A 121,886-nucleotide genomic window follows, 5' to 3' on the forward strand; every position below is an offset into this window, starting at 1 on the left:
GTAATGTGGTACTCTTGATGTATCCTGAGCGATGATAGAGGATACAATGCAGCCGGCGCTTGGTTCAGTCGAGCTGATCCCGTTGCGCACTTGGCTGTTGGGAAGGAAAATGGCGGGAGTCACAGGCGAATGCAATCGGACCGCCTGAAGAATAACATTTCGTGAGAGCCGATACATGGCGATTCAATAAGGTTGAAAAGGAACTAACATAAAGAATAGCTAGATCTTTGTTTAATCTTTTCAATGTGATAAGAAATGTAGCTAACTGTTATTTGAATTGGTTGTATGGCCTTTTAAGCAGCGCTCAAATAATTATTATGCAGGCCTATGTCTTTTTTACTCCATGTATATGTTCTAACTTGATGTTATTGTTGTGGTTTATGTGTTTGCTGAGTACTGAGGCCTATTTCATTTCGTTGATGTTTTGAGCATTCCTTTATCTTATCCTAACAATTTTTCAGTTGGAATATTGTGAAGGATACATTGAAAAAGTATTTACATTACGCGTCGTTGTAATTCAAGATGGATTGCTTGAAATTACGTTTGTGCCTAAGGTCTTGATCACACCGACAGTGTCGGTACGCAAAATAGTACGCAGCATAATATAGATATGTGTGCAACAAAAGTTCAACATTCACCTTCTGCTACCATTTCTGTCAAGCCGCCTACGCATACAGTTTGACGCATACGTTCGATAAATCCAACCTATGCACCACACTGAACGCACTGCAACTGCCTCTGCAACGCAATTCTGCAAGGCAAACACAGCGTTCCATTTGGTGTACCAAAATTCAATGACACTGTCAGTGTGATCGAGGCGTAAGACATTTTCTCCACCTTTTAGTCAGCTTGTATGTCAGGTCTATTGTGTGAGTGTATCAGATTCAAGGGGCAGATTCAAATGTCTGCCATGGGCCTACATCTACATTACGCAGGAGCCTCGTCTTGATGGTTACATAATGTATGATGCTATTGTTTTCCACAGTAGATTATTATATAAAAGTGTGTACCAGTGTCTCCCAAATGAGGTCGTGGTTGATAATAGGAGCAGTGTTTTGAAAGCTCAAGCCCGCGCTATCTAGTTCCTTATGAATGGGGCTCGTTATTGAGAATAATTCTGCAATGAGTTCTTAAGTGAAGGGAGTTAACGAACACTTATCCTCTGGCATAAACAAATGAAATGATGCTTGCAACCAGAAACAGATCACATCAAAAATGAAATAAGGCCAGCACCAATTTGGATAGAAATGGCAATTTAAGCTTTGTTTTGCAATGAGTTCTTGCCATAATGATTTTCAATGTACGCTAGATGTGATGAAAGCTGAAAGCTGTAGATTTACAGTGCATTCGGAAAGTATTCAGACCCCTTCACTTTTTCCACATTTTGTTACGTTACAGCCTTATTTTAAAATGGATTCAAATCATGTTTTTCCTCATCAATCTACACACAATACCCCGTAATGACAAAGCGAAAATTGGTTTTGAGTCATTTTTGCAATTGTATAAATAAAAAACAAAACAGAAATACCTTATTTACATAAGTATTCAGACCCTTTGTTATGAGACTCGAAATTGAGCTCAGGTGCATCCTGTTTCCATTGATCATCATTGAGATGTTCTACAACTTGATTGGAGTCGACCTATGATAAATTCAATTGATTGGACATGATTTGGAAAGGCACACCACTGTCCATATAAGGACCCACAGTTGACAGTGCATGTCCGAGCAAAAAAACAAGCCATGAGGTCGAAGGAATTGCCTGTAGAGCTCCGAGACAGGATTGTGTCGAGGCACGGATCTGGGGAAGGCTACCAAAAAATGTCTGCCGCATTGAAGGTCCCAAAGAAAACAGTGGCCTCCATCATTCTGAAATGGAAGAAGTTTGGAACCACCAAGACTCTTCCTAAAGCTGGCCGCCCGGCCAAACTGAGGAATCAGCAGAGAAGGGCCTTGGTCAGGGAGGTGACCAAGAACCCGATAGTCGCTCTGACAGAGCTCCAGAGTTCCTCTGAAGAGATGGGAGAACCTTCCAGAAGGACAACCATCTCCTCAGCACTCCACCAATCAGGCCTAAATGGTAGAGTGGCCAGACGGAAGCCACTCCTCAGTAAAAGGCGCATGAAAGCCCACTTGGAGTTTGCCAAAAGGCACCTAAAGGACTCTCAGACCATGAGAAACAAGATTCTTTAGTCTGATGAAACCAAGAGTGAACTCTTTGGCCTGAATGCCAAGCATCACGTCAGGAGGAAACCATCACTTGGCGAATACCATCCCTACGGTGAAGCATGGTGGTGGCAGCATCATGCTGTGGGGATGTTTTACAGCGGCAGGGACTGGGAGACCAGTCAGGATCGAGGGAAAGATGAACGGAGCAAAGTACAGAGAGATCCTTAATGAAAACCAGCTCCAGAGCGCTCAGGACCTCAGACTGGGGCGAAGGTTCACCTTCCAACAGGACAATGACCCTAAGCACACAGCCAAGACAAAGCAAGAGTGGCTTTGGGATCAGTCTCTGAATGTCCTTGAGTGGCTCAGCCAGAGCCCGGACTTGAACCCGATCGAACATCTCTGGAGAGACCTGAAAATAGCTGTGCAGTGATGCTCCCCATCCAACCTGACATATCTTGAGATGATCTGCAGAGAAGAATGGGAGAAACTCCCCAAATACAGATGTGCCAAGCTTGTAGCGTCATACCCATGAAGACTCAAGGCTGTAATCGCTGCCAAAGGGGTTTCAACAAAGTACTGAGTAAAGGGTCTGAATACTTATGTAAATGTGATAAGGCTGTAACGTAACAAAATGTGGAAAAGTCAAGGGGTCTGAATACTTTCCGAATGAACTGTAAGTTGAAGAAACTAACCTGCGGTCCTTTGTGTGGTCGTCACCAATGTAATACCTATGTGTGCTTTCCGATTACCACTTCTCTGATTTATAATTGTCTTTAAGACGCTACATGCCTCAGCCATAAATTCCCACTTGCACAGGGGGTGGACATCTGCTTGCAAGGAGCTCAACCTCGTTACATGAAATTGGAAAGATATTTCATGGTGGCCTGCAATAGACAAACTAGTTTAGGCTTCCCTCCGTCGCCTAAGCGCAACATGGGGATGGGCGGCATATGCGTAATTCTGAACATGTGTAGCTTGTCTATGTTTTCGCTACTCCGCATGATGGTAAATATATTCGATTTGAAGCAAAAACTGTATAGTAGACTGAATAAAGTTTAAAGACGTAAAGCATAAATGTGTCTGTGCTTATTTTACACTAAACACAAATCAACAGCTATTTAGGCAATCAAACGAATGGAAAGGACATGATGGAGGAATATTTTATTTTACCCATGAGCAAATAAAACCTTTCCTATGCGCGAGCGGGGAAGTAGGCATGTGACGTGCATAGAACATCCTTATGTGCACAAAATAACATTCAAAATAACAAAATACACAAAATAAAATTCACACCTAGGCATTAATCGTTGTTGAACAAATATTTCAGTTTATTTCACTGACAAATACACATAATAGGCACACCAATCGACACAGCTCAACCTTCCAAACACACATAGCCCTCCCATTAAAAACAAGAGCAAATACACTGGTATAGTGATTTACATGTAGTAAACAATATTTGGATCATGATAATTATTCTGATCATGTGTTATTATTGGGTTTATATCCTTTTAAATGGAGGTAAACTGAACAAAAATAGCAAAGAGCAATTTCTCAAGATGAATTTTGCTACAACTGTCTGGGAGTGGTATGAGTTGGGAGGGGGAAACTGAAAACTAGCTATTGGCATGATGTCACCAGGCATGCCAAAACTCCATCCCACCAAAACAGGCAGAGATTTCAAGCGGTATTTTCAAACAGCTCTTACACTTAAAGGGCATTATCACACTCTAAAAATGCTGAGTTGTTTGGATGACCCATTTGCTGGGTTGAAGGCATTTGGCCACTTAGTTGAGTTGTTTTCTTTAATAAGAGCAACGTTGGGTTGTTGATGCTGTGTTATTGAGGTTGGGTTATTGAGATATGACCCAGTGAGCCAAATCCACTGAGTGGAATTACTTTTCTATGGACAAATGGGCAAGCCGTTGTGGCTGACCGTAAAAAGTAAAAAGCTAATGTAAGTAATTATCCATTCAGGATAAATAGACCTAGCTATCATAATTACATTCTGTATTATCTCAGTCATTGACAATTTTAGAACATTTTAGCTAGCAAGCTAACTAGCTATCAAACAACCCCATGCATGCTAGCCCAAGCTTAAGCTAGCTAGCTACTTAGCTAATGTTTGCTAACTTAGCTGGCTAGCTAGCTAGCTAACAAGCTATTTTCCTGTGTTCTGTGTGGTACCAAATGTAAGGTTTTTGTTTAAGTTTAGCTAGCTATGTCAGTGCCTGTAGAACGCGTGTCTTCTATAGGCCTACTGTGTGGCGCATTGTTCCACGTCAGGTAGCTAGTTAGCTTAAACTAGGTTGCTCACTCTGTTTGGCTAGCTAGACCAGCTAGCTATATATTTTACATAGCTAGGCCTATTCCCTGTCGCTGAGTTAATTTAACATGGTTGGTAGCTAGTTAGCAAGCTTATAACTCATGCTTTTATGGTGGTTCAATTAGGCTACTGTATGGCTTTTAGCCTAATTCTTTCTATGAGTTAGCTTGCTGGTCTCAGTCTGGATGCACACAGTTACTTTAGGTAGCTATAGCTAGCTAGCTACATATTGAAATAAAAATGTCTCAATTGTTCATCCAAGTTTAGTCTATCCATTTTGACTCTCCACTTAAACCTTGGTATGTCTTTGTCCAACAGATAGGCTACTAAAGGCCCTGAGAGTGTTTTCCCCACCATCAGTGTACCTGGTGCAGGTAGCTAGCTACATATTTAAATTAAAGTAGTCTCAAATGTTCATCCACGTTTAACCATTTTGACTGTCCCCTAAAACCTTGTTATGTCTTTGTTCCCCAGATACTAAAGAAGACATGGTCCTAAAAGTGTTTCTCCCAACACCAGTGTAAAAAATTGGAAAGAAGACACACAATGTTTCTGGACTCAACTCAATGCAGATGAACCTCTTGCACACAGCAATATACTGTATGTGAGTATAGCATGTTCTGAACAATAAGAAAGGCCACAATTTGTGTGTGTTTGTGTGTGTGTGTGCACGCGTTGGCTTGTGCAAAGTGTCATGTGTGTCTTATTGTTCAACCTTTTATAATCATATTCTCTAATCCCCAGGTTGAAACCAATATGGCAGAATATCTCTGCCAGGCGACCAAAAGAACAAGAACAAGAGACCTGAACCCTTCGTTCTGACTCTCGGGGGACAATCGCCTCTACTCCCTGGCATTCACCATCATGAATGGGCAGGCTCTGGATCAGAAGACATTATGTTTTGTTGTTGTTGTTTTACATAAATTCATGTTGATAATGTATAATGTATATCTGGTAGGGGTTGGGGTAGTAGAGGGTAAAGTTGTTACTTTTCTTCAGCCCCATTCCTCAGCTTTAATTGGTAGGGCTGCTGTGATTTTCAAATGATGCATTGTGCTTCTAAAATGTTTGTTTATTTGTGTGTTCCTTATTTGTTGTTTATCTTTTGCATGACTTCATTTGGTAGCTGAAATTAATAGCTGAAAATAAACATTTTGTATTTTATCTACAAATTGTCATGATTGGCCATTTGTCATTTAAATATTTATTGTTAGAAGTATTCTTACTTATAAAAAAGTAGCTGATTCTGTAATAGAGAGAAGGTAGAAAATAACCTAGCAACAAAGTAAGAAATAAACCACTGCTTGGTAAAAAATACATGAATAACAATAACCCAGCAAAAGAGTAAAAAGCAAAATAACAACATTTTGGGGTAAATCAAGTAACCCCAACGTATTGGGTCATTCACATAACCCAACGGTGCTTGGTCAAAATAACCCAGTGCTGGGTATGTACTATAGTGACCCAGCGCTGGGTTACACATTTTTTAGAGTGCATAATTTTCACAACTTCACAGTATTATTTGAACCTCATAGTGTGAAAATATATATAAAACACAGAATCACGTTCATGGAAATGTGTCCTTCTCTGTCCAAATTCAAGTGCTTTAGCAACCACTCGTATATTTTTGCATCAGTTTGAAATAAACCTACAAGACGTGCAAGTCTGAGAATAATTAATTATCATGTCTCGTGGTGAAATTATATAAATAAAGAGGTTGGATTTTCCCTTTCATTATGTAGCGTCATAGCCAACACACAGCAATAACAACACGCGCCCACTGCTTTGTTTTAGCAGTAGGCCCTAGTTGCTAAACCTGGTAGACTACTTTTGTAGATGTCCTTGTATTACCTTAGTAATTGTAATATCAAACGTATTGAGCACGTACATATTCGAGTAGAAAAATACTACACATACGCCTTATGGATAGGCGTTTTCATAGGACTTCTGGCAGGAAAAACTATGCGCATCTTTTTTATATTGTTGTGTTGACTCAAAATATGGAAACACAATAATGTAGCAACATGTTAAACCGTCCTGCATCCATACCTTTCTTTGACTCGTGGCTCATACATTTTAACCTCAAAACAAAATGGGAATAGGCATAGGCTACAAAAAAGAATAATTGAAAAATGTAATGTTCTTTTTGTTTTGGATTATCAATCTCAGAAAATGTGAACTGCTGTCCTTGCTGGAAAACAAGATTATCATTATGCAACGATTTACATGCTAGAACGTTATTGTCATGGGGAAACAAAGTATATTTTTGCAATGGATTTTAAAATGTCTTAGTCAAAGCTTCAGTTAGTAAGACGTGTAAAAACGCACACAGAAATGTCTGCTTAATTTGATTTGTTAATGACATGGAATTGTCTACATGGAATTACACTCAATATTTGTCAGAGAAATTGGGAATAATTGTATCTTCAAAAATCAAATTACACGTGGCGTACACCCGTGTATATTTTTCTCACTCAAATTGAAGTCACGCCTGCATGATATGAATTAAATATCCTATTACGCACGAGTTGGAGTTGGAAAGAAAGGACCATAACTATAATAGCTTAATCCTTCTTATAATTCTGAACGTAAAGAGAAAGGCAGGTTTTCCAAACAACCATTCTGTATAGGCCCATGATAAATTCTAGATGCATCATAGAAACCATATTCAATTTAATCTTCTAACTTTTGGTGATTATTTTTTGTAACTAGGTCTAATATACATATTTGCTGAAACGATCTGCGCACATCAACACTGGTGGAGCTTTAAAAAAAACACCGAGTAGCCTATAGGCCTTTATACAGTAAAAAATATAAAATAAACTATATACTGTGTTACTAGACTATACATAGTCAAAAATATACTCTGGCATACTCAAATTGGTTAACCTTTTAAATAGATTTTAATAAAACAAATGTTCTTATGCAACTGCTGGTGCCACAACGACTAGCTACAGTGATTTGATTGAGGCCTGTACGTTAGTCTAAGGCAAACAGTCTAAAGTTATTTCTACCTCTTATGAAAATCAGTTTGCAAAATAAACGTAGGCCTACCCGAGAGTGGTGCTGGTATATTCTATGCGTCCATTGGTTTATTTCTGAATCTATTGACGAATACCTAGAAAAACGAAATGGCTTTCCTCGTGGCATCGAACAAGCTCCAATAAATAATCATATTTATCGAACTATTTGCTCTGTCTTGTTTTTATGTTATCTTGTCTTAACAATTACTTTTTGAACTAGATTTCATTTCGGCTATACCCAAGTAACTGATAGTAAAATATTTTGTCTACCCCTTTGTTCCGTCCTTCTGTGGCTGTCTTTACCCAAAGCTCTCCGCTAGATGGCGCCCTTGCACCGTGCAAAAGCCCCTTTGCGCTCCAATTTGACCGCGCTGACGTCACCCCAGTCTTGCGCTTCAAGGCCTCTTCCACGCCGCTATTGGTCTGAAAATCACATGACATGGAGCTCCAAGAATCCATAATTATGTTGCTGATATTTTTGGCCCCCAAAATATGTCAGCCTCCTACTGTCCTTATTCTTCTCCAGAAAACCTTTACTACAGGAACACAAACGAACAAAACCAACAATACAAATAATGTCATGCCAGGATAACATGGCTGCCGGTCATTTCCTTATGGATTCTTTGATGGGAGGATCATCTTCCTATAGAGGCGAAGGCTACTCCAGCAGCAACCCTGGAATGTACATCCCCTCGGCTGCATCTGAGTATGAATGCTCAATGATGAGACATTTTGGAGTAGTTGGATCGTCCATCTCCAAAAAAGACGAGGTTCCTGTGAGTAGCCACCCTCTCGGCTCCTACCAAGAAGCGCCTTACCTGTCATCCCAACTGGGCACATGGACCTGGACTTCCAAAACTAACAGGGATGAGCAACCTGTTGCCCAGTCCAGTTTACAACCGTGTTCGTTGCCAACCGATAACGTCAAAGAGGAGGCGTTCTGTTGTCTGTATCAGGGTGACAGTAGCAGCAGGACTAATAAGGACACTACAGAATCGGCTACTTACATCCGGCTTGGGAACAATAGTAGCAGCCAGACCGGCCAAACCGCTGTCTCGGCGGCGTCCGAATGTTATGGAGGAGAGAGACAGGTATACCCCGGAGGGATCAGGGGACAGCGGGAAAAGCAGGTCGGGACAGGCTTTGCTTCTTTAGACCAGGTGACGAGATCTGTAGAATCACCCAGAGAATCAACGGTTAAAATGAGCAAATCTACCCAGGAGACAGTCAGCGAGGAAATGGGCATCGAAGAGGCAGAACAGCGAATGAGCAAGAAAGAGGAAAGTGCAAAGACTGACAGTTGTTCTGATATCTCCGACAGCGAATTGAAAGGTAACCCAAAAAGCAACCCCCCTCCATCTTCCCTCCTCGCTCTTTCTCTCTCTCTCTCTCTCTCTCTCTCTCTCTCTCTCTCTCTCTCTCTCTCTCTCTCTCTCTCTCTCTCTCTCTCTCTCTCTCACACACACACACACACACACACATAGTGCAGTGTACTTAAAATCGTACCATAAAACCTTTGTGAGATACAATGTGGCAATACAAAAAAAAATATTATAAAAATGGTCTCATCTGCATGCATGAACTAAGCGTCAGTGGGCGTTTTGATATTCTGGAATTGTGTATGCTATATCTACTGTACACTCTTAGAAAAAAATGTATGTTTAAAAAAGGTTCTATGCTTGTTTCATATATGGCACCCCTTAAGGTTCTATATAGAACCGAAATTGGTTCTATATAGAATCCTATATCGAACCCAAGGGTTCTATATGGAACCAATTTTGGTTCAGTGAAGAAGAAGCCCTGGGGTTCTGTTCAAAGCACCCTACAAAAGGGTTCTATATAGAACCTTTAGGGGTGCCATATATGAAGCAAGCAATAGAATCCTTTTTGGTTCTATCCAGAACCTTTTGGAGACATTATGAACAGGCATTTAACGGTCTAGCCTCGCAGGGGTTACTGTGGCGACGGCATTTCTCACCTTTCTATTAATGTGAGAATGTGAAATGGGCCGTTATCATTGAAATAAACACGCTCACACACTCATAACGCATAACGCGCGTGCACAGTCAAACAGTTTGAGCAGACAAACACACACACACACACACATACACACACACACACGCGCTACATGGGCCATTTAAAATGTATAAAGAAGGCCTAACCATTTGTAACAACATCATTTTACGCACCATAATGGTGTAATTACATACGTTAGGCTATATCCTACGTTTTATAAAGCAGAATACAGCTTAGACTATACACAACGTCTCAATTTCGATAATGACTGTTTGGTAAAACAGCCTACGATATACGTAGTCTGAAATAGCATCCACGAAATGGTCTTTACTTGAAAATTAAACTATTAAATCTAATTTTATTTACATGAAAATCATCTTGCATATAAAATACATTTTCTTATAATAACAATGGGGTTTAGCTAGCTTAAACGTCATGCTAGTTATTATATTCCCTTTTTATTTTTCTAATAATAGAGGATAACGGGTGGATAACCCACAGTTTTCCACACGCACAATGTTGTGTGTATATCCAAAAGGGTGAATACATATATTATTAACGAATTATCAATGTGATATTGTTATAATATTATTATTGTTATTATTATTAATAATACAAATAGTATATTGCTTGGTTACATTGTGTATTTGTATTAGCTAACACCATGGAATTCAGTTGAGTAGAGTTCAAGTTTGCCAAAAACGAATTTCTATTTGCTGCTGCATAATGTTAAACTCTCCCTCGTTTGTCTTATAAAACCGTTAGTCAGTCCAGTCTCGGCTACATATTTTGGGGTAGAGCTATATTTGTATGCACCACACAAAATGCTACTTTCAACGGCCACAATGTAGCCGCCTACCATTTAGTATTTGGCCAGGCTTTGGAAAGGAAATAAAAACCACTGATGATCCAGAGATGACATTCTCATATTCTGCTCAATGTTAAATTCATCAATCGTTTCAAAATGTTGGAAATATCTAGGCCTAAGAAATTCGAAGCTGGGAACTAACCATGCATGTTATCCGTGTACCCTGTAATATACGTAACCAAGTACGGGCTATGCAGCAATTTCCAATCTATCTCCAGTTTCCGTGTAGGGTAGCCTCAAACCACAATAAGGCTATAATGGCTGTGTTTATTGCTATAGACCAGTAACAAAAGTGGGTCGGATGTAGAATTGCTGCACAACGAATAGGCCTATACATTATGTTTCATCATTCATCAAGTCTTTTTTTGAATTTTGCATTTTCATTCAAAGCGTTCGAAGAATGTCGACAAAAATAGATTATTGAATGTGCATTCGAAATAAAGATTGTCAAGGACAGTCCAGACATTGCGGTGCGGCATTGCAGACCTGACGCAGACCAATTGGAATGCAATAGGCCTAATATAGACTGTCTTGAACATGGAAGTAGTCCTTCAGTATGCTCACCTTTTCCATGTTTTATGTCTACAGATGATTTTACATTGGAAAATGCTCCAGGAAACTGGTTAAAAGCCAAAAGTGGACGGAAGAAGAGATGCCCATACACAAAGCATCAGACGCTCGAGCTGGAAAAGGAATTCTTGTATAACATGTACCTGTCTCGCGAGCGCCGCCTGGAGATCAGTAAGAGTATCGATCTGACCGATAGACAGGTCAAGATCTGGTTCCAGAACCGAAGGATGAAGCTCAAGAAACTCAATAGGGAATGTCGTGGTCGGGATCATACGGCAGTCCACAACTTCACCTGAAATTATATTATATATAAAACCATTCCATATACACCCAAACACACACACACACATACACACACACACACACACACACACACACACACGCACACACACACACACACACACAAAGTGTGCCTTCATACAAGAGCAATATTTCAGCGATGCCCAAGAGTACTTTATGAAGGAGGGACTTGATTTTTCGGTCAGCACTTGAGTTTGACTTTCAACACATGAACATTCAATAGAGGTGCCGTTGCCCTGCCATATAAAGCAACATAGAACTGCTGTAATGAAAACAGACTTTGTTTGTTTTGGAATGTTCCCTCATTCCTTTGATTCATCTTGTTGTCTTTAGTTTAGTTGCTTTTGCTATGTAGGCTATGATAGGCTATTCGCACTGTTTGCATGCACATTGTTGCTTGCGTCATATTAGACCAGTTGACGATTCCTAAAGGAAAACTGGTCCAATAGAATAAAGGAGGGGATTTGAAAAGAAAGATATAACATATAGTTTGTCCTACCCGTTATTATTATTTTAGCACTCTGAGAAAGAAAAAGACCGAGGGAAGGAGAGAGAGGCTGCAGATGAGAGTGGGAAGATCACGGTGGTTTAATAGAAGAGATTGGTTTAAATACTATCCAGGTGACCACAGTAAGTCAAGGTCATAAAATTATTATGTCAGGTTCGTCTCGTGGTAGAAGCACGAGCTCGGGGTGGATTTTATGATCTGCAAATATAATGTGCTAGCTGGCTGCTGCAGTAAAGATGCATCGTTTAAACGTGTGTGGAGGAGAAGGCTAGGCTAGTCTACACAGTGGAGAGTGTCTGCTAAGTACTGGATTCACCAACGCGGTCGAAGGGCTCCCACTGCTATGTAGCCTGCCGCATTCTTATTTGAGGATACTGGACCGTTGTCTCGTCAGGAAACGAAAGGGATGGATGACAATAACAATAACAACAACATCAAGGACAGCATGAATAAATAAGGACCACCACGACAGAGTGTCTGCGCGGAAATTCAAGGTAGGACACAAATAGGTATGTATTATTAACTTGGCTGTGATTTTGAGATGTCACGCCTGTCTGCCGGTTGGTCTGCCAATGGAGCTTGTTTGACAGCGCTCTCGAGCATGCGAGATGGGATGGGTTGTCTGATCAATGCGATTGATTTGACGTTCTTCTTTTGGTAACATTTTGAGCATTTTGAACCAGACATTGGTCTTGTTATTGCTGCTACTGGTGTTGATATCGATTATGTAAACTATGTCTAAAGAGCTTTCCCATTATTAGTTGAGCATTTTCAGACACCATTTGTTATTATTTTGCGGTATAACAGTAAGCTATTTCAAAGTCCTAATTTGCTGGTGATGCTCAATATTGTACACGATTAGCCTATTTAGGATGACAGTGACAGTAATATAATACATTCGGAAGAACGATTCCTATTTGTTTCATTATGCTGGTAATGGTTGACAGACAATAAAATCCTTACTTGGCTTTGAGTGTTTTGCTGTTTGTTTGTCTCCCTTCCTGATGGAACACCCCGTCTCGCGCAGCTGAAGCGTGGTTTAGGTAGTTTCATGTTGTTGGGATTCGCTTCCTGGCTCGGCAACAAGAAACTGCCTTGATTACGTCAGTTCGTCTTCATCAAGGGCGACACTTTCCGTTAAATTACACCCTAGGCTCTGACTGAAGTCCTCGCAAATGGCATTGTAAATGAACTGGAGCTGTAATAGCCGGGATACTTTTTCTCCCCGGCTCTCATGTTTGTGACGGGCTGTAAAACGTACTTTAGCTTCTCATAGAGAGAATGGGTTGTAAACAACATGGGGTAGACGTTAGACCGCTTTTGTTGCCTTTTCATTTTGTTACTGGTTTTTTCTTAGATATCCCTGATTATGGTTTTGTTTGGGTTTAATTTCTTCCATCATAATATGATTCGCATATCCTTTACATATGAAGAGTGCATTGAGCTATAGGCCCGTTAGCAACATTGCCAAATATTAACTGAATGTATTTTAATTTTCCCTCAAATGTGTACAATGTTATTGGCCTTATATTTGACATAAATAATGTATGTTGTCGTCATGTAGGATATTCAATCCTCTTCTGTATAGAAGTTGTACATATACCAGTATTTCTCTGATTGTGGTACGTGTGTGATTGCGCTAACTGAATGGACCTTTGAATATCCCTCTAATTTTGCTGACCTATAATGCATTTGCAACCTCTTCGAATCAAGGGGAAATGACTCCATCGTCAAATTATATTTCAGATGACACATTTGATTGTTTCCGTTTCCTCAACTTTCTCAAATGACAAAACGTAGGCTATCCATCGTATCTGAAAACGAGGTTAATCTAGGTCCACATGACTGACCCAAATGACAAGACGTGGCCGAGGAAAAGCAACAGTTTGTTGTATTTATAATACACAACACAATTCTTTCACGTTTAGTCAACAACGTTTTTTCATATGGCACAGTCAAAGTCCCCTCTCTTCCATTGAAGAGCATGTGTTTATATCTGTTCGCCATTTTGCCTTGTTATATCAACCCCCCTTCTCACAGCAGTAAGTGCATCTAACAGAGACAGTCTGGAATCCAAAGTCATTTTCATTCAGTTCAGTGAATAGATGTCTCGCTCTGGACTGCACCACTGACAAATAATTTCCAGCACTCGAATTGACACACAGACTGTGCGAACTCGTACTAGTGCACTTTTACGCACTGCAATTACGCACGAAAATGTAACCAGGTATTTTTAATAAAGGTTCACATTACATGGACAATGACGTTGCCTCTTTTGTAGACAGGTTATACGGCATTTGAACAACGCATTTGACCATCTTAAAACAGGTGGGGCGCGGAAGGAGAAAATACGGGAATGGCTAGGCTATTGGATGAATCTGTCAATATAACGCAAGGCTTTACAGTCCAGTATCTGTGTGTCTGCAGTGTAACTGAGCGGCTTTATTATCTTCATAAAGGCTAACTCATTGTCACCACCATCCGCGTGTTTGAGTATATGTATAATGCAGGCTAATATAAATAAGGCTGGTTCATCATGAAACTGTGTCGTGAGAGCGCGCATAGACTACACCCATGTTCCATCCCTGGCTATCACTGACAGTTGTGTCATGGTGAAACAAAATGTGTGCATGATTACTGCTATATGTAAATAGGCCTACCCGGAGGTATCCGATACCAGATTAGAGCATTTTCAGAGGGCCTATATTATGACACTAAAATAAAATAAAATGTTATTGGTCAGTACACATATTTTGCAGATATTATCACAGGTGCAGCAAATGATTGTTTCTAGCTCCAACAGTGCAGTAATACCTAACGATAGAAAACAATAAACACAAATCACCCAAAAATGTAAAGAAAGAAATGAAGAAATATCAGAACGAGCAATGTCAGAGTCCGGAATATTATATATATATATATATATATATATATATGAATAGAAAAGGTGTGTACAGCAGTAGTTATATAGGATGAGCCTGACTAGAATACAGGATATACATATGAAGTGGGTAAAAAAGTATGTAAACATAAATGGTTTAGCACAGTGGCAAGTATACTAGTCTAGCCTTTGCGTTTGTGTGTGTCCGTGCGTAACCTAGAAGTTGTACCATTGGCAGTTGTTCATTTTCTATATTGTCGTATAGCATCAGAGTTATGAGGAGTTAATACACTATACAGTCACTCTAGATCTTACATTAGGCCTACACTGTAATGGAAAACTGTCATTTGTATTATCAACAGTAAAAAAAAAACTCAAAGATTTTACTGCAGCATACTCTAAATGATGGTACATTGTGGGAAAATTGCTGTATTTTGAATGGTACTGTAATTCCACACCACAAAATACAGGACCATACCATATCTTTGCAGCGCAAAACACTTTTTGACCACTAGTGGGTGCATAGTATTGTTGTTTCTGGATCATTAACATATTTTGAGGCGTGCCTTGTAAAAGGCTATATTTGTTGCACCCCTGAGTGAGAATGCACTACCAATTTAACTCCTATGTGGTTATAGTGCCCCATCATTTTAAATGTATAGGGGACATATTGGAGAGGCAGTTAGTCTTAAACCTTAAATGGTTGAGCATTTTGCCATGTCTTTTTGGTCTGTTTTTCCCTGTAGTCACTGCCAGTTTGTTAAGGCCTCTAGAAGTGAAAATGTTATAAAACACCAAATATTAATTAATATACTGTACTGTGTAAACATTTACCTAGCAGCCAACCAGCTTGCACCAATCCCTTTTAATTACTGTAAAATACTGTGAATTACAATTAATTTCATCCATTCATTCATTCTTTCCGATTATGGTAGCAATTACTTTTTTTTACAGTATAATACAGTACATTTTAGGGTATTGTACTGTATGTCATTACACAGTTCTTGCTTTGAAACCGTATTTATATTACAATAGGTGTACTGTAATATTAAATATATCATTTTACTTGCCACCTAGCTACCTGTTAAATTCATGGTAACCCCTCTACAGTGTATGCCGGTGTCAAAAGAGGTGTTTCATTTGAATATGCATGAATCGAAACCCCTTCCATAAACTACAAGCAGGCACATTTGATTACTTCAGAAAAAAACAAATATTTATAATATTATGTTATAAAATATATTGAACATCACAAAAATCTATAATAATTAACTCCACAATGTTTGTCTTTAAAATGCATTTAAAATGAAGCTATCTAGACCCATAAGCAACTAGTAGCCTAGACATACCTCTCTTCAGAATGGATTCGTTTGTTATGCTAGTGCTTAAAGGCCCTTAAACTTGCATTCTGTCTGTTTTATGTGATCTGACACAGAGAGCGAAATTTGCCTAACGAAGCATTTGGCAATTCTACAAGTGGTCTGGGTTTCTCGTTAAGTAATGAGTGAAATTAAGTGCTGCGTTGTATCGCTTTATAAACCTTTAGCAATATAAACGGTTTCAGTAAAAGCTCAATCAAACGACGGATCATATGATGCACTTAACAATTATAGTGCTACAAATACTTTAGGGAACTACTAGCGAATCTTTTTTGGAAGTTATTACGTTTCTGTTATTTAGCAGAATAACAATATATTGTTCCCTGAATAGTTTCCAAATTGGAAGTTCCTTAATGTAGGAGTGCACGAAAATACACTGATAACTAGTTTGTAATGCAATATTTCCATAATTCGTTCGGGAATAATGTGAATTTTCAGATAAAACGTCCATCTATCTAGAATTGACACATTGAATGGAAAGATGATGATTTAACAGTCAAATTCTAGCTTGCAAGTTTATTTCCCTTAGTATTTATTTGAAACTGTATCATGAATTGACGATCTTTATGATATAGTATAGCTAGTATGTTTTGGGCATACTAGCCTATGTTTTGGACATACATGCTAAACATTTCCTTCGGACAAGATATTGATTGGCTGAAACATGCAGGTGCAAAAATATGCATGTCTAATACCCAGCTGTTGTAGCCTTTCTGAATAAAGAATTGAATCTGACTGCTAACAATATATTGCAGTCTGACCCCTCCACTGAGAGGAGAGCATATTTGGACGCCATTGTTGTCTACAGTGACAGTCTGCACCCTTTCATCTCCAGCAGTCCTCTCCCTATAGCCATGTTTGGTCAATTAATCCCAATGCCATTGCTCTAGACAAATATCAAACCACCAGTTGACGGTCAGTGTGTAAATGCACCATTTTGGAACATTTCCTTATATTGCATCCCAATACTGACAGACCTTATAAAAATGACTGGAATTTGATAGAATAACGTTGTTAGAGACACGCATAACCTCACCCTAAAGTAGGACAGGCATAACATGTTCATAAAATCAGTTAGACTCTCTTAAGATTGTCATGCATACACAGGTTGAATGAAACGATTTGCCAATCCTAAGAACCAGATCAAATGATAATCAAATGAATGACTGACAATGATCAAGGTTCATGGTGAAGTGCGAACGAGCGCATTTGGGTTACACAACATACGCACAATAAAAGCATTGTGGTAAGATACACAATATATAAATAATAACTTGAATGAATCAAAAGTATAGGCTCTTCAATCAGGAGTTAGGTTAGGCTATATCATGGCGTATTCTATCAGTAGGCCTACCTGACACATAGGCTACACTGGCATCATAACAATAGCTTTCGTGATATGGCTACCAAGCCAATATACTACTGACATGTTCAGAAGTTTGGAATCACGGTCAGGCGAAGAAACGTAAATAACCAACCATAACGTAATATGAAAAACCAGGATACATAAATGTGATATTTTCTTTTTTATTATCAATAATCAACAGCACAATAAATACATCCAAATAATACAGCAGAATAATAACAAAATAGGAGTTTAAACATGCACACGTTAGTCAACAATGACATAATAATAATAATAATAATAATAATAATAATAATAATAATAATATTTGTCCCCTGATGTAATCATATTTGTTGTTAAATAATGCATTTCCATTCAATCAGCAATGCCAATACTAATATTTGTAGATTAATTTCATATCTGTGGGGCAAACAATACTAAACAAGACTCAAGCTGCTCTGTCTTAGGCATAAGTGCATATATGAAATACATTCATGTAATTTCTACCAATAAAATTGTGAATGACTAAACAACAGCCTATACCAACAGCCTATACCTTTTCCTATATTTGGACAATAATAAAGCTTGTGCATGAAGACGTTTGGTCAAAACGCGTTTCAGTGTGCGGACCGGCTGTAATATAACATGCTGATCCTACCTGTGTATATTTTTGTTAATATAATGAATAGTTTACTATAGTTTCTCTGCATCCAGCTGGCCGCCTCTTTGTCTTTTCTGGTCCCTTATAAAGTCGCCATATGGCCGCATGGGTAAAGTTATAAAGCGTGTATTATGCTTTGGTTTGAAATACAGTATTACGGATAGATATATGTATGTCTGACTTTTAATGACAGATCACGTAGTCTATAATATTTATATTTAGGATTTAATGGGTTTGATATCAAGGGAAACCCCTAGGGGTAAAATAGGCTGGTGCCCTCATTGGGTCTGAATGGTAACTGCGTATCTATGGGAAAATAGACATCGTTAGTGAGCACAAGGTTTATGGTATTTTATTTGAGCAAAATACTTTCTATTTGACTGTCTTGATATTCAGTTGCATCGTATTGATAAGAATATATGGATAACAGTTTTGATTAATCTTAACTATATTTTAAACATAAGTTATAACACAACCTTAAAATGCTTTTGCCTAACTTTGCAAGTCAAACAACGCCCTTCGTCACCACCATCCATAGTTATCTTTAACTACACAATCACTATAATTTTAACCTGGTGTTTAAATTTCATGGTTCAAAAGCTAAGGATGCTATACAGGCTGCCATATAAAGCTACGTTGTCATTGCAGGAAGTTCAAGTTATGCAATGAAATGAGATAATGAAATGAAATAAATAATCACATTTTTATGTCTAAGTTTGCACACCTTGATTCAGTTTAACGCAAAAACGAATGACCTCCCTTGCTATTTTAGGTCACCAAAGCAATGACTTCGAGACTTCACACTAGCAGTTGTTAAATAAAAAAATAAGACACAGCCGAAGATGCCATCTTGACGAATCTAATAAAAATCAACTATTCAATAATAAGATTTGAGATAATAGGCTATGTCTATTTATTTATTTTTTGACAGCAACATTGTGGATTAGTGGTCTGTCTTATATTCGTGTGGACAATAAAAACTCAAATTGAATAGCATGCATTCGACGAACTGCAAAATGTATCACCAATGTCAACCCTTACCCTCTCTACCCACTATCTTCGTTAAATGTGCTTGTGGAGTCAATTATTGCAGCAAATCTGAATCAGCCTTATATAGATAGCCTTATATAGATAGGCCTGGCTGAGATGAGAAGGACACCTTTTGAAATGCACATTTTGTAGGATATTGTTAGCCGTAGAATATCCACATACTTCTTCTCTGTTGGCATAAATTACAACAAAAAGGCTTATTCTGGGATCAGAGATTAGCTAATACCATATTAGTTTTACAAAACGAGAAAGTTTATTCATCTTTCTGCAAGCCTTCATCTCTAGCCTGATTATTCCTTGAACCAATACCTCCTCTCCACTGCACCGTATAGTCCCTCAGTCCCTGTCGTTGCTGTCCGTCCTCAGCGTTCCAGTTTGATGGGACTTGTCTCACATGGACAGTGTTGCTTTTATGTTAAGATAGGAACTCGACTGCAGTTTTATTAACGACACGTTCATGAACAATCAAATGGTCCTCATAAAAATTTATTGAAGGACATAAAAACATGCACGGCCGGCCACTTGCCGAATATAACAAGCATCATAGTAGGTATTTCTCCTCTTTATATCTAAAGCATACAAACCCAATTTGGGGGAAAAATATCCAAATTATCCCAATTTGTAGTGCGTGCAAACTTTTTCTTGATCATATATTACATAGCCTATATTACAATATTGTAGACTATCCAATATTATCCAGGCGGCTCATTGTAAAATAAAAAAGTAAAGTAACAATCTTTTCCCGATAAAAAATGGAATACCGTTATACAATGAAAAACGTAAAATAGTAAAACGCCTTATGTGTTAGAGAGTGAGTTTAATGAACTATTTTACTGCTGAACTGTGTCTATACGCGCATAAAACTGGACTACATAGATTACGCACACTAGACAGAGATTGATTACATCAACAAATAGTGCCTGCGATGTCAAACCTAGCCAACCCCAGCCTGTTTTACGACATATTCTACTATTTTTTCTGATATTTTATCAACGTCAGAATAGAATACTGTTGAATTTACCTATAATGCATCCAGGGAAAAACATCTGAATATGATTCTATAATACATTTATTGTGTAACGCTATGATAACTCGCGCATTGATCCACTGTGCAATTTTTGTGGGGGTAAATATAATCACGTGTTGCTAAGGCAGCCAATAGCAGCTGGGGAAGCTTTGAGAAATAATTACCTGCGTTGATTGTTCTATGGGTAGATTAAAAAAAAAAAAGTACACACACTCCTTATAATAATCGGATGCATGTAAAAGAGAACGGAACCATCGACATGTCGACCACGAGTCCCATATGTAATTATTATGTGGATTCATTGATACACCATGAAAGCGAGGATGTTCTTGCGGCTCGATTCTCGGCTCCTGGTTCGCACCCCACCGGCCCTCGTCCGACGTCCCTTGTACCGGAGTGTGGTGACTATCCCTCCTGCAGCTTTTCCCCGAAACCACCCGTGTTTACTACCTCTTGGGCCCCTGTTCACTCCCAGTCCTCAGTGGTTTACCACCCATACAGCCACCAACCTCATTTAGGAACGGACTCAAGGTATGTGCGGTCATGGCTAGAGCCGATCTCGGGGGCCATGTCCTTCCCTGGCTACCCAGCCAACGGCAGACACTATGGGCTGAAGCCCGACGCCTTCCAGGAGCATCGAGCCGGTGACTGCCTCTCCTCCAACGGACGCACCTACACGGATTATCTCTACTGCACCTCCGCTGACATTCGAGAAAAGAACCAAACGAACATCCCTTCTCCCGAGACCGAGCTTTTGGCTTCCGGAAAGCATAAAGACGAGAAGCCAGAAATAGATCCGAGTAAGTTCAAGCCCCTTGTTTTACAACCGGGAATGGGGGGTTGTTTGGATGAGATTCTGTCTGTGTTAATTGCGTTTGATTTAAAGCTGGGCTATAGTGTCTCTTTCCCATAATATGCTCTTTCATCCCTCTTTTCTTTCCTCGACTGAATCTTCTCTGCTAGGGGGCTACCTTGTGGAACTATAAAGAGACAAACGGTAGTAGGATTGGGCTATAAAACGACGAGCGGGTTATAAAATGGGACTCGAAAAACAAGTCTAATACTATGGACGTTGTGAATTTAGAGGGACACTGAATGCAACATGCTCGCCTCTCAAGCAAATATGTAGCCTATTTTATGTGCTAAATACTTTTTACGCATGAATTGGGACTCCCTGCCAACATTTATCATCATTTTAATCTATTTTGGTGGTCACCATGGTTTATGCTACTATTTTATGTTATGCTAGTATGCCACTATCCCCATACATGAAAAACACTACTTTTAATGAACTTTTAAAGATAATCTCAATGGGATATTATGTTGCTATATCAAGTATCAAGTATATCCAGTAAAAGTGGATAAACACCAAATAGAAAACATGATAAAGAACTATCATGGCAACACACGGTGTAGCCTATGTGTAGGCTATATGTTGTCTGTTGCCATAGGCTCAATGTTTTCCATTTCAAGACAAATTCAGATATAACGCCAAACAACTTGAGGAATGTTAGCAACATATTCGAGGGACTTTCACTACCGACTTGTACATGCTTGAATCACAGGCCGTTTTATGGGCCTATAAAGTGAATAAGCCCATTGAGTATTTTACGACGGCATTGCTCAGAAGTCCAAGAAAGGGAAAAGCTGGAAGAGCATCACTAAATGTTGTAAAGTTAACAGATAGGCCTACATTTGACGTTTGATTCCTACAGCATTAAATTTGCTGATACATTCGAGGGATTATTCAACCACTTTATCTGAAGACACACTAGTTTTGTACTGGAGACCCACAGGACAAGGCTATAGACTAGGGCCATTGTATTATTGTTGTTTCATTTGTCATTGCTTCAAGTTTATTGCTGACTGATAATGTGTTATCTGTTTTTATGTGTTGATTTGCAGATAACCCAGTGGCAAATTGGATTCACGCGCGTTCTACAAGGAAGAAGCGGTGCCCTTATTCAAAATACCAGACTCTCGAACTCGAAAAGGAGTTTTTGTTCAATATGTACCTAACCAGAGACCGTCGATACGAGGTGGCAAGAGTCCTCAACCTCACTGAGAGGCAGGTCAAAATATGGTTCCAGAACCGGCGGATGAAGATGAAGAAAATGAACAAGGAAAAAACCGACGCAAACAAAGAACAATAATAAAGGAATGGTTACAAAAACGGCAATGGACAAAAACAAAAATCAGACAACAGTAAAATAACCACTATTGCCTTGGACAACAACAAAGATAAACCAAAATACATTATGCTCCCTTCTTAATGTTGGATTTTGGGTTGGATTTAGTTTTTGTATTAACCCCACCTTCCATGTTTGATGCTGAATATTTGTTTGTTTCCTACGGGCACTTTTCTTTGTCCAGGTTTAAAATAACCCCATTCTAAGAAAATAAAACATTCTGCACTTACTTTGAAGATACGTGTATGAGTTTCTTTGCATAAGGGACATTTTAATTAATTATATTTTGGACAAATTAAAAATGTAGGCCCCGAAGTAGGCCTATAAGAAAGAGAATACTTGAATTATTTTAACTTCTTCACTCCATAATTTATGATGTCCATGTGAATGTTTCTTCCGTGTTTGTTTATTTTCTGTGTTGTGGGTGTAGTAGCATATTTTGTACAGAAAGAGAACATCTGCCGTCTTAACAAAATGTCTGTCTTGTGTCTATGTGGTAACGTAACCGTTTGATGTACCTATTTGTGCATTTCATATTCAGTTGATTGTATAGGCACGTTTCATTCATTATAGAAGTGTAGATATAGGCCTACTCAAATATAAACATTATCACGAGGCTCTTGTGTTTTCTCTATTTATTTTAAGCCATGTCTCCAAACAAAACAAACTTAAATATGCATGCAATCTTACTACCAATTTAGATCCATATGTAGTACAGCATATTGCAACGTAAAGCACACATTTGTGGCGCGTCAAATAGCCAATGAATCGACAATGATGTCAACACAAAGGCACACAATCCGGATTTGTGTTAATCAGGAGATAAATACCTGTATGAAATTCAATAGGCCAATTTCCCTGCACGTTGTGTGGAATATTGGAAGCAGATGGAACGTTTCCTAATCCTCGTTCTAGTATTTGCAGGCTAATCAGAATATTTAGACTATCACTCTTTAGACTACCAAGTGCGCCCATAAGAGGGTTATTTTTTCTCTCTCGAATAGGCCTATCTATATAAGTACGCCAACACCTCAATGCTGTTACTATGATTTAACAAAACTTTTGTTTTATATGGTGTTGTTTTGATACATATTATATTTTAATGCGTCAATTTAAGGTTACCACAGGCCACCACATCTATTCACAAATCTACCACAACTAGTTTGCATTGCACTGCGTAAACATCCAAGACAGCCTATATATCAAAATGTAGTAGTAAAATGTGTTATAGAACAAATAGGAAACAGTCATTACTCATATTTTGGAAAATAAATATAAATGTATTTCGTGATAAAAACCGCAGCGACAACTTCATATCAAAATATGGCCAATAAGCCTGTGTCATCACAGGTCTAGCCATATGTGTCACATGTAATAATTTATTTTCCTAAGCAAAAATACTAGCAGCTGCGTATGAAGATATTATTGTCTTTAACCTTTAACCATGTTTGAGGCACCTTTGCGTGTGCATGAAGCTAAGGAAGAAGTAGTTAGGCTAGCAGGAATTCTGAACAAATCTTGTAACAAGCGCTATAGGCATAGTTTAAACCAACTTCCTCATAAGCGAAAATAGATCATTAAAGAGAGAGTAATTACATTTACATTTTTTACATTTAGCAGACGCTTTTATCCAGAGCGACTTACAGTTAGTGAGTGCATACATTTTTTTTTTCATACATAATTACAATTAATAAATTATAAGAAACGTATTTCGATCCATTCGTCTTATTTGAAAGGTACCGAAATTAAAGTTTTCTAATGTGAAAATAAATTCACATGTCTGGCATTTGTTGCCTGGGTTCTTGGCCTAAATTGCCTTTTTGTGGTGTTGAACAATATGGACAGGATGTAATATCAAAGCCCAATCCAGTGTATTTCCGCACAGGACAGAAACGCTGCTTTTACAGCCCTGTTGGAGCTCGGTTGTTTGTCTCAAATACAGACGAACAAAGCAAACCCGACTAACTGGCTAGACGTCTGGGCTAAATTACTTTATGGTTTTAATGGTGGGACGGTGGGACGGTGGTTGATGGTGGACTCGTTCAAAGGGGACTTACTACAGCTAGTTTGTCTGTTGGGCCCACCGCAAACAAGCCTGCTGCCTTCCCCCTGGGCAGGTCTCTCTGAGCACGGGAGAGTGGGCTATTAGACCGCAAGAAGAGAGGAAAGCCAAAAGCAGTATAAATGCATGGGACTATATAGTCTATTCGTTATCTTAAGACAATCTATATGGAGAGCATGTCAAAAACTATTCTGAGTGGGTCTACTGAAATAGAAGCAGATACAAAATGTTGGAGGCCCTATAAGGAAATTGTTTATTTGACAGATCGTAAAATACATTTTCAACACAAATTTGTGGTCGTATATTGATTATGTCTACTACTGCATTTATTTTTTCCCTCATGTAAACACGTCGATTTGATGATAGCATGCATGGTGCAGATGAATGTTGGTGATCGAACTCAACACTAGATGACACTGTTGACCGACTGTATTGCTGTGTGCTGCTGTTGCCTTGCATGGTGCAAAAATGGGGAGTGGGCTAGACCTATGCCTATAGGTCTACTGATGAAATAAATGCAGCTTTCGTATACGTATAAGCCTAGTATTTGTAGTTAACTAAAGCTGGTTTGTATACATGTTAATCAAATAGGCTTCACTGTTAGCACTGGGGCGGCAGGTAGCTTAGTGGGTAAGAGCGTTGTGCCAGTAACCGAAAGGTCGCTGGTTCTAATCCCCGAGCCGACTAGGTGAAAAATATGTCGATGTGCCCTTAAGCAAGGCACTTAACCCTAATTGCTCCTGTATGTCGCTCTGGATAAGAGCTTCATGAATAGGAGCTAACATTAGCCTAATCGATTAGGTTGGTTCTGCATATTTGCACCAACATTGATTGGCCAATTAAAATTTGAAAACAACACATTTTTCACGTTAAGCGCAATTGAAATCACTTCTTTGCCACGGTTTTTACGGCAGTGGTGTGGTCTAGCTTTTCTCTGGAGAGGCGTGGACCTTGCACCATAAACCTTGTATCAGCCACCATATACTTAAGAGAATACCAGACATTTCCGTATAAAAACAATGTAGATCCTAATAATAACTAATGATAATAATAATAATATACTAATAGTTATTGTAATAATACTGTTATTATTAGCATTTATAGGCCTTCATCAGAAGCATAGTATTATAGCCTAATAGTAGCCTATCAAAGTAATGTTTTTGAGTCCTTTTCAGTGCTTTTGTTGTTGAAATAGCAATCAGCATATTTATAGACTGTGACAAGTCTGTAAATGTTCTCTGTGTGCCTTTCATATGTTACGATGATGTGTAAAAATCGTCAGTAACACCACAAAACCAACATGAGCGCATTCAGGGAGAGGCCATGCTACAACTAAGTTATACACAACTGAAATAAACATTGAGCTATTGATATCTCCGCTGAAATAATGAGACATCTAATGTAGTCTAATGTAACAATTTATTAACTGCACGTGGCAGATTTACTACTTTTGCTCATAGGTTTAACAGGGTCAGTAGAGTGAGTCGGGTATACAGGCCTTGTTTATATTTGCTCATGCCTGGGTTTCATGGCCTTCTATAGTTAAGTGCGCAAGGGACTGGCAAATCGCTTATAGTTAGTAGGCCTATAGCTCAAGTATGAAAACTAAGGGCTAATGTTGAGCGAGAAAGGTTAGACATTTAAATATTTTTGTGATTTTGTTAAAGATGCCAATATCATTATTCTATTCCATTATCACATTTGTAGTTATATGTGCTAGGCCTGGCCTACTCGCTAAAGTTATATAGGCCTTTATGTTTTGTTACCCTGTCATAAATAGCAGGCAGTATAGTGAGCCCTCAAGCAGTGCTATTGTGTATTTATGGTAGGCTGAGCTAACAGCTAACAGCATCCCTTTTAGACCATTATTTGATATAAGGAATGGCTCTCAAACTATATAATATACATGAGGTTACATATGAGGACTTTAAGAACAAAGCCTTTTTTAATGTATTTGTTATATGTATGTAGCTTTACATGGGTGAACTGGACCAAAAACCGTCCCTGGCATTTCTAACAAACCGGCCCATTCTTTTCCCTTGAGCCCCACACACGTCCCATTCTTTTCTTCCAGGCCCCCACACCGGCCCATTATTTTCCTTGAGGCCCCCATTATTAGCCAGATAATAATAATTTTGCGCAAAAAACCCAAGTTATACAGGCCCACTGGGCTAAAAACGGACCAGCACGCTCCAGTAGCGCTATGTATCATAGTAATTTGGCCACAAAGATAATTTGAGAGTTGATCATTTTCACATGGGGGGGGTTGTTGAGAGGGAGGATTATGGTGGGGGGTGGTTGGGTGGGAAGCTAAAAAAAAAGAGGAAGAAAAAAAAAGAGAGAAGCGCTTGTGACTGTGTCGGCGGAGCAAGCCAGCTATAACCTTAACACATTTCCAAAGCACACGCCATGAGCCGGATTTGAGGCTGAAAAAAGGAAAACTACTGGAGATAGTGAGAAAGACTCGATGAGAAGAGTGTTGGAGCGCGAGAGAGCTGCCTGAGACTGTCTGTCCAAACGGGCAGCGTTTCTTCATCTAGTTCCGGTTTGTCTGTCTGCTCTGTGTGCGACTGGGAACCTAAACAAAAGGCTGCCACAATCCAAAACGGGGATATTCTACAACTAAGAAACCTTGTCTTGTTTAATGCAAACTAAACAATGAGCTCATATTTTGTTAACCCTCTTTTCTCCAAATTCAAAGGCGGCGAATCACTGGAGCCAACTTACTACGACTGCAGATTCCCACAAAGCGTTGCCCGTAGCCACACGCTGGTCTACGGACCCGGGGCAGCTGCATCGGGATTTCAGCACCCTTCCCATCATGTCCAGGACTTTTTTCACCATGGGACCACGGGGATCTCCAATCCTGGATACCAACAGAACCCCTGCGCGCTGGCTTGCAATGGAGACGCAACGAAATTTTATGGCTATGAAGCTCTTCCGAGGCAACCGCTTTATGGTACCCAGCAAGAGGCAAGCCTCGCGCAATACCCAGACTCTAAATCCTCTAATGGCTCTAACCCCGGAGAAGGACAAGGCCACTTAAATCAGAACTCGTCTCCCAGTATTATGTTTCCTTGGATGAGACCCCACGGTTAGAATTATTTTGTGTACTTTCTTTCCCATATGTGCGAGTAACTATGTGTGTTTGTGCTCTGTGTGTGTTTGTGTGTGTGCTTGTGCGTGTGCCTGCGTGTGTAAAACCAAAATAAATAATAAGGAATTGAGAATGTAGCCCTTTATTTATTGCGTTTTAGTGCAGCAGAACATACAGGTCTATTGATTACATAGCTCTCGCGAGTATACACTATAAACATTAGTTATGTAATCTCATATCTTATATAAGGTAGTCTATAATATTAACAATAATAACCTTCTAACAAACAAATTAGGTAATAATAATGTAATAATAACCACACAAAAAAACATGTTGGCTAACTTGACAGAGGTATTGGTGATAAAGATAGTGTTTTGCTGGAGAATATCTGTAATGACAAAAAAGACAGAAATCCAGTTTAAAAAACGGTTATTTGAAGAACCTGAAGTACGACTTGTCCACATCCCCTGCTGTCCTAAATGAAATAGAAACCTACTAAATGAAGTGCCCAAATTGTTACAGTAACAATAAACGATTTGTAATGCAAATATCCTACTTTGCTTCTATAACGTCACTATTCTACATGCTATTCATCCCTTCACATGTCCTTGCCATAAAGCAAGCTAATAAGATGATGTAGGGTGTGATAGAATTGATAATTAAACACAACATGGACTATCGTTTCAAATGTTTTTAGTGTTATCTTAGAAAAATGTTTTAGGCCTAAAGATACTTCCTCCACAATCTGCAGAAGAATGTGTATCTATTGTGTGTGTGTGTGTGTGTGTGTGAGTGTGTGTGTGTTTGTGTGTGTAAGAGAGAGAGTGTGTGTGGTTGTGAGTGTGTGTGTGTGTGTGTGTGTGTGTGTGTGTGTGTGTGTGTGTGTGTGTGTGTAGTGCAGTTACCAGTTACATAATTGAAAAAGTAAATGTTAGGTTGTACTTTCAATGGAACATAGCTCAAAGCTAGACGGACTCCAAAGACAAATCATCATATTGTTTCATGGCCCCTTTTTCCTACTAAAGAAATCATATTTAATTTATACGACAAAAGAGTAGGCATATGGGAATGTATTAGATTTAGATTAAAATATTAATGCCACCATCAAATTAACTCAGGAAAGTCCAGTATGTGCCTTTCATTATGATGATCAAATTACTATAGTCCTAGTAATAATATGTTAAAGACAATATCTAAGACATATAAGCTAACCTTATTTACTATTTCATTTAAGCACCAGGGAGGCGGAATGGAAGGCAAACCTACAGTCGTTACCAAACACTTGAACTGGAGAAGGAGTTTCTCTTCAACCCTTACCTTACACGCAAGCGGCGGATCGAGGTGTCCCATGCCCTGAGTCTCACGGAGAGGCAGGTCAAGATATGGTTTCAAAATCGGCGAATGAAGTGGAAAAAAGAAAACAACAAAGACAAGTTTCCCGGTCAAAGAGGAGAGGCGGATGCCGAGGCTGAGGCTGAGGCTGAGGCCGAGGAGGAGGGCAACGAGGACGGTGAAGGGGAAGAGGGGGAAGAGAAAGAAGCGGAAGAGGGGGAAGAGAAAGAGGAGACCAAGGAGTGATTTTATGGTATTTTTATGGTTATATGGCAGAAAAATAGAAAAAAGAGGAACCATATAAACGATGAATGGAGAGAAGGAGGCAGAGAGCGACAACTTCATGGACACTGTTTTATTAGTCAACAAGGGGAAGGGAAAAAAGATCCCACAGATATTGCTGGCATAATTATGTATGTATTTCTCCCTCTTCACGATGCGCTATATGGATACAAATGAGTTCTTTGTAGTTTTTTACTTTTCCTTACAACATTTACATTCGGCAATATTACATTTAGGAAAGGTAACTTATAAGTGATCTCTGTACGGGTTAACTTTAAACGCATGTTTAATGGAGTAGGTTATAGGCTACTTTTAGATAATTTAATTTATAACAAATCTGATTTGATGTAATCTCCTTACAAAAGCATTGTCAAACAAATACACATAGGCAGACAAGGCAAGGTCCAACACAACTTAACCAATGCCAACTAATCCTGTAAATACAATCTAAATTCACAATGGACATCTTTGCGAAATAGCTGCGATTTAAAATCGTAAGGAAAATCTAACTAAACAATATGTTTAATGTTCAATGTCATGATAGCAGTGTGACTTCCGAAGAAATAATATTCACTAGGAGGCCCATATGTAAAACACGTTATTGTTATTTTCAGTTTTTTTTTTTGTATTATACTTCATTGTCATTTGTGGTGAATGGCCAAGACAAGGATATTTAGTTCTTACTTCAGATATTATTTTGGTAGGATTACCAGGGACATGAGATCGTTTTAAATCCTTAATTAAGATGCTACCTAAACCTGGGGAAATTGCAATAGAGATTTCTAAATAGAGATTTCATATGATATTTGTTTTATAGTGTTATGTTAACGTTATATGATTAAGTTATGTATTATTTACCCAATATATACCTATGCTTGTTTAAGACAATTTGTGAGTCTTAGGAAGACAAAGTTAGCTCAAAGCCAAGTAGCCCATTTGGCAAGATTGTACCAGAGCACTACCTACTAAAACAGAGCTTTGCCTTTTACAGAATATGTATTCCATAATAATGGCACTGCTATGTTTAGATTAAAACCTATATTTCCCCCAACAACTAAAACTGCCTATAGAAAACGGACATGACTGTGTATGATAATAATACCTGCTACAATTAGCCTACAAGGATTTGGAGTGTTATTTTAATGTACTGGTGATAATAGCGTAGTTTTTATGCATTGACTATAATCTTAATGTACGTGTTGTTATATTATTGATGTGAACAGTATGCTCGTTTGCTGATGTTTCTCATGTGAAAGACCGAATTGTGTATCCCCGCCATTGTTGTTGACGTAAAAATACGAATAAACAAGATGGCTCACAATCCTTCCTCTTCTTTTATTTTTACGTCATTTAGCAGACGCTCTTATCCAGAGTGCATACACTTTCATAGTGGCCCCCCGTGGGAAACAACCCACAACCCTGGCGTTGCAAGCGCCATGCTCTACCAACTGAGCTACAGGGGACTTACGGCTGTAAGAACTTGTTGACTGAATGACTGAATGACTGAGCATGCCTAGGCGACTGTTTATATACTGTCTGTCTACACTACAGCGAGCAGCCCACCATGTACATACTATATCTATACCCTCAACAGCATTTTAGATAAATGACATATGATCGATTGTTAGTGTGCCAATAGCCAATAGCCAATAGCCATTAGACATTAGATCTGATGCAACTATTGACACTCATGGTAACATTTGACTTGAAGTTCCACTTGCAGCCTAGCATATTACTCCATAGTATGCTACTTTGATTACCAGAAGCTTCTCAGTGTCACAGGGCGACTGCAGAAGTTAGGCTACATGGAATGCAATAGGATCCCACACCTGTCTTGTTCCACAGTGTAATGGAGGAAACAGACAAGTCTGCACCACATTAGTCACTGGTATAATTACAAAGTTGTTACATATAGTTACAATGTTATCACCACAGCAATTGAAATGACCAGTTACTATGCAGTTTGTGGCTACTAAATGTGACCCACGTAATACAATGATTTGATAGATTCGCAAAATGATTTAGAAATACATCACTCATATTACAAATTGTTTTGAGAGCTAGTTTTCCAGTGCCATGTACAATCAGATTTGTTGTTTTACAGGTCTGTTGGAGACAGTCAACAATCTCAAAACAATTGACCTAATGCTATTGATATCAGTTGAAGCTATATCAATGAGTAACTATGTCCTGTTCAAAAGCAATCACACTATTTAATGACAAGTTGACATTTAATCTTTGGTGTGACCTTATATAAAGTACATCCCTGAAATTAATTATGAGGCACAATACTAGCTTTTTAAGGATAAGGAGCGCCTCTTGTATCATTCATATTAATTCTGGTAATGAGTAAATGGTAAAGTTGGCTTCAGGGGGGATTACAATGGACAAAGGCATGGGCCTGTTTCCCTGCACCCCCCCTCTTCCCAGCCATGTTGCAGCTGCAGCAGAACATGTCATATAGTGGATGACCATTAGGCGGTGCAAGCCAGTGGTTTGGCCAATGATGCCTATCTGTACACATTCATACATCACTTAAAAGAAAAGAAGAACACTTATGCACACTGCACTAGACAGTATCCTTTATTTATTGAGGTTAAATATCGTCCACGGCCTCAAAGCCTTCGTCAGAGCATTCATATAGATAAACATTACGTACATGTATACATACCTACACACACTATGTATACAAAACTATGTGGACACCCCTTCAAATTAGTGGATTCGGCTATTTCGGCCACACACGTTGCTGACAGGTGTTTAAAGTCGAGCGAATAGCCATGCAATCTCCATAGACAAACATTGGCAGTTGAATGGACTTACTGAAGAGCTCAGTGACTTTCAACGTGGCACCGTCATAGGATGCCACCTTTCCAACAAGTCAGTTTGTAAAATTTCTGCCCTGCTATAGCTGTCTGGGTCAACTGTACAGTAAGTGCTGTTATTGTGAAGTGGAAACGTCTAGCAGCAACAACGGCTCCGCCGTGAAGTGGTAGGCCACACAAGCTCACAGAACGGGACCACCAAGTGCTGAAACGCATAGCGCATAAAAATCGTCTGTCCTTGGTTGCAACACTCACTACCGAGTTCTAAACTGCCTCTGGAAGCAACGTCAGCACAATAACTGTTCGTCGGGAGCTTCATGAAATGGGTTTCCATGGCCGAGCAGCCGCACACAAGCCGAAGATCACCATGTGCGATGCCAAGCGTAGGCAGCAGTGGTGTAAAGCTCGCCACCATTGGACTCTGGAGCAGTGGAAATGTGTTCTCTGGAGTGATGAATCCAGTGGCGGTCGGTTTCCTATTATAGCATATTGGATGACTGTCATTCATATTCCATTCATCCAGTTCAATGTAACATCGATAGGTTTAGGCTACTACATGATACTTTAATTTTCCCACAACGGCAGCCAATTGTTGCTTGGTTTCAAGTTGCAAGTTCAGCTCTCCTATTGCCAGGCCCGGGATTCAAACCTTTGGGCTACCATCATTGTGTATGCATGGGGTGAATGGGTCATATAAAACTGCAGTGTTGGAGATAACAACAACAACAGGAGAAGTCTGTTTCTTCTTGAGAGATTAGAGCTCCCATATCTTGAAGAGAGATTTCTTTAAGATGATTTTTGTTTACTATGAGTAAATCTGGTAATGTGTCTAATATCTTTGCTGTCGTACACGGTTGTTCACCTGCCCTGCTCAAATTTTCTAAAAGAAAGATGAAAGCACTTTCGCAGAGCTAGGTTTTCAATTTTCTTAGCAATGTCCCAAGGCAAACTATCGTAGGGCGGTGTGACTAGAACACACACATACACACACACATACACACACACACACAGACACATACATACACCAGTGGAGGCTCCTCAGAGGAGGAAGGGGAGGACCTTTTTAGTGACATGTGAAACATAAAAAAAGTTATCCTTTATAGATAAAACTACATTAAATATATTCACATGTCACCAAATAACTGATTAAAACACACTGTTTTGCAATGAAGGTCTACAGTAACCTCAACAGCACAATGGTGTAGCCAGAAGACAGCTATATTCCTTCTTCCTCTGGGTACATTGACTTCAATACAAACCTAGCAGGCTTGTGGTTCTCACCCCCTTCCATAGACTTATACAGTAATTATGACAACTTCTGGAGGACATGCTCCAACCTATCAGAGCTCTTGCAGTATGAACTGACATCTTGTCCATCTAGTACTGAAAGCATAAGCTACAGCTAACTAGCACTGCAGTGCATAAAGCAGTGTTTCCCAAACTCTGTCCGGGGGACCCCAAGTTTTGGTTTTTGCCCTAGCACTACACTGCTGATTCAAATAATCAACGCTTAATGTTGAGTTGATTATTTGAGTCAGCTGAGTAGTGCTAGGGCATAAATCAAACCGAGTTTGGGAAACACTGGCATAAAATGAGAGAGAATGATAATGGTTGAACAGATTTGAACAAAATAATGTATTCCAAAATTAAGGAGAAGCAGCAAAGAGAGAGAGAGAAAGAGCTAGCTATATTTTGTTGTGTTTTTATCTTTCTTAGTTTACCGTTCACTTACTTAGCTAATGTTAGCTAGCTGTCTAACCAACACTGCAACTCTTCCAAGTCAAGGTAAGCGTTCGGTTTTATTAATGTATTGCCATCAGGGCCCGCCGGTGTAACTGCTAAACTGTTTGCTGTACACTGTACTGCGTGATTGTACACATGGATTGATTTGTGGGTTTACTAACGCCAGAGATGGGCAGTATTCCTGTTACATGTATATAAAATATTTATTTTAATTACTTCTGAGTATTTTGTATGTTGTATTACACTGGGCTAAACTACACTCTTATGTATTTTGTAACAAGATACTTTCGAAAGCTGTAATTTGTATTTTCAAAATACAAATTCTTTATAGCAGTTCACAGTTTTGTGGCCCCCTTTCACCCTACATTGGTCTCAAAAGTCGGATGGCACTATGGTGTGATAAGAGCTTCTACTAAATGAACTAAATGCAAATGTAAGTATATGTAAAAATGTACAGTTGCAAAGAGTATTACTCTAATGAACTCCGCCCCGAAACAAGGGCAACGACAATACCCAGTGTGCTTTGCAGTTGTTCATTTTCACGTACATTTACATTTTGGCAATTTAGCAGACGCTAAGGTAGATAAACAACAACATATCACAGTCATAGCAAGTAAGACGTTTCTGTAACCATTACTGAGAATGTTGTTGCTGTTCGCAGGCTATTTGCAAATGTATTTTTGTATTTTAAATACAATACATTGCAAAAGCATTTTATATTTTATTTTGATACTCTTTAGGGTATTTTGTAGTTCTATTTTGTAATTGTAATTTATGCCCATCCCTGACTAAAGCGTTAGTTCTAGTTTGTTGACTATAAAGTGAATATGGTATCAACGATGTAGGCTGTGTAGTGGTTAACGGTTATGGTATGAAGGTTTATGCGCCTGGTCACAGACAGCTAGTTTGTTGTGCACTGAAGTTCACAAGCGAAGGGAAAAGGTGAGAGGAGGAGAGCATACAACGAGCAAAGTGATGATGCTGTTGTGGCTGCTATGAAAGTGAACTGTGTGTGCAGGTGAACGGGATGTATTCATTCCGCCAATTCTGTTGCAAAACATTTTTTAAACAAAATCACATGGAACTAACCAGGGTGGGACCTACCTGAGTTTGTCCAATAGAAACTGTTGTTTAATGATTACACTCCAGATTAGCTAGATGCAGGCAAGAGTATGCAAGGCAGTATTGAATGTGTCACTGTCTGTCACCTTGATTACTCAAATTTGTCTCTCGACCTGTGCACCTACGTTATAAACTTTCATTTATAGGCTAGGTTGCAGCAACCTCATGACAAATGTGAGTATCATGTAGTAGCCTAAACCTATCGATGTTACATTGAGCTGGGTGAATGGAATAGGAATGACAGTCATCCAATATGCTTTAATAGAAATAAGGTTTGTAAAAAGAATCGTCCTCCCTAACCTTTAACGGCACGAACCGCCACTGACACACACACATGCACACACACACACAGGGGTTAGTTTGGAGCCTGGGGTTGTGGCCCCTTGCTATTGTCACTTCCGTATTCCCTATTCTGCACATCCTATTGGCACACAGCTCTGTCTATGACTATTTCACCGCAGCCTTGGTACTGTCTGGAGAGGTATAGGAACCCCCCTCTCACCACAATGTGTTTAAGGCTTACTTTTCATAACATAAGTACTGTTATACGAGGTATTTGGGCATCTCCTGTGAACGAGCAACCTGGCTTTCTTGAACTATATGTTACATGTGGTATTTAGTTAGTCACTGTGAAGTCATAGCAGCTTTATATTGTGACTGGAACGCTTGGTATTGGAGCAGAATACAGACCTTGAAATATGCCTTTCACATTGATGTAAACAAACCACTTACACACTACACAACAGTAAATATGCAATGTGAGTCATTGGTTCTATAAAATGATACAAGTCATGACTTGTTTGACATGGTTTGGAAACAATGAATTGCTCATTCCCATGAGCCATACATTCTAGATATTCGGCTCAGGTTTTTCGTTAGGGGTCAGAAACAGGCCAGATTACTCAAATTCTATGACAGCATTTTCCTGATTTTAACTGTGGAAGTCAACCACAACCTCGATGATGACTATTGAATCACAAAAGATTACATTTTGTTTACCTTAATTAATCGCAAGTATATGCATCAGCTCAATAAATATTAGGTCTGAAACAGACAAGAAACAGCAGTCCAAAACACAAATAATGTTCTAAAAGTTATTCAGTCATTCAAAATGCATTTTAAACATTCTAAACCGATACTTTACGATTTCTTCGCTGTGTTGATATGTTTCTGTAAATCGAAATCAAGACTACTCTTTTTAAAGAAGATGTTTACAAAGGTGTTGCATTATTTTCTCAGATCGAATAACATTGTCGAATGAAACAGCTATTGAATAAACTTACATAAATGTGAATTTTGAATCTATTCTCTAAAATCAGTGTCAAATCTTCTGGATTGTCCATTCCAAAAGTAGCACAAAACTATAGGCCTATTGGTGTCTGAATTTGTCGTATCCTACTACCTAAATGGCTAGGCCTTAAGTGAAGTTATTTTAAAACTGTTCTTGCCTGCTTGTAGCCTATTGAAAATTCAAAAAGTTTCCGTGCAATTAACAACTATCCGAAAGCGTTGCCTGAACGTAAGGCTTTTGTGTATACTTTTAACAGAGGGTTGACATTCCCGTTTAGGTTTAGTGTACCTGTCAACTTTATTGGTGGTATAAACGGAGCTAGCCGTATCCGGAAACACGGTGTTTCTCTTTTTATAGTGTGCAATGTCGACTCATCCTGCTACAGGGTACACCCAGCCCAAACTGTTACACCCAGTCTGCATGGACAAGATGCAACTTGCCTCGTTGTATGTATATAATTTATTTATATCTTAATCATAGCTGTGGATTCAAAATATGATCTATCGTTATCATATCTCATAGAGAGACTAAATGATTGCCTACTTTATCTACGCTCGAAGACAGGATTAGATATATTTGGAATGACAAGAAGAGGACTATACGTTTGGGCATGAACTAGGCTATTATAACAGAAACATGGAACATTTTGTAGGGCTAAAACATTGAATCAAACATTTTTCGTTTTCAAAATGAATAGGCGTAGTAGACCTACAAAACAACATGTTTCTCTCCGATATCAAGGCGTATTCTTTTGAATTGCCCGAGGAATTTAATTTAAATGTCACGATGTCTAGGCTAGATATTCCCTCATCGCTCATCTTTATTCTGAACTTTTTAAAATGACAGTATCCTAAGAAGAGAGGTTTGGCGACACTTATTTTGCTGAAATATATATAGCTCCGTCTGATTTGCAGTTGTGCAATTTACTGCAACGTTCTGTGTAACTTTTTCAGCGAAATGGCCAAAATGTTTAAATTCATCTTTAAAGCTTTACCAATCATATATTATGTATGTTGGTGGATGAAAAGGTTAAATAAAACTATTCGTGAGGGAAATCTCTAACATTTACCCTACATTAAGTATTCCTGAGAATATTAAAAACGATAGGCTATTGTTTTTTTACACTATAGCCTATAGGTCGTTGTCAAATAGCATGGTTTCTTTCGATGTATAAGGACTATCGTTTCTCAACATTGCTGACAATAACTGAACATTAACTGTATCTATAACACCACATGTTTTCTATACGTTTTTTTTCAACCAAATTCTAATAGAAACGTCTGCATGAAATGTATGCTTCTGGAAGTCTGCATGGGGATATCCCGAGGGCGTTATAGTGTCGTCACAGTGTCGTTTCTCTAAATTAGGAGTCTTGTAGGCCTGCTCATATCTTTGAAAACATAGAGGAATCGAATTAATTTAACCTGAGCATACACCTTAATTCTAGTAGACGATATATTCTTATTATATTGAAGGTGATGATGATTGAGGGGCAAATGGACTCAAATGATCTCTACTCATCTAATGGGATGTGTGTGTGTGTATGTGTTATTAATTACCAACAGTCATATTGGTGGATCAATTGAGATATTGATAGATAAAGTAACATATTGGGGAATACTGTCATATCATTGCTTTAGTTTTGCGCTTTATAAAACTACAAATATTAAGACAATATTTAGGCCTAGAAAATTGTAGAGGAGAAGGAGAGAGAGACATACTAGGGTGTGCAACACATTCCTAGTTGTTTAGGGGAGAAATTTACAGCTCAGTAATAAAAGTTTACGACTCCATCCATTCTGTGATTGGTTGCAGCGAGCCACGTGGCACACCCGCTCCGTGAACATGAACTTTATGCCTTTGTCTATTCCTCGGACCTCAGGTTATATCAGCAGCTCTCTCAGCATTGGCATAGAAATTATATCGCCAATAGTGTATTTTCCTTCAGTATAGATTATACAATAGTTTATCTTTTTGATATGGAACGCGTTTCGTCTAGGCTACATCCCCTTCCCGATGTGCTCCTGCATGCCTCGCGGTCAGAAATGGCTTCACGACAGTCACCGCCTCTACCAGCCCCTGTCTACAGTATCCCCCAGAGGAAAAATAACCCAACGGTTGCAGAAAGAGAGATAGAGAAAGCAGCGGACAGTAAATGACGCTGTCTTAACAAATTGCTAAATTCCGCTTTTTGCTTTTCCATCCATTGGCAGATTTGGGGATGTTTGCTACGCCCGGTGTAGCGGTGTAGAGGTCTATTCGTCTGCATCACCCCCTTACCTTTCGGATGGGCCCGCGAGCTTGCGTCACCGTCACTACAGACAACCGGGAGAACACAGACAACCGGGAGAACGCAGACGCGGGTAAGAAAGCCATTCCTTCCGTGATCCTTCCTCAATGGCTTGACTGTTTATGAACTGAACCGTATCTGTGAGAAGTGGGATTTGAGACGTTATGCCATACAGGTTATATGGTATCATATATCCTAAGTGAGGACAAAGAAATTGAATATGAACGCTATTGATTTTGTATAGTTTGGGTATTCGTGACCTGACCTGTAGGCTACTGTAACCTCCGTGATTTCTATAGGCCTATAGTAGGCTACCTCCAAACTTGAGATTGAATCATAAGTTATTATAGGGTGTGGTTTGTTTATCGAAGGTAGGTTGTCTTTAGTGGCTTAATAGTGTGAGATTATCCACTGGGGGACCGTGTTGGTTTGTGGTAAACACCTTTCATCTTTATTTTCCATTCTTCCATCTTATTTAGAGATTACATTGAACTGTGTTTTTGGCCCTCCCCATTAGTCTAAGTGACCTTTCGTCTATTAACTACTCTAATTGCTGACTGGATATGTAATTAGCTATAGACAACATTGGTTGCAAAGAAAGATGGGTGAGAGTATATGTATTTAAAAATCAATGTTAGATCTTGTAGTATTATACTATGTTACACGCACACACGCGCACGCGCACACGCGCGCACACAGACACACAAACAAACACACTACCGTTGTTCACTACTACTAACAGTGCCCCCTTGTGCCCACCTCTTCCACGGCGGAGGTGAGAGGTTGTGTGTGGGGAGTGGTGGGGTTGGTAACCGTTGGTCGGTGGTTGGTAGTTATGCAGGCTATATACCACATTAGTGCGGATACAGTTTAATACATAGACGACATATGCGGATAGCAAAATGTCTGAACATGCCGCAGGCACGAAGCTTGGAACATCTTCTGAAATATTTCAACCTTCACGTGGGAACCATTTTGAATTGATATCTGTATTGATGTCTGTATTGTGAGATGACCTAAACCTGTTATTTTCTCATACAATAATGAAAACAGCTGTACACAACAAATATTAAACATTGAATTATTTATTGAAGGAACACCAGCAACAGCAAACATGCTCAAAATCATAATACTAATATAACAACAAATCATAATCCCAATAATCATCATGATCATATTCCACAACAACAATAATTTGCACACATAGGGCAGAATCCTTACTTCAGAAATCCATGCCTAACCAGCCTAGAAATCGTATTGCTAAAGTTTACTCACGAGCTTTGTTACGCTTTATACACGAGCTTTAACGCATGAACATCATCATTATTGGATTCGCCAATGGTGTATACTGTGGTCAATTGGACGTAGGCCTTTTCCTGTGCATATTTTGTTAAATAAGGGAAACACTTGTACATTACTGGGCAAAAAGGCATATTAGATTTTTCCAAATCACTTCAGACATTGTATGAGGCTAATTGAAATGGGACAATGTCAATAGGCCTGTCGCAGGTGCGTTTGAGTCGTACTAGCACCTCTATGTGATTTTGCTGCAGGTCATTGTGCGGGAACCTTTTTGCCAATCGTTTCTTTTTGCACTTTGTCGTGTGGGCTACACCTTTTGCAGCTCGTCAGGCTATCCGAGAGAGAGAGAGAGAGAGAGAGAGAGAGAGAGAGAGAGAGAGAGAGAGAGAGAGAGAGAGAGAGAGAGAGAGAGAGAGAGGGAGAGGGAGAGGGAGAGGGAGAGGGAGAGAGGATTTACGGTGTGTGTGTTTTTTTGTCACCTTAAACAGCGTCGTCTCTTTTTAGCGTAGTGTATAACAGGCATGAAGCATAGCACCAAGACCTAATTTGTATAGTGGCCGGAATAGGTGAACGTCATCTTATAAAAATGTGTTCAGAGCCAGCATTGAGTATTAATTCCTCATGGTCAAGTAAGAGAAAGCTGATATGAAAGCATTGCTTCCGACCCACATGATCAACACATGTTCATCTCTGCTTCAAATTGTTAAACGTGGCAAACTGAACACTGTAGGCTAATGTAGCCTAGATTATTATGTGTTAGCCTATGTTCTTACAGCTTCAGATCTAAACAAATGATAATTCAACCCAGTGCAGTGAGAGGTTAGGCTACCATTATTAGGCCTAATTGGATTGCTCTGGAATTGCTACAACTGCTGATAATAATAATAATAATATAGTATTTGGTCAAAAATATTATTATTGTTAGTAGTAGCAGTAGTAGTAGGCCTAGTTGTAGTAGTAGTAGTAGTAGTAGTAGTAGTAGTGGTAGTAGTAGTAGTAGTAGTATTCTAGTAAACTACACGCATAGGGGTAGTCATAAAGTGCAACAGTGCAGATGTTCGTCTTCAAAGAAATCAAAGAAATACGGGCTAAAGGGGCTCTTTCCTCTCTGCTTCAAAAGCTGAGATGAGCCACGTAATTTGTCTCGAGGGCTGCCAAAACACTTACGCCTATAGCTCTTTCTCCCGGCTCACATCACTATACCGCATACCAACAGCTCTTGTGAATTATGCAATGGAACTACCACAAACTCCATGATAACAAAAATCATCATAGTGGCTTTATAAACAACCATGACAAGGACGTCGAATAAGGGATAAAACTAAGATGGTGTAGCCTACAGAGGGGTATAAAACGTGAAATACCAAAGAGAGCAGTGCATTGCACAGTCCTATAGTCACTTTGGTTCACTCTCAGTCATCTCATCCGTCACAGTTGACAACACGTTGAAGTACGTGATGGTGATACGTTATGAATATTGCTGATTTCGGAAGCGCGCTCGGCTATATGGTTCTCATCAAGTGCTAGAAACCCAGACTTATTTTGGCTTAGTTGAGTGTCGGATGATAATCGTAATTCTAATTCTATTCGCAGAATGGGGATACAATTTATGTAGGCTAGTGAAATTCAATGTTGTGAGCATAAGGAAAGAAACTTCAATACATAGAACATTTCAAGCGAAGAATATATGCATGGGCCTTTAGACCTAATTTCTGAGAGTTATGTAATAATGTTTACAATTAAGCCTACAGGTTTTTAAGAAATATTCCTTCTTGGTTTTCCTATTTGTGTCATATTTATCAGTCTGCGGATGTCACATATGGACGCTAATCCAGTTGGAAACATTTATTGCACCACAGACTTCCTCGTCGTTCGTTCTTCCGTCCTAGCTTTTATTGCCTGTTTAGGAACCAAAACAGAAGCCCAGCAAAATATACTTTTTATGTGCAAGTTAAAGATTCGTTTTGTTGTAGTCTGTATAGGCCTATGCGTAGATATCCCCTTGTCAAATACATTTGTATAGCCTACATTTGTGGTTTCAATATGTTGAATTATAGAATTTTTTTCAATGCTATACGTTATTACTATAGATTATTGAGAGAAAAATTAAGATGTATCGGCAATCTTTTGCTAATATCGTTCTCTAAACTACGTGTTTTTATCGAATAGCTTGAAGGTTGTTTGAACAATCAAATTAATCAATCTGAATTGATTACATGCAGGTGTGTGCTGAAGCTGAAGATGGTGGAAAAAGGTTTGCAGTAGGCTATTGTTGACTGAGTTTTGCCACACATGGAGAACAAAAAGATTCAAAGTGGAATATTCCTTTTTGCAATAACAGTTTTGTCGAGTTTGTACCTCATATCGAGTAGCCTACCTTATAGAAAGACCAATTTTTTCCAGGTTGCCATTCAATGATAAATGACTCTTGTCAATATTTTAGACAATTGGATATCTACCATTTCCAAAGCGGCCTCACGCACGAGCCCATGTCATAGGCCTACATACAACACAATTAGAGGTCTATAGCTAAAGCACTAGGCTATTTCAAAATATCAACCTCTATGTATGATGTACATCATGCCGTCGATACTAAAATCCCATAATTACCGTTCATCGATGTAATAATTTTGTGAAGCCAACGCACATAACTGATATATTACACAATTTGGCACTGATATTGAAGTATTAGGTGAGAGAGTATTGTGGTTAGGTAAATAAATACCTAACTCTACATTTCTAAGATGTGATTGTATCTCCTTACATCTCCATAATAGTACTTTGTGGATACATATCCTCTGACGTAGCCAGATCAATGCTCTACTCACGGTTGATTGCTGGATTTTCAGGAAAAGTGTTGGAAACCGTTAACACTTAGGCTAGTAACTTCAAATACAATTAAACACTATTATCTTATTTTTACTCCTTGCGTTTATAATCCAATGCATTCGTTTCAGAGGCTCGAGATGTGTCGTTATGTAGACTATACGTAGAGTTATTTGTTGGTGAGCTGAGAAACTTCACTTGGTTTTATTGCCCTTCACAGAAGAGACCCTAAACGCATTCTTATCACCCCCACCCTTCCCCCTAACAATCTGAATTACCCGTTAAGAGCCGAGGCACGATAATGACCTACAAGTCATGTAATGCTATTTCATACACGATGTAAAACATAGAAAGAATGTGAAAAATTCTTGCCCATGCAAAAACACAAGAACCAACAGAGCACGCGAGTTTTATGAGCGTGCTGCCAATACATAAACATCTGATTTGAATACAACCCACACTGAATATGTACATAGCGTTGACGACAAACAATACATTATCTTACATATTACATTGTACTTTTTAGTGGCATTCCCAATATGCAAATATGTGCGTGCGAACTACATCGTCCTTATGTGTAAATGTGTTATATATTTACACACACACGCACACACACAGACAGACAGACAGACATACACACACCTCACACACAACACACACCACACACACAAACACAGACAGACACACCATGCTACATAAGCAGGTAAAACAGATGTAGAGATATCAATTTACTTATCCCATTTATAAACTTACATAAATACTCAAATGTCAATTCAGTTACACGATTATTCTGGTTCTGGACAGCAGTTTGATATTGCCGACATATACACGTCACTTATATATTTATATTGTCTTGTTTTCTTGCTCAGTAGGCTATGTCCCACTAACTTAATGCATGCATGCGTTTTCTGGATGCATTTTTAGAGCTATAGCTGGTTAGCTAAAAGCTACAGTTTCCTTGCTCTCAATTGGTGGAGAATGGTCAGCTGACATTGTCATATTGTCCCTCTCTAGAGCTAAGCGATCAGCTATAACACTCCGGTTTGTGCGTCTTACCGGAGATTGGAAATTAATAATATTGAAACCACAAGGACCCGTCTATTTATAGAAGCAGCGAAAGGGTAAAAGAAAGGTTTTGCAAAGGCGTGTGAGCAGCCAGCAACATATACATAATAAGAGAGAGGGAAAGGGGGAGCTACTGAGAGGGGAAAGTGGAGAAGAAAAGACTGATAAAGAAGTGCGGAGAGTTGAAGAAGAAGGGTTACATGCAAGGTATGAATTCGTATTTCGCAAACCCGTCGCTCTCCTGCCATTTATCCGGTGGTCAAGATGTTTTGCCAAGCGTGCCACTAAATTCCACCACTTATGACACAGTGAGACATTTTTCGTCGTATGGGGCTGCTGTGACCCAGAATCGGATATACGCAAATCCTTTCTATTCTCCCCAAGACAATGTTGTTTTTGGGCCGAGCCGGGCATCCTATGAGTATGGATCTAATTTGTTTCTTCAAGACAAGGATGGGGGTCTTGCCAGTTGCAGACAAACAACAAGCATGGGACTGAATGCACAAAACCACATTACTCAGGAGTACAGTTTGGATCAAGCCAGAGGTGGATCGCAGGAGCAGAAAGCTAACGTCCAGATATACCCGTGGATGCAGCGAATGAACTCTCACAGCGGTGAGTTTAACTACAACAAATAAATTAAGTTAATGAGCCAGTTTTACGATATGTCTTAGCAACAGAGCAACCTAGTTTTTATGGCCCCATAAAACATCATTGTATCGTCTCGCCCTGGAGAAAGGCCTATTTTCTGAGTGTGCATAACTATTCCAACAGTTTCCCCAAATAAATATTTTCAACGTTTACCCCAAATGTTTCGTTTAACCTGAATATTATATATGTAATTGAAACAATTTGCATAGGCTATGTATATTTTACAAACAGACATTGGACATGCAGATGGTTTGGAGAAGTTGTTTATTGTGCGTTTCTATCCTGAGCCGAGATAGGCTATATTGCACATTAATTGCTCCCATCACATTGTCAGTACCTTTGTAATGATGTATAATCTAGATTATGGTAATGTAATCACCTGATGCCAGAACAATTTACATAATGGCTATATATAGAAATGTAATCCAATACTTTGTTGTGTTTTTTTTCTCTTCACAGGAGTTGGGTATGGGTCAGACAGACGCAGAGGACGCCAGATATACTCCCGTTACCAAACACTGGAACTGGAGAAGGAATTCCATTTCAACCGCTATCTAACCAGACGTAGACGTATCGAAATAGCAAACGCTCTCTGTTTGACAGAACGTCAGATCAAAATTTGGTTCCAGAACCGTCGTATGAAATGGAAGAAAGAGAGCAATCTAACGTCGACGGTGACGGGAAGTGAATCGACAGGGGCCTCGGTGGAGAAGGAACGAGACGCCATGGAAGAGGAGAAAGATGAGGAAAAGAAAGAGAAAGAATGAAATACATTTTAAACTAAATCATGAAACTCCACTAAACTACCTAGCCATTCAAAGACCACAAACTCCCCTGCATGATATTATTCTGCTATTTGTCCCTCTCTCACAAACTCGTAGCCTACGCGCGGGTAAAAACTTGCAATATTCTGCAATTCAGATCATTTTTGCCTGAAAAAGCATATAGTCAACTGATAGCGCTTTATATCTCGTGGCATAATGTCCTTTGTCATAGTCATGCTATTTGTGTTGTGAAATTAATTTATCCCCCAAATTTCCCCATTTTAAAATGGATCGTTTGGATCACTTCAGTCAATTCACATAGGTCAGTGTTGGGCATGGTTTACAAACACAATAGGGCATAAGCATTCCAAATGTGAAGAAAATGCTAAGGCATACTTGTTTCGTTTTTGTTCATGTACTTGAATCTTTACTTTCCCATGAATCCCATCGCAATATGCTTCCTGCAAATATCCTGAAAGCTCTCACGGGGTGAACTACACTACCTAAATTGTAGATATGCCTGTATATATTCTATGTATGCCCATATATACTCTGTGAGGGCTTTATGTGCATTCTGCTGCTTACCATTGTTTAGCATAATAACCGTTTATGGTTACCCAAGACTACCTAATAAAACGGGGAAATAATATACGAGAAATCAATCACTTTGTTTAAGGTTGTGAATTTATGTTTTGTCATAGTTGTGTATCATTGAATAAAATGTTTTCAAAACAGTTCCGTCCTTGTGTTATGTAACCTACAATAGGCTAAGTGGACATCTGAGTGACTTTACATCACATCAATATAATCCAGAGAAGACAATTTGTGTGTTAGGTCTGTAATCTGATAAGGTATTTCATGTATCACATGTAGCCTACAAACCATTTAGTGAATGGCTCTTGCCATGTATGAATAGCCTGTTACTTGACATATTACTGTTTAAGAAAGAATCCGTATTGTTTTTAGTCATGTAGCCTATCCAATTTCCAAATGAAGTTGCAATGGAAACACATTTGGGTTACGAAAATAAACGTAACCATGAGCCAGCAAAATATGATATTGTGCTATAAAGCTGATAGCTAGTCCGACCTTTAGGCTATCGCCTTTGGTGACTGTTTATTCTGAGCAATAAATATTCATATAGGCAATTTGGGTACACGGACCTATATGACTCCCGGGATGACTATACAACCCAATTTAAACCAAATTAAGATAAACCAAAATAAAATAATGGCTCCTTGAATAGCACACAATTGTATTATTATTATTATTATTATTATTATTATTATTATTATTATTATTATTACTATTATAGCCTACTATAGAGCATTTGCCGTTTTTTATTGCTTAACAATCACGTTATTGCTCAATCAGTGTTGCTCTTCATAGAGCCTCTATGGGGCACCCCGCACCCACCTCACCAGAGGCTGGTATGCTATGTGATGCAGCAAGGCAAGGGCAGTATGGAGGGGGCATAGATGAGATGACCGCCCTGGCCTGCCCTATACCAGACACCAGATGACGCTCTTGTCTTAGAGTCTCGCCCTTTTCCTCACCAAGACCCCACCAAGGTCCCCAACAGCCCACAGCACAAAGTTTGCCGGACACGTTCCTCCTATTCATCAATATACCCCCGGGGTATCAAGCCAATGTATGACTGGCCAACATCAGCACGTGATCCTATTCAGATGCCCCATATTTGGGCAGTGCGCGTCGAATCAAGAAAAAAATACGATTCCCCCACCTATAAATCGTGCTTATTTTTTTGGGGAAAGATACCCCTTGAACTTCCAAAGAGCTTCCTAGGAAAAGCAATAACCAATAAAAACAACAATACAAGAGCAAAATATCTAGCCCAGGCTACTCAGATAAAATATTTAGGCTATAGGCTATTACAATTTTTACTTCATGAATCTCTTCTGCACCGTTTTTGTGTGTTTTGTTTTTCGTATAAGATGAGTTCCTACATAGCAAACTCAATTTTTAAGCAGCAAACGCACGAGGCATCCTCCTATAACGCCATGAATAGTTTAGGCAGTTATGGCTCTCTCTCTGACTTCGGTCAAGCCAATTATGCCTATAACGGAGGTCTTCATGATTTCAACGGAACATTCACCTCCTCTGATGCCACTGTAAACTCTCTAAAACGAGAAGAGATGAACACTAGCCTGCGAGGCAATACGGACACTCAATCTCCACCACTACCACAGTCATGCTCAGCCTTGAGCTCCCGGAACTCCGTGCAGAACTGCCTCAGTGAAGGTATACTGAGCAAAGGGACTGAAAGGCAAATGGAAGTGGTCGAAAACCACAGAACTACGACCGAAGAAAGCGCGATCAAAGTCGAAACTATGCAACCTGTAAAACATCAAAACCATTCGAAGAAGCACCAAGACAGTCAACAGCAACCGCAGATTTTTCCCTGGATGACAAAACTACACATGATCCACGGTAAACTTATTTGTCAAATGTATATAGCCTACTACTTCCCTCACTCACTCTCTCGCCTGCTATACTGCTTTTGTCACAGTTTTTCCTCTTGAGTTTTATAGGCCAAACGCAGGAAATAATAAAACTGGCGGTCATAAATTTTGACAAAGGCATCTATTGCTCGTAAACCTGTTCTGTTACTGTGAAGAGTTGATCTGCGGTTAGATTGATGGCTGCATAATTGGATAAGAGAAACAAAACATGTAAGAAAACCATGAACGAGTATTTTACATTAATGTATTAGTGTGAGTTCTGTTGGGCTGAAAGTACTTTTCGTTTCCTAACAGGTTATTTTAGTGTAAGATTGGAGTATAGGCTAGGCTAGAAAACCAGTGCCCTGACCTCCGTGTGAACTTTTCACCCTGGAAAGCGCCAGATATAATAGCAGAAAGGCATTCATGTTGCCATGTCCAAAATCAACTAGTTGCCCATTAGGATTTATTGCTGGAATAGCCACTAAATATTAGCACTGCATTTGGTGCTGTGTTAAAGACTTAACTTATAGTTCTGCGAGTGTTCTTGTAACAAAGATCTGGATTTCCCTCACCTAGGGCAACTATTTATTTTGCCAAGAGGTATTTGAAATGAACAAGTGCCAGAATAAAGAAGTTGTTGCTTTCAATGAAAAAGAATTAGAAGAAAATTGGTCTTCATCCCAGAGTTTTTATCAGTTGATTTCAATTCCAAATTCATTTAACTTGAATTTAAATCGTTTCACTTGTGGGGGGTTTAGTCACAAGACCATTTTACCATTTGTTCATTATTTTAATCATTTTACATTCTATAACTCACAGGAGTCTTCATACTCAGGTCATCCAAACCGTTTGACCTCAGGCCATTTTTACGCAGAGACTATAAGATGTATATAATGTTCGACTGTGGATTTTTTCTTAAAATGTAGGCTAACCCATATTTCTTCTAATGCCACTTCAGAATCATCTGACGGTAAACGCTCTCGAACCAGTTACACCCGCTACCAGACTCTGGAGTTGGAGAAAGAGTTCCATTTCAACCGCTACCTCGCCCGTCGCAGGCGCATTGAGATCGCCAATACCCTCTGTCTGAACGAGAGGCAAATTAAAATTTGGTTCCAGAATCGACGTATGAAGTGGAAGAAGGATTCGAAACTGAAATCAAAGGATTCAATATAAACATGGAGTTGATGATTGATCTGGAGACGAACTGCAAAAAGAAGTTGGGCCTAGGCCTACCCTAAATAGAGAGAGAGAGACCATGATTTGAAACGTGAAGGCCTTGTTCAGAATCAGACCCTATTATGTGTTATGGACTATTACATTATTTGCATATTCCGTGTTTGGCACTTTATATGTGGACTTTTATTCTTTACTTAATGGTTGTACAACGTTTAAGGGGGAAAAAAAGAATAAAAATAAAGTAATGTGTTGTCTTAATGTAAAGATTGTGTAAGGACCTTTGGAAGAATTAGGGAGAGCTGTGGACTACAAGGCCACTCCCTCTTTCATGTTAAATTCATGAGTGGAATACATGCCAAATAAACATTCGATAGCCTATTCCCTTATCATTGAGATAATGATTATGATAATTTAAATGACTGATAGGCCTACTCAGTGGTACCACGATAACGAGGAGACGTTATCACGAAAATATGTTATTTTTCTACGTTTTAAAAAATTCCTATTTGGGCGGAGTAATATTTATTTCTTTTTTTCGTATTACACATGAAGAAAAAAACAGACAATGTAAACAGACAGTTTACTTGTTCAATAGCAATTACAGTGGCTACATGTATAGACCAAGAGGGTCAGGAATCTGAAATGGATTATGTCCAACCAAATATTTAAGAGTTTCGTGATGGTATTGAAGAACCCATACCATATATATGCGTTTTGCATTTTCAGATGCTTACTGATTTTGTATCTTATTGTTCACTGTAATGTCCAGAGTTGTCAACAGACATGGAAATGTATTGTACATGTTGTCTATTTATAGTCTGTATGTAATATCAAGACTTTGGATGATTCATATCCACTATACAACTAGAAAATACCCCTAACACTAACATTTTCCAAAACGGAGATATAAACAGTGTAGGCTACATTTTGGATTATGTGCCATACCTTTAGGTGCACAATACCTGTAAGACCTATTGTTAAATGAATTGTTTGTTAAAGCTGGTGATTCAATCAAAACGCTTACATGTGTTGAGAGAACTTTTGAATAAACTTCCCATACCATATACCAGCACAATTGTGTCGCTTTTTTATATCATTACATGTGTAGGCACTTCGTATTAAAAAAAACTGATTCGAGCCCCCACACCGTCTATTTAAATAATTTACAATATCCCTGTCGGACAAACGCATGCGCATAAAAGTTTAAGGCCCCAATAAAACGTTATTACTATGTTTCCACCTTTCCACCACAGATAGGGAAATGGTTCCTGTTTTAACAGGATATAGTGGGTGGACACTTACATACGTTGATGTTTCCATGGCCTTATGGATCAAATGTAAAAGCTATGGTTATGAAATGTAGGATCTTAATTTGAGCCAGTTTGCTACAGCAGGAAAATAATCCTGCAGCAACAGGAAATGTGAATTATTATGTGGATTATAATTAATGGACATTTTTGTTCAAAGTGAAAAATAAAAAACGGTTGAATTAATGTCCTTATCTCGGGTGCTCTGAGTATATATTTATTTGATCATGTGGGTCAATATTGTAACCTATATTGTAGTTGCAGGCTGTGTATTTAGACAAAACCATAAATTGAAACACAACTATGCATTGACCTGAATTTGACCCACTGCTGGCCTAGTGACACATAGGCCTATAATTTGAACAATAGCTTAATTAAATGTCTTAACCAAAACAATCAGGTTAACAGGGACAGCAATTGTTCAGATGCCATTTCCTATAGGAAATATCGTCTCATATGAAAAATGTATAATTTTCACTCACCTCGCAGACTGGTAGCCTAGTTTTACTGCTATGTCTATAAATGAAACAGAGCATGGACTGCTTTCTCAATGGCACTGTCGGGCCTAACCGTGCTACGTTGGCCTATGTAGGGCTATCGAATTCCCCTTTATAGTATCTCTTTCTTTTACTACTTTAAAGTTTGGAAGGTTATTTATGCCAATTGCCTCGAGCGGGGCCTATGAATGGTGCACAGGGAGCACGTGGTGCCATTAAAGTGGGTTTTATGGCCTGGAAGAGCTGACAAACCCTCGATATATACACATCATATATAATCTTAACTGTCCGGAATCGCAGCTGCTGGCTCCTCTTATCCGAGGAAGAAAGGGCTGTGTTGCAGTTAGTGTGGATTACCTTGGCCCGGACTAGTCTCTCTGTAGTGGTGGTGCTGGGCTCTCTCAGTCACAAATTGATCCTTAAATGCTACAGTAAGTTTACAATATTTTTACTTTCCTGCATGTTGCGTCAACCTATAGCGTTTCGTTTGTATTTGGTGCTGTGGTTGGGTTTGCTTGATGTTTTCGATACAACAGGATTTGTTTAAAAATGGTAATTTGTATACCAAATCGTTATGTTATATATTTGACTCTGTTTGCTGTTAGTTGGTCCTTAGAGAGAAATATCTTCCAATAGATTACAAACTTGTGTCATGCATGCATGTTCCCTTTACCACTGGCAAAATGAAGTTATGAGAGTAGAGTTATGAAAGAGAGGTCTGTTCTAGCTTCACTTGAGTGTGTTCTACCCATGCTACTCTTATTCATTAGGTATATGTCTTAATACAGAACAGAGTATATATTTATTTAGATAAAGGCCTACTACACTTTGCTGCACAATGGTCAAATGCTTTATGCTACAATATGTTACATAGTTGTCAGAGACCCAAGAGAGAGACTCTGTAGGTGTGTGTGTGTGTGTGTGTGTGTTGATGTCATAGTCCTATACATAGGCTACAGCTGCTATCCAAACCATTGCAGTCAGGTTCCAGAGCTTGGTCATGTGCATAAATAACTAGTTTCTACTTGAATAAATATGACAACCCACCTTGCAGGTTTGGCTTGGTGGGATAGGGAAGGAGATATTGCTGAATCTGTCATACTATATTTAATGACTTTGTAGGGCAGCCCAATTGATACCTGTCATGGTAGAAGTCCATTGGATGAACGTCATCCATCCCTTAATCAATGCATGATTGTGATTTTATATTTGTTTTTATAGTTGAGGAATGGATTATTTTTTATAAGTGGTGGAAACGTTCTGGACGTTTCTGAAGCCAAAACTGGATGTAGCAGAGCAAAAAGTTTAGTCCCATTGTAATATTGTATCTGTCACTATTTACTTGGGAAAGTTGTGTGGTTGATATTGGTAAGATCCTTTGCCAGTCAGATCCTCTGCTGCCTTGAGTTTTCCATGTTCGTGTGACCTGCCAATGAACTCTGGGCCCCATGTTGTAGCTTGTAATTATGGCCCAGAGTTTTTCCTGGTCAGTTCACAGAAGGGTCAAGGAGGAACTCTGAGGCCTGATGATGCAGTGAGTTGATGGGTTCATGTTGAGTAGCAACCCAATACTTCCTGTTAGATGAAGAGAGGGGGAAACAATGATACACAGCCAATAGGGGGTGCTATTTAACATGCTCCACATCCATATAGGGAATAAGGACGTTATACATGGGATTCACCTGCATTATATACATTGGGATGGAGTTAAGTTCTTCACTGTTATTAAACTCAGTTATTCTTTACTGTACCGGTTCTGGTTGACTGTATTCCATCTATGGTATCACAATGATTGGCAAATACTCATCCGATAAGAAAACCACTGTCTAGTTTAGATCAGGTAAGAGTTATGAGGCAATTAGAACATTGCGTTATTTTTGTTAGAGGAACCCACCTCCAGAAGCCAACAAATATTTGTAGATTAACAGAAAACTATATTATGCTTTTGTATTTGTTTGCATGCTTGATTTAATGGTTTGTTATACTGTAATATTTTCAGATTATATTAATCTCACTTTATGAAATTAATTAATTTCATTATGAGATTGAATTAAACACGATTGAACAAGTAGGCCTATGCCATTCATTTGATTTCCCAGTGTCTTAATTTCAGTGCCAAAAACTGCCAATGTAAGAGAGATGCATAACAGAAAAAAAACGGTTATTTTTCAACTAAGAGTGCGAGTTCCAGTTGTAGATATTGCAAGTTTTATGATGTACCATCATATTCGTTTATGCTTCAGGCTTGAATATACCCAATGCGGTGACAAAATCTTCATTTTGACAATTGAACATTATTCAGCTTGGTCTGAATTGAAGTCTAGGGATTTCTATAAATATAACTTTTGCCCAAGGAAATGCCAAATGTATAAATCCAGTTTAACAACCCCAAACCGACCTGTCCTTAATGTCTCTCATCGGCCCCAATTCTAGAAGATCACACACTTGTTATGGCTTTTTCTGGGACACCTCACCTCAATTAGAAATAAACTGGGAGGCGGGGGGATGAGAGAGAAGAAAATGGAAGGATAAAGTGGCAATAAAAAAAAAAAGATACAACAAACAATACATAGTCAAGGACACTAACGTTGTTGCTATTAATGGGGAAAGTTATAGCCTAGGCCTATTTGGCTATTTAAAAAAATATGTATTTGAAATTTCAGGGAGATTTCAGAGAGAAGAGAGAATGTCGTTAGAAAAGGGGGATTTGTGTCATATGACTTCGTTTGTGTCGATTGTTTTTCGATGACAAATAGGCAAGTATTTTGCCTTTTCAAACCTGCTAATTTATTACATAATTCCCTATTTTTTTATTGCGATAATGATCATTTCCAAACGAAAATGTCCACTGTGTTTTATAGTTATGCAATTTGAAAATACTGCAGGCTATCCTGACCGTCCAATGACATTACCTTCTGTTGTTGTGACGGCATCATAGGCTCCACTCATCATCTTATTTCTTATTGTTATTTTATTTTGCAGACAACGAATCGAGGACAGATACAGAATGAAGGGGAGATGTACAGTGTCAGTAAGTTGTTTATTATTTTTGCACAAACAGTAGGCTACCTGCCCCGTTCGGTCTTTTCCTGCAGAGCCAACAGAGAGGGGCAGTGTTCCCTGATAATAGCCAAGCCAGTGAAATGCACTGGGCGAGGTGATATTGGCAACTAGCTATGAGGCTATTTGCTTTCATGCTAAGAAGTTAGTTTTATCTAGGCCTAGGCCTATGTACACAAATTCCATTGTACAACAATTAGTCTTTATTACACTATATAAACATCATAAAGATTATTTCACACATTGTGGCCTCACCACATTGTGGGGTTCTAATTTTCTGAAAGATATCTATTTAAAACAATCATTCAGTGAAAGAACAACGGATCTTATGTTATCCTACCATCAACGTTGTAGCCTACAGATATGTGTTACATGCATATCGTGTGTTACAGATATGCACTGTAAAGGGGTTATTATGAATCTGACAGTAGTTTACAGGCAACTAGGTGGCATGTACAATTCTGTATTTAATATTACAGTACACCTACTGTAATATAAATACAGTATCAAAGCAAGTAATGTGTAATGGCACATTACATTACCGTAAATGTACTGTATTATACTGTAAAAAAGTAAATGCTACCATAATCGAAATGAATGAATGGATGAATGAATGAATGAATGAATGAATTAAATTCATTAAGGGGAGGAGTTTGTATTTCGCAGTATTTTACTGTAATTTCAAGGGACCGTTACAAGCAGGTTGGCTGCTAAGTAAAGGGTTTACACATTACAGTATATTAATGAATATTTGGTGTTTTATATCACTTGCACTTCTAGAGGCCTTAAAAGCTTCCAAACTGGCAGTGACTACAGGGCAAAACAGACCAAAAGGACAAGGCAAAATGCTCAACCATTTAAGGTTTAAGACTAGCTGTCTCTCAATCTGTCCCCTATACATTTAGATGATGGGGCACTATAACCACATAGGGGTTAAATTGTTAGTGCTTTCTCACTCATGGGTGCAACAAATATAGCCTTTTACAAGGCACACCTCAAAATCTGTAAATGAGACAGAAAGTACAATACCATGCACCCACACTAGTGGTCAAAAGGTTTTTAGCGCTCCAAAGATACGGTATGGTATAATGTATTCTTGGGGTGGAATTACAGTGCCATTCGAAATACAGCAATTCTTTCCCCACCATCAACATTTACCCACAATGCACCATCATTTACAGTATACTGCAGTAAAACGTTTCAGATTAGATTACTGTTGATAATACCCACAATATACAGTACAATTCACCGTTTTCTGTTACAGTGTGCAGCCTATGTTTGTGAAAGAGAACATGCTGCAAGGTGTTCTTGTGAAAGAAAAGGAAAGGTTCACAATTTTTCCCATGAACAAATGAAACATCAAAGTAGTTCGCCTAAGGGCCTAATTTTTCTGTAGTTCTACATTATAACTAGTTATTGAACTAGGTGAGAGATCTGAAATCCATTTGTGGGGAGAAAGAATTCATTGCTTTTTGCCCATCAATAATCCTTGGCAGTGAACTATTGGAAGTCAAACGTGAGGGGTGAAACGCAGGTCAGGCTGTCTAACGAATATTAAAATGCGTCCACAACACTGGAGCTTGGGTGAGAGGGGACCTGGGGACGTGCACGGGGCCTGTGAAGGCGGGGGCGAGTGGGAGGGGGAGTGCAAAAACTCTAATCATATGCCGATTCTATTCCATTCCATTATATTTATGATATTATATTATATCTATAACATTATCTTGTTCACAAGTTATCTGAACATGTTCATCTTTTAATTGTGCATTAATAAAAACGTGAATATTCAATTGGAGTTTTCCAGGCTATTCGGTTAAATATACCTATTCACCATCTTAGTAGACTATGTTTGCCCCTTTAGATTCTTGAAACAGGTCACACTCACACCATGCACTATACATTTTTCATCTCCGTCTTCTCATTAACTCCTAGAATGGCAGCCATAGAGGTTACCGAGCGGTCAGTATGGTAATAGCGAGGCAGGCGAGCACAAGAAATCGTTGGAGACAATAGAAACTTATTTTTCATCTGTGCTGTCACTCGGGCGCTTTGTAGGCTACCCACCGTGCACAGTGTTTGTGGCTGAATATTCATAGTTTAGAGAAGCGACTAACCTCAAAGGCAGGGTTTTGATTGAATTTGATGGAGAAAAAAATCTTAGGCAGGCTACTCTTTTCGTGTGTGTGTGACTGTGTGTGTGTGTGTGTGTGTGAGAGAGAGAGAGAGAGAGAGAGAGAGAGAGAGAGAGAGAGAGAGAGAGAGAGAGAGAGAGAGAGAGAGAGAGTCACTACTGCAGATATTTTACTGACAGATTTTCACCTAACAGAATTATGGCAGTTCGATCTTTTCTTTTCAGGCTACAATGGAAGACACATTAGTTGTCTATATGTACCCTGTAGAACCGAATTTGTGTTAATATATAACAATCGCAAGTACGTCTCTACAGGAATACATGGGCTACTGAAATCCCACGTCTGTCAATATATTCGTCTGCTTCAACTATCGCTTCTATTCAGTAGGATATAGCTGTATTGTATCACGTGTTCGCATAAATAATAGGGCACGAATAGCCATACATGTCAGAAGAAGTCTGTGTGCAAAATATATGTCTAACCTACAAACAATCTAAGATTGTCTAGAAGAAGCCTAGGCCTAGGCATTGTAAGGACGTTCATAGGCATATATTTTGTACAGTAGGTTATCTGGAAGCAAAGGTCTACTACTACTAGTCTGTCTGTACCAGTAAAACATGTAAGCAACCAGTGATCATTTAAAGAGGACTGATTAAGGCCTACTGCGTTCTACAGCCCTATAAAACGCCTCAAACATCGCTGCCAAAAGTAATAGAAATGGCGGGCGCGCTCTACACATAAACAAACCATAAACATCTGCCCTGCTATGTCATTTTATATAATATAAATATAATATAATAATAATATAATATGCCATTTAGCAGACGCTTTTATCCAAAGCGACTTACAGTCATGCGTGCATACATTTTTGTGTATGGGTGGTCCCGGGGATCGAACCCACTACCTTGGCGTTACAAGCGCCGTGCTCTACCAGTTGAGCTACAGAGGACCACAGATCATCATTTTCACCAGATCATATTGACATATGACTAAAAGAAGACTATTACCTCGAATTTAGACGCTGATTAGCAAGCAGGTGATTGACCTCGTGTTATGATCCTTATGATCTTCTTATAATCCATCCCTGTAGTAGTAGGCTACATTTATCATAGATTTATTTTAAATTATTATTATTGTTATTATTATTAGTCTATTAAGCCATAAAGGTCACAGACTGATGATGTGTAGGCCTAATGTCCTGTGATGTGTGGTCTCGTGCATAATTTAAAGGATGGAATAAAAACCACTAACAAACTTGGCCAACAGTTAATTACAGTATAATTGTGCCTGTAACGCATCTGTGGCAAGTGATACCACTCAAAATTGACAGCTTTATCTGCAATTATTTACTTTTCTGAACACAACAGTGTATGGGGGTTTGTAATGGATGATGTTATTTACTCCGCAAGCTAGGACTGATGTCAAATGAATAACTCATATACGTGCACTTAGACAGCCACTTGAAGATGAAGCCACGATGGACAAAACGTCCCTGAGACTCATTTCAGAGTAACGTAATACTGATTTGATTACTAGTTGGATCACCATTTCATGCTAATGTAGTTTCTTATTCAAATGTATAGACCTATGAATATACACAGAGAGAGAGAGTGAGAGAGAGAGAGAGATAAATATATATTTTCATACTGCAATATTCAACCATAATGTCAGTGATTTACATTAACATCTACATAATACTATTTAAAAGCATTGAAATGTGTTTGACAGTTTTTGAAAGTACTCAAATGCAAAGTATTACATTTTTACTTGTACTTCAGTATACTTCAAGATGTTGTAGTTACCTAAAAAGCTCATGTATACTGGTATGGTGTACCTCTGGTGTCCTCTGTGTTCTGATATGGGTCCAGTTCTAATTTCAAAAACTCGCGCTTAATTGGAACTGGAACATATGCATAAAATGTATGATTTACGCGAACGTTCAAGGACTGTTTGAAGGCAGCATCAGGATATTCTTAGAGAGGGTTACCTTTATTTTCGTGAATAAGGTAATCCTGCCGCTGTTTTACTTGCAGTAGGCTACCCAATTATTATTGAGATCTTGCGTGCGATTATCCATTAATATATCGCATGTAGAATGCAAGATCTCAATAATAATTAAGCGCGAGTCCATTTCTATCTCTGAAAAATAATGATAATGATAATAATAATGATAATAGAACTATAATGATAGCGTACACTTCACATAAGAAGTGTTTGTTTTGATCAATTGCATTGGTGAGAGAGAGAGAGAGAGAGAGAGAGAGAGAGAGAGAGAGAGAGAGAGAGAGAGAGAGAGAGAGAGAGAGAGAGAGAGAGAGAGAGATTATGCCCACAATGGCGACCGAATGTTCGAAAACCTTTGGTTCCTTATCCGGGGACTACCTCTCACTCTGCTATTGGGCCGTGGGGTCACGTGGTAAAAGTAACTTTACAGGGCTGCTCGCAAGTAGGAGGGCTTTATGGAGCAGAAAAACGACAAAGCTAGAAAAATTATTTTCCACTCCAGAAATTAATGATCATGAGCTCGTATTTGATGGACTCTACCTACATTGATCCGAAATTTCCTCCATGCGAGGAATATTCGCAAAACAGCTACATCCCCGAGCACAGCCCCGAATATTACAGCCGCGCAAGGGACCCTGGCTCTGGTTACCAGCATCACCATCAGGAGTTATACCCTCCGCGGGCGAGCTACCAAGAGGGCCAATATAACTGTACAAGCATCCCTGAACCTGACACGCAAAGGGGACATGGACTACCCCATACTGCGCACCTGCTTGCAGGGAAAGGGCAGCCAGCCTCATGTGAGACCCCACAGCTGCCCATGTCCCCCACCACCCCACCGGCTGCATCCTCCGCCTGCAACCAAGCTACACCGGAGCATCCAAACAGCTCAGCCTCCTCCAAGCAGCCCGTGGTATACCCATGGATGAAGAAAATTCACATCAGCACCGGTAGGCAACTTGTCTCTGTGTTGGTCTTTTCTCTCTCTCCACTCTCTACTCCTCTCTCCTCCTTTCCCTCCCTTTATCAGTGTCTCTAACTCCCATCTCCTTCCCAGCCCCTGCTACGATAGGGGAGAAGCTTTTGAAATGGCACAATTGAGGCGGATTTACGACTCAGCGTCGGTAATTACACCCACCATAAATTTTATAGCCGAGGTATACTCTTGGCAGCCGTATCACCATGTGGCTTCTGCTGTTATGTAGCCTATGTGCGCGATGGAGAGAAGAGGGGGAGAGATTAAACGAAAGAAAAAAGACTGCGCTTTGTAATCTAGCATTAATAATTTAGCGCATACTTGGATGTGTGTCCCCTAATTACAGAGAGATAGACAAGTTCTTAACTTCCCATTTAGATTATTTCTAACACCATAACTACCATATCTAGCCATTCCTTCTGCCCATTCACATCATATATCTCAGTTGAGGACACTCTTGTTTACCCCCTCCTTCCCTGCTTTTCTTTCTTTCTTTCTTTCTTTCTTTCTTTCTTTCTTTCTTTCTTTCTTTCTTTCTTTCTTTCTTTCTTTCTTTCTTTCTTTCTTTCTTTCTTTCTTTCTTTCTTTCTTTCTTTCTTTCTTTCTATTTACTTCTCCCCTTTTCCAGCGAACCCGAATTACAATGGAGCGGATTCCAAGCGGTCTAGGACAGCCTACACTCGACAGCAGGTCTTAGAATTGGAGAAGGAATTCCACTATAACCGCTATTTAACTCGGCGGAGGCGCATCGAGATAGCTCATACATTGGTTCTCTCCGAACGACAAATCAAAATTTGGTTTCAGAACCGCAGGATGAAGTGGAAAAAAGACCATAGGCTTCCTAACACCAAAGTGAGATCCTCCACCACGGGCATATCCTCCGGGTCCAACACAACCTCATCAACCGGCGCTGTCGCCACTTCCTCGGCCACTGGTGCGGTTATTCCAAATGAACTTTCCGGAGGAGAGGATGGGGAGGATATTACAACGTTATAAGGCGAACAAAACAAAAAACACTTCAATGGAGATAGAGAAATGACTGATTATTTAATAGAATCGTATATATTTTGTTTTCGTAGGTATTTGTGTGGTTTCATTTAAGTCCAAAGTTATATAAAATGCATGTTATATAGCATGGATTTATGCGAATACCGATGGATTCTTTTTACGCGACACAGGGTTTAAGTTATGTAATGCTGAATCAAGATGATGTTTTTATGAGAAAAATGTTTTGAATTAAGGAAAAAAATGTAGGCCTACATTTTATCTAAATGTTATTGTGGGCCATTCGTTTGCCCTGCTGCCCAAGGTGAAATGCACAATATATTTATTTCAAGCGCAACACTGGAAGAATATCATTATTATCATAGTTATTTTTGGTAAAAATGCTGGACCATACCGATGGGAACATCGATCTTGCAACGTGAATTACCTCGCGTATTTCAAAAACAGGATTTTGAATGACAATTTTGTTTGTGGTGTTGACGTTGTGTTTAGCAGGTTATTGTAAAATGCAATAAACAGAGTTTAGTGTATTTGTGATAATCATATTGGTCAATAAAACAGTGAGTGTCTACTAGTTTTATTCACGTTTGTATGGATTTCATTCATGGCCAACCGAGTTCAAGTGTAATTGTTTTTGATAACAGAAGTCCATCCTATGATGAGGTGAACCTTATTTCAAAATTATATGAATGTCACAATTTACCAAGTACTGTATTTACTTTATAGTTCAGCCTAACAACGCATTATACATTTGTTTGGCAAAGTTGTCGGTTTGCAATGTTCTCGAGGTAGGCATGTGTATTCAGATTCACCATTCATATTCCCCCTTAATTCCTAACAATCCACAATAGACCTAATCCCTAATCCAATAATAATCCATGATTCTACTCCAAATAAAGGGTTATAGCCTGGCTGCATGCATCCTATCCTACATGCTAGCTCATTAGTCTCAAGGACATTCAATTAACTTGGCAAGCCATTCAACCAGGCCCTCAACCAGACTCCCTCTGTAGAATAGGCTACTGTCTGACTGTCTGGAGCCCTGTTTCCTGCTCATTACTGAACCTATAGCTGCGCATAATTCTGGAAATCAATGTCATATTGCCAAAATATGACCCATAATCAGTTGTGTTGTTAGTATGGGTTCCTGTTAATTCCCATTTTGCCCCAATTACAGGTTGCTTTAATTTTCTTCTAATAAAGTCAATAATTTGAAGTCAGATTCTGGGACTTTATCGTGGACAATAAGTGATACTATAGCTTACATAATATCGTACTAGGATCAAATCTACGAGCAAGACCTATTGCCTCAGATTTTCCTAGAATATCTTGGAAAAAAACAATAATTTTATATGTTTTTATATGCAAGCACATAGGCCTTCTCAATATGCAATAATTTCTACAGATATAAAATGGAATGTTAGTTGTCTGAGATGTTCACCAAATTGTCATTCTAAAAATAGCCTATGTCTGTTGGGCCCTGAGACCTCCCCGGTCAAAGTGAAGAGTATGCTTTTAAAAAGTGGCGCTCGAGGCAACGTCATCGTCACCTCTGGGCTTGGTAAGTACCCTACACTGCAAAAGCATCCTGGCGGTATTTTCCATAGGCCTATATTGCAGTGTTGTGGACTTCTTGTCACCATGCATCTGTAATAATACATAGGCTACTCATATTGCGCATTTGCTCTCCTGTAACCATGTCTTGCACGATGAAACAGACCATCCAGTCAACAGTTCTCCAAAAATAATTTCATTTGTGGAATAACTTTTTCTTATCCTGCTCAAAATGTGGTGTAAAAACATGCCACGTTTGAAAAGAGTGCAAGAATTTGATAGATTATTAAAATGTGTGACTTGAATAGAAATTATAAAACGGCTTGCTAGTTGGGGGGCAGAAGAGCACAAAGGGAGAGGTAGCCTATTCTGAACCATCAATCTTAGCGACGCAGAGTAAAATGATTTGGGCCTGAATATATTAATTTGGCAACAGCCTCTCTCACAAAGAAATAAACCCAACTCACTAACTAGTAACTTTACGAAATAAAACTATCAGGCCAAAAAATTTAACTTAACACCATGCAGAAATCCAGGAGCCTTTATGTAGCTGCCAGGGCCCGTTTTCCCAAAAGCATCTTAAGGATGATTATGAACTTAGCCATAAGATGCTTTGGGAAACCGGCCTCTTGACAGTTGAGAGAATGTGTAGCTACTCCACAGTCTCAGCATCCCTCCAATCTCTTTCTAAAACCTGTCGCCTCCATGTCGCGAGGCTGAAAAGGTACTTTATTAAAGTTTGGGACGAACCGCGAGAAGGCCGAGTTCAGTCGGAGGGCACATTTTCTGTCCCATTAGGTCCGTTTTAGCCGGGATGACCGACCTTTGCAACCCCTGTGACCTGACTGGCTCTCTATACGTGTACCTTCTGTGTGTGCCCTCGTAGGTCGTTCCCGGTCCTTGCGTGGCCTCGTCAGTGCGTTGGCCTTTGTGGGTTTTTCTGCTCCGGGCCTATTGAGGGGCCGGTGGAAGGGCACCTCTGAATGTGTTGCTCTTTTGTTGCTCTCAGTGGTGACCCGAGAGTGCGGTGAACTGTCGGCCACTTCTCTTCCATTGTGTAGGACCTAGCCCCCTTGGACATCTTACACATTTGAGGGACTTCCAAGTGGTGACTTTGGAGCTTCTGATCCGTATGCATGTGAGTGTTACACCTACTCATGTCGAATGCATTATTACAATTTATAGAATTATACATAGGGGGGAAAAAATTTGTGAAATGCATCCATCTTGGTGCATAACAGCTTCAATATCATTACGGGTAAACGTTACTTTTGGAATAAATATTATATTGAAAAATATGTAGGCTACGTTTATGTGGACATTTGCTCCTGCATTATATGCCTAAATTAACCATTTAAAATGTGTTTCAATCCAAGGCATGTATTTGATTCATGCTCCCCAAAATAAAAAACGTTCTTAAGTCAGTTAATCACAAAATTAAATCCATATGGTAATAGCGTGATTCTATGAACAACCATGAACGAAAGCATTGATTTACAAAACTGATTCTGCAAGAGATCGGTCCAGACATCTAGCCTAATTTGAGCCTATACTATTTAGTCTATATTTTAATACCTCCCTTGATAAATCTCAAATAGTGACAATATTATACAAAAATTAACGTCTTCAACTTGTGGGCATTCATGGAGACAGTGATAGGATGCTCCACCAGGATAGGACTGTATCCCCCAATATATTCGATGGACGACGTTCTGAGGTGAATGGTCTAGTAGTGCACTGTGCAGGTGTGTGAAGTTACACAGGCATATTGTGTATTTTATTAGAAGGTTTTGTACCTCATGTAGCCTAAACCTCTCTTTACAGTTCACTGATTTACTGCGTACTGGTCTGCTACGATCTGTCGTCGAAGTGGGCCTACGAATACATTGATTAAACCCTCTCACACCTCGACAGCATGCATCACACTCAGTAGAGATGCTTCAACCTGTGCTGGTTAGATGTGATATGTGTGTGTATGTGTTAGGTATAAATGTGTACATATAAACGAGAATGGTGACTTGTAATTACACCAATGTTTAACAATATTTAGATAATTGAGGTTCAACAGGACCTCTTACAATTATTCGACACTGAAACGGTTTTAAAATGTCGTGTGATCATAACATACAATTAACGATTTTAGATATAGGCCTATGGCTTGATTTGCCCCTAAAATATATATCAAACCCATACAGTTATTGTGGTCCATGGCACAAATATCTTGTAGCAAACAGGAAGCTTACGCACAACCGTTCTGTAAGCGATGAATACCTTTCACGTGCTATAGAATAGTAATTGTACCATTTATCAGCATCTACGTATAGCTACCTCACCTGACCTTAGGTGCCCTGAAGATATTTGAGAATAGGGGTTGCACAGAGGTTATGTGTGACAATACGTTTATTTTCACATTGTCCAATATTATTTGAGTAAACACAATCAGCAAAAAAATTAAACATTATTGTTTTACATCTGGTTGTAATTTCAATTAATTCATTGGACTTTGCCTATAGGGTACTCCAATAGGCCGAGGATGCAAAAAAAATGTACAATACACGGTCATTGAAATAAAATGTTATTGATACAGCACAGAAATTATGGAGGAAATGTACTTTTAAAAGTTTTTTTCTTATGACTTAAACAATAGAAGCTGTCTCATCACAGACCTTAGCTGCAACCTAGTGTATATTCAACTTGATTTGAAAGCTTACTTAAGAGTTATAGCTTTCTATCAAATCTAAATTTTAATGTAATTACAAAGAATGCTAGTTTTAAAGTAGATTATATAGCTAGATACTGGAAATATGAATAATTCTGAAAGCAATTACGCACTAAAATAATTCTGAAAGCAATTACGCACTAGTTCAGATGTAATGTTTTATTTGTAGCTACAGGCTAAGACCAGTCTTTTCAGAATGATTTTGTATTTGTTTAATTGTTTGTAATTTATTTAAATTGGTATGATGAATTCCCAAAAAGTAAATAAAGAATATGTTGCATTTTGTACAAATGGAGCCTATATTTTTGGAGTGTAGGCCTAATGATTTGATAGCATTCCTGCAAAAGATAAGCCATTGTGAATCTTGTCTCTTCAAAGTCTTTAGAGAGTATTGAGAATGTTTCTCTCCGTATGATTCCGGGGAATCCAGGCGAACATTCCACTCTAGAACGTTGATTTATGGCAGGCCTCTGGCAAGGCATCCTTCTCTCTCTCAGTCTCTTGGCGGACAGAACAACGAAAATAAACTTGTTAAAAGAAGTGGAAAGCATGTAACGAAATCATATATCCAAAATAAAAAAAAATAAAAAAACAGTTAAGATGATCATCGGTGCATATTTGTAGATTTAAATTAGTAAATGGCTATGGCTACCAAAACATCTCCCCTTTGTTCAAGATGAGTGTCTTCTTCAACCAATTTGGTTTTTAACGAAAGGTCTGACTCCAGAGTATTGTGATGGGGATGGTGTAGTCTGTTTATACGGCAGTCATGGCAGCTGCATAAAGGCGCTGAGTTGAAACAGGGGTCACGTCCCATGTTCCAGTGATAGGGGAAATAGGGCTGCTCGCTCTCACATTGACCAGAGGAAAGGAGGGTGTGTCATACGTCTGTAAATCTAGTGTGTCCGTTCACCTCCAGAAGAGGGGCAGATGCACCATGTCTGGCCTGTGTGCTTATGGGCATCTGTGTGTGTGTGTGTGTGTGTGTGTGTGTGTGTGTGTGTGTGTGTGTGTGTGTGTGTGTGTGTGTGTGTGTGTGTGTGTGTGTGTGTGTGTGTGTGTGAATTATTTACAAGTAGAAAAGTTGCCATCCAAGGCTCAATATTATAAAATTATAGGCACTTGAAAGTTGTCAATACAATTAAGGTTATTCCTTTATAAACATCATAACATAGGCTACATTTAACAATTGTAATTAGGCCTACTGCAGTTACTTATAAAGCATTTATAGATATTATTTAACATAAATAGCATTTTACATGGTGGACTCAACCTTCTCACGGTTTTACTCATTTGACTTCAGATTCGTTTCTCCAAACGTCAAATTTAGAAGTTAAAGGTTAATGTTTGAGATAGGGTTAAATAAAAAATACAATAAAATGAGTGTCTACCACTGGGATTGGACACGCAACCTTCTTATCCGAAGTCATGGGATTACGTCCATCCACCACCCCTGTCCACAACACCAGGCCTACTTGATGGTAATAGAACTCCATGTTGCCCCTAGTGGCCGGTTTCGAAGGCATGTATGTACGTCTTCAGGACATGGACAGACGTCCAATTTCGAAGTCAATATTGAACAATCTGCCTGGGTGGACAACAAGGTTGCATTTGCTGAGCGTAGGCTAAAATGGATTTCAGTAGGATCAAAACTATGGCATTATTGCAGAACTCGATGGGTCCAATTGCATTGTAGCAGATACAGGAATCATGAAAATGTTCCATTAAAACTGTAGTATATTGCACCACCTGGAAATGTAGGGAATAATGAGACTGTACTGCTCAGATGGAAAATTGTAACAGTGCACTGCAGTATACTGTGTAGGTATATTGTGTTTTTATCATGTGTTTTGAGAAATGGAATATAACAGTTTTATAAGTTATATAAGCCTACAGTTGAAACGTATTGACAGTGAATCAATCAAAAAATACTACGTAAAATATAACTTCCATCGGTGCTAGAGATTGGAGGTCATTAGGCCATGGCCCATAAAGTGGATGATGTTATTGTAACAATATTTCACTCCCAGAAGCACTCTTCTGAAAGGACTGGATGTTCAGTTTATGGTATAGGCCCTAGAGAGGGAGATACAACTGAAAAGTAACTGAAAAGTAGTGTTTTATGAACCAAAAATGTTAAAGGGAGATTAAAGAACCCTTTACTAAAAAAGGTTCTACAGTGCCTTCAAAAAGTATTCATACCCCTTGACCTATTCTACATTTTGTTGGTATTTGTTATGGGGTACACACAATACCCCATAATGGCAAAGTTAAAACATGTTCACATTTTTTTGGGGGGGGGAAATTAAATACAGAAATATCTCATTTACATAAGTATTCACACCCCTGAGTCAATAGATGTTAGAATCACCTTTGGCAGCAATTACAGCCGTGGGTCTTTCTAGGTAAGTCTCTTAGAGCTTTGCACACCTGGATTGTACAATATTTGGGCATTATTATTTTTTATAATTCTTCAAGCTGTCAAGTTGGTTGTTGATTATTGCTAGATTTTCATGCCGATTTAAGTCAAAAGTTTAACTAGGCCACTCAGGAACATTCAAAGTCGTCTTGGTAAACAACTCCAGTGTATATTTGACCTTGTGTTTTATGTTAATGTCCTGCTGAAAGGTGAATTTGTCTCCCAGTGTCTGTTGAAAAGCAGACTGAACCAGGTTTTCCTCTAGGATTTTGCCTGTGCTTAGCTCTATTCCATTTATTTTGATCCTAAAAGAAACTCCCTAGTCCTTGCTGATGACAAGCATACCCATAACATGATGCAGCCACCACCATGCTGGAAAATATGGAAAGTGGTACTCAGTGATGTGATGTGTTGGATTTGCCCCAAACATTTCTTTGCCACATTTTTTGCAGTTTTACTTTAGTGCCTTATTGCAAACATGATGCATGTTTTGGAATATTTTTAGTTTGTACAGGCTTCCTTCTTTTCACTCTGTCATTTAGGTTAGTATGGTGGAGTAACTGCAATGTTGTTGATCCATCCTCAGTTTTCTCTTATCATAGCCATTAAACTCTGTAACTGTTTTAAAGTCAACATTGGCCTCATGGTGAAATCCCTGAGCAGTTAGGAAAGACACCTGTATCTTTGTAGTGACTGGGTGTATTGATACACCATCCAAAGTGTAATTAATAACTTCACCATGCTCAGAATTTTTTTTTTTACTCATCTACCAATTGGTGCCCTTTGCGAGGCATTGGAAAACCTCCCTGGTCTTTGTGGTTGAATCTGTGTTTGATATTCACTGCTTGACTGAGGGACCTCACAGATAATTTCCATGCAACTTATCATGTGACTTGTTAAGCAAATGTTTACTCCTGAACTTATTTAGGCTTGCCATAACAAAGGAGTTGAATACTTATTGACCCACAACATCATGTGGAAAAAGTCAAGGGGTGAGAATACTTTCTGAATCCACTGGTGAAGGCGAAGAACCTTGAGGGTTCTATCCCTACCCTAGAGTGTAATGGGGATTTTTAGAAATCAACAGCTAACAAAAGCTAATCCAGTCACATCAAACTCTGAAATGACAGCCTACATTCCCTTTTAATTTGTTTTCCATTGACATTTATATCCATATTAATGATGCAGCTGCATGACTTCGCCTGGTCAGAAAAATGGCTAGCTGACGTCTGACACGTTAGCTCTCTATCTACGGCAAGGGGAAGATCATCTAATTCATACTTTGCAACATTTTTGCTGAGGTCTGAGCGGAAAACAGCAAGGTTCAAACAGCCCTGTGCTGTTGCAAACTAAATGCTAGCTAGAAGCAAGAGGAAATAATGTGTTTAATAAAAGCATACACATACAAAGTTACAGACGCACACATATCATAACCTCCCCTGTTAGTGTAATGATGAGAAGTTAGCATGTCTTGGGGGTATGATATTTGTTCATCTGCAACTTTCTCACTCATAAATTCACAATTAATTCAGGGCTATCCGTAATTATGGTAGCATCCACATGAATGTAGAAGTGTTTAGAAACATATTATATTCTTATTTACAATAAAAGTGACTGCAGAATGACATGTAAGGGGGTAATCAACAAGAGCCTATGTGTTCTTTACACAACGGGCGGGTCTAATCCTGAATGCTGATTGGTTAAAACCGCATTCCAGTCAGTGTCTATTCCACAAGTTACCATCGGCAAAATCTATTACTTTAAAATGCCTATTTACTCTGTTCTATCTGACTGCGCAATCCACTGTCTCATCAGCCCAGCAAAGCAATTTATAAACTTGATCTCCACTATAAAAAGCATCTAGACATTATCTCACATTTTTTTTAGTCTAACATTTAGTTTTCAACAGCGGAGATTTGTATAAACCTTGCTGTCTGTCTCTCAGACATTTGCAACGTTGTTTCAATATCCAAATTCGATCTCCAGCTGTCCCATAGTAATGAAGGTGTCGGGAGTCGGGACAAGACAGACAGGCAGTGATTCTCAGCCAATCGAAATCATGAATCAGCTGGCATCATTTTTATGGATATACACTACCAGTCAAAAGTTTGGACACACCTACTCATTCAAGAGTTTTTCTTTATTTTTACTATTTTTTACATTGTAGAATAATAGTGAAACTATGAAATAACACATATGGAATAATATGGTAACCAAAAAAGTGTTATATTTGAGATTCTTCAAATAGCCACCCTTTGCCTTGATGACAGCTTTGCACACTCTTGGCATTCTTTCAACCCGCTTCATGAGGTAGTCACCTGAAATGCATTTCAATTAACAGGTGTGCCTTCTTAAAAATGTATTTCCTTCTTAATGTGTTTGAGCCAATCAGTTGTGTTGTGACAAGGCAGCCCAAATAAATGCTTCACAGAGTTCAAGTCACAGACACATCTCAACATCAACTGTTCAGAGGGAACTGTGTGAATCAGTCTTTCATAGTAGAATTGCTGCAAAGAAACCACTACTAAAGGACACCAATAATAAGAAGAGACCTGCTTGGGCCAAGAAACACGAGCAATGGACATTAGACAGGTGGAAATGTGTCCTTTGGTCTGCAGTCCAAATTGGAGATTTTTGGTTCCAACCGCTGTGTCTTTGTGAGACGGGGTGTGGGTGAACGGATGATCTCCGCATGTGTAGTTCCCACCGTGAAGCATGGAGGAGGAGGTGTTATGGTGTGGGGGTGCTTTGCTGCAGACACTGTCTGTGATTTATTTAGAATTCAAGGCACACTTAACCAGCATGGCTACCACAGCATTCTGCAGCGATACGCCATCCCATCTGGTTTGGGCTTAGTGGGACAATAATTTGTTTTTGAACAGGACAATGACCCAACACACCTCCAGGCTGTGTGAGTTAGTCTATTCCTAGAAACATTGAACCGCTGTAGCTTACAACAATTATAGTTTCTGAGGTGGAAGTTGGGAGAGTTATATTTGGGAGTTGTGCTGAGGGAGGCCCCGCTCTCTCCTTTCCCAGATGTTTAGTTCATTTCATTCCGATCTCCTCTGCATTATTGTAGCCATTTGCTGAAGCCTGTCAACTATGCCTCTGCCCATCCCTGTTCTCTCCTCTCCGCACAGGCTACACAAACGCCTCACACCGCGTGGCTGCTGCCTCTCCAACCTGGTGGTCCCTGCACGCACCACCCACCTGGAGTTCCAGGTCTCAGGCAGCCTCTGGAACTGCCGTTCTGCTGCCAACAAGGCAGACTTCATCCCAGCCTATGCTACCCTCCAGTCCCTCGACTTCTTGGCGCTGACGGAAACATGGATTATCACTGAAAACAATGCTACTCCTACTGCTCTCTCCTCGTCTGACCATGTGTTCTCGCATACCCCGAGAGCATCTGGTCAGCGGGGTGGTGGCACAGGAATCCTCATCTCTCCCAAGTGGACATTCTCAATTTTTCCCCTAACCCATCTGTCTATCTCCTCATTTGAATTCCATGCTGTCACAGTCACTAGCCCATTTAAGCTTAAAATCCTTGTCATCTATCGCCCTCCAGGTTCCCTTGGAGAGTTCATCAATGAGCTTGACGCCTTGATAAGTTCCTTTCCTGAGGATGGCTCACCCCTCACAGTTCTGGGGGATTTCAACCTCCCTACGTCTACATTTGACTCATTTCTCTCTGCCTCCTTCTTTCCACTCCTCTCCTCTTTTGACCTCACCCCTCTCACCGTCCCCCTACTCACAAGGCAGGCAATACGCTTGACCTCATCTTTACTAGATGCTGTTCTTCTACTAATCTCACTGCAACTCCCCTCCATGTCTCCGACCACTACTTTGTATCCTTTTCTCTCTCGCTCTCCTCCAACACTACTCACTCTGCCCCTACACAGATGGTAATGCGCCGTCGCAACCTTCGCTCTCTCTCTCCCGCTACTCTCTCCTCTTCCATCCTATCATCTCTTCCCTCTGCTCAATCCTTCTCCCTCCAATCTCCTGATTCTGCCTCCTCAACCCTCCTCTCCTCCCTTTCTGCATCCTTTGACTCTCTATGTCCCCTATCCTCCCGGCCGGCTCGGTCCTCCCCTCCAGCTCCGTGGCTTGATGACTCATTGCGAGCTCACAGAACAGAGCTCCGGGCAGCTGAGCGGATATGGAAGAAAACTAGACTCCCTGCGGACCTGGCATCTTTTCACTCCCTCCTCTCTACATTTTCTTCATCTGTTTCTGCTGCTAAGGCCACTTTCTACCACGCTAAATTCCAAGCATCTGCCTCTAACCCTAGGGAAGCTCTTTGCCACATTCTCCTCCCTGCTGAATCCCCCCCTCCTCCCTCTCTGTGGATGACTTCGTCAACCACTTTGAAAAGAAGCTTGACGACATCCGATCCTCGTTTGTTAAGTCAAATGACACTGCTGGTCCTGCTCACACTGCCCTACCCTATGCTTTGACTTCTTTCTCCCCTCTCTCTCCAGATAAAATCTTGCGACTTGTGACTGCAGGCCGCCCAACAACCTGCCCGCTTGACCCTATCCCCTCCTCTCTTCTCCAGACCATCTCCGGTGACCTTCTCCCCTACCTCACCTCGCTGATCAACTCATCCTTGACCGCTGGCTATGTCCCTTCCGTCTTCAAGAGAGCGAGAGTTGCACCCCTTCTCAAAAAACCAACACTCGATCCCTCTGATGTCAACAACTACAGACCAGTATCCCTTCTTTCTTTTCTCTCCAAAACTATTAAGCGTGCCGTCTTTAGCCAACTCTCTTGCTATCTCTCTCAGAATGACCTTCTTGATCCAAACCAGTCAGGTTTCAAGACTGGTCACTCAACTGAGACTGCTCTTCTCTGTGTCACGGAGGCTCTCCGCACTACTAAAGCTAACTCTCTCTCCTCTGCTCTTGTCCTTCTAGACCTGTCTGCTGCCTTTGATACTGTGAACCATCAGATACTTCTCTCCACCCTCTCCGAGCTGGGCATCTCCGGTGCGGCTCACTCTTGGATTGCGTCCTACCAGACCGGTCGCTCCTACCAAGTGGCGTGGCGAGAAGCTGTCTCCGCACCACGTGCTCTCACCACTGGTGTCCCCCAGGGCTCAGTTCTAGGCCCTCTCCTTTTCTCGCTATACACCAAGTCACTTGGCTCTGTCATATCCTCACATGGCCTCTCCTATCATTGCTACGCTGACGACACACAACTAATCTTCTCCTTTCCCCCTTCTGATAACCAGGTGGCGAATCGCATCTCTGCATGTCTGGCAGACATATCAGTATGGATGACGGATCACCACCTCAAGCTGAACCTTGGCAAGACGGAGCTGCTCTTCCTCCCGGGGAAGGACTGCCTGTTCCATGATCTCGCCATCACGGTTGACAACTCCATTGTGTCCTCCTCCCAGAGTGCGAAGAGCCTTGGCGTGACCCTGGACAACACCCTGTCGTTCTCCGCTAACATCAAGGCGGTGACCCGATCCTGTAGGTTCATGCTCTACAACATTCGGAGAGTACGACCCTGCCTTACACAGGAAGCGGCACAGGTCCTAATCCAGGCACTTGTCATCTCCCGTCTGGATTACTGCAACTCGCTGTTGGCTGGGCTCCCTGCCTGTGCCATTAAACCCCTACAACTCATCCAGAATGCCGCAGCCCGTCTGGTGTTCAACCTTCCCAAGTTCTCACACGTCACCCCCTCCTCCGCACACTCCACTGGCTTCCAGTTGAAGCTCGCATCTGTTACAAGACCATGGTGCTTGCCTATGGAGCTGTGAGGGGAACGGCACCTCCGTACCTTCAGGCTCTGATCAGTCCCTACACCCAAACGAGGGCATTGCGTTCATCCACCTCTGGCCTGCTGGCTCCCCTTCCTCTGCGGAAGCATAGTTCCCGCTCAGCCCAGTCAAAACTGTTCGCTGCTCTGGCACCCCAATGGTGGAACAAGCCCCCTCACGACGCCAGGACAGCGGAGTCACTCACCACCTTCCGGAGACATTTGAAACCCCACCTCTTTAAGGAATACCTGGGATAGGATAAAGTAATCCTTCTATCCCTCCCTAAATAAATAAATAATAATAATAATAATAATAATAATAATGTAAAGTGGTTATCCCACTGGCTATAAGGTGAATGCACCAATTTGTAAGTCGCTCTGGATAAGAGCGTCTGCTAAATGACGTAAATGTAAATGTAAATGTAATGTAAGGGCTATTTTACCAAGAAGGAGTGATGGAGTGCTGCATCAGATGACCTGTCCTCCACAATCCCCCGACCTCAACCCAATTGGGATGAGTCGGACAGCAGAGTGAAGGAAAAGCAGCCAACAAGTGCTCAGCATATGTGGGAACTCCTTCAAGACTGTTGGAAATGCATTCCAGGTGAAGCTGGGTGAGAGAATGCCAAGTGTGTTCAAAGCTGTCATAAAGGCAAACGGTGGCTATTTGAAGAATCTCAAATATAAAATATATTTTGATTTGTTTAAAACTTTTTTGGTTACTACATGATTCCATGTGTGTTATTTCATAGTTTTGATGTCTTCACTATTATTCTACAATGTAGAAAACAGTAAAAAAAAAAAAAATAATAATCCCTTGAATGAGTAGGTGTGTCCAAACTTTTGACTGGTACTGTATATACAAATAAATTTCAATTGAAAAAAGTTAAAACGAAACGAGGTGCAACTAGTTTGCAGTCTTTCCAGCTTCAGTTTGAAGTGATTGTGTTAGCTGTGTTGTTGGCTAGTTCCTCTAAACAACAGTGTCCTGATGAGTGAGCACATTTTCTATGCCAGGCGAAATCGCGCCTCATTAGCTCATTGTTATGGATGTATCCAAATAAATGTAACTAGAAAACAGCTGAAACAAAGCAAATGTGGCTGCTTTTCGTTATTCTGGCTGCCCTTTTTGACGTGACTGTAAGTTAGCCATAGTTGGCTAGCTAGCAAGCAAGGGATAAGAACGTTGCCAGCGAGTATGGCAATGGGACATTTAGAACGAACAACTGGGTCGATAGATACAGAACAAAAAGACTGAACGACTGGGTCGCGTCTCTATCAACCAAGCTATGCATTCTATGGAAAACAATGACACGATGTGAAAGGTGTGTTCCACGACGCGCTGGAGTTGCATTATTTTCCAAAGAACGCATAGAGCCCCGAGTTGATTATCCCTTACTTATTTATCATTAATCTGAAACACAACCAAAACAAACAGCAAATTAATCCAAGTGAGTAAAGTCAAAAGCTTCCTGTAGTCATTGCGTGCTAGGAATACAGGACCAAATATATACATTTTGGCTACTTTAATACAGAAAGTGCTGTAATTTCGAAACAGTTCACCTGATATGGATGAAAATACCCTCAAATTAATGCTGACAGTCTGCACTTTAACTTCAGTCATTGTATAATTTAAAATCCAAAGTGCTGGAGTACAGAGCCAAAACAACAACAAAAAATGGCACTGTCCCAATACTTTTGGAGCTCACTGTATATGAAGCCAAAGTCATATGATAAACTATAGTCTAGATAAATAAAGTTGAAAAGTTATTATAATTTGAGCACGTTTATAAGCTAGCTAGCTAACTAAACAGAAAAAGCCAGGCTACTTTAATTCATCACTTTACAAGCTAGCCAGCTAACTCTTTCAAATGAATTTATTTTTTTATGCCAAATAGAGCAGCCTGACATTAGCAATTAGCTAATTGTTTCTTTTATTTCAGTATTTCAGTGTGGGGTCAATTGAGGGGGCTAGCCTGTGTTTCATGAAACCATTAGAAAGAAGACTGTTGCTGACTGAGAGGTGGCATGTATAAATTATTTATAATAAATTATGTATAATAAGTCCTGCTGATGCAATAGCCTAGTTATTCATTACATTACTTTTAACACACTATGTATGTTTTGCTCAGTCTGGCAGTAACCCAGAACTATCAGAGGCAGAGGATCCCTATTTCAGCTGCTGCTTACAACAACTGCATGTACATTGTCCTTCTACATCATAATAATTATGTCTGCATAGCATTTTGACTTCATTTTGGCAGATTAACTCATGTTTAGTTCTGAAGATTAACTCATGTTTAGTTCTGAAGATTAACTCATGTTTAGTTCTGAAGATTAACTCATGTCTAGTTCTGAAGATTAACTAATGTTTAGTTCTGAAGATTAACTCATGTTTAGTTCTGAAGATTAACTCATGTTTAGTTCTGAAGATTAACTCATGTCTAGTTCTGAAGATTAACTCATGTCTAGTTCTGAAGATTAACTCATGTTTAGTTCTGAAGATTAACCCATGTTTAGTTCTGAAGATTAACTCATGTTTAGTTCTGAAGATTAACTCGTGTTTTAGCACCTGTTTTCTTCTTCTCTGTAAATGAGTCAAGCAGGTAGCCCAGCGACAAAGAGTTGGACCTATGGCAGGAGTTGGTCCTTTGGCTGAAAGGTGGCTGGTTCAAATCCCGGGCTGGGCGCTGATTAAAAACGGGCAGAATTGATCTGACAACTGTAGGGATGCTGGGTTTACATCCTCAAAACAACACGATAACCATCCAGGGGAGCTGCTTGAACCTGTGCTCATCTCAACTGTATGTGAGGTCTGCTGTTTGTGGGGTTGAGAACGGAGCAGAAGACACATTTCGGTTGTTCACTCTAACTAATGGATATTGTATTGTAAAGAAGTCAGCCACAGTTCGTTCAAACAAAAAAGATGCCTGCCTGGCCATCAGTACATATTTCCAAACTATGTTTGCATATAATGACAATACATTCTAAAAACTATGATGGTATACTTTCGTGCTTTATTTAATTGTTTATTAAATTATATTCTTAGCTCAAAATATTACTATTTAATGGTAGTAGCCATAATTCATAAATGGCACCATGCAGGGTTCTATATGGAACCGTTTTGTTTCAGTGATGAAGAACCTATAGGGTTCTGATCAAAGAACCCTATAAAATGATCCTACATAGAACTTTTAGGGGTTCCATATATGAACCAAGCGATAGAACCCTTTTTGGTTCTATAAGGAACCGTTTTTTCTAAGTGTATTGCATGGAAATGGCCTATTCATATAGGTCAAGACATTAACACGTGTTTTGGGAAGAAAGGAAATTGACAATGTGTGTCTTACTTTTCCTCATGTATGAAGTGTGCAGTGTGCAGCAAAGTCTCCGGTCGTTTCATTTTACTCTGCATTGTTTACAGCAATACAGGGCACCGAGGCAATAAATCTCCCGGGTGCTCTGCGGAGACAGGTCCATCTGTATGCACCGTTTTAACCGACAACATCCTCTGCCCATTAACGCCCTTCCACGAGCTCTCTGTCTCCTCTTATCTGCCCGACTCGAGCTCTGTCCGCCGAAAATACATTAGCAGTTCCATTTCTTTTACATTTTCAGTCATTCAGCAGACGCTCTTATCCAGAGCGACTTACAGTTTGTTAGTGCATACATTTTTCATACTGGCCCTGCGTGGGAATCGAACACACAATCAAATAATGTATGCACTCACTAACTGTAAGTCGCTCTGGATAAGAGTGTCTGCTAAATGACTAAAATGTAAATGTAAGAGAGTGCAGACCGTGAGGGGGAATTGTAAAAGGGGTTGACACACAGAGGGACTGTTGGGCGCTTTTGTGCAGACAGAGAAAAATGATTTATTGCCACTTGGGCGGTTCAACCAGAGTTCACGGAGAATTGTGGTGTAGGCGCGTGGAGGAGCTAAATTATGTTCTTGCTGAGATAGTATATCACAGATTCTATTATATCTCCAATACAGCCGAGTGAGTGTGTTCAACGGTTTGAAGCAAAGAAAACAAACGGAATTGAATTACTTTACTCTCATTTCTCACCTCCAGCTCAAATTAGTGCCTGATGTTACAGGTATACAATATGATGATGGTAATAATAATAATGTTATCCTCATAATTATCCTAATCCTAATAGTGTACTGAGTATATATGTAGCCTATACATCGAAATTGATCATGGCTGAGGGAAATGAAAAACTGCATTAAATGCATATGAACCTCAAATAGGCCTATTCAGTTCACTTATTAGTATGTGTATACCAGGTTGGAACGAATGTTCTCGCATTCACGGCACACTCCAACCAAGTCATATTTAGTGTAGCCTAAATGGCACCAATGCCAAACCTGTTATGTGCATACTGAATGCCTCTATCTGACTAGCTCTGTGACAGCAACTCAATGAACTCTAAATAACAAATCGTTCTTAAAACAAGATTGATTTGGGAAGAACAATTGGGAAGGGTAAGGGCACGAGGCGTGTCTTCTGATAAGCCCCCTCTAATGAACGCACTATAACTTGCCTGTTTAATTGTGCATAGTATACTAGGCATACCAGTTCCAAATGTAATGGCCAGAGGTAGCCTATTTTAATGTAGGCCTAATATGGTAAATACATGCGAATACTTGATGACAGCTTTGCACACTTTGTACACGTCTTATTGTTAACGTTTATGAGATGGCCTTCTTATTCGTCCCAATCTATATGTTTCTGAAAAGGCTATATTCTCTCTCATCACTCTCAGGCTGTGAACATGCCTAGAACACTCGATTTAGCTGAAATTCAAGTGGAGTATTTTGTTTGTCCTGATTATCACATGCGTACTCTCCATGAACATTTGATGCTGCTGGAAATCCTATCTCTGCCCCGCATGCTATTCTTGTTGATCTATTTTTCTAAATGATCCCGTCAAATGTCCTTTAATCGTTTCAGCCTACAATATTGAGAACAAGATATGTTCATGTTTATGTTAAAATAACTTATTGGAGTGAGTGTATGAAGTGTGAATGGAGGATATTAATCAGGAAGTGAGGCTGCCCTTGTGGCGGGGCTAGGAAGAGGGTAAACGGAAGAGGGATTAAATCAGAGTGGTGCTGTGGAGATGCTGGGTCGTCCCGGCTAGGTGATCTAGAGTGCACCATCCGTCACTGTGCTGCTGGAAGACATCTATGGAGGATTCTATTCAACAGATTTGTTGTATTATATTACAGAAATACTAGTGAAAATATATGATTGTAGGCTTAGAATCAAATAAACATTTTGAGATAATAACATCCTTAATCCACATACACTTTAAAGTCTACCAGAGCCCTATCTCTACATGGCTCTGCTATAGACCACGCTAATTTGGATGGGGTATTTATAGCTAGCTATATAGTCTATTTTTAATTACAATATTTACATTGGCCTAAATATTATTGCAATATCACACCTCCAAGTTAAATTACTAACAAGTTCCTGAAGTCCAGAGGCTATTGCTTTGGTATTAGCGTTGAGTTCGTATAACGTCCAGTAGCCCAGCCAGTCACTTGTCTCCCTCTTTGTCTGCCCTCCATACACACGGGTTTTAGCAATCGAAAAATACTCTGTAATATGAATGTTGCTTGGCAGAGCAAAACACATCCACGTGGATATTGATTAGTAATAGCAGGTAGCCAGACATTTGAGGTAAAATACTATTATTTTCTATATTATTTTGTGATATTCTCATTCTCTTTGTGTGGCAATGATTGTCAAAACCCTTTGTTTGACCACTCCCATTGACTCTATTCGAATCTATTCGAAATCCTTTATCTAACTAGATAAATAAGTGCACTTAACTTGGATAGTTTCCTCACTGCGTGTATTAGTATACAACCACTACAAACTGAATGCATAATCACAAGCAAATATAATAAAATAAATAGACAGAAGTAGAGTTTTAAGCGCAAGCTTTGTATATCCGGAGGAATACCATTCACAATAGTTGGTCATCATTTTTAATATAGTAATAACATTTCAACAAACAGCACACTCATATTACAATAACACATTCACGAAAATTACACATTTAGTCAAACGTGATTTTTTATATCTTGTAATAGCATTGATATTATCCAAGTAGGCTAACACATCACTTATTCAAATAGGCTACTTAATAGTTTCCAACAAGGAGCATTGATATAACCTACCAGGAAAGTTTAAAAAACGAAGCAACATTCATTGCGCTGGATTTCCATTCGAATATCTTCCCACATCTGGTACTCTGTAAATAAAAAAGTAATAGATATTTAGTTCCAAATGATGCGTTCAGTGGGTGGCTCTTCCCCCCACCCCCCACCCCCTCTCTCTCACTCTCTCTCTCTCTCTCTCTCTCTCTCTCTCTATCTCTCTCTCTCTCTCTCTCTCTCTCTCTCTCTCTCTCTCTCGCTCTCTCCATCTTCCCATCTCTCGCTTTCTAAAACTGCATACATGCACTGCTAGTCCTCTCTTACTTTCATATTCTAATTAGTTGTTTTCATCCATAGGTGAAGAAACGCATGCTTATTGCAATGCTGCCTGAAGAATCGGAGCGGGTTCCTCCGGCTCCATTAAGTTCCTTTCCGACTGTTTGCAACTCCAGCCCGCGACTATTGGAGGACAGCCCCACGTGACTTCACGGTTTACCACTCTGGTAATATTATTCAATACAGTCTTAAAGCTTATTCAAAGTCTTCTGCATAAAGCTTTTACATTTACCTTCGTTGTAAAGCTATATATTTAACATGCAAAAGTGCATACCTTCCCAACTTTCAGGGCATACCCATAGTTCTATTTATCAGAGTGAATTTGATGAAGTGCACCCTGCTAGGTCTATGGACCAGCACCAGTCCCTTCTCCCATGTCATCTACAGGACAACACTGCAACCGAACCTGCTGAATACGACACCGGACACGTTGAAGGAGGCCACGCGCCACAATTCCGAGAGATTCCACTCTTCCAGCGTTCAGTCACCTCTTCTGCTTGTATCAGCTGTACGCCATACCCGACTGACCCGTTATGGGGCACCCCGGACCCGGTGGATACCCGCCATGCCAAGGGCAAAGCAGTCGCCAGAGGCAAGAGGTGCAGTGCATCCACCTACTTCCTCTCACCAAGGCATCTCTTCCCCTGGATGAGAGAAACTCGGCATGCCCCAAACCAGAGTGCATCTGACTCCAACGAATTAGGTAAATATAATATAATATTTTGTATATAGTACAGTGTCATAATGATGAATGTGCATATGACTGTCCATATTACTGTAGCCTATATTGCATTTACCTAGTCTTCAAACATATTTTATCAGAACATTGCACACCTTATAATTTTGGTGCCAAAAGGGCATTTGTGAGTTATGACTTGCTCACATGTTAACATAGGAATAATAAGTATTAGGCAATAATTACTGTTTGAACCTTTATTTACATAATTTAGTGTTTAGATGTTGCCTATAATTCTATTTTTATTGACCAGAATTATGCTATAGCTACACTCTTTGAAAAAAAGGTGCTATCTAGAACCTAAAAGGGTTCATCGGCTGTCACCACAGAAGAACCCTTTGAAGAACCCTTTTTGGTTCCAGGTAGAACTCTTTTGAGTTCCACGTAGAACTCTTTTTCACAGAGGGTTCTACATGGAACCCAAAATAGTTCTACCTGTAATCAAAAAGGGTTCTACCTGGAACCAAAAAGGGTTCTCCTACCCTCCTTTTATAAGAGTGTATATACACATACACATACACATGTTTGGTTACATTTGAAGACATTTGAATAATACGTTTGAACAACTCCTTATGTTAGTTATCAATTCTATCACACAAGATCATTTCCTCCTAAGTAGGTCAGATATTAAACCCTGAATACAGTTGCTACTGACAGGACTGTTGTGGCACATCTGACACTCTGAAGGTGGTTGTTTCCAGGTGTGGTCCCAAGGCACTCTTTAAGTGATTGAGTTGACAGGTACGCTACTGCCGTGTGTAGATTTGATTAATGCATATGTCAGATGATTCCCTTAGACCGTGTCTTTAGAAGGTGGGAACTTTCCCAAAACACCATCATCTGACACTAGCTGTAACTGTCCCTTGTTATGTCTCAGACACTTTAGGCCATGCCCTCAGCAAGGTTTAGATGTGTTGCTTTCTTAGGGCTGTTGGTAGTGGGACAGGTCTCTCTTGGGTTAGTCATAAACCCAAAGCAATTGATGCAATTAAGGAGAGAAGAAAGCTTTGAAATAAACACATGTAGCCCTTTCCTGCAGTCAATGACCAAAAGTGCCCTCTTTGGCTTCATGAGTGGAATGTTATTAATATTTTTCATAATTTCATAATTAATAAATATTATTTTTTCTTTATGACGAAAATCCGGGGTTTCTATGTCAAACAGTTTTGTTATATTTCAGTCTTCTGTGATGTATATAAAGTGTAATATTGGGATGCAAACTCAAATTTGAATACATTTCAACTCTATATCTGACATGGTACAGGTGTCTTCTTTTTTTAAGCCCATAACCATGTGTGTGAGGTGTATACTTTTGTTTCAAAGTAGATTTGTTTAAGACTACCAAGAATCACTCTCTGTGACCCTGATTTAGCCCACTGCAGTAAAAGGTTAATTGACTCCAGAAAAGACACCTTATCCCAGGACACTTTACAAGATTACTATTAGGATTCCTATGTCCCTCAGTTAAGCTTTTTCCCTTTTTATGCAAGCTAGGCAGAAGCTCGCCTGGGTGCACGCTCGCTCACTGACTTTTAATTGACTGCTCTTTTACATGTTCCTTTTGTCATTTCCCCAGGTGATTCAGTGTGCAGTCGTAACGAGGCTGGTGGTCTCCCAAGTAAAGGAAGAGATGTAGGGCGAGACGGAGACAGAGATAGAGGTAGAGACAGAGGGAGACGAGAGAGGACGGCATTCACCAGTACTCAGCTAGTGGAGCTAGAAAAGGAATTCCACTTCAGCCCCTACCTATGTCGACCCCGCAGGCTGGAGATGGCTGCAGGCCTGAGGCTCACCGACCGGCAGATCAAGATCTGGTTCCAGAACCGGCGCATGAAATACAAGAAGGATCATAAGGAGGACAGAGGGACAGAGACTGAGACACCATCACCATCCTGCTCTACCAGCCCAAGGTCCTCTGTTGGAGTTGGGTACTCAGGATTCAGAAGTGCTTGTCTGGTGAGAGGGACTAGATCTCCAAACCTTCTCTTCATGAATTATGATCGTACCCCTGCTTTGGGTTCTCACAGCAAGGCCAACACCAGTGAATGTTTATGTGTCACTCCCATGGACCTTCCCCATCTCACCACTGTAACTGCACCTGTCTCTGATAGTCTGCAGTCAGCCCTTACGGTTGTAGACAGCAGTTGTTTGTGCACAGGTCTCTCCAAACTCACCCCAGGGCACCTATCCTCTAATGTTGATAATGACATCAGTGCATATTTCAGATGTAGGGGATGCCTCTTAGACCTAGAACCTCATACACTTACTCACCTGTGAGAGTAGGCTTATGCCACAAGCCTGAACACCTAGACCTTCAGTAATATGTGTGTGTCTAGGTGGTCAATTCAATCAAACCAGCATTGTGGAGGCTAGCTTTCATTCAACTTTCTGATAGTGGCTCACTGAAGTAGGCAGACTTATTACCCATAGGGTATCCAGTATCCTTACAGGTTTCTAGTCCAAAAGCAACCACTACTGTCCCTTGTGTTGCTAGTACACCTTGTGGCAATATGTTATACACCTTGAGGTTTGATACATTACATAGATTGCATGTGTACAATTTATCTTTTGATATAATTGACATGATTTACATTAGCAATAAAATCATCAAAGACATTCTGCTACTGTTTTGCATGTTGAATGCATGTTTTGAACACATTATCAATCAATTTTGTATTTTCATGTGTCATATATAATTGGCTTGTGGTTGTTATCTATGTAAATCAGAGAGAAAATAATTTTACTTTGGCTGTAGGTGTTAGGCCATGTTTTGTGTTCTTATCATTAAATAGCGGTTAGTTTGTGTAAGTTGTGTAAGTGTGAAAACACAGAAGCATATGTTCATATTGAATGAGGTTCTATTTTTGTTATGTATGTATTTCTGTCAAGCTAGAATCCTTAATTAAAATGATAACAAAGTGAAACCCCACCCCAGTTTTGCGAAAAAGCTAAGGGATGGGGCTGGAGAAATGTAACCACTCTCAAATTCAAAGACAGCACTATGGATGCAAGGACTGACCATCCATGATTTCAAATGTATAGTTTTAACCATGTTTTGAGGCTATACAGTGTTTGTTTACATTTACGTTGTTTCCAAACATTGGAGTAAAACAAGCTTATATGTTGTGTTCTGATGGGGTATGACAGTTGAACTAAGCTCATGAGGCATTTATGAGTTATATTCTTCAAGAATCAATGGGTATATATCATTCATTTATAAGTCCAAAACTGGATGTAGAAACTAAGGATTCTAGCTTAAAAAAAAAGATGTATTTGATACTGTTCTTGATTAATGAGATGTTTAATAAATGCATTTGTGGAAAATCAATCTCTGTGGAATCATTATCTTTATTCATTTCTTATCAGAATGACTTCATTCTCCAACAGCATTTTATTGAGATTAAAGAGCGCATTCTACTTCTGGAAAACAGGTTTTGTAATGAAATTAGCCCATACTGTGGAATAGATTCAATAAAAACTCTGTGATATTATGTTTTCATGTTGCACAATCTCTGGGCACCACTTTCCCTGGCTCCTGCCTCCTATTTACCCTACATGAATCATGGGGACAAGGCAGTTTTTCCAGCCGTCCAACCACAGGCTCTCAACTCAACCCACTGGACATCTTGACAAGAGCTGATGCTGCCTCCCTTTCAGTCTAAACTCTCTCCTTTTCAATTGCCTATTTGAAGCAGTGAAAGCTGGGACTAGCAGGGTTAGAGCCCCTTCATTCTCAGAGGATGTGTTGGTTGCATGGCTCAGCACCCTAGCCTACAGAGTCTAGTAGGACTATAAGCCACGGTTTCTACTTGTTATTACAGACAGAGAGACAGAGAGAGAGAGACAGAGAGACAGAGAGACAGAGTGTATACAGTAAATGCCAGCAGTGTTATCATCAGATTTTTATGACCTAGTGGCCTATGGCCTCGACAATGCAGTCTGTCTAAGATCAAAGGTACAGTATGATGAAAACGATTGAATCAGGACAAAAAACAGAAGATGCAAACTATTTAATTAAATATTCAATATGTTAAACGGTAATTAGTAAAAGTTGATAAAAACTTCCATGGAGAAAGATACTCTACAAAGACTTGAATGTGTGTGTATGAGAGAGAGAGAGAGAGAGAGAGAGAGAGAGAGAGAGAGAGAGAGAGAGAGAGAGAGAGAGAGAGAGAGAGAGAGAGAGAGAGAGAGAGAGAGAGAGAGAGAGAGGGACAACAGACAGAGAATAGATTAGAGAGGCGAGAGGAGAGAGGAGAGAGGAGAGAGAAACAAACTGGTGAGAGACTGAGTGAGAGAGAGAGCCTAAATTGCAGGCAGCAGTGTTGGATTCTTTGCATTCTTGTGTGTGCTGTGTGAGCAGACGTGATTTATGGTCGTAATAGAGAGCATTAAATGAGGCCTGGCCCGGCATCTGAGGAGCTCTGCTTGTTTTGCTCAGCCCTATCCTAAACAGTCAGCTTTTAGACATTAAAAACCAGACACACCACACTAAACCATGCCACTACAAACACTCTCAGTGTCATTGCAGAATATGAAATAGAATCCAGGGTTGAGAATGCATTGCATTATACATTCCGGAACTTGAGGTCAGATCCCAGCAGACTAGCAATCCAAACCAGATCATAGATTATGTTTTTTTACAATTGGTGGTCACATAAACAAAGACAGACTGCCCACAAAACTTTAATGTGAGATCATTCTTGGTGACCCTTTCTTGTAATTGTGTTGTTATATTTTCATTAGGTTAATTTTAGGCCAACAAGTAGGTATTATAAATGCATTATACTGTATTCCTCCAATGATAAACAAGACACTGAACTTCACAGGTGGCCTTTAGCCAATCAAGTACATTTTACAACCGTTAACCTTACCATCAGCCTTTACACTCTCTCTTTCTCTCTCCCCCTCCCCCTACCATCTCTCCATTCATCCCTCCATCCTCAGCAGTACCTCCCACCATTCATGACTCTTTCCAGCTGCTTTTTAGTTAAGTATCAATTTCCTGTGTCAGCTTTATGGGTTGTATTTATATGTCGTATTTATATGTCCGCTCTGTGGTGTGGAACGGAGCGAGGGAGAGCATCACTCAGGTAGATGGATGATAACTCACCTGCTACTGCTCATCCATCTCAGGAATTTGACTTCCTGGTTAGCTAGACAACTGTTACCGTCATATTAAAGCATGCCATTATAAAGATCAATGACGTTTTAAATGCATCCCAGTTAAGGATGATCAGTGACAATAAAAAGGTAAAACCACTGATAAAAGCGTGGCTGTCGAGGGAAGGACAGAGCAAACTGAGAGAGAGAGAGAGTCACTTACTGTACTTCTGCTGTGGTCCTGTGTGGCTCAGTTGGCACTACAGCAATGTTGATGTCCTAGAGGAATCACATACTGTAAAAATAGCTTTGGTTAAAAACGTATTCTAACTGCCATTTACAGTATATCTGCCACTAGAGCAAATCTGACCAATAAATTAAAAATTGTAATCACACCAATCATCATGGCAAATGTCAACATGTTGATCGTCATTGATCGTTCAGAAAGGGCAGGAGATACGATGGAAAGACCCAATGGCTTTATTATACAGCTTCAATGCATTATACGGTAAAACCTGAAATTAAACACACAGCCCTTTGTGTCACAAAAATGATTTCCCCTATTCATGCCCACAATAAACGTTTTAAGCTCTGGAAACATAGGATGAGCATATACCTTATGCGCTAAAAACGTCTAAATGCCATGTGTATGTCTTCTCATTCTCCTTCTATTACCCTGCATTCATTGCAGTCTGAGACTGAAGACAGAGGCATATGGCAATGTGCTGCTATGATGAACACACACACACACACGACACACACACACACTTCCTGCTCATATCCGCCAGTAAGAGCTCTGGAAGGAAACAGAGAAGTGTGCACAGCAGCTTGTGAGGAATGGTGATGACGGATGCTTTGTTGTCATGGTGTTTGGAAGACTGCCTGCTGAGTGCCTCTATGGGCTTCTAGGATATGTAAAGCATCATACATACATATTCTTGTGGCGCACAAGTATGTAGACATATTCTTGGGAAGTCTGAGTATGCCAAGCTAGCACTGTAGGCTATGTATCGCTCTATTATCCTCTCTGTGGGAATGTAGTTAAATGCATCTTAGATGAGCCCCTCCCCCCGTCCCCCAATCTCTCCTTCACTATAACATGACACTTTCCCTTGACCTAGAAAAGACCACAACTGAGGTCATGACTGCTGAGTGATCCCCACCGTACAGATTGCTGAGGGCCTCACCACGTATATCGCCTAGCTTCCTTTTACTGCTGTGGACCCCACTGATATCCCCACCACTGTATAGGTCGCCCAGCTTTTACCGCTCAGCCCCACACTGCATTAATGTCCGACTGTGACCTCTCTGGTTGGTGGTGACAGTCATCTGTCATCGCACGGTTAATTCCCAGCGCTCCAAGGGTCGAGAGATGACAAATAATGAGACCATGATGGTGTTCCTGGGTTAGACCAGGGCCTCATCGTGTCAGTACCGTCATCACGCTTCAGCCTGCGGCATCATTACCGACCCCTGTCAGCAAGGTGTGTGTGTGTGTTTGTGTGTGTGAGACCACTGTTAGTGTGCGTGTGTGTGTGTGTGTGTGTGTGTGTGTGCGTGCGTGCGTGTCCGTGCACGTCAGCAGGGTGAGGGGTCCATACAAACCTATAGGAGATAATCCCATTCATCCAGGCATGGCCACCATGATCCCTGGGCCTCTGCAGCTCAGCTCCTCTATTGATGACAGATCAGAGACATCAGAGGATGGAGGTGAAAACAAATGAGTGGCATCAGTCAATCAATATTCCTTCTACCTGTTGTCTGAGATAGACAACCTCACCAATAACTTTGTTTACCTCACCTCCAACGACAACAACAGAGACAATGGGGCCATCAAGAAGAGGATAGGGGTATGTGAAAATGTAATATGCATGTTATAAGGGCACATGGAATGGATTGTACAGGGTACAACAAGGTATTGTAGGTTACCCATCCAGCGGTGTTTGACTTTATCGCCAAATAGCATCTGGGAAGGGTTTTGTTGATGTTCATAATTTTTATGAGGCATGTGACTCAAAGTCCAAATCTGACATCCATGCAGGATGTTAAATAATGCAGTGAGTTGGTTAATTTATTTTGCAGAGGGAGAGGATGTTTAGGATGGTGGCATTGGCTACTGGTTGGTTTAATTCCAGCTGTAAAAAATATATATACAATTTTCTTTCTCCATTCTTAAAATGAGCCCAGATTGTTTACCATCATATTGTCCTGGTAAATGTGTCTGTTTTGGGGATAAAAGCTGTTGAGAGGGAGAGCCAACTCCAGATCCAGAGGACTTGTTTTACTTCCTAAGGTCAGCATGATAATATCACTCCTGTTGCCAGGAGGTCTACAGCCAGGACTGTGTTAAACACACTTATTTAAAATATATGCTAATCAAACATATGCCACTGACTGAATAGAGGCATGGTTGTATATTTTAATTTTTTTCATATTTTGTATTGGTTGGTAACTGGGTTTATTAACTTTTTTTTAATTAAAAAAGTATGTGTATTTCCATAAAGGGAGAATAAAGATTCTCATGACAGTTATTTTTTTGTTTTGTTTTTTTTAATCACCCTGCATACCCCTTTCCTCCCCCTCCCTCCCTCTGCTGAAAGCCATTAGAGAAATACAATTTCTAATACCTCCACACAGGTCTTCGATCGACTGCAAATAAATTTATATTCAGGCGGTAAACAGAACGCTGCAGAGATTTACAGAGTGTAGGGGAGAGAAACAAGCTTACGCGTGAACCCTGGGTAACCTCGCAAGATGACAACAAGATGGATAAGTGTAGCATGCAAATGCACGGAGGGAAGGGATATATCGTACTCACTCATTCAGCACATCGCTGCCTGTAGAATTTCATTAACTCACCCAGCTGCGACCGGGTTTCTGGGCTGTTGCCTATAGAATTTTGTATGCTGTTATAGGCCTAAGTTGTTGATTACATAGCATTGTTTTGTGGAGCTGTGGATAAATATCTTGATCAGGTTAGTGATATGGTCTTTGATAGAAAATAATGTTACGGTGATGATAATAATTGAGACAACAATTCAGATGACAAATAGAGGTTAATCAATAACAATAAAACAACAACAACTACAATAATAATAATAATAATAATAGCAATAATGATAAGCCTAATAATAATAATAATTCATATAACAATAATAACAATAATAATAATAAATGTATATGTACTAAAAATAATAATTGCAATATTTTAAACGGATTACTTTTACGCTTGTGAAACTAAAATATGTTGTGTATTGTAATGTTGGTGTACCTGTATATGTCATATTACACTCTTATAGCAGTCAATACTATCCACAAATGTATTTGAAGAAGAACAAAACCAAAGTTATTTGGCAGCACCACCCACTTGTCTCACCCAACTCAATATCTGGACGCAACACACATGCTACTTAATTAATAACGTTGTAATTTCCTGTATTTCTAAACACTTGTAATTCCTTCAAATAATGGCTAATAAAACTACATAGCCTACCGGTCAATTCTGCATCTTAAAAAAAAAATTTAAGAGCTAATACTAAAAAATTCTCATGTTATGTTATTTTGTTTCTTTACATGTAGCCTAATCTGAATAGATAAAACTTTAATGTAGGCAATTAAACAGGTTTCGCTCTCCTTACAGTTGAATCAAATTAGGATGAGCGTATAGGCCTATACACGTAACTAGGAATTATACCAGCCGAACAAAATGTAATATAAAGGTTGTTGTTCAATTTGCACTGTCACCATTTCCTATGCCATCTAATGAAAAATGTAAATACAGTTTACTGTCAAGAAAAAGGCCTGCTGTATATATAATGTGCATGAAGATGCAAATATTCATCTGAAATAACAGCGCTGAGCCTGAATTTGCAATATTGACATAGTTTGATAATTTGTAGTTATATTAGTTTAGCTTCCCATTTCATAAAGTTAACTGTAGGGCTATATAATTGTCGATAATTAGGGCCTTAAACCTGAACGTGCATGTCCATCTGTCTCTCAAATGCAAAACTGTTTTGTTTTGTCCTCGGAGCTATTTTCCTAGTTGTTCAGAGACTAATTACAGATATGCTGCCAGTGAACAGCTCAACAGCCACTGTCACGACCTTTGAACCCATTAAGTGTGCCTTTCACATGACCCTTAGCCCTTAGCCCTGCACTGAACACGGCCTATGCTGCTGAAGAAACCATCATCGCAGGATGGTTGTGTAAGAGCCTAATGCTAATGAATAGTCTGCATCCACTTGGGCCTATAGTCTACCTCCCTACTAGTTATTTTGAGGCGTTTTAAATTATGTAGGCCTATGCTAATTACGTTTTAGGCCTATATTGGCAAACATTTCAATCCAGGACATGCAAACAAGTGTTGTTATTGTATTGGCTTACACCTTAAAAGCAGTTCTTGAATAACAGCTACAGGCCTAGTCGTTTCTAATTGATAACAACAAATCTGGGATGATGTATAGAGAGTCACAAAGTTGGTAGATCGAGAAGGCCTGCAGCACTGTGTGCGTAAAGAGGAACACACCAATCTGCCGTCATCTTACCTGTGCCTGTTTGAAATACGAACGGTGATACTTTGATGAATGGCAGACTTCTGAAGCGTTGGTCCATCGTCTCAGTGAACTTTACTTACTGTATGCCTACTTGCTCATCCATATTCGAGTCCTCCATATCCCAGTCATAAAGTGCCACTTTATATATCCATCTTACGCGTAAATCCTACTCATTTAAACGGCCCTGTTTGAGAAAAGAAAGTGACCACGAATGATGGTCTACACTGGCATTGTCTGCTGTACTGGAGTCCATTCATTTGGCCACCTCAAATGAATCTACAACTTGCTTGGCTTGGCTAATCAGTGTTGTCCCCGATGGATGACAGAGATGTCCAGCTATTGGCCAAGACCAAGAGGGCACGTCATCTCCATCAATCAGAGATCGAATTTCTCCAGGGCATGCCCATCTGACTGTCCATGCATGGTCGCTATCTTGGTCCATGCATGCATTATTGGGTGTTAGCTATAGCCACTCCATGCTTTCTACAACCGTTTGACCGGTCCAATGATTATGCGCAGGTGAATTCATATCAAGAGTTAGCGTGTAATGGGGAGAGTAGCTCTCTGTTCGCAGGGGCAGCTAGGGCAAAAGTTATCGCTGGCAACTAGGGCAAAACTTTAGCAGAGGTTGGCAGGGAATATTCATTGCAACACTGTTACCCATATTTTTCGGAGCCAGTTCTGCAACAGACTGCACGGTAAGTCAGCTCCGGGTCTACTCAGGCTCGAGCAGCCCTCCCTTAACACAGAGTCAGGGCTTTTCCACCACGCCACCGGCCTGCCTCCACTACTCTCGTCTCCCCTCCTACCTCCGGGCGTACGAGCACGACTTCCCGGACTTGGATACTCCTCTTCCACACACAACACCGCGACTGAGGCGCTGGCAAACTGTGAATTAGGGTCTATAAATGCGCACATTCAAATCTACACTCATGATGGGCCTAAGATTCACTTTGCTGTTGTGGACAGTGTCTCTCACTCGGACCCCAAGTGTAAGGTACCTGAACTAAGTCACAGGAGCAAAACTTTTGAGTGGATGAAGGTAAAGAGAAGTCAACCTCGGACGGGTAAGTTTTGGATATGTAATTCACGTTCCCATTTGGAAAGACAATAACTATCTTATTGACCAAATAATTTGTACAACTTTTTATTTGTTCTTGATACGAAAACCAGTAGCAAGTCTTAAAGGATGTATGAATACTGTATCATTAGTTATCGATTAGTTTCTACATCTACGTGTAACTTTTTGGTGAACTGTTATTGATTACTCATCATATATTGAAAAGTAGTCTGCAACAGATGTGCCATATTCTCAAATCGGCGACTGTATGTAGGACAGTGCTGTGCTGTGAGAAAGTATAGGCTAGGCTACTGTAGGCTACTGTACAACAGACAAAACAAGTTTGACGTGTTTTTGTGCGTAGCTGAAGTTTAGCAACTACATTTAAAAAAAGAAAGACAAGTATTTATTGGCATTCGTTTAGCCTATTGCACCAAATGATGGCTTCAAAAATAAATACATAATTGTGAATGAACTTTTAACAAAAAAAATAGGCTATAAAATATGAATAGTATAATTGAACACTTATAATTCCTGAATCAGTCAACCACAATAACCACACGGTATGTGACAATTTACCTAGCTATGTATTCATCAATTCTACCCAGATTGGAATAATTGGGATGGACTGGGGAAAAGGCAGGGGATGCTGGGGCAGGTGTAGTGGCTCTATACAGAGTATAGACCTGCCTCTCTGTACCTATTAGGCACAGAAAAGGATGGAGATATTTCCCACACTAGAAAATAATAGAATAGCTTTATTCTATCTAATTCTGCCTTGCTTTAATTTGCATCACTGTGCTCTGGAAAGGCAACATTGCCTGAGTGTGCAGTGTGCACAGCTAAGTTTAGCTAAACTCACTCCCTAAAACGTTAGAGCTCTCTGCTTATTGATTATCTGTCGGTATAGTAATGAGAGCCTTGTGTATTGATCTCAATGCCAAGCACCTTTACATGTGTCCACCTTTTTAACATAGTCATTGTCACATATCATCAGTCAACCAACAACTCATCGGTCTTTACTGTGCATTCAGAATATACTTTCTGATTTCACAGAAATTAGATCAGACTTACTAAAAACTCATGTAGAATACTTGTGGTTTCTCGACTTTGCCCATTAAAAGTAATTTCTCATCCGACCAAGACCTCACACAAGAGCTAAATATGAGTATCCAGAGTTGAAGGGAGAACTGTGAGTCCACAGCCTTGTGTATAATTGCATCTCCAACACATCTGAACAAAGAGGTGCTTTATTGGGGTGATACTGTTCACTACACAGTTAAATATTTTTCAAATAGAGACCTCCTTCTGTCTGGTGCTATCATGATGGGCAATCTGGGCCTGTATTCACGAAGCATCTCAGAATAGGAGTCAGTTTTGCCTTTTAGATCACTTGAGTAAGATTATATGGACAGGGAGAACCTGATCCTAGATCAGCGCCTCTACTCTGAGACACTTAATGAACACAGGCCCTGGAGTGTGGCCCTTTCCTGCGGTCAATGACCAAAAGCGCCCTCTTTGGCCTCATCAGTGGAATGTTATTAATATATATGTTTTACTTTTTTTAAACAATGAAAATCCGGTGATTTCTGTGTCAAACAGTTTTGTTATATTTCAGTCATCTGTGATATATATAAAGTGTAATTGGGATGCAAACTCCAAATTAAATACATTTCAACTCTATATCTGACATGGTACAGGTGTCTTCTTTTTTTAAGCCCATAACCACTGTGTGAGGTGTGTACTTTTGTTTCAAAGTAGATTTGTTTAAGACTACCAAGAATCACTCTGTGTGACCCTAATTTAGCCCACTGCAGTAAAAGGTTAATTAAAGATGCCATACCTTCTTTGTTGTCTGTCTCAGAGACATCAGTAAGCCTACAATACAACAATTTGTCATCTAATATGTTTTGATTTATATTGATTGTTTTTGTTGCTTGCCAGGACTAGTATCCATGTCCTCTAGCCAGCGTTTGTATATGACTGTCTGATGGCTTTAACCTATCAGACAAACAGCTGGGTAGATATAGTATAGACATAGTATCATAAGAATGATTTCCAGGGTTGGAGTATATCTCATTAGTGCTACATTGTTACCAGTAGTATGATTAGTGAAAGCAGCAGCAACATTTTTTCTAGAGGGTATATTGGTCTTGGCATGAAACAAAGCATCCCTATAATCTCTCATGCATAAAGGCCTCCACACAACCCCTCTGTAACTTGATCTGCTGGTACAGTGTATATACTCCCAGTGCGTCATTCTTCAATTATGCTCTGACAGCACCTGAATTACTGTGGGCAGGATGCCCAGATGGCTGAAGCAATGTATATTGATCCTCTCTCTCTCTCTCTCTCTCTCTCTCTCTCTCTCTCTCTCTCTCTCTCTCTCTCTCTCTCTCTCTCTCTCTCTCTCTCTCTCTCTCTCTCTCTCTCTCTCTCTCTCTCTCTGTCTCTGTCTCTGTCTCTGTCTCAGTCTCTCCTTGGCTTGCCCTGGCTTTGCTGGCTGGCTATTTCTAAAGCGTGCAAGTCATTCCTCAAATATTTTCAGTTTGATTATTTGATTCCTTCTGGCCAGCCTCAATTCTATTATCTTAGAAGTCATTAATCAGAATGTACATGTGATGTTCTATTCCTGAGATCCCAAGTGCCTAATTACTTACTGTATTGTTTTGTCTGTGTTGGCTTCTTCATAGTCACCATAGGCTATTGCTCTGTTATTTCAGGTTATAGGTTAGGTAAACCTGTCCTTGACATTCTCCTTTGTCTAAAACATGGATTTCAAGACTTATCCTATAAGCTGACCTTGCTGTGGCTCTGACAGAGGCCCCTGTAAGAGAGCCTATACCTTTGCTATGAATTGTGATATAAGTTATTACATCCAATACCTGGCCTTATTGAGTCCATGGTACAGTACAGATACAGTACCAGTCAATTGACTCAGTCATAAAGCAATACAGACAGCCACCTACAATCAGCATAGACAGATACCACGATGGGGTTGGTATCTCCATCACTGATGGACAACAATGTGTTATAGTGTTAAATTATTTCTGAGGAATTGTAGACGTACATTTTTTTTCTAATAATCAAACACCTATAATCAGTGTTTCCTAATACTGGTCCTAGAGACCCAAAGCGGGGCACATTTTTGTTTTTATCCTAGCTGATTAATATGATCAACTCATCATCAATATTTTATGATTTGAATCAGGTGTGTAGTGCTAAGGCAAAAACAAAAATGTGCACTGCTTTGGGTCTCCAAGACCAGGATAAAGAAACACGTATGAAGTAGTCATGCCAATTTCATCACACCTACTCTAGTCCCGAGGATTTAGTGGGTCAGCTGTTTAAGTCTGGTTTTAGTCGAGTGTTCAGTGTGTGATTAGAGCAAAAGTATCCATGTCTCTGAACCATAGCTGAATCTTGGGCACTGCAAAAAAAAATAGAACTGCATGTGGCTATTTAGTGCCAAGTTTTGTATTCCTCATTGCCATCCAGTGTATTGATCTCAATACAGATACGCATAACCAATTCACTTGATGAACATATTGAATATATGTTTTACCTGGGGCGGCAGATAGCTTAGTGGGTAAGAGCGTTGTGCCAGTAACCTGAAAGGTTGCTGGTTCTAATCCCAAGCCGACTAGGTGAAAAATCTGTAAGCAAGGCACTTAACCCTAATTGCTCCTGTAAGTCGCTCTGGATAAGAGCGTCTGCTAAATGACAAAAATGTTAAAATTGTGTAATTACTTTAATCCCCCTGAAACCTTCATTAGATATGATTACTTTATGTTGCAGCCAGTGTGGTCTCCATGGTCAGTTTCAGAAATACTTTTATGCTCCTTGTCTTCAAACAATCCATAGCCATACATTTTGTGCTATATATATTTTATGGATGGTTACTTCATTGAATTCAGACGATATAATTATGCTATACTTGTGTTTTAACTGTCTTTTCAGCCAAGATGCACATGGCCTGTGGTTTGAGTATAGTTGCACCGGGGGTCAGTATGGACAGAGGAGGTGAAGGTAAACACAGCATCCCCACCGATGGGCACCATCGTACTGCTAACCGGGTACCAAGGACCAACTTCACCACAAAACAGCTCACGGAGCTCGAGAAGGATTTCCACTTCAACAAGTACTTGACGCGGGCCAGACGACTGGCGATCTCGAACGCCCTGCAGCTGAGCGAGCCACAGGTGAAGATTTGGTTCCAGAACCGGCGCATGAAACAGAAGAAATTAATGCGCGAGGGCCTTCTTCTCCCCGTGGCCCCTCTGGCGTCCTCGAGATGCTCAGAAAGCTCACGCTCCAACAGATTGGACACCTGCCCCTCTGCTGGACCACCTGAACCGACCTCGTGCTCTCCCAAACATCAACTAGCAGAGGACCTGTCTCATGCGTTACAAAACAAGGTGTGCAGGCCTAAAAATAGTGACAGTGTCACCAACCTGCAGCTGGTTTGATTCTCCGTTTGGATGCATTTTAGTTAGCCTAATTGGTTAATCAGGATCATGTTGTTTTACACGAAAACCACGAAAACAGGGTAAGTTTTGTGAACTCAAGAATGAGTAATTGTAAATGTTTGACTCAGTGATTCCTAATTTTAGAGGGCGCGCATATAAGCCTACCTGAGACTTTTAATTGGAGTAGACTATTCAAGAATACATTTGAATTGTTATCCGGTGTCAGCTGAAGTAATATAATGATTAAGGCACTTTATGAGTTCATACCAAATAACATAACTTTAATCAGACAACCACTATTATTATTATTATTATTATATGTATTATATGTATTTCTTCATTTATTGAGTTGTTATTTATTATCTATTAGCCTACATGTCATTAAAGCAGCGTTACAATAATTTTGTGGCCAGCTCTTTCTTCGGAACAGCCTACATGAAATGTCCTTGACTAAAAAGTATTTACATTTCTGTCAGGGTTTTCTCTTGTTTTAAAAGGGGAAAGAACATCTCATTCATAAAAAAGCACCATGGCTGAAAACTATTTATAAAATAATTTCCAATATAGGTCATTGTACACGTCTGATAGATTTTTGTCAATAGCCTATCTACAGTAATATATCTTGTTGATACAAATTTGGAATAAATGAAAAGTTATTTGAATTATATTTATTATTTTGTTTAGATTTTTTATGTTCTTGAATAAGAATAATTATTGTTTTTCTTTTTCCACCTCTATTCAACATTGTTGTGCTCTTCTCTTAATCTTTCTATCTCTCTTGTTTTACTCTTTCTGTTTCTATTCTTTAATGGTGTTAATTATCCCGCGAGCGCAGAAGGATTAATTTGGTAATTGACTAATAGTTTTATTGACTGGCAGGTTTAGTGTATTGATCAACGTTAATCCGACCATTTGAATCAAATATTTGAACGCATTTCAACAAAACTGTAACTGCAAACTAATTTAGAATCCTCTTTCCTAAACGAGTAGGCTAATAGCCTAGTCATAAACATACATCAGAAAATAAAATCCACTTCTGAACCCTTCAGTTTCAGCACTCATGTGTTCAACAATAAAACGCTATCTAAACTGTCGTGTTCCCCTGTAAATAAACCAATACATTGACTGGGCACGAGGCCACTATGCCTCTGAAATGCATTCGTTAAATGTTCGTTCACATGCCTCATAAAAACGTTATTGACGGAGTAACAGGTTATCCGTGGTGTTAATATAGGGCCTATAGTTTGTCACCTTTAAAATTAAAACCATGCAAGGGAATAAACCCATATTCTTTTCAGAAATATCGAATAGCCCACCTAATTCAGTTTAGTTGATTAGCTTTTTGCATGCGTGAGTTAGGCCTATTTATCACCAATACATATGTTGCAGGGCTGAAAATTACAAAACATTTGGAAGCACGGAATTATTTCAATTACTTATGCACAGAATTACTTCAATTACATATTGTAAATGATTGGCCTACTTGCCGATACCTTCCTTAAAATCAATTACAAGTGTAGAACATTTTACTTATATTTTGGGATTTTCAATGCATAGTTTTATATGAATGAATATGCCACTATTTTATAGGGTTATGGAAACATGCACTTAAGCTTGTGCAAGTCTTGCTAATGTATGCAGTTACTCCAGAGTTCAACCCTGACCCCGTGACCTTTGTCTTGCCTCCTGACGACGTGACCGGTCAGTTAGTCAAGGAGAGAAAGAGGATCCTTCATCTGGGTGACCTTAGACTCACAAGGGCTCTTTGGATTTTTCAAGCAACTCCGTAACACTTTTGTTCAAAACAATTTCATCCAGCATTGAAACGGACCGAGAAGAACAGTATTCTATAGCCTGATTGAATAGGCTTACTAATAATTGTACTATTATTATTGATCTGTTAACAATGCTTATTATAAAATAAAATTTTGTAGGCCTGTATTGCATTTAATTTGTTATTAAATTGTTATGGACCAATTTCACATGGAAATTATATCTTTATTCAATCTGCTCTTCCATTGCATGTCAACAGTTAATCGACAAAATCTTATTGCCTCTGTCTAAAAAATTTGCCAAAAGTGCTCCCTACAGCCATATATTTTTAGTTCATTAGTTCATTAGTTTTCACAGGAACTTAAATAAACTGTAAAATGCATACAGACTTAATTCATAAATATTAAGTCCAATGCCCTTCATGGCTTATGGCCTGAAAAAGATGAGCTTGATTGAATCAAAGGGAGGATAATTGTAAAAGGCAGTGCACTGTGCCCAATGTATTTTTATATTTTGCGCAGTAATTTAAAGTAATTTAAATACACACCATTAGTTCTGCTTCCTGCAATAAAACATGATGACCATATTAGGAATGCTTGACAACATCTATAAGTGATTTGGTTTTCAGAAAACAATATAACAGGATGTACCCAATACAGTGTGATGATGATGATGCTTCTGATGTACATGATAATGATTATGATTATGATTGTGATGGACTGATACTTGACTTAATTAGCAGAGTTTAATCTTGTTAAATATGCACCATTATCTCGTGGACACAGAGGCTCAGCTAGCCGTATCTGGTTTTAAGCACCTGTACAAATATCCTTTCTAGTTGTTCTCTGACAGGTTCAGTAACGGGCTGCCTGCCTGTTTACATGTCTGTCTACACTGACATTTACATAGTTTGAAACCTTTCTTGTCTGATGGATCTGTACTCCCCTTTCCCTCTTTCCCAAAGATGCTCAGCTCCCTCATCACAGTGACAGCTCTGTCATGCACTGACACTAGTATTAATACGGGTTCAAAACTATTCTAAACTTGCATTCATAAGGTTGAACCCAGTCAATACTTTCATATTGCATAGTGAGTTCAAAACTTTTCATATTGCAGGCACTCAGACACAGCCTAAAGTTATACTGTAGAGCCTTGAGTTTTTCTGGGAACACAAGGCTTTAACAAGAGCCTAGAGTTTATTCTGGTTATAACCATGTGTACAGATATGATTGTGCTTATGCGCCTTATAGCATAAGATGATTGATTGATTCAGATAATGTTGCATTACTTTTGCATTTACATGTGTAAGTGAGATTTTACTGGATTTATTGTAATTCATTCTAAGTCAACCTAGTATTAACGTAATGCATAACGTACATGATCAACTTAAACATGTCAGAACTACTAATGAATTTAAATAAATATGGTGTTTTCCGGGGTTACACTCTCATCTGCCTTCTTCCTCTGTCTCACCTGTGCACTTACATTTTAGTCATTTAGCAGACTCTCTTATCCAGAGCGACTTACAGTTAGTGAGTGCATACATTTTTCACACTGGCCCCCCGTGGGAATCGAACCCACAACCCTGGCGTTGCAAGTGCCATGCTCTACCAACTGAGCTACAGGAGGCTACAGTTCCTCTCATACCCTCTCTCTCTCTCACACACACACAGGTTTGGCTACCTTGTTTGACAATTAATTACTCAAGGATCAGTGATAAACGATAAAGGTACAACACGCATAATAGTATGCTCCCCCTCCCCCGACCCCCCTCATACACACACACCTCACAGTCCTTGCTTCTCCTCTCCTCCAGGGACCAGATGCTTGGGGACAGCTTACAGCCCCAGCGCATTTCAGTGTACAAAGCAAACAGCAGCACTCAGCACTTCTGGCTGCAGGAACAGAGAAGTTTGCTCTTGGACGGGGGGAGGGGAGCTCTGCGATCGAGTCAACACAAGGTAAAGGGAGAGCGACGGAGCGAGAGAGTGAGGGAGAGAGAGAGAGGTAGAGAGAGAGAAAGAGAGAGAGAGGGAGCGAGCGAGCGAGAGAAGGGGTGAAACTGTGTCAAGGTTGCATGTTTATTAATTTCCCCATACGGATATTGAATAAAGACAGGTTTGTGTGTCTCTGAGCCTTAGACTAAGCAGCATGCTGCAGATTCAGAAAGTATTTCTCCTCTCCTCTGCAGGAACACATACATCATCAGTAAAATGAATGCAGGTGGACGCCATGGCAGATTGTGTGTGTGGAGCTACTGACCTCTATCCTACAGCTCTGTTTACATTAGCGCTTTGCATTGCCCTTTCAAAAGTTGCAGATGAGCATAAAGTGAGGGGGGGGGCGGGGGGGAGAAACAAAGCAAAACAATAGGCCACTATAGGGGTTGCTGATGCTGCATTCAAGATATCAGCCATACTTGAGTCTGGCTATTGCAAAGAAGGAGCCCTAGTTATTTTTCAGAATGAATTTGAATAGAAGATTGGAGTTTTGAATTGATAGTTATGTAGGTTATAAAAATATTTCATACAAAATAATCAATATTTGATAAAGATTTTTTTTCACTTCAATTGAGGCAATGACATGTATTACCGGTACCAGTATTTAGTGTACAGACACAACACTGATAGACACACACACATTTTGATCTCTCATCTCTGTGTTTTCATTTTAAAAAATTCATAAATGAGACCTGCAACGCTTATTTGTCTGAAATAAAGTCGACAACCCCCCTTCTGCTGCGCTGGGTGAGGTTGCCATGACAACAGGTTCTTAGACATATGGAGAGAAGAGAGGGGAGCACAGGGGAGCAGGGAGGTGGGGTGGGGCGGAGGAGAGATGAGGGGAGGAGCGGGGGAGTCAGGAGGAGATGAGAAGAGAAGGGCGGTTCGAGGGTGCTGTCTGTCTTTCAGATATGTCTTTGTGCCTCATCCGTCAATCATCCGTGCGTGTTGAATAGGAGCCCAGTTCATGAACCTTTCTCAATCAGGTTTGTGCCAGCCGGCAGCCGCCATCTTAGTTCATTTTTGGCGAAGAAAAAACAAACGGATAACAGTTTCCCTGAACCTACGTTTTCCTGAGGAGGCATAAAAAAATAGAATTATTTGGACAAAATGTTTAAACATGGAAGTTTTTTATTAAATTATTCTTGATCATTTTTTGGTAGATTTTGTGTCTAACATGTCTAATATGATTAGATATTTTTGTTATATATTCTAGGATAAGGATAACATCCACACAGGTTAGGCAGATAACTGGCACAGAGGTGTGAGACAGACTGCAGGACTGGCCTGGATGCTATAAAAACACACATTGAACAGTCCCTTTATCCAAAGGGGGAACCCCAGGTGATTTTTCATCTTTACCCCTCCCTTTCCTTATTTACCCATCCCTCTCTCGGTGCCTCCCCACTCCCCACTCCTCTCACGCCATTCTCTTATTCTCTGCCATTCATCTTCCCTCTCTCTCTCTCTCTTTCTCTCTGTTCTCCTCCAGATATGAGTGACTGACCCTCAGGCCTTGGCAGGTCAAGTGATACAAGGTCATTGGCAGGTCATCTCCTCTGATTGGCTGACCTCTAAAAGGACTTCTGGCAGCAGCCAATCACGTCCATCTCACTCTCACTCCCCTTGCACACACACACACTCCCAGAAACACAAACACACACACACACATGCACATACCCCCACACTTCCTATGCCCCCCCCACCATCCCCGCCATCACGTGGTCCTCTGTAGCTCAATTGGTAGAGCATGGCGCTTGTAACGCCAGGGTAGTGGGTTCGATCCCGGGGACCACCCATACGTAAAAATGTATGCACGAATGACTGTAAGTCGCTTTGGATAAAAGCGTCTGCTAAATGGCGTATTATCACAGTTCCACAGCTCCACACTCCACTCGTGTCACGTGACGAGGGTGAGGCAGGCATCAGTGAGTGTGAGGATGATGGATGATGCTTTTAGTACCTGTTTAGAATGAAGCTGTCCACACAGCACTGTAATTACCCACTACCAGGCGGCAGCTGCCCAACATAATTGCTTTTTGTTTGTTGACCTGGTTTAGTGCAGAGAAAGATGGCTTCCTTGGGGTAGTGGGTGAAGAATACAGTGGTGTGTGTACAGTTACAGTGGGTAAAGTCAGTTTGTGTATGTGTTGTGGATTTTGGTGAAGATGTGTCTTGTGGATTTTGGTGAAGGTGTGTGTGTGTGCAGTTACAGTATGTGTGGGTGAGAATGGGTGTGTGTACAGTATGAAGATGTGTTTATGTTGTGAATTTGGTTGAAGGTGTGTGTGTACTGTGTAGGGGGTGTATATGTATGTCTGTGTACAGTACAGGTGTATGGGGGGATCAGATTTATCACAGATTAATTCATGTTTTTCCTTTAGATTACACAAGGAAATATTACCAGTCCATAGGATTGCTGTTTCACAGTAGCCACAGCTTTTTTAAGTCTGGCCGAGGGAATAGCTGTGGACAGCGGCGATATTCAATAAAATCATTGAGAAATACTGTATATTTTTCCATGCATTATGTATATCAGCATGTTGTATTTTAAACACTCGTTCTCTGAGCTGCCCTCAGTACCATTTTACACTAAGGTCAAGAGGTCAATAGAATTCAGTAAGTACAGTATAGATTTGCCTCCTCTTACGCAGATAGGAAACGCAGATAAACAGCCACTCGTTTGACCGATGGAAGGAGCATAAATGTTCCATCCATAAATCCTCCATGCAGTAGTATTTCAGCTCGGTTTGGCCTGGCTCTCCCAGCCTAGCCCCAGCCTGGGCTGACGTGCCTCTCTCTCTACCCAGACACGGAATGCCAAGCGGCGGGTATCAGCGGTTTGTATGAGCACCTTTCATCCAGAGCCTGGTTCTCACATAACTCAGCCTCCAAGCCTTTATCACCGCCTCATAAATAACCAGGCTATCGGCTGATAATGTCCACTTAATGCTTAGTCAATAAACCCCACAGTAAGAGGAGGGCTTTTCTCTCCCCGCTCTATCCTCTGTACTTAAATATAAACAGTGCTGCCGTTAGATTGATGTGATGGGAAGGCCTTGGCTCCGTCAGGACAAAGAGTGGCAGTGTATGGGCCCATGTGATACTACTGTGTGTGTGTGAATGCATGCGTACATGCGCTCGTGCGTGTGTGTGTTTGTGGGCAGCTACTGTATAGTACTACTACTGATGGCTGTGCTGCAGGTGTTTAGGGGAGATAGAAGGGGAAGGTAATGAAGGGATGAGGGGAGTAAGGAGGGGGGATGACTGGATGGCCTTGACTGATCGCCTGAGAGAGACATGCATCACACACTAATGTTATAATTAGTTAACCTTGGTGCCACACTGCCAGGGCCACCTCCCATCTCTCCTGTCCCGCATGCATGGTCCGCCCCCTCTCTCCCATTTGACCCATTTAGAAAGCCGATAGAGCGTGATGAAAATGTAGGGGCCTTTCAAATAGACTTGTTCTTATATTTCATCAGCATCTACTCAATCAATGGACAGATTTGTCAGACACTTTACCATATATTGGTGAAAATCAAAGAGTTAGTGGATACTATCTCATACAGCTCCCAAGTGTAACATTATGGTATGTGAACTATGTTACAATGTGACAGAGTAAACAAAGACAGAAGTTCTCTCAAAGGTCATTGGTCCACTCTCAAGCCCATGGAAGCTGTTGTCATGGAGAGGCTGGGATCATTGGGATGGTATCATCCTCAACCCTGGAGAGGCAGACAGACAGGCCAGATTAAAAGACAGGGATGGTGCTTGACTGAATGAGGGGATTTATTGTGATCCATGAGACGTCAATCTGGGTGCAGCTGCGCTTGCAGCTGGGGGTGCAGTGGGAGGGTGGGGGGGGGGGGGTCATTCTGTCTGCCAGGTAAGGGAGGGTGTTGTGGAACGATGAGGCACAACGGGTCAATTTAATATAATTAAGATATTGAGACTACTGAATGGGATTCTTGTCTCTCTATCAGATAGCCATTTCATTGCCTGTCAATGTACAAAATATAACTGGTCAGAAATACTTTTTTAAGGTGTACAATTGGAGTACAATGCCAAAGTACAAAGTGTCAATGCTGCTGTTTGAACAAGGATGTCCCTATAGGTGAAAGATAGACAGAGGTAGAGGTGGAGGGAAGGGGCAAAAGGAGGTGGGCCGTTTTGGGAGGAGGAGGGTATAAGCTGGTAGGCGTTTGTTGACTCGCTCCAAACTCAGACACACACACACCCACACTCTGACACACACATGCACACACACACACAGACACACGCACGCACACAATCCCTCCCACACACACACAATCCCTCCCACACACACTGCGGCAAATGAATCTCCCTGGGTAATGGAGACAGAAGCATTCTGAAATTATGAGAGACATTAACTGGGGTATCAATAAATAAACCACTAATTAGGAAAAAAGAACCAGCGCTGGAACAGGAGGAGAAGACAGGGAGAGAATATCAATGGCAGGCCCGTTCAGTCACATCTGCATTCAGCCAGCGATTCAGAGGCTACGTTCCAAATGGCACCATATCCCCTATATAGTGCAGTACTTTTGACCCGGGCCTATAAGGCTCTGGTCAAAGGTAGTACACTTTATAGGGAATAGGGTGCCATTTGTGACGCTGTCAGAGCTCTGCTGGCGAGGGGCTGGTCCTCATGGGGGCTTCACCAATCATGTTGGCTCGTTGGTTCCCTCCATCCCAGCCTCTCCGCCCACATCGACCCCAGGAGGGAGTGTGCCCACTATTTGACTGTGCAGTGAACCCATCGTCTCCACCTCCCAGCACAGCTCGGAGCTCCTCTCATCCCTCCTCTCTCCTCTCCTCATCTCCCCCTCTCCCCCTCTCTCCCTCTCCCTCTCTTCTCCCCAGCCTATCTGCTCAGCGCTGAGCTGTGCCCTGAGTGTGCCGCTGTGCTTTGTGACTTCACCATGATTGATTGTGGTGGGGGTCCTCTCCTCCCGTGGTAAGCGAGAGAGAGAGAGAGAGAGAGAGAGAGAGAGAGAGAGAGAGAGAGAGAAAGAAAATGGAGGGGGTAAAGAAGAGGAGAAAAGAGAGGAGATTGGGCAAAGCAGGGAAGCCTGGGGAAAACAGAGAGAGAAACCTGAGAGGTGGAAGAAGAATGGAGGTGTGTGTGTGTGTGTGGGAGTGTGTGTGTGTGTGGGTGGGGTGTGTGTGTGTGTGTGTGTGTGTGTGTGTGTGTGCATGCGTGCGAGGTATAACGCATGGCCAGCAGGGGGGACATTACAGTCCTGGCGCGGTGCGACCTGGCTTGCCGACGGGATCCACTAACCGCTCCCTGTCTCTCCCTCACTGCTCCTCTCCTCCTCTCCTCCTCTCCTCCTCTCCTCCTCTGCTCTCCTCTCCTCTCCTCCCCTCCTCCCAGGAGGATAATAAAGACTAATGACACCGATGCCGATCCGGCTCCCCAGTCTCCTCTTCACACTGCAACGCACACACACGCACAAACACACGCACGTACACACACACACACACAACCAGCCATTTTCAGCCATCATTTATCCAAGCACTCCCCCTCCCCTCTCTAATTCTGCTTTAATAACCATAGCGACCATCCATCAGCTTATTGACGTGTGTGACAGGCGCTGCGGAGCACACTAACTCCCTGCCCTTTACTCGAACGCCGCCAGGGTCACCGGCAGGTCAACACAGTCAATAATCACACACACACGCACATTGCTGGCTGTCACCTTGGCGATGTGTACATGCTCTGCATATTTACATACAGTACTATGCATGTTGTGATCGTCATTGACTGAGCCGATTAGTAGGCACATCCATACAGCATGTAAATGATGAGCTCGTAATACTGTAAAGTGTACACATGGGTGCTTGCAAAGTGTATGATATTGCAGTGTAAACGTGCGGTCACTTTAAGTTTAGTCACTATTGTCATTATCACTATTACTAATTACAAATCCGTTTTTAGATGCTAAACTAGCCTATGCTGTTACGGTTCTTTCCCTGATTTTCCCCTCTTCATATGTAAAACATGTCCCATTGTCCTCCCACAGAAGAACAGAACGGATTGTCCTGGGAGTGTGACTGTTTGAATCCCTGCTGTTTGTTGCTGTTTCCATCTGCCCTGTGACCTGCCTTGTCTGGAACTGCGAGGAGTAAGAGCGCAGCCTACGTTGACAAAGACCAAAGCCGGTGGGAGCACCATTGAGGACAGTGGTGTCTCTCTATCACAGGTGAAGGATCTTTTAAACAAACAAAAAGAGTTCTACAAGCAGTTGTTACAACAACAAGAAAATAATGTCATTTATTGTGTCCAAATACTGGTGGTCAACTAATAAAATAATGGATGATCTGACCAGAGAGGTCTAGGACCTGAAGATCAGTTTGCAGTTTTCCCAGTGTCAGCTTGATGAGTTTAACCTTTTCACGCGTGAGTTTCAAATACAGCATCTCCAATGGTCGGTTACAGTGCCTTGCAAAAGCCTTCATCCCCTTTGGCGTTTTTCCTATTTTGTTGTATTACAACCTGTAATTTAAATAGATTTTTATTTGGATTTCATGTAATGGACATACACAAAATAGACCAAATTGGTGAAGTGAAATGAAAAATATTACTTGTTTCTAAGAATTCTACAAAATAAATAACGGAAAAGTGGTGCGTGCATATGTATTCACCCCCTTTGCTATGAAGCCCCTAAATAAGATATGGTGCAACCAATTACCTTCAGAAGTCACATAATTAGTTTCATAAAGTCCACCTGTGTGCAATCTAAGTGTCACATGATCTGTCACATGATCTCAGTATATATATCAAATCAAATCAAATCAAATCAAATTTTATTGGTCACATGCGCCGAATACAACAGGTGCAGACATTACAGTGAAATGCTTACTTACAGCCCTTAACCAACAGTGCATTTATTTTAAACAAAAAAGTAAAAATAAAACAACAACAAAAAAAAAGTGTTGAGAAAAAAAAGAGCAGAAGTAAAATAAAGTGACAGTAGGGAGGCTATATATACAGGGGGGTACCGTTGCAGAGTCAATGTGCGGGCTCACCGGCTAGTTGAGGTAGTTGAGGTAATATGTACATGTGGGTAGAGTTAAAATGACTATGCATAAATACTTAACAGAGTAGCAGCAGCGTAAAAAGGATGGGGTGGGGGGGCAGTGCAAATAGTCCGGGTAGCCATGATTAGCTGTTCAGGAGTCTTATGGCTTGGGGGTAGAAGCTGTTGAGAAGTCTTTTGGACCTAGACTTGGCACTCCGGTACCGCTTGCCGTGCGGTAGCAGAGAGAACAGTCTATGACTAGGGTGGCTGGAGTCTTTGACAATTTTGAGGGCCTTCCTCTGACACCGCCTGGTATAGAGGTCCTGGATGGCAGGAAGCTTTGCCCCAGTGATGTACTGGGCCGTACGCACTACCCTCTGTAGTGCCTTGCGGTCGGAGGCCAAGCAGTTGCCATACCAGGCGGTGATGCAACCAGTCAGGATGCTCTCGATGGTGCAGCTGTATAATTTTTTGAGGATCTGAGGACCCATGCCAAATCTTTTTAGTCTCCTGAGGGGGAATAGGCTTTGTCGTGCCCTCTTCACGACTGTCTTGGTGTGTTTGGACCATGATAGTTCGTTGGTGATGTGGACACCAAGGAACTTGAAGCTCTCAACCTGTTCCACTACAGCCCCGTACACTACAGCCCCGTACAACGATATACACCTGTTCTGAAAGGCTCCAGAGTCTACAACACCACTAAGCAAGGGGCACCACCAAGCAAGCGGCACCATGAAGACCAAGGAGCTCTCCAAACAGGTCAGGGACAAAGTTGTGGAGAAGTACAGATCAGGGTTGGGTTATAAAAAAATATCTGAAACGTTGAACATCCCACGGAGCACCATTAAATCCATTATTAAAAAAGGGAAAGAATATGGTACCACAACAAACCTGCCAAGAGAGGGCCGCCCACCAAAACTCACGGACCAGGCAAGGAGGGCATTAATCAGAGAGGCAACAAAGAGACCAAATATAACCCTGAAGGAGCTGCAAAGCTCCACAGCGGAGATTGGAGTATCTGTCCATAGGACCACTAAGCCATACACTCCACAAAGCTGGGCTTTACGGAAGAGTGGCCAGAAAAAAGCCATTGCTTAAAGAAAAAAATAAGCAAACACGTTTGGAGTTCACCAAAAGGCATGTGGGAGACTCCCCAAACATATGGAAGAAGGTACTCTGGTCAGATGAGACTAAAATTGAGCTTTTTGGCCATCAAGGAAAACGCTATGTCTGGCGCAAACCCAACACCTCTCATCACCCCAAGAACACCATCCCCACAATGAAGCATGGTGGTGGCAGCATCACGCTGTGGGGATGTTTTTCATCGGCAGGGACTGGGAAACTGGTCAGAATTGAATTAATGATTGATGGCGCTAAATACAGGGATTGCTGCAAAAGGTGGCTCTACAAAGTATTGACTTTGGGGGTGGTGAATAGTTATGCACGCTCAAGTTTTCTTTTTTTTGTCTTATTTCTTGTTTGTTTCACAATAAAAAATATTTTGCATCTTCAAAGTGGTAGGCATGTTGTGTAAATCAAATGATACAAACCCCCCAAAAAGCAGGTTGTAGGCAACAAAATAGGAAAAATGCCAAGGGGGGTGAATACTTTCACAAGCCACTGTATATGCATGATGTCGGAAGGCACTCACTGTTCCAAAATGCGATTGTTACGCAACAGAAATGTTAACCCACGCTGCACTCAAACCAAGGCTCGCTGCCTGCTAATTATCTATAGGCTATGTTTCAACTTGTCAAGTTTAATTTTCTGACAGTTTGAATTGAGGTGTGTTCCGCCTCCTCATTAATTCACATAGAAGTAGCCCATTTCAGTGTTGCGGACAATTTACATTTGAGGCATTACTGAGTAGGAGAAACTTCTCTCTTCAACAAGAGCACAAGCACAAACCTTTTCCTCCCTGGCACATTTTCTGGCTGGCGCCCGCATTGCCTTCACTACTAATAATAACTTTGGACATGTGTGTGTTCCTTATCCCAACCATGAAAGCTGCCAGAGCGCATGGGGGACATTGCTTACATCTGCTTTGACAGGCTCATTGTCCACCCTCCCTCCCAAAAGCCTGGAAGGGATGAGAGAGCCAAGCCTGTGGGTTTGTAGCTTCAACACCGCAGCACACACATACTTACACACACCAACTGATCGATGGACTGCGTAATAATACTTTTTTTTGTGCTTTGTTTGTTATTTTCCATATTATGTCTATCTCTGATAAGCTACCCAGGAAGGACTAAAAATAGCCCATATTAATATATGTAGCCTTAGAAATAAGGTTCATGAAATTAATAACTTGCTAACATCAGATAACATTTATGTATTAGCCATTTCTGAGAGTCACTTAGATAATTCCTTTGATGATACAGCAGTAGCAATACAAGGATATAAAATCCACAGAAGAGACAGGAATGCCCATGGGGGGGTGTTGCTGTATATATTCAGAGCCAATGCTTAGAAGATCTCATGTCAAGTGTTATTGAAGTGTTGTGGTTGAGGTTCATCATCTAAAGCCTATTATTTTACGGTTCAGCTATAGGCCACCAAGTGGTAACGGTCAGTATCTAGATAATGTGTGTAAAATGCTTGATAGTGTATGTGATGTAAACAGAGAGGTTTACTTTTTAGGGGACCTGACTATTGACTGGTTTTCATTAAGCTGTCCGCTCAAGAGGAAGCTTCTCACTGTAACCAGTGCCTGTAATCTGATTCAGGTTATTAATCAACCTACCTGGGTGTTTACAAACACTACAGGAACAATATCATCCACATGTATTGATCACATTTTTACTAATACTGTAGAACTTTGTTCTAAAGCTGTATCTGTACCCATTGGATGCAGTGATCACAATATAGTGGCTATATTCATGAAAGCCAAGGTTCCAAAAGCTGGGCTTACAAAATATTTTGCTGTGACTCTTATGTGGATGATGTTAAAAATATGTGTTGGTCTGATGTGATTAATAAGGTGAATCCAGACGATGCACTTGATGAATTTATGAAATTCTTCATATTATTGATAAACATGCACCTGTTAAGAAACTGACAGTTAGAACGGTTAAGGCTCCATGTATTGAAGAGGAATTGAAAAGCTGTATGGTTGAAAGAGATGGAGCAACAGGAGTGGCTAATAAGTCTGGCTACACATCTGACTGGCTGACTTACTGCAAATTGAGAAATGATGTGACTAAACTCAACGAAAAGAAGAAACTGTATTATGAAGCCAAGATCAATTATATGAAGAATAATGGAAAAACAACTTTGGAGTACTTAATTAAATGATACACAGAAAGACAAATTCTACTCCATCTTTCGTCTAATCAGGTGGCTTATTCATCACAAAACCATTTGTCTTTTTATAAAGTTATTGTGGGAGAGGTGGAAAAATTATTGTTATTGATCAATAATGACAAACCTCCTGGCATTGACAACTTAGATGGAAAGCTACTGAGGATGGTAGCTGACTCTATAGCCACTCCTATCTGTCATATCTTTAATCTGAGCCTAGAGAAAAGTCTTTGTTCTCAGACCTGGAGGGAAGCCAAAGTCATTCCGCTACCCAAGAGAGGTAAAGCGGCCTTTACTGGTTCTAACAGCCAACCTATCAGCTTGCTGCCAGCTCTTAGCAATTTCTTGTAAAAAATGTTGTTTGACCAAATACAATGCTATTTCTCTGTAAGCAAATTATCAGACTTTCAGCATGCTTATAGAGAAGGGCACTCAACATGTACTGCACTGACACAAAATAAATTGATAATAAGAATATTATGGGAGCTGTACTTTTAGATTTCAGTACAGCCTTTGATATTATTGACCATAACCTGTTGTTGAAAAAATTTATGTTATGTTTTTTCAACCTCTGCCATATCTTGGATTCAGAGCTATCTATCACACAGAGGGTTTTCTTTAATGGAAGCTTCTCTAAACATGTAAAGTGTGGTGTACCGCAGGGCAGCTCACTGTAAGAATGTAAGAATTGCATAGTCAACTTACACACAGCACAGCACAGCACTGACACTGACCCCCCCCTTCCATCTTATATTTTTACATTTTTTACATTTTAGTCATTTAGCAGACGCTCTTATACAGAGCGACTTACAGTTAGTGAGTGCATACATTTTCATACTGGCCCCCCGTGGGAAACAAACCCACAACCCTGGTGTTGCAAGCGCCATGCTCTACCAACTGAGCTACAGGGGACTACCTATATAGCGCAAGTGAACAGCAAACCTGGTTCAAAAAAACAAATAAAGCAACACCTTACGGCACAACGCCTCTCCCCCGTGTGACCTACTTTTTGTGTGTATGTACTGACATGTATGTGTAACTGATAGATGCACACACAGACACACATAAACACACACGCACACTACAGTGTTTTTTAATGTATGTAAATTGTCAAGTCTTTTTCATTATGCGTCGGACCCCCGTAAGACTAGCTGTCGCCATTGGCATCGGCTAATGGGGATCCTAATACAATTTAATCAAAAATAAGCTTTTGTTAGCTACCACTCCGCCATGTTTTCTCTTCATTCTATTTTGACAGTGACATTTATGTTTATTTACTCTGTACAGCAGCAAGGCATATGGAGTGGATGCTTCCCATTTTTCCATTCAGACAATAATATGAATGCAGATTTGCACGCCACAGTGACTAAGCCCTTGATGAACACTTGGATCTGGGGGAGAATCAAGGAAAGAAACCTCTACGATTATACATAACAAAGACACTGAAGAGGACAAGAACTCGGAAGCCTAAAATCATTGACTAGAATAGAACAGAATAGAATAGATTACAAATCCATGTAATGTGGAAATCACCAATCATGACATTGCCTTAGAAAACAACAGTGTTCTACACAATATGACTGAGCAGGTAACAGCCCATGAATCTTGAGAGCTGCTGAGCACCACAGTGGCACAGTGGTGTTGTGGGATGCAGTGCACCCTTCTCCCTCTGGTTTCATGATTTATCGGAGGGGGGGGTTGCAGGTAGGCAGCAGTAGCTAGGGGTGCGGGTGCTGGGAGGGTAGATAGGGGTGCGGGTGCTGGCTGCTGGCTGCTGGCTGCTGGCTGCTGGCTGCTGGAGGCTCTAATCCATGACACAGGTCCCATCGGCAAGGATCATTGAGCTAATTAATAACATGGCACAGAGAGGGATGGCAGTCATTAAGGAGCCGCGCCATGGCTGTGTGTGTTTGTGTGTTTATATGTGTATATGTGTGTGTGTGTGTATGAGAGAGAGGGAGAGAGAGAGAGAGAGACAGACAGAGAGAGAGAAAGAGCGGGGGGGGTGCTAAGCACTGCAGACACATGCGCACACACCCGGACACACTTCAGCACACAACACCTCTGGTGTACAGTATACTCCACTAAGGACAAACCAGTATGAGATAACACAAACAGACACACACACACACACAGACAGACAGACACACACACACACACAGCGGACAGGACAGGACAGTTTGGGTCTGGGCAAAAGGTCAGATAGAGTAAAAAGAAATGCATCCCTCTCTCTCCTTCATTAGTGAGCTGAGACAGGGTCTGATTGGAACAACATTACCAACATACACTAGAACCAGAACATGAGTCCATAGGGGTTTTATTGTATAGATCCCACGACTCCCTGGGAAACTAGTGCCACTGAGTCGACTATCCTGGTTAAATAAATGAATAAGGGGTCTATAGAAACAGAGATCTTTACAGGTCTGTGGTGTCATGCACACACAGCTCAGGCCTATTATTTCCAGTAACACAGCCATATGTTAGCATGCAGCCACATACTGTATCTCCAATATTTACTGTACTGTACACAGAGAGACCAGGCAGAGTACAACCTGGACTCAGGGGTCAACGTAACATAGTCAACGTACATTTATTCACCTCCATTTAGTAGGATAAGTTACATTTCGTATGATACCATTAATTTGTGGATGTCCATTATCCATTTCGTATGATACAGTATGTTACGAATCCAAATTCATCCAATACAGTCACCTCCAAAATTATTGGCACCCTTGATAAAGACGAGCAAAAAAGACTATAAATAAAAATGCTGAGCTATAGTGTATGCTCCCCTCAAAATTTAAAATATATTATTTGACACAATTTCTCAGAGAAATTTTTTTAACAAGTAAAAACATTTTCTCCCAAAAAGACTGGTGTAAAAGGTATTGGCACCCTGCTGTCAATACTTTGTGTACCCTCCCCTTGCGAGGTTAACAGCACTGAGCCTTTTTCTATAATGCTTTATGAGATTGGATAACACATTGGGAGGGATCTGAGACAATTCCATTCCTCCATGCAGAATCTTTCCAGATCATTGCTATCCTTCGGTCTGCGCTAATGTACTGCCCACTTCAATTCAAACCACAGGTTTTCAATGGGGTTCATGTCCGGAGACTGAAATGGCCATTTAACCATTTCTTTGTGGATTTTGATGTGTGCTTGTGGGCAGCAGCTACTCGCCACAGGAAGAGTAGCTGCTGCTTCAAGAACAGCTAATGGGGATTCTAATAAAATACAAAAATACCAAATTGTCTTGCTGGAAGATCCACTTGCAGCCAAGTTCCAGCCTCCTGGCAGAGGCAACCAGGTTTTTGGCTAAAATATCCTGGTACTTGGTAGACTTCATGATGCCGTTGACCTTAACAAGGGCCCCAGGACCAGTGGAAGCAAAACAGCCCCATAACATCAAAGATCCACCACCATATTTTACAGTATGTATGGGGTTCTTTTCTGCATATGCATCCTTCTTTCGATGCCAAACCCTGGTGTGCCTGTCATTTGACCATAGCGCACAGCTCCAATCCAAGTGCCAATGTCGCTTTAGCAAACTCCAGACGTTTACATTTGTTGGTTGCTCTCAATAAAGTTATATTTCTGGCAACCCTTCCGAAGAACCTGTTGGCATGGAGGTAGCGTCTAATTGTAGATTTGGAGACTTGGTAACCCCAATATGCGACAAAGTTCTGTAAATCTCCAACTGTGGCCCTTGGATTTTTCTTTGCCTCCTGAACCATCTTCTTCACAGTGCGTGGGAATAAGGTACACTTGCGTCCTCTACCAGGGACGTTTACCCAGGTAGATGGCTCAAGATTGACTTTGAAATTGGATGTCTGTCTATGTCCTGAGGACACCAGGGGCATCAGTGAGCACTATTACCATCAAGTAGGCTTGGGTTTTGCTAGGGCAGCGTGGACAGGGGTGGTGCATTGGTGCAATCCCATGACTCAAGATCCAAAGGTTGTGTGTTCAATCCCAGTGGTAGACAAACCTTAACCCTTACCTTACGCACAATTGGCCTGGGTTTGGCCAGTGTAGGCCGTCATTGTAAATAAGAATGTGTTCTTAACTGACTTGCCTGGTTAAATAAAAATAAATTTACTCAGAATGAATGCCTATACTTAATGTTTTAACCCTATCCAAAACCTTAACCCTTAACTGAAAAAATTGACTTTTGGAGAAAAGCGTAACGATGCTGAGCAGGAGGACCCAACCCAGGCTGTCAAAAACACTTCGAAATGTGACGTTTGGAGCAACTTAGAAATTGGTAAAACCGTGAGATTTTGTTGAGTTTAACACTGTTCCAGTGGTTTTAAACTTCTTAATTATTGCCCTAATAGTGGTAAGTGGTATATATATTTTTTGCATGAAGGTCAACAACCATTTGTCTCTTTTCGTTTGTGAGTTCTTTGCCTTTCCCCATGGGGATGGATGACAAATGGATTTTAAATGTGTGACTTGTTACCACATCTTTATACTCCAGTGAAACAGGAAGCCATGGAAGTCCCTAATACAGTTCCTTAAACTCAGATTAACTTTTAAAAAGTAGAATATTAATGCAGATTAAATTTTGTTTTGATTTTATTTATAAGAATATTTTATTTAAACAATCTTTATGAGATGTCTTTTTTATAACTTTGTATTACTTGTGTGTGATAGCTCAGGCTGTTCCACTAATTAAAGGAAACATCAGGGGCAATTAGCAGAGTTAACAAGGAGCTCAGCAAGTCCCCAGTAGTCCACACAGCCTCCCTCTGACAGCACAGGGACTAACACACACACACACACACACACACACACACACACACACACACACACACACACACACACACACACACACACACACACACACACACACACACACACACACACACACACACACACACACACACACACACACACACACACACACACAAACACACACACACACACACACACACTAACAGGCTGTGGCTGGAGGTAATTGGGGAAGCAGGGAGCCTGAGACAAAATCAATGGCAACACACGTACACACACAGGATGATTACTCACCGTGGCGTGGCGGTCTGCGTTGGTTTGGTGCCCTGGGGACTCAAACACGACAAGGTAATGTAACAGGTTTGACCCCGCCGTAGTCAGGGCAACAGGGAACGGTGTTCGACTAGTGCAACTCGACAACCTGCAGACACACACACACACACAAGCGTGCAATCGACTGAATACAGCCACATCAAACATCTTGGTCATTCATCGCACACAGGGCTTATGCAGGTTCTACCAATCAAATTATTATTTTAAGCCTACCTCTCTCCTTTTGCCATATCATTGCTATACCTCTGCTTTGTCTGTTTCCTTCTCTTATCCCTCTCTGTCCAGAGTGAGCCAACACAATAAAAGGCATTGGCATCTGTAGCTACCTGCCTGTGGCTCGGTCATGCAGACAGACAGACGGAAGCTTACACAGACGAGCCACAGCCACGTCTAGTCTGACATATCTCTTTCAGTGGAGCCACAGGGTAGTAGGTGGGGCGGCAGGTAGCTTAGTGGTTAAGAGCATTGTGCCAGTAACCGAAAGGTCGCTGGTTCTAATCCCCGAGCCGACTAGGTGAAAAATCTGTCGATGTGCCCTTGAGCAAGGCACTTAACCCTAATTGCTCCTGTAAGTCGCTCTGGATAAGAGCGTCTGCTAAATGACGTAAATGTAGTAGAGAGTAGAGAGGTGTCAGTGTTCTGCAGGCCCCATACTCCTCATTCACATCCTGGCTCTGGCCTCCATACAGGATGCTGCACCGGGCCAGTGGAGTAGGAGATGAGGAACATGGGAGATTCAGCCCAGTGTACTCGTGTCTTATTAATGCAGCGGAGTGAGTTGGGATCAGGAATGTAATGTTGTCTGACTCCTCTCGGGCCACACCCTTCCCCTTAAAAGCCCCATCCTCCAGCCTGCTCCCCCCACCCCATCAGTCAGACAAAACCTTCCCCATACCTCCCTCCTTCCTCCTGCCCTTCAAATACCAGCACATTACAGTCCTAGTGCTCATCGACTGACCTGCCACTAAGAGCAGAGATGGATGCACCTCCAGGGGCAATCTGACTTCAGACACCCTTCATTGACTCATTTGTTTTGCTTATCTAACTACCTTCCTTTTAACCCAATGCTGAGGTGTGCTTGTGTGTGTGTGTGTGTGTGCATGCATGTGTGTCTGTGATTGCGTGTGCGTGCGTGCGTGCATGTGAGAAGGAGAGTCAACATAAACTAGTTGATGTGCGCACATGCTTTGCCTGAAAGCATGCCCATGTTTACAATTCCTTCAGGGCTCCAGACACAACTCAAGGGTCAATTCCTTTACTGTCTCTAAAACTAGCACCAACTTCCCTCCAACTTTCAACTGCATATGATAACCTCTCCACCTAGATATTGTGTAAATTATGCTTTGTTGCTCATTTATGCATGTTAGCCTCCCACCACCAAAGTACTACTGAATTACTACACAAAACCTATTTGTTCAACAGTGACTATGTAGAGACTTGTAGAAATTGTGTAGTGAATGTGTAGATTATGCACTAGTCAAGATACACAAGTAGAGTTTTGTAGTGTTCCGTTGGAAAACAGTAGTGTTTCCAGTAGTATTCAGGTAGAGATTGTTACTACTTGTTGGTAGTAAATAAGTTGTCAAAGTAGTCACTACAGCTTTACTACACAGGCTTTTCAATAGTAATCAGGTAGAGTTTTGCAGCTCGTGGCTTCCTGTGCTAGCGACCGCAGAAGAAGACAAAACAGGAAGTAGTTGGATGTTGTTAGCACAGATGATCGATTACATTGACCAGATACTCAAGTGGCCGCTCAAAAAATACTATTCTAGCCAATAAGAATGCAGATTCAAGAGGCACAACTCCAATATAAGGTGTTTTTTTTCTCAAAGTTACAGGGATATCACATGTCCTACTTATATCAGTACACTCTATCAGTACACTCGTAACAACCTAAGCATTACGAAACTTCTATTCGATCAAATAAGCCAGGTGTAGCAAATAAGCCATACATTATTTTGTTAACCAAATTCGACACTCCGTACAAAAAACTCCTCGCTTGGTGAGCGAAAAAAATTAAAAAACGCCACCTGCTGGAGAAGACAGATTTTGGGGCTAGTCATCCCTCTCACTTTGCCTTTTCCTCTCGGTTGTTAGCTGGCTGCTGTTTGACAATCCAGAATGTAATTGTATTCCGTCCTTCGTCATCCTGTCTTTCATAGCCCTTATTCAGGCACCATCTGTAAGTATAACTTTCCTTAATGTTTTATGAATACTTTGTTGTTGTTTAGCCGTTTATATAACTTTTTACCACATCAAAAAGATTGCTAGCAAAACGGTCTTAGCCGTTAGCTGTTGTCATAGAGATGTATTGTGTTTAGCCTAGCTGTTTTCTAGCCCCATTGAAATGTAGCTATGCAGCCTCTGTTGTCGTAATTCTAGCTAATAAGCATGTGTGTTTGAATGCAAATGTACAGTATGTTCGCATTAGTATACTTACCCATTCTACTTAGCTCTTTTAACTTGTTGCCCTTGACATAAGAAGACTGGAGGCCTTTGTTGGCAAGATTAACATTGTTTATCAAATGTTTTTCTGTATTGTCTTATGTGTCCTCTGTTAGCAGATGATTGATAATGATTGATAATTACTTATAATTGGTTATATCTTGTGCTTGTCTTTATTTTCTAAAAGGTTATGTGGCTGCAACAAAAAAGAGGATCTGAAGATAGTTAAGACAAAGCTGAATGAAGACAAGGCCTCAAAGGGATTAAATAATGTATATAAAATATTCAATGCAATTAAGTTTATATAAACCTATTATTTATTGTTTGATGTTATAACTACAGTTAGAAACTTGATGAAATAACATGTGCACTAGTCTAGTAGTGACACAGTAGTGAAATAAGAATTTGAATAAGCAAACAGTTGTAAATGTGTACATTTTCAGTAGTAATTCAAAAGGGGGTTTACGTAGGAAATGAAAAAGGATCAGAAGCAATTCAGTAGTGACCAGGAGTGACAAAACACCACACAAACAGATGGCAGTAGTAATTCAATGGAGATTGCATAGGCATACAGAAGTAATGCAGTGGCGCAACTTTCACTGGGGATGGGGGACATGTCCCCCCCACATTCTGAAATTGCATTTTTGTCCCCCCCCCCCCCAATTTTATTATTGGAATGTGATACATAACTAGGCAACTGTGAGCTTTAGGACCATGTGGACGTCTCCGCGTGGTCGAATAGGCTGTTTGGAGTGTTTATCCGACTGGATAAAAAAAATAAAAAAATTACATGTCCCCCCCACTTCTAAAACCAAAGTTGCGCCCCTGAAGTAATGTGTAGGCATTGTGTAGTAATTCAATAGAGAACATGTAGGAATTGTGTAGTAGTAGTGATGATCAGTAGTAATTCAGTAGTACTTTTTCATGAGGGAATGACTTCCAACAGCATAACAATGAACATATGGCAAGACATTTTAATTCTGTGCAATGAGCTTATGTGGTTTATTATGGTTTTATACTTTCCCAAATATGTCCATGTGTCTATAACCCACTGATTTATATCACAACAACCATGATCTACACATATCTGAGCATGGTCCCAAATCTGTTTTTGCTGTTTTTGCCAACTCTTATGATCATTGTCACGCCAAACACAATGACCATAGGAGTTGGAAAGACAGCACAAACCTATCTGGGATCAGGGCCAGGCTACACATATCCCACAGGAGAGACTAAGAAAAATAGGCCACATTCATCACACAGTCTTACTGTCTCAACTATATCGATTAGGGCGAACTGGTTGGGTCATAATGAATTTGTAGAGTAGCACACCTATAGCAAAGTCATTTGTTTCATCAGTACGAGAAAACAGTAGGATAGGATAGGATAGGATAGCGTCCCTTAACAGTAACAGTATCAGGTTCACTCTGAGATTCATCTCTCCAAAGATCTACAAATGCCAGAACTCATTCTTAAATCAAATAAAAATCAAATTTGATTTGTCACATACAACGGGTGTAGACTTAACTGTGAAATGCTTGCTTACGAGCCCTTCCCAATGATGCAGAGTTTAAAAATAATAATCATAAAAAGAAAACTACTAAGCTAACATATGGACTTGTTTAAGATGGTTATACCAAGGATCATTTAACTATTTGATCTGGAATTTTAGGACCCCTTTAGCTATACAAAAAAAATACATACAATAATTGATGAAACATTGAATTTGGCCATACTGCTATTAGCCCACAGAAACACATTGAATTACAGATTCATACATGGAAAAACAGATGTTTTGAAGTATCTGTTCTATATCTGAGAGACATAAAAAAAGATCAGGAAATATTTTATTTTTTTAATGGACACATATTTAAACCCTTTTTTAGGCACTAAACTACTTCCATACATACTTCCATTCATTGTTTTAACTGGTACCAGGCTACCTTCAGACTAATCTAAGGACTGTGGCAGTCCTAGAGCAAAACAACCGACAAGTACGTGTTCGTGAGTCATCTTTTCATAGTGGGATCATAGTTTGTAGGCCAAACCGTTTGGACGCTACAGATGTTTTCGTGAGAAGACCGATTTTCGGGATGTCTCATGATCTGACAAAAACCACTGTAGCTCTGCCACCTTTCACCGCAGATGCAGATGGCCGACATCAGATATCTCTAGCTTAAACAGACAGATTTCACTGGGGAGAGGACATCAACTGTAGGTTAACATGATTTTTTAATGACTACCTCATCTCTGTACCCCACACATAGCATTATCTGTAAGGTCCCTCAGTCGAGCAGTAAATTTCAAAACACAGATTCAACCACAAAGACCAGGGAGGTTTTCCAATGCCTCGCAAAGAAGGGCACCAATTGGTAGATAGGTAAAAAAAAAAGCAGACATTGAATATCCCTTTGAGCATTAATTATACTTTGGATGATGTATCAATACACCCAGTCACTACAAAGATACAGGCGTCCTTCCTAACTCAGTTGCCGGAGTGGAAGGAAACCGCTCAGGGATTTCACCATGAGGCCAATGGTGACTTTAAAACAGTTACAGAGTTTAATGGCTGTGATAGGAGAAAACTGAGGATGGATCAACAACATTGTAGTTACTCCACAATACTAACCTAAATTACAGAGCGAAAAGAAGGAATCCTGTACAGAATAAAATTTTCCAAAACATGCATCCTGTTTGTAATAAGGCACTAATGTAAAACTTCAAAAAATGTGGCAAAGAAATAAACTTTATGTTATGAATACAAAGCTTATGTTTGGGGCAAATCCAACACAACACGTCACTGAGTACCACTCGTCATATTTTCAAGCATGATGGTGGCTGCATCATGTTATGGGTATGCTTGTCATCGGCAAGGACTAGGGAGTTTTTTTTAGGATAAAAATAAACTGAATAGAGCGAAGCACAGGCAAAATCCTGGAGGAAAACCTGGTTCAGTCTGCTTTCCTACAGACACTGGGAGACAAATTCACCTTTCAGCAGTACAATAACCTAAAACACAAGGCCAAATATACACTGGAGTGTTTACCAAGACGACATTGAATGTTCCTAAGTGGCATTGTTACAGTTTTGACTTAAATCGGCTTGGAAATCTATGAAAATGGCTGTCTAGCAATGATCAACAACTAACTTGACAGAGCTTAAATAATTGTTTTAATAATATTGTGCAAATATTGTACAATCCAGGTGTGCAAAACGCTTAGAGACTTACCCAGAAAGACTCACAGCTGTAATCGCTGCCAAAGGTGATTCTAACATGTATTGACTCAGGGGGTTGAATACTTATGTAATCAAGATACAGTACCAGTCAAAAGTTTGGACACACCTACTCATTCAATGGTTTTTCTTTATTTTTTACTATTTTCTACATTGTAGAATAATAGTGAAGACATCAAAACTATGAAATAATGCATATGGAATCATGTAGTAACCAAAAAAGTGTTAAACAAATCAAAATATATTTTAGATTTTAGATTCTTCAAAGTAGCCACCCTTTGCCTTGATGACAGCTTTGCACACTCTTGGCATTCTCTCAACCAGCTTCATGAGGTAATCATCTGGAATGCTTTTCCAACAGTCTTGAAGGAGTTCCCACATATGGTGTGAACTATGTTAAGTCCTTAGTGATGTGGATGCCAAGGAACTTGAAGCTCTCGACTCGACTTAGTGTCCATCTCTTTCAGGTATGTTTTGAGTTATGAAATCCATCAATATCTACCTTTACAGACAGAATCTTTGACCACCTAACTAACCAGAGTTGGTTTTCAGCATCAGTTTTATCCAGTTGATCCCTATTAGTTGACATTGAGACACTCTATAAATTAATAGCCCTTCTTTCCCCTATCTCTCCTCCTGCAGTTGACCAACAACTGCGGTCTCTCTCCCTCTGTGTTTTATGTACACAGCTCCACCTATTGGCAGGCCAATAGAACTGCATAGGAAATTACAATAAATCTTAGTTATATACACTCATTTGGACCCGGGCAGCTTGGGGTATGTCCAAAAATATTCAACAAGCCATGCTAAGTTCAATGAGAAGTTAAAACCATAAATCAATATGTGCTTTTAGCTACGTTGAGCAGTGTGTGTGTGTGTGTGTGTGTGTGTGTGTGTGTGTGTGTGTGTGTGTGTGTGTGTGTGTGTGTGTGTGTGTGTGTGTGTGTGTGTGTGTGTGTGTGTGTGTGTGTGTGTGTGTGTGTGTGTGTCACAGAGAAACTACCATAGCTTAGATAACTTACATAACTTTCATACAAAGAGGAGGAAGGAGAGATAAGAGCCTCTTGAAGCACTTGAGATAAGCATTCTTCTTGTCTAAGTGGGTGGACACTGTTCCAGAAAGCATGGCTCTAAGGAGCAAGACTTGTTACTCTACAATCAAAGGGGCTCCAAACCTCACACAGAATGTGTTCAATTGCTAAGTGTGTTATATGAAACAGTAAATTACTGTACATCAATTCATCTAGATTCAAGAGAGATCATCAAAGCAGGAGTTTCAAGTAGTTGAACATCAAAGCCTAATTCGTGACAGCTCTTGCTTTAGCGTGACACCAATAACCATTTATCATGTTTGTTTGGGGAAGAAAGATAGGAGGGGAGAGAGAGAGAGAGAGCAAGAGAGAGAGAGAGAGAGAAAGAGAGAGAGAAAGAGAGAAAGAGAGAGAGAAACAAAGAGAGAGAGAGAAAGAGGGAGAGAGAGCGAGAGGGTGAGAAAAAGCTAACACTTTTTTGAAATGGGACTCTCCAGGTGTTATGGCTGTGAACCGACATGCTTGTCTCTGACTGCCTCGAGGGCTCAGGCTCAAACCAGGTGGAGTAGAGTCACTAGAAAATAGCTTTTGGATGCCACTGCTGCTTCTCGCTATTAATTATTAGTCACATGCCCTCCCTCTCTTCTCTCTCTCCCTTTCTCTTCTATCTCATTCTTGCTTTCACGCTGTCTCCTTTCTCTTCTTCTCTCTCTATCTCTCCTCTATTTCTTTCTCTTCCTCTCCCTCTGTCAGTGTCTCTCCATCATCCTCCTAGATAGTAATTTAACATCATCAATCATTTTTTGATGTAAGAAACATACAGTAGTTCTGGAATACGTGGTGCTGCCAACTCTTGTCCAAATAGTGGTTGTAAGCAGACATCTTAAAGTTTATACTTGTGTTTGAAAGGTTTTTATATCCCCTGAGGGTGTAGTATTTTCCCCATCACCTCATAAAATAGGTTGTACTTCTAATTGTGGTTGCAACTGATAATGCAAGCTACGTCCATCAAGCTGTACCTTATGGCCATCTCAAACCCCAAAAGCCTATTCAACCACAACATCCTGATATGCTCTTAATGAGATATGAAATTTAGAAAAAGGGTGAAAGATATGAGGAGAGGGGTAAGAAGGGGTAAAGAGGTGAGGGAGGAAGGGTGAGGGAGTTACATTCAGATTATAGGACAGTTCCATCTACTGCTATAAACTCCACATGATGCAGCCCTCCATCCACAGTCTGCTCTGTTCTGTTCTGCTCTGCTGTCTAGTCGCCAGTTGCCATGGCAGCAGCAGCTGTATCCACAGCCAAGGAGGGAGGCAGCACCCCCCCCCACCTTCCCCCGGCTCCTGACCCGCTGGTGAACCTGGCTGGGGGTCAAAAGTCAGGTGGCTTGGAGCGACAGAGTGACAGTGAAGGATGAGGAGGGAGAGAATGAGAAGAGAGTCTTACCACACAGATGGGAAGAAAATATTTAAAAAATGAGATGAAGATG

At 40.3% G+C, this 121,886-nt stretch overlaps 7 protein-coding genes across 22 annotated transcripts; all 7 read left to right on the forward strand.

Moving 5' to 3' along the window:
• Positions 1-3,809: 3,809 nt before the first annotated feature.
• LOC121545828 (homeobox protein Hox-C10a) lies at positions 3,810-82,325 on the forward strand. 15 transcript variants are annotated; one of them, XM_041856678.2, is made up of 5 exons: positions 50,685-50,844; positions 53,396-53,444; positions 78,587-78,732; positions 78,910-79,268; positions 80,878-82,325. In XM_041856678.2, exons 4-5 carry the CDS (start codon positions 78,914-78,916, stop codon positions 81,576-81,578), a joined length of 1,056 nt encoding a protein of 351 aa, XP_041712612.1. In that variant the 5' UTR covers positions 50,685-50,844; positions 53,396-53,444; positions 78,587-78,732; positions 78,910-78,913; the 3' UTR covers positions 81,579-82,325. The 15 variants fall into 15 exon arrangements, with proteins under 15 accessions (XP_041712614.1, XP_041712613.1, XP_045065393.1 ...); XM_041856680.2 differs by lacking the exons at positions 50,685-50,844; positions 53,396-53,444; positions 80,878-82,325 and adding exons at positions 3,810-8,851; positions 10,992-12,290 and having other exon boundaries at positions 78,953-79,044; XM_041856679.2 differs by lacking the exons at positions 50,685-50,844; positions 53,396-53,444; positions 80,878-82,325 and adding exons at positions 3,810-5,100; positions 5,241-8,851; positions 10,992-12,290 and having other exon boundaries at positions 78,587-78,999.
• On the forward strand, positions 20,208-22,930 carry LOC121545831 (homeobox protein Hox-C9). The gene is made up of 2 exons (XM_041856686.2): positions 20,208-20,924; positions 22,030-22,930. Exons 1-2 carry the CDS (start codon positions 20,354-20,356, stop codon positions 22,275-22,277), a joined length of 819 nt encoding a protein of 272 aa, XP_041712620.1. The 5' UTR covers positions 20,208-20,353; the 3' UTR covers positions 22,278-22,930.
• LOC121545832 (homeobox protein Hox-C8a) lies at positions 26,715-30,380 on the forward strand. Of its 2 annotated transcripts, none has more exons than XM_041856688.2 (2): positions 26,715-27,469; positions 28,707-30,380. In XM_041856688.2, the coding sequence occupies exons 1-2, from the start codon at positions 27,034-27,036 to the stop codon at positions 29,048-29,050; spliced, it is 780 nt and encodes a 259-aa protein (XP_041712622.1). In that variant the 5' UTR covers positions 26,715-27,033; the 3' UTR covers positions 29,051-30,380. The 2 variants fall into 2 exon arrangements, with proteins under 2 accessions (XP_041712622.1, XP_041712623.1); XM_041856689.2 differs by having other exon boundaries at positions 28,713-30,380.
• LOC121545833 (homeobox protein Hox-C6a-like) lies at positions 41,936-45,691 on the forward strand. The gene is made up of 2 exons (XM_041856690.2): positions 41,936-44,165; positions 44,661-45,691. The coding sequence occupies exons 1-2, from the start codon at positions 43,751-43,753 to the stop codon at positions 44,966-44,968; spliced, it is 723 nt and encodes a 240-aa protein (XP_041712624.1). The 5' UTR covers positions 41,936-43,750; the 3' UTR covers positions 44,969-45,691.
• hoxc5a (homeobox C5a) lies at positions 46,753-49,918 on the forward strand. The gene is made up of 2 exons (XM_041856691.2): positions 46,753-47,416; positions 48,389-49,918. Exons 1-2 carry the CDS (start codon positions 46,921-46,923, stop codon positions 48,604-48,606), a joined length of 714 nt encoding a protein of 237 aa, XP_041712625.1. The 5' UTR covers positions 46,753-46,920; the 3' UTR covers positions 48,607-49,918.
• LOC121545830 (homeobox protein Hox-C4a-like) lies at positions 56,536-60,170 on the forward strand. The gene is made up of 2 exons (XM_041856685.2): positions 56,536-58,559; positions 59,214-60,170. Exons 1-2 carry the CDS (start codon positions 58,118-58,120, stop codon positions 59,579-59,581), a joined length of 810 nt encoding a protein of 269 aa, XP_041712619.1. The 5' UTR covers positions 56,536-58,117; the 3' UTR covers positions 59,582-60,170.
• Positions 82,326-86,038: 3,713 nt separating the features above from the next.
• LOC121546497 (homeobox protein Hox-C1a-like) lies at positions 86,039-94,932 on the forward strand. Its single transcript, XM_041857760.2, has 4 exons — positions 86,039-86,114; positions 86,175-86,254; positions 89,586-90,027; positions 93,981-94,932. Exons 1-4 carry the CDS (start codon positions 86,039-86,041, stop codon positions 94,487-94,489), a joined length of 1,107 nt encoding a protein of 368 aa, XP_041713694.2. The 3' UTR covers positions 94,490-94,932.
• Positions 94,933-121,886: the final 26,954 nt, after the last annotated feature.

This window comes from Coregonus clupeaformis, chromosome 30, assembly GCF_020615455.1.
Source record: "Coregonus clupeaformis isolate EN_2021a chromosome 30, ASM2061545v1, whole genome shotgun sequence".
In the NCBI taxonomy this organism is placed as follows: Eukaryota; Metazoa; Chordata; class Actinopteri; order Salmoniformes; family Salmonidae; genus Coregonus; species Coregonus clupeaformis.

Excerpts from the sequence above, each read along its gene's own strand:
- LOC121545828 (XM_041856674.1), top strand. The coding sequence starts at position 78,824 with ATGCAAAAGTGCATACCTTCCCAACTTTCAGGGCATACCCATAGTTCT. Across the intron at positions 79,269-80,877 it reads ATCTGACTCCAACGAATTAG|GTGATTCAGTGTGCAGTCGT; the intron begins GTAAATATAATA and ends TCATTTCCCCAG.
- LOC121545831 (XM_041856686.2), top strand. The coding sequence starts at position 20,354 with ATGCATGTAAAAGAGAACGGAACCATCGACATGTCGACCACGAGTCCC. Across the intron at positions 20,925-22,029 it reads GAAGCCAGAAATAGATCCGA|ATAACCCAGTGGCAAATTGG; the intron begins GTAAGTTCAAGC and ends GTTGATTTGCAG.
- hoxc5a (XM_041856691.2), top strand. The coding sequence starts at position 46,921 with ATGAGTTCCTACATAGCAAACTCAATTTTTAAGCAGCAAACGCACGAG. Across the intron at positions 47,417-48,388 it reads AAAACTACACATGATCCACG|AATCATCTGACGGTAAACGC; the intron begins GTAAACTTATTT and ends ATGCCACTTCAG.
- LOC121546497 (XM_041857760.2), top strand. The coding sequence starts at position 86,039 with ATGGCCACCATGATCCCTGGGCCTCTGCAGCTCAGCTCCTCTATTGAT. Across the intron at positions 86,255-89,585 it reads CCATCAAGAAGAGGATAGGG|AGGTTGGCAGGGAATATTCA; the intron begins GTATGTGAAAAT and ends AAACTTTAGCAG. Across the intron at positions 90,028-93,980 it reads GAGAAGTCAACCTCGGACGG|CCAAGATGCACATGGCCTGT; the intron begins GTAAGTTTTGGA and ends CTGTCTTTTCAG.
- LOC121545833 (XM_041856690.2), top strand. The coding sequence starts at position 43,751 with ATGCAAGGTATGAATTCGTATTTCGCAAACCCGTCGCTCTCCTGCCAT. Across the intron at positions 44,166-44,660 it reads GCGAATGAACTCTCACAGCG|GAGTTGGGTATGGGTCAGAC; the intron begins GTGAGTTTAACT and ends TTCTCTTCACAG.
- LOC121545832 (XM_041856688.2), top strand. The coding sequence starts at position 27,034 with ATGAGCTCATATTTTGTTAACCCTCTTTTCTCCAAATTCAAAGGCGGC. Across the intron at positions 27,470-28,706 it reads TCCTTGGATGAGACCCCACG|CACCAGGGAGGCGGAATGGA; the intron begins GTTAGAATTATT and ends ATTTCATTTAAG.
- LOC121545830 (XM_041856685.2), top strand. The coding sequence starts at position 58,118 with ATGATCATGAGCTCGTATTTGATGGACTCTACCTACATTGATCCGAAA. Across the intron at positions 58,560-59,213 it reads GAAAATTCACATCAGCACCG|CGAACCCGAATTACAATGGA; the intron begins GTAGGCAACTTG and ends CCCCTTTTCCAG.